This window comes from Triturus cristatus, chromosome 7 (genome assembly GCF_964204655.1).
Source record: "Triturus cristatus chromosome 7, aTriCri1.1, whole genome shotgun sequence".
Classification (NCBI taxonomy): Eukaryota; Metazoa; Chordata; class Amphibia; order Caudata; family Salamandridae; genus Triturus; species Triturus cristatus.
The window spans coordinates 1,692,761,315-1,692,905,493 of NC_140590.1; the positions used below are offsets into that span (position 1 = coordinate 1,692,761,315).

The following is a 144,179-nucleotide window of genomic DNA, read 5'->3' on the forward strand; positions in this document are numbered from 1 at the left end:
TACCAAAGGGCCCTTGGGGTGCAGAAAGTGGGTGCACCTGCCCAATGCACTGCCAGGCACTTTGCATAATACAGCTCCAGGTAGCTGCTGCCATGGTCCTACTGTTTCCCAAGAAGACAGCTAACAAGGGAACAGAAGAGATGTCCAACAGGAGGTGCCCTCCCACAAATGAAGCTAGACCATGGTGAGTTTGGATGGCTGCTTGGGTTTTTTTAATTTACAAAAGTTTGGCTTTGTCTTTGAGGTGGTATGTTCTGCTTTTCATTTTTATGGTCAGGGGATCATATGTGGTACAACTGCATACACATGATTAGCATGTTATGGCTTCACACAGAAGGCCACAGACCCTGCAAGTGATAGTCTCCACTTGTGTACCTGAGCTGCAAGCCCCAAGGAAAGCTGTGTGTTTTTAGCTGGAGTCAAAATAAAGTTTCTTTTGATGAACTAGTTTGAGCTTCTCAGAGGTGCAGCTAAACAACTTAGGTAGGAAGAAGGAGAAATAATTATTCTTCTCAATTTATTTTAATTTCACTCAATATATTTTTAATATTAAAAAATACAGCACTCCCTGGTACTCAGCGGCAGCTAAGAATATGCCATAAATCTCACCTTTATCTGCGATAGCTGATGGGTTTTTAATTGCTACATTGCCTCTGGTGGTAGTGTCTCCTTGCCCTGACAGGATCACTCTAGGTGTCCTTGTTTTCCATCATGGTCTTCTTGATCCAGTCCAGGTAGTTCCTCACATTGGTGTACAACCCAAAGGTACCACACTTTGGGCCCCAGGAGACGATGCCAGCTGCAAAGTAGAGTGTATCATTGTGCGGGTCCCGGACAACGAAGGATCCACCGCTGTCACCCTGGCAGCTGTCCTTGCCGCTACCTCCAGCGCAGATCATGTTTGATGAGAACACGTACTGGCTGGAGTCCCCAATTTCTGTTTTCTCGTTCTGACAGTCGGCTATCTTAACTACGGAAATCGATGCCATGTGGAGTATTCGAGCTTTGTCTCTGGTCTCTGTTCTGCCCCAGCCAGAGATGGCGCCAATCTTTCCTTCCTCCAGTATGTACTCAGGTTCTGGGCCAGGGAGGCAGATGGGAGAAACCTTATCACTAAGCTCGACCTTGGTCTCCAGCTTTATTAGGGCAATATCGTTGTCATAGTCTGTGCGAGGTGGTGGCACGCCTCTCTTCCACTTGTCATGAAAGAAGACTTTCTTTGCAACAAGTTGATGCCTGGGACGGATGTTAATTAGATCTCTGATTCCCGCATACATTGTAGGGTTCTCCTCTTCATCCGCCACATGTGCTGCAGTCAAAACCCACTCATCAGAAATAAGGGCTCCACTACCCCTTGGGTTCTGGAAGTAGACTTGCCATGGGAACATCCCCTCCATGGTTTTAGTACCTCCAAATATCCGTCCAGTGCCAGGAAGGTCAACGCTGACACCACAGACTGCAAAGACAGAATAGGCAAGAAGTTAGGGACGAAAGCAATGATTTGAGAGAGCGCGGTGCAAGTGTGCCCCCAGCCCTTTACTTCCATCTATGGACTTTGGACCATTGGTGTAAAAAGTGTGAACATCACTACCCTCCCCTTTATTTTGTCTTTTCTTTTTTCTAATGTTTACATTATGTTAAAAAACATATAAGCAGTTAACAACACTGCAAAGTTCTGATACAAATGTAAGTAGGGTAGAATACTACAGTCAGTGGGTGGGAGAGTGGTATCTCTTCAAGGGGCAGAGTAGAGGTCCGCCAGGCAGTGGTTCAGGGTGGCGTTGAACTTTGCTGCAAAAACTCAATAAAGTCACTGCCGATGCCATTTTTACCACATTTCTAACACAAGCCTTTCTACACATATTCAGAAAGATATAAAAACATATTACCTGGAGCACAGGTTGGAAGGTCTGTCCTGGCTTGGCTGTTTACCCACTTGCCATCAGCAGAGCAGCTGTAGATTCCTTGAATCAAATTAAAACAACAATGTAAATTGTGTACTAGGCAGCAGTGAACACAACAGTTTTCTGTCCAGGTGAATAGGAGGGGGTTATTCTCATTAAAATATCACTCTCATCAAACTCACTGTCTCCAATTAGCCAACTGCAAGCTGATAACCACACTCTGATGGAAAGCTACTTTTCTGTAGCAATACCATTTATATATCAATTTTTGAATATAATCGCCAGTCACATATGTTCATATTTCTTCGCCACTCCCTATCAGGACTTAAAATAAATTGTAATACATTGGATTATATACAAATGAGTTTTGAACATAGCATTACTGGTTTCCTTAGGAACAGCAGGATATGGGACATACTTGACTTTGGGGTTCATGAGTAGAAGTCTTAGGGGTGTTCAATATTCATTGCTTCGCTGCTGTATTTAGTGATTTATTAATAAGTAGTACCTGGTTCAAATGAATCCACTTGTCTTGTTTCCTAGCATACTGAAAGCAGGTCCTGGTCCTAACTTACAGCGTTAATTACAGTGCACATCCCATACACTGTCTCTAGTACAAGGTATTCTCACAATTTTCATCCTAAATATGGTGACTTTTTTCTTAGTTTAGAGATTTGAAATCAATGGTACATTTTTGCACCAGTCCAGTTTCTTTATGTTGTGAATTAGATTGTTGATTCGTTCAAACATCATATCTTTCAGATTACTTGCATACAACGTATAGCTGTTTCCCTATACAAATGTGCATCTCACAGCATTTTAGGCATTGATGTACACTTCTTCAGGATGTTATGGCAGTCTATTAAACAGTTAATCACTTTCTCTCGATAAATAACTAAAATAAAAACAAACTGACAGACAGAGCTTAGCTTAAAAAAAAAATCCATGACTGGCCTTGTTTAAAAATGCCCGGGAACTATTCACAAATGTAATGTACAACTTTGAGTAGCATTTACCTATGAGTAACATTTACACACGTAACTTTACTATTACACTTTTGAGTAGCTTTAGTACTTTTGTCCATTTACAAATGTAAAATTACTCAAAATGTAAATGGAGTTGGTGATTAATGTGTGGGAGCCTGACCGGCTTGCCCCCTTGAGAAAAGAAAGGATTTCTGACGGTGTGGAAAGTAAGGGAGGCAGACAGATGAATTGCCTATATTGCTGGCTGATGTGGCTTAAAGAAAGTAAGTGGAGATTTAAAAACAGAAAGTGCATTGGGGCACACTGGACTTTTTTCGCAAGGGGAACAACATGAACTGCAAAGAAGGTGTTTAGCGCAGAATACTGAAATTACATTTATTGAATTACGCTATTCTCCATTCATTTAAATATGTTTTACTAGGTTCCCTTGCGCACTCTGCAAGATAAATACGGCCTGCGTTTTGAAGTCACGTGGGCATTTGAAATACAGAGAGACTTTCCCGTGATCAAGGCTCGTCAGAGCAGAAATGTTGGGTAGTGAGCCTCTTGCCTCTGCATATTTGCATTAATTAAAACGATTTTTAAACCAACACTTCTTTCAAGATAAAAGGAGAAATTTTGGGATGTATATATGTGTGTGTATATATATATATATATATTCACTGAAAAAACCATAGGTTTTAGGGAAAGTTATAGTTAGTTGGACATTTCACTCGTACAAAACCAGTGAAATTCCCCCGTTATAGTTAGTTCAGCTAACTATAACTCGCGCCCCCGCAATGCACTGCTGCTGACGTCACATATTACATCACTCATGACATGGTCAGTGACATCACTGATGACATCTCAAATGACATCACTGATGACATCACTGATGACATCATCCAGTGAGTGTGTGTTTCTGTAAAGTTGAAATATGTTTAATACATATATATATAGAGAAAGGCATATTGAAAAATGAGTTGGTGTATAAGTGTCTGAATGGTTGATTTAGTAGGTGCATGACTGACTTTATAAGTGAGTGATTAAACGTATCTTACTGAATGCATGGGTTACTGACTAAACTGTGTGAATGTCTGTATCCATCTGTCTGTTGGTGTGTAAGCGGCTACATGGGTTTGTGAATAGCTACATGAGTGTCTATATGAGTTATTGATAGGTTCTCTGAGTATCTGTATGGGTTCCTGAGTGTTTGTGTGGGTGGGGTGTGTGTGACTCTGTGCATAGATGTGTGAGTGGGTGATTCACTGGGTGCATGGTTTCAAGAGTGCATCTGTGATGGATGGTATGGGTGGGTGAGTGTGTATGGGTGTGTTAGTGAGTGAATGTATATCTCAGTAGTACATGTATGAGTAACTACATATGTGAAAGGCGGTATATATGTGTGTTAGAGTATATAAATCACTATAAATGAGAGTGTGTGATTATGAGAGTAGCTGTATGGATGAGTGTGTGCTTGTATCAGTGATTGTATAAGAGCGTAAGAATGTGCTAGTATTTGTATGAGTAAGTGATCTGGTGTGTGTACAACTGTATAGGTGAGTAAATGGGAGTGTGATTAATTATTTGCATGACTGACTAGGTGTGTGAGTACCTCTATGGATGAGTGGCGGTGTGTGAGTGTCTATATAGATGTATGAGTGCATATGATAGTCCTGTACTGAGTGACCATAAGTATGAGTGATTGTACGGGTGAGTGAGTGGATGTGTGTGTGGACCTAAGAATCAGTGAGTGGGTATGTACTTTTTGTTGTTGGAGTGTCATTGGTTTTGAGAATGGCCATCTGTAATTTAGAGTGGGTGTTTCAAAGGTTATATTAGGGTGTGAGAAGATGCATTAATTTATCACATGGATGATGTAATCAGTGATGTCATCAGTGATGTCACTGACCATGTCATGAGTGATGTAATATGTGACGTCATCAGCAGTGCATTGCGGGGGCGCAAGCTATAGTTAGCTGAACTAACTATAACGGGGGAATTTCACTGGTTTTGTACGAGTGAAATGTTCAACTAACTATAACTTTCCCTAAAACCTATGGTTTTTTCAGTGAAATTCTAAGGTTTTTTAAATGCTAATTTCTAACTATAATGTGCCTGATAATCTATGTTTTTTTCAGTGAATTTCAAAGGTTTTTTAAATGCTAATTTCTAACTATAACGTGCCTGAAACCTATGTTTTTTTCAGTGAATTTCAAAGCTTTTTTAAATGCTAGTTTCTAACTATGCCTACAGAGGTAGGACATGTGATGAAAGACGAAACAACGCACAGAAAGAAAAAAAAGAAATGCAGAAAGAAGCAACAGGAGTCCACAAAGACAAAGAAAAGTGCAGGAAGAAGCAAGACGTGCAGAAAGGACCAACAGAGAAGCAGAAAGAGGCCCTGTTGCAAAATCATCCTGTGCCCACAACTTTTTCAGACTGGTGGTAACTGACTCTGACTAACCAGGCCTAGAGCCAGTGATATGCTAAAAGACACTTAGAATACAGTGAAAACACCTACATACACTAGGGAACACTATGCGTTGGGGTACTCCTGTGATTAGCATGATCTCCTCTGTAAGACCCTAGTACATAATAGGGCAGGGGATTAAAACTACCTCTTAAAACGCGCCACGGGACACATTTGCACACTGGTGAAGGGAGGAGGGGCCTGATGTGACATGTGTGCAAACACGCCCTGTGGCCGTTTTAAGTTGGGGGATGAAGCCCACTTAAATCCTGAGGGTCCCTGGGGTCCAACTAGCCCACCAGGTAGCTCCAGTAAACGCCACAGAGCTGCGTTGCAGAGAGGTGTAAAAAGGGGCATTGCCTGTCCCTCCTCTCTACAATGCAGCGCAGTGGCGCTTACTGGAGGTACCAAGATAATTAATCAAAGCCCGGGGTGGCAGTCCCCGGGGCTTGGGGGGGCCTTTGAGGCCCCCCATACACTAAAAAAGGAAGCCCCGGGGGTGGCGGTCCCTGGGGCTGCGAGGGGCTGTGTGCCCAGGGGCTGCAGGGGGCTGTGTGCCCCCCACAAATATTTATAGAAAGCCCTGGGGTGTGGCGGTCCCCGGGGCTGCGGGGGTCCCCCTGGGCCCCCGCAATTCCTTTTTTTGCAGTGACCCCGGAACTTGGCCCACCCGGGGGCTAATTAATAACGAAGCGCAGGAGTCCACGCTTCGTTTTTTTTTATTTTTCGCCCGGATCCGCGGATCCTCCGCACATCCCGCGATCCTTGTGGGACCCCCTGAGAAGGCCTAGGGTGTCAGGGTGTTTCTCCCCTGCCCCTTTTTCCTGTTTTGCGCATTTCTTTTTCTGTTTTCTTGTGTCACTCGGTTCTACCGAGGCACAATATGGCTGCCAACACTTCCTGATTTGTAGTGTTGGCAGCCAATTAGAATTAAGCTTGTGATCGGGAGGGTGCACGGATCCTCCGTGCCTCTAGATATCACTATCTTTATTTCTTAATTTCTCAAATACTACTGAACATATTTACACCATTTTTTAAAAAGGTTGCTTTCTGAGCCAAGCAGTACCTTTTTGCCAAATCTGGTGTAATTCCGTTGAGCAGTTTTTGCTATAACTGCGTCTAAAGTTTCCTATGGGAAATTGATTTTTTGACCTCTATTTTTTTAATTTCTCAGGAAATACTGAACTGATTTACACCATTTAAAAAAGAAAGGGCGCTTTCTGAACCAAGGGCTACCTTTTTGCAAAAATTGGTGTAATTCCGTTCAGCAGTTCGGGCTGTAGCCGTGTCTAAAATTTCCTATGGGAAATAACATGGGGAAAACGTGTTTTGGGACCCCCCTTGATGCTCCGCCCCCGCTTGATGAATCACCCCCAAACTTTCAGCATAGGAGCTGACCGGAGCGCCGCACCATTTTTTAAAATTTCACGAAGATTCGTCAACCGGCGCCAAAGTTATTGGGAAAAGAATGTTACAATTTCCCTATGGTAACTAGGTCCTAACTATAACTACCTACTGGTGACCGCCAGTAGGTAATATATATATATATATATTCACTTAAAAAACCATAGGTTTCACACATGTTATAGATAGCTGGACATTTCCCTCGTAAAAAACCAATGAAATTCCCCCATTATAGTTAGTGCAGGCAACTATTACTCACGCGACCGCAATCCTCTGCTGATGACGTCAGATATTACATCACTGTATTTAGACACCTATTTACCCATGTCTTCTTCCATTAATCTTTAGCTATACATATATTACAAATATTTATTTTTCAGAAAGACACATATGTAATCAGTGATGTAATATCTGACGTCATCAGCAGAGGATTGCGGTCGCGTGAGTTATAGTTGCCGGCACTAACTATAACGGGGGAATTTCATTGTTTTTTTACGAGGGAAATGTCCAGCTAACTATAACATGTGTGAAACCTATGGTTTTTTAAGTTAATTTGCAAGGTTTTTTAAATGCTAATTCCTAATTATAACGTGTGTGAAACCTATGGTTGTTTAAGTGAATTTGTACGGTTTTTTAAATGCTAAGTTATGTATTTATTAATATATATTTTTTTCAAGGTTTTTCACCGTGCGCGCACCGTGTGTGCACCGTGCGCGCTCTGTGGGCACTCGGTGCCCTTCGCGCACCGAGCACCCACGATGCGTTGTCCGTGCCGTGCGCGTACGGTGCGCGCACCCCGCACATTTTCAAAAAAAAAAAAAAGTTTTTTTCACCCTTGGGGGTCCTTCAGTGACCCCCTGACCAAGGCTAGGGGGTCAGGAACTGTCCACCATGCCCCCTTTTCACGTTCTCCACCTTTGTTTTTCAATGCCTCAGACTGCGAGAGACAAAATGGCGGTCGACACTTCCTGATTTCGACCGATTCGAATGTTTACTGACATCTAACAACCAATCAGAATTGCGCACGTCACAGTGCGCGCACCGTGCGCGCACCGTGCGCGCTTTTAGATATATATGTACTTTTAACTGCAATTTTCTCAGGAACTAATGAACAGATTGACTCCAGATATGCAAAAGGCACATCCCTGACCTGAGGACTACCTCTTTGCCAAATTTAAAGTTATTCTGTTCAGCCGTTTGGGCTGTACCTTGGACTAAAGGTCCCTATGGAAAATTGCATGGGAAAAACGCGTTTTGGGACCCCCCTTTTCTCTCAGCCCCCGCTTGACGAATCCCCCCGAGACTTTCAGGGTAGGAGCGGAGCGGAGCGCCCCACCTATTTTGAAAATTTCGCGAGGATTAATCAATCGGCGCCAAAGTTATTCCAAATAGAATGTTGCAGATTTCCTATGGAAACACGGTCCTAACTATAACTATCTACTGGCGACCGCCAGTAGATAATGTGTGTGTGTGTGTTTGTGTGTGTGTACATATATACATATATAGAGGTATAGATATGCATATAGATATAGTTTTATATATAGATATAACAATATAACAATATATATATATATTATCTACTGGCAGTTGCCAGTAGATAGTTATAGTTAGGACCGTGTTTCCATAGGAAATCTGAAAATTCTATTTTGAATAACTTTGGCGCCGGTTGACGAATGCTCGCGAAATTTTCAAAACTAATGGGGCGCTCTGCTCAGCTCCTACCCTGAAAGGCTCAGGGTGATTCGTCAAGCGGGGGCCGAGAAAAAAGGGGGTCCCAAAACGTGTTTTCCCCATGCATTTTCCCATGCATTTTCCCATAGGACCTTTAGTCGAAGGTACAGCCCGAACAGCTGAACAGAATTACTTGAAATTTGGCAGAGAGGTAGTCCTCAGGTCAAGGAAGTGCCTTTTGCATATATGGAGTCAATCTGTTCAGTAGTTCCTGAGAAAATTGCATTTAAAAGCACATACATATCTATAACCGCGCACCCTAACGTGCGCGAGCGTAATTCTGATTGGTGGTTACATGTCAGTCAACGTTCGAATCGGTCAAAATCAGGAAGTGTCTGCCGCCATTTTGTTTGTTGTGGGTGCGACAGTGAAAAAGAGAGGTGACGAACATGAAAAGGGGGTAGGGTAGAGAGTTCCTGACCCCCTAGCCTTTGTCAGGGGGTCCCTAAAGGACCCCGAAGGGTGAAAAAACATTTTTTTTTTTTTTTAAATCGCGGGGTGCGCGCACGGTGAGAAACCATAAAAAAAAAAAAATTAGCATTTAAAAAACCGTACAAATTCACTTGAAAAACCATAGGTTTCATGCACGTTATAGTTAGGAATTAGCATTTTGAAAACCTTGCAAATTCACTTAAAAAACCATAGGTTTCAGTTAGGTGGACATGTCACTCGTAAAAAAACAATGAAATTCCCCCGTTATAGTTAGGTCAGATAACTATAACTCGCGCGACCGCCACTCTATCACAAGGATGATGTCATCAGGGATGTCATGAGTGATGTCACTGACCATGTCATGAGTGATGAAATATGTGACGTCATGAGCACTGGATTGCGGGCGCGCGAGTTATAGTTATCTGACCTAACTATAACGGGGGAATTTCATTGGTTTTTTACGAGTGAAATGTCCACCTAACTATAACATGTGTGAAACCTATGGTTTTTTAAGTGAATATATATATATATATATATATATATATATATATATATATTACCTACTGGCGGCCGCCAGTAGGTAGTTATAGTTAGGACCCTGTTTCCATAGGAAAACCGCAACATTCTATTTTGAATAACTTTGGCGCCGGTCGACGAATCCTCGCGAAATTTTCAAAACTAATGGGGCGCTACGCTCTGCTCCTACCCTGAAAGTCTCGGGGGGATTCGTCAAGCGGGGGCTGAGAAAAAAGGGGGGTCCCAAAACGCGTTTTCCCCATGCATTTTTCCATAGGACCTTTAGACACAGCTACAGCCCGAACGGCTGAACAGAGTTACTTGAAATTTGGCAGAGAGGTAGTCTACAGGTCAAGGAAGTGCCATTTGTAGGTCTGGTGTAAATCTGTTCAGTAGTTCCTGAGAAAATAGCATTTAAATCAATATATATATCTGTGGCAGCTTACCGTGCGCTTACGGTAAGCTTACCGTACGCGTACGGTGCCGTGCGCGAGCGCGATTCTGATTGGCTGTTAGATCTTAGTAAACATTCGAATCGGTCGAAACCAGGAAGTGTCGGCCGCCATTTTCTCTCTCGCACTCTGAGGGGGGGTTGAAAAACAAAGTTGCATAACATGAAAAGGGGCAGGCTAGACAGCTCCTAACCACATAGCCAATGGTAGGGTGTCCCAAAAGAACCCCCAAGGCCAAAAATTCAATTTTCATTTGTTTTGAAAAAACGCCGATTACGCTTACCGTACGCGTACGGTAAAAAATAAATAAAAAAAAAACCAATATCCACATTTTCCCCTCCCCATGTGCAAAAGGTGCCCAAAGCGCACCTTTTGTGCAGGGCATATTAATCAACAAAACAATTAATAGACAACCTTTCACAACGAAGCGCATAATATGTCCTCCGTGTGCGGACGGTGCGCGAAGCGCATCGTGCGTACATGGCCCATCCAGCGTAACGTGGGCACGCGGTGCACGTAGCGCACCGCGTGCCCACCGTGCGTGCACGGCACTGCACGGAACGAACTGCATGAAATGGGCGCGCACGCCACGAACGGCGTAAAGTAACTTAGCATTTAAAAAACCGTACAAATTCACTGAAAAAACCATAGGTTTCACACACGTTATAATTAGGAATTAGCATTTAAAAAACCTTGCAAATTCACTGAAAAAAACATAGGTTTCACACAAGTTATAGTTAGCTGCAAATTTCACTCGTAAAAAACCAATGAAATTCCACGTTATAGTTAGTGCAGGCAACTATAACTCACGCGACCGCAATCCTCTGCTGATGCTAATACTGTATTTAGACACTTATCTGCCCATGTCTTCTTCCATTAAATTTTAGCTATACATATATTACAAATATTTTTTTTTCATAAAGACACATATGTCATCAGCAGAGGATTGCGGTCGCGTGAGTTATAGTTGCCTGCACTAACTATAACGTGGAATTTCATTGGTTTTTTACGAGTGAAATTTACAGCTAACTATAACTTGTGTGAAACCTATGGTTTTATATATATATATATATTTTAGCAGTTGCGGTTTTACTGGCGTGCTGCCAGATCGCTGGTGGTGCACAGGATATAGCGCTACCGCTAGCGCTAGAAATGTAAGAAATATGTTTCCCAATCTATTATGATTAAGAAGCAGGCACTCGTCTTCGTGGGGATTCTACAGACACATAAACAACAGAGGGACGCGTTTCGGCAGCCTTGCTGCCTTTCTCGACCTGTTTGTGAATGTTTTCTGTATCCTAAGAGAGTGAGCAGATGGCACCCAGGTAAATTTCTTGGATACGTAAATGATTTATATATATATATGTGTGTGACCAAGGCAGTAATGACGGAACGCGTAACAGCGGATCAATAAAGCTCTAAAAAGAAGAAATTGTATCGAGCCGCTTTCTTGTGGTTGGTGCCTGATCACTATCGAGGGAGCTGGAATAGGGAGCTGGAATGCGGTCGCCAGTAGATAGTTATAGTTAGGACCTATTTTCCATAGGAAATCCGCAACATTCTATTCCCAATAAGTCTGGCGCCGGTTGACGAATCCTCGCGAAATGTTCCAAACTTTTGGCCAGCTCCGCTCCTACCCTGAAAGTTTCGTGGTGATTCGTCTAGCGGGGGCCGAGAAAAAAGGGGGGTGCCAAAACACGTTTTCCCCATGCAATTTCCCATAGGATCTGTTGTCGCAGCTACAGCCCGAACCGCTGAACGGAATGACACCAAATTTGGCAAAGAGGTAGTCCTCAGTTCAGACTCGTGCCTTTTGCATAAATGGTGTGAATCCGTTCAGTAGTTCCTGAGAAAATTAGAGTTAAAAGTACATAAATATCTATGGCCGGGGAGGATCCGCGGACCCTACACGCACCGTAAGCGCACCCTCCCCGAACCGAGCGCGCATCCTCCCGATCGCATGCTGATTGCTAATTGGCTGTCAAGTGTCTGTCTACATTCGAAACCAGGAACTCTTGGCGGCCATTTTCTGCCTTGGTAGGTGCGCGCATCCTATCGCGTTGGGTGCGCGGATCCACGGATTTTTTTTTTAAAAAAAGACAAGACATCATTGGTTGTATGACTACTTTGTACACTGAAAGGTAGGGTGTATATTTCTGTTTTTTAGATTGTAAGGAACATTATATATGATAAGCTGATATGTTGAAAAGTGAAGCACACTTCCTCTCTTGTGTAGCAACATTGTGTGCTGAACTTCTGACCGGTGTGCTCAGTGCAGTGTTCCATGACCTGTTTCTATGGTAACAGGCAGAAGGCAGATTGGGGGAAGGGTTGAAATGTATTTCAGTTGGAAAGGGTTGAAATGTTTAACCAATAGAAATGTGTGTTTGCTTTTGAGTTTATGTGTGAAGGATTGTGATTTGATGTTTACATGTATATGTCTTTGTTTTTGCTGAGAGGTGCACAGTGCAGAGATTCTGTAAAAGAAAATATGGTGAGTGACTGATATACTTCTTAATCTACAAAATAACTTGAAAGATGAGTTATTTAATTGTGAGGGGATGTATGTAGACTATTTTGATTTTAATCAGACTAATGTATTTCTCCTACTAAAGTGTAGGGAGTACTTTTTTTCTCTACAATCTTATTGACAGTGTGTGTGCATGTAGAAACCATTCTGTGATAAGCATTTGTGTTTTTCATGTGTTTGCAGACAGATAACTGTGCTGTTTTTATATTTTGGTAGAATTAGAAACCAGTCATTGTTTATGAATTTTTGAAATGAGTTATGTTATGTTTCTATACTAAAATGTAGTACTTCGTCTAGATGAAGAAATGTGTTTTGGTATAGTGCAAGGGATAGTGTTATTTGTCTAGAATCACACAGTGAGTATGTGTGCATTTGGGAACCACTGTGAGAGAAGCATTTGGTAACATCGTGTATTTGCTGACAGATAACTGTTTTAACCTGTCATGTTGTGAAGTTTTAGTAGCATTAGAAGACAGTTATGGCTTATGCTTTGATTAAATGAGTCAGGCTTTGACAGAAAAGTGCAGTCCTGAAATATGTAGATTGTGTGCAGTTCCCTTACCACTTGCACTGTAGTGAATGAGTTTTGGTAAACTCCTAGGGATAGTGGTGCTTGTCTAGAATCACACTGTGAGTTAGTGTGTATTTGGGATCACTGTTAGAGAAGCATTTGGTAACATCATATATTTGCTGACAGATAACTGTTTTAAAACCTGTCATGTTGTGAAGTTTTAGTAGCATTAGAATCCAGTCTTTGCTTATGCGTTGATTAAATGAGTCATGCTTTGACACTGATGTGCTGTACTTAAATGTGTAGATTGTGTGCAGTACCATTAACTCTTCTAGACTAGTGAATGAGTTTTGGTAAACTCCTAGGATAGTGTTGCTTGTCTAAAATCACACTGTGAGTCTGTGTGCATTTGGGTAAGGATTGTGAGAGAAGCATTTGGTAACATCGTGTATTTTTTAGCAGATAACTCTTTTAAAACCTGTCATGTTGTCAAGTTTTAGTAGCATTAGAAGCTAGTCTTTGCTTATGCATTGATCAAATGAGTCAGGGTTTGACACTAAGGTGCTGTACCATGTACTGTTCTCTTCACTGTGGCAGACCTGGAAATTTAAAAGATTTACCCAAGCACTGTCCTAGAGGTAGTCTGATGATTTAGTCAGTTTCTAAGTACCAAATTGACTGCTTCAAATATCTATGCAGTATGCATGTAGTGTTCTAACATACTATACACTTGTCTTTTACACCTTCAATTCCCTAGTCAGTATCCATACACTTCTAGGAAACACCCTGTCACTCCCTTTGCAGTCCTCTAGTGACCCATTCAACACCATGTACTAATCCATTCACTGTGCCAAACCCCAAACACTTATAAATTCACCAAGACACTCTCTTTCCAGTACTCTAATCATTCAGTCAGTACCCAAGTACTCATCCAGTGACCCAGGCCTTAGCATATGGACTGCTTCAAACCCCTATCCACTATGCATGCAGTCCTCTAACCACCTACACAATTGTCTTTCACACCTTCAATTCCCTAGTCAGTATCCATACACTTCCAGGAAACACCCTGTCACTCCCTTTGCAGTCCTCTAGTGACCCATTCAGCATCATGTACTAATCCATTCACTGTGCGAAAACTCAAACACTTATAAATTCACCAAGATACTATCTTTGCAGTACTCTAATCATTCAGTCAGTGCCTAAGTATTCATGCACTAAGCCAGGCCTTAGCACATGGACTGCTTCAAACCCCTATCCACTATGTATGCAGTCTTCTAACCACTTAGACACTTGTCTTTCAAACTTTCAATTTCCTAGTCAGTATCTATACAGTCCAGCAAACATCTTGTCACTGCCTTTGCACTCCTCTAGTGACCCATTCAGTACCAAGTACTAATCCATTCCCTGTGTGAAAAGCCTAGCACTTATAAATTCACCTAGGCACTCTCCTTGCTGTACTCTAATCATTCAGTCAGTACCCAAGTAGTCATGCAGTGAGCTAGGCCTTAGCACATGGACTGCTTTAAATGCCTATGCAGTATGGATGCAGTCCTCTAATCACCTACACAGTTGTGTTTCACACCTTCAATTCCCTAGTTAGTATTCATACACTTCTAGTAAACACCCTGTCACTCACCCAGTGTGTCTCCTTATAGTACTGTAATCATTTAGGGCCATATGTAGAAAGCAAATTTGCGATCGCAAACGCTGAAATTCGCCGAATTTCGGCGTTTGCGATCGCAAATTTGCTAAGTGGAATGTAGGAAGGCAAATCTGCATGCAAAATAAGGAATCGCTAAATTTGCGATTCCTTATTTTGCAATTGCATTTAAGGAATCGCAAATTTTGCGATTCCTTAAATGCAATGTAGGAACCTCCAAAAAAGTGCTATTTGGCCTTAAGGAATCGCAAATTACCACCAACTACAGGTTGGTGGTAATTTGCGATTTCTTGTAATAATGCAGTTTTTTGCATTTTTCAAAGTGGAATGTGGTGCACACACATGCCCTTAGGGCATGTATGTGCACCACATGTGCACCCATGCTAATTTCAGGGGTGCAACAGGGTGTCCTATTGACACCCTTGCAACCTTGAAATTGCATTCTCAATTTGCGATTCTCTAATTGAGAATCGCAAATTGAGAATGTCTTCCTATTCATTCCTATGGGCCTTTTAGCCCATAGGAATGCATGGCAAGGTATTCCTTATTTGCGATTCTCAATTAGAGAATCGCAAATAAGGAATGGGTGGGATTCGCAAAAAAAATTGCTAATCCTACCTACATTGCATTTTGCTATTCTCTAATTGCGATTCCTTAAAAATTGCAATTAGAGAATCGCAAAACAGTCTACCTACATATGGCCCCTAGTCATTTAGCATGTAGTGTTTTAGGGCCATATGTAGGTAGCATGCAAGTTACCACTTCTTAAATACCGAACTTTACCGATTCGGTATTTAAGAAGTGGTAACTCGTATGTAGGTAATCATTTGGTAAATATTACCGAATCGGAGAAAATTGGTAATTACCGAATCGGTATTTACCAATTCGGTAATGAGGCATACCTTCCCATTGATGCATTGAATCAATGGGAAGGTATGCCTCATTACCGAATCGGTAAATACCGATTCGGTAATGGGGGGAGCACATTCAAGGGTGGCAGGGTGTCACATTGACACCCTGTTGCACCCCTGATTCGTGCATGTGTGCACATGTGGCGCACATACATGCCCTAAGGGCATGTATGTCTGCCACATGGCACTGTTAGTCCAGCAAAATATTGCTTTTTGCAATGAATTCGGTATTTAGCACCAACATATATTTGGTGCTAAATACCGAATTATTTTCCCTACACATCACTCATTTGAGTGTCACCTACATCTCATTTCAGGATTCGGTATTTACCGAATCGGTAATTTTACCGATTCGGTAATTTTACCGATTCGGTAAATTACCGAATCCTGAAATGTTCCCCCTACATAGCAAAAGCCTAAATACCGGTCGGTAACGGTATAATTACCGAAAATCGGCCGTTACCGACCGGTATTGGGCTTCCTACATATGGCCCTTAGTGAGGTAGGCTTTAGGGCATGAACTGCTTCAAAGTAGTATGCACTATGCATGTAGTGTTTTAACCATCGTCACACTTGTGGTTCAGGGCTATAGTTTCTTAGTCAGTATTTATATAAAATGTGTTTGTACAGTAATGGAATAGTATAATTTTGAAAGTTATTAATATACATTTATTTGTGATTCTTTTTTACAGATACAGCACAGGAGTGTTTCTCATCTGTTTGCATTCTTCTCGTACAAGATTGTTTGGATGAAGGGTCCTTAGGTGTTTCATCATACTTGCTGTGCCGCATGAGTATTTTTTGTTAGGATCCCCTCGTAACAGAACTCTTTTGAAAATCTTGTGCATGAGAAAGGTGGCATTGGTCTTTGTTTGCCCCTCGAGAAAAGTAGAACATTTCCACATCACTGAAGGAAAACGTTGTGGGCGTGGTGCATCCTGCAAAAATTAATCTTTAGATTTGGTGATTATTTTAAAGCGACATCATTTACAGTTTTTGTAAGTTAAAGTTAAAAAATGTCGTTAGCTGTGTGCATTTTATATATCTGTGATTTGTATTTTGAGAATGGCATGTTGGGTTTTTTTTAACAATCTTTGAGATTGTGTTTTTTTTGCCCGCTGTTAAGTGATGAGTATGATTGAAATCACTATTTTTAGTGAAATTTAATATATTCTGAGAACAGCAAAAAAGGCAAAAAAATTACTTTGTGGAAATTATGCTGTGTTGTAAAAAATGTATTATTACATGTTATAATTTTTTTTTCCTTTTCTTTCACAGATCCAAATTTTAAAATAAGCAATTTATATGAATTTATATTTGAATGAAAAACAGAAAAAAATGTATACCATTTTTTATTCCTATTACTGTGAAGGTAAGTTTAACTAAGTCTCAATATGCAGAATGAAGAGGTCTGCAAGAAGCTACAAAGTTGAAACACGTTTCAAAAAATACATTGTTTATGTAGTTTTGAAATCTGGCCATAATCAGATATCATGTGACCTGCAAAAAAAGAGATTTGAGGGGTTCATAATATTTCCCATTTTAGTTATTGAAGGACCACAATCATTTCAATCATTCTTCTTTGAACATCTTTGCAGACAAAACTTTGTGCTTACCTTCTATCATTTGCAAGGAAATTTAAAAACGGAAATATGTCACTATTTGTAACATAGTTATTGTGCAAGATACTCTTTCATATTTACGAAGAGAGGAAAAGGCACTCTGTGCACTTTTTATACTCCATGTAAATATAACTTTATCATGCACACCACTTTGTGTTGAAAGGGTGTTCTATAAGTGTTGTTGTGCATGATTGCACTTAATACTCATAGAACAAGACACATGTCTAGATTTATCAGAAATCATAAATCTCGATATGTGTGTGAATGCTGCACCATTCTAAAATTGGTGTAGGAAAGCACAACAAGGAGAATTGTTTTAATTTCTCCACATTTTTATATCTTCAATGCATGCTGAAATGTACAGCATACATTGAAGGAGAAAAATGCATTTTCTCATTGTTTTTGTGCAGGAAGGTGTGTCTTCCTGTAGAATAACAAACAGCACATGACACAGATATCCTTGCACTATGGTGCAAGGGTGCCTGTGTCACCACATGGCTGCAGTTTAAGCAGCCGTGCAGAGAGAAGCATAGATTTGCAACATATTTATGTACATATGTTGCATCCCTGTGCTTCGGAAGTATCACAGCACACTGCAGTTAAAGAGGTTACTGTGTGATGCTGCAGCACTTCCTCATACTTCTGCACTTATACATTATGATACGCTACTAATGCATTAATTCAGTCAATTACGTACTACACATACATTCATCTAAACTAACACTAACAAAGAAATTTAGCTCTTTTTTAAACCAGGAAAGTTAGTTCTTACAAGAACTTTTTTTTTTCTTCTTTCTTCTTTTATTATTTCTTTTGTGAGTGATGAGTAATGTCATCAGTGATGTCATTTGAGATGTCATCAGTGATGTCATCAGTGATGTCACTGACCATGTCATGAGTGATGTAATATGTGACGTCATCAGCAGTGCATTGCGGGGGCACGAGTTATAGTTAGCTGAACTAACTATAACAGGGGAATTTCTAGGGTTTTGTACGGGGGAAATGTCCAGCTAACTATAACGCCCCTGAAACCTATGTTTTTTTTAGTGAATATATATATAAAGATCTCAATGCTTTAATGGTATACATATATATAGAGAAAGAGATACAATATGTATGTATATGTATATATATATATATATATATATATATATATATATATATATATATATATATATATAATATGGCAGTTGCCTGTAGGTAGCTATAATTAGGACCGAGGTTCCATAGGACGAGCATTTTTTGTTTTGCTTCTGTGGATGATGTCATCAGTGATGTCACTGACCATATCAGGAGTTATATAATATGTGAGGTCATAAGCAATGCATTGTGGGGGCATAATTTATAGTTAGCTCAGGTAATTATTTTTGCTGAATTTCACTGGTTTTATCCGAGTGAAATGTGAGCCTAACTATAACATCTCTGTAACCTTTGTTTTTTCAATGAATATATATATATAAAGATACAATGGTGCTTCAGATTCAATGTTTTCACTGTCACAAAAACCATGATCTGCACCTCCCAAGCCCCCTGTGACTCCCTGGCGGACCATTTCCACAACAAGATAGCAGACATCTGCAGCAACTTTGACCCGCAGCCAGCCAACCTCGACCTCCTCCTGACACACACCAACAACTCCAACATCCACCTCTCCGATTGGACACCACTCACCATACCAATCACCACAGTGATCAGGACCTCCACTCACTTTGGAGCACCAACAGACTCCTGCCCCACCACGCCTTCAAAATGGGACAGAAGGAAATTGGCAGTGCACTAACCAACACCCTCAACATATCCATCACCACCGCCACTGTCCCTCAGGCCTGGAAACATGCAGAGGTAATACCCCTTCTGAAGAAACCTTCCGTCGACCCCAGCGAACTGAAAAACTACCGCCCCATCTCTCTACTCCCCTTCCCGGCCAAGGTCCCAGAGAAAGGCATCAATCGCCAGCTCATAGATAACTTGGAAGGAAACAACCTTCCCAATGACTCCCTGTCCGCTCCAATTACAGCCCGAGACCGCCGTGATATGCACAACCGACAACATCAGATCCATCCTTGACTGTGGCAAGAGAGCAGCCCTGAACCTCCTGGGCCTCTCAGGGGCCTTTGACACCGGCTCCCACCACAACCTCATCACCAGACTCTACCATATCAGCAGAAATGCCCTCAAATGGATCATCTCAATCCACACAGGATGAACACAGGCAATCCGCCTACTGTCCTTCACCTAAACTCAAGAGTTTCACCTGTGAAGTCCCCCAAGGATCCTCCCTCAGCCCCACCCTCTTTTACTTGACCCTTTTGGCTGATATTTTCCGCATCCTCTGATGAACGTCATCTCATGCGCTGACGACACCCAACTAATCCTCTCTCTCACGGAAGACACCGCCACCACTAGGGGCAACTTCCAGCATGCCATGACCAACGTCCCCAACTGAATGAGATCCAACAGTCTGAAGCTAAACACAGACAAAACGGTAGTGCTCAACTTCGGAAAGAACAACTCCCCATGGGATGACACATGGTGGCTGTTAGAACTGGGGGTCTCTAGTTGGCAGAAGTAGGTACCTTTGACCTAATAGGGACCCTTGCGTCTAGTCAGGGTAAGGGGGTACACTCCTAAAATAACCCCTGCTCACCCCCTTGGTAGCGTGGCACGAGCAGGCAAGCTTATCTCAGAGGCAGTGTGTAAAGCATTTGTGACCACATACAGTAACCCAGTGACAACACTACAGATGGACACCACACAAGTTGTAGAATAAAAAGAAGTATTTTTCTATAGACTTAACACAAAACCACAAACGACAAAAATCCACAATACTGTACTTTAAAAATGGTAGAAATAGCTTAATTCTCTTAAGATGTAAAATGCGACACTTTGAGTTCAATGTACCTTAGGATGCGTAACGCTATACAACGAAAGTGGTGCACGGAAGGTGATGCGTCGGTTCCTTACACGCAAGAAAGGTGATGCGTCTGGTCCCTACTGATGCGTAGGGGATGCGTCAGTTCTTCTATGCGAGGGGAGGTGATGCGTTGGTTTCTTACTGCACTTTAATTGCGATGCGACCCGCAACGCCGTGATGCGATGAAGATCCGGTGTGATGAAACAAAGATGGCGTCTTCTTCTTGGTGCGACACGATGCGTGCACGCCCGACGGCCGTGCGGCGACTCAACGATTTTTCTGAGCCGTGACAGGCCCTGCGACACACTCCCCGGTGATGCGGCGGCGTCTGATGCGATGTCGATCCTCTTCTCTGGTGATGCAAGGCACTTTCCCAGCGATGCGACGACAGCGGCTGCGGCTGTGACACGCTTCTCTGATGATGTGGCGGCGTCTGGTGCAACATCGATCCTCTTCTCCGGCGATGCGAGGTGCTTTCGCGTTGTGAAGCAACAGCAGCAGTTCGCCGACATTCTTCTTCTTCGTGCGTCGCGTTTCCAGCTCCTTGCGACACGCAGTCCCTCAGAAAGCCCAACACAACTGCAGGCCCTTCCAAAGAACTCTTGGGGAGCTGGTGGGTGAAGTTTTTTGTCCCTGAGACTTCAGCAGGAGGCAAGCTCTTTCTCAAGCCCTTGAAGATCCTTCACAAGTTGAATAAAGTACACTCAAAGTACCTTTCTCCTCTCTTTGGCAGTCAGGCAACCACTGCAGGCCAATCCCTCAAGCATAGGGATAGTCTCTCCTCACTCTCTCTGGTTCCTCTCCTCAGCAAAGGTTTCTTCTTGTTTCCCAAAAGTGATCTAAAGTTCTGGGGTCTGGGTCTCCCCTTTTATACTCATTTTCTCTTTGTTCTCTGAAGTCAGAGAGGCCTTTGCCTAGTCCAAACCAGTTCTGGTCAGTCCTGGAGCACTCTGTGTACATGAGTCCTTCTTTTCTTTCACAGTGCCGGGCAGGAACATCAGACGCACCACAGGAGGTGGAGCCAGCATTGTGGAGGGAAGTCACAGCCCTATTCAGGTCCCAGGTGCAACTCCTCCCACCCATCTACATGCATATCTCTCTATTCAGCCCTGTGCTGACTCACTCTGTCTCCTGGAATCCCCCAGCCCCTGTCACTCAAACTCCAGACAAGGAATACACAACCTAGCAGAGGAAGGCTTGGAAGGATAGACAAGAAAATACCTACTTTCTAAAAGTGGTATTTCCAAACACAGAATGTTAAAACCAACTTCACTAAAAGATGTATTTTATCATTCTGAGTCAGGCATACTAAACTCGAATTTCTACCTAGTTCCCTGACTCAGTTAGGATTATAAGATGTAATAATCAAACTGCCCATTCTGGCCTATGGGGAACAGATGGCCTTGCAATAATGAAAAACAAAAATGGCTGTAATTCACTATTAGGACATGCCACACACACCAGGGCATGTCCTACCTTATACTTACAATGCACCCTGCCCTTGGGCCTACCATAGGGGTGTCTGATATGAAGAAAAGGGAAGGTTTAGGGACTGGCAAGTGGGTGCACTTGCCCAGTCAACATGGCAGTAACAGACTGAACACAGGCTCTGCAATGGCAGACCTGAGACACACTTGTACAGGCTGCTTCTGTGGGTGGCACAACCAGTTCTGCAAGCCCACCAGCGGCATTTGGTTTTCAAGCCCTGGGCACACTCAGTGCACTGTACTAGGGTCTGATAAGTAAACCAAACCAGCCAATCATGGAATCACTAATCCATACATCAATTTACCATAGGGAGCACTTGCACTGTGGCACTGGACAGCAGTGGCACAGTGCCCAAAGCATCTATACCCAGCAAAAACACATGTGGCAGCAGCAAAAAAAATGGAAGGGAGACCCACGCCAAGATGCCAGGTCTAACAGTGGCCCACAGCACTTGGGCCCTCTCCTACCCCCACCAACCATGCCCACAACCTCAGCATCATCCTGGACAGTGCCTCTCCATGAAACACCAGATCAATGAAGTAGCCTCCTCCTGCTTCCACATCTTTTGCATTGTTCGTACGATTTTCAGGTGGATCCCTATCAGTGCCAGGGAAACAGTGACTCAAGCCCTCACCACCAGCCGATTGGACTACAGAAATGCACCTTACGCCCAAACCACCACCCATCTAACGACAACAGACCATGCAGAACGCCACAGCCAACTCATACGTAACCTGCTCAAATGGACCAGCATCACCCCCCACCTCAGAAGCCTCCACTAGCTCCCCGTCCAGAAGAGATGCCAGTTCAAGGTCCTGACACTTGCCTACAAGGACACTCCTATAGGAACCACTGCCTGACCTTCTACTAGCCGACCAGACAACTCAGATCCACCGCCCTCGCAATTGTCCCCCGCATCTGGCAGAGCTGCAGTGCAGGTGGATCCTTCTCCTACCTAGCTGCCAAGTCTTCGAATTACCTCCCACTTCACCTTCCAACCTCCCCTTCACTCGCCAACTTCATGAAGGAGCTCAAGACCTGGCCTAAGGCTCCCCATACCTCAGCACCGGGATACCGCGCGAGGTGATAAGCCGCGCTATTCAGATACTGATTGATTGATTGTAGGAATCTAATGTAGCACTACATTTACACTATAGGGTGACTATAATATCAACTACTGTATGCCCAAGCTGCATTAAGCGAAAGTAGTTCATTTGGCAGTATCTTAAAGTATTACAACATTTTAATTGTGTTGTTTTCCACAATACAAAATGTTACTGTGAAACACAGGTGCTAAAACAAATGTGAAGGTGTCGCAGTGCTCGTTTATGGCTGCCCCTTTTTACATGTTTCCTGACCAAACAACTCGCCACATTAGTACCCAGACAATGTCAGTCAAACCTTCTTTCTTTTTGTGTTTCACTTGTTTTTAGGATTTACGCTAAGAAGCAAATAACCCCTGCAACACACCTGGGCCGCTGCTTGACAGCAAACTAAGACCTCAACATAAATTCTGATGGGCCTGGTAACCAGATTTACTGGGTCTCACAGAACTGCAAGTATTTGGTTTTCACATACAAATTTCAGCTGAAAACAATTGAAATCTCTGTGTGAAACACTGGGGTAAAGGATGCAGGAATTGGTGCAGACACTCTGATAAATGTTCCCATGGGCAGCCACCTGGTAGTGTCCATTGTGACTCAAACATTATATACAGGGAGAGAAAACAGAGTCAACTAGGCAATAATACTGCTGATCCTCCAGCTGGTTTCTGCATTCTGTCTCTGGTAGAGCTACCCCCAGCCCCGCCAGTGTGAACACCTGAAGCCCTATTTCACCCTCAGGACGCATCAGCACCAGTTGATTGTTCACTCATTTTCCAGATTCAGTCAGCAGGGACTCCAAACACTCTTAACATCGTGCTTCTCCTCATATTTTCCAGTACCTGCAGTTTCTCCTTCAGTCACACCATGGCACTCACAACAGAACCTTTAAAATTATCGACCTTTCCTTTCCTACTTCCTTGACAACACCCACCTTACGACTTTCCAGTGCCTTCACTTTAATTTTGGTTTATGTCAGTGTCATTTATTTGCCAATACTTTCCTTGATAAGACCTCTAGTTTCTCCTTCACACCCTTCACCACTGAGCAGATGGAGGAGATCTTCTTGATGCGTGTCAAGGGCGTTAATAGAATGCAGTAGTCTGTTCACCCCTTTACGGCTGAACGCTAACTGGGGGATCTTTAGTAAAGGCTTTCTTACCACATCTTTACACTTCTTTTCTTCTAAGGTAGCAATAAAGAGGCAGAATGCTCACTAAAGTTCAAGTATTGGGATTCTCTATTGCTTTCAGTCCCCCACAGTAATGTAGGTTCAGGATCACCACATGGGGCAAGCAGATAGAGACAAGCCCTCTACAGGCCATTTACAGTGGTATTTAGTCCTCGTGGTCTAAGGGGTCCACCTCCGCTGGCCTATGGAGAACACCACGTGCCATCGACTCGTTCAGGCCAGCCACATCCACAGTACATGCCTCACTAATAGGCCGCGACTCTGGAGGCCCCTGCCAGGTCCCATCAGCTCTGATACTTCAGTGTTCCACATCTGGGGGTGAATGACGGGGATAGCAAACAGCATCCTTATCCCTCAGTGTGCTGATGTCTGATATCAGAGGTAGAATCAGGGGAGCCATGGCCTCTGGCACCCTATCCACCATCACCAACGGCACTGATATTCTCTGAATATGTGTGCGGAAGTCAGTTCTTCAATCTACCAGTAGTGGGGGCCTCTCGCACGCCAAGGAATGCTGACAAAATGAGAAACAGGACCACAGTAGGGAGCGCTGTAGATCTGCAGCTAACTTGGTCCATGGTTGGCTTTGCCCCTTTTTCACATGTTTTAAGCACCTGTAAATCATGATAAATACCACTGTAACTTTTATATTGTGGGAAATCATTACATGGGGTTGTTAGGTGGACTCATTTCTGTGACAAGCTGTCATTGAGAGTATGAAACCAGCTAACATTGCACTTAATGCAGCTTTTGTCAAGTTTTGATGCTCTTTGTTAAACTGACCGAGTCTGCATGATTTAGGTAGAACACGGCATCCACTTAATGTCCAGGTGACCAGACTTTGTGTGAGATATGGTATTATAACTGTGATTTAACAGATGAAAGGCCAGAATGAGTCCGGCTCATTGTACAGTTTGATTAACGTTTACTGTGACTAGCAATCTGAATTTTTCTTTTTGTATTTGGGCTGGGTTCAATATAGGGCCTGACTGTCTGTCAAAATATTTCATGGTGCACTTTGTGCTTTATCTTTTATATTTTTGCATAACATAGCATGCACTTTAACTGCTAGTCATAGGGAGGATTTGAGGTGTGATCCTATTTCCAGTGAGTGTAACACCATTTGCATCTCACCCACATCAACCTCAATACTTAAATCACAATCATTGGCCTATTGCAAGCCAAGCTCAAATAATGGTATGACACACATGTTTTAGCTGTAGGCATGTATATGACCTGTTGCCATTGATTGGAGTTAAAGGACTACTGTTATGAGATTTTAATGTTAGATTTGAATGAACAAATATGCGTGGTTAGTGTAAGTATTTAGTATTTTATATCTACTATGACTACTTTTTTACTATTGCGTGGATCTTGTCATGCAATGGTTTCATTAACTATGCATAATAAATAAATACATTTGAATTCAATTTGAAATTTGACTAATTTCTGTTAATATAACACAGTTTATTTCATGTAATATGCGTCTTAGATTCTGGACATATTGACATGCTAGCACCCAAAAGTGGAAAAAACATTTCAAAATGAATCTATTATTTGTAGCACTGTAGTATTGTAATCAAGATTTGTAGTTGTAGTGTTGTATTAGTATTCTGGTTTTAGTGATTGTGTGCCTTATTTGGACTTCGGAGGATGGAATAATACATCACAAGCATGGTGGAAGTCCTGTCTGCCGTATTACAAGTGCATTATAACCAATGACACGTATATTACAGTGGATTGAATATCTGCCATATTTTAATGGAGTATAAATAAGGCCCTTTCCATTGTAGTGTTACATCATTTTTGTGTTGTAGTATTTTGGTCTTGTAGTAGTGCTATTGTGTCAGAGTTGTGGTGTGATGTTGTGTTGGTGTGTTGGCATAGTAGTACAGGTGTTGTATATAAAGCATTGCATTTGTTATCTTGTGGTATTGCAATTAGTTGTATTGTTGTAATTCTGCACCTGTAGTCTTGCACCTGCATTGTAGAAGTAATTTCACCTTTAGGTAATTGCATGGCTGTAGTTGTAGGATTTGATCTGCCATTGTGGTTTTCATACTAGTAGTGTAAATTAAGGGCATAGGAGTAATGATGTTGTTGAGGTGCTGCAATGTTGAACATGTACTGTTGTAGTTCTACTGGTGTAGCATTGTATTTTATTGCAATATTAACGTTATGTGTTGTGTTTGTGGTATTGTTGCAGTGTTGAGGTGGTGTAATGTTTCTTAACTTAAAGAACATATTTTAGTGCTACTGCTTTAGTATAAACGTGTTATAATTGTAGTTTTGCAGATTTATTGCTGCTTTTGTAGTGGCAGTGGCAAGGTTTCATAGTGGTAACAGTGTTGTGGCAAAGTTGAAGTCGTGTAGCAAGTTTGTGATATTGGAGTATTGTAATTGTAGTTTTGCATTTGCTAACTTTTGTGTTGCAATAGTAGAGCTGTAATGTTGCAGCTGAAGAGTTTCAATTGTAGTGCAATACTTGTTGTAGTGGTGTGAATTCAGTGATATACTTGTAGTGTTGTAATATTGCTGTTGTAATATAGTTGTAGTGATGTATTGTTGTAGTGTTGAACTTCTGAAATGCTGTAGTGTTTTAGAGTTTTGCTGGTGTATTTTTGTAATGTAGTTGCAATGCTTTGGTGTTTTATAGTAATTGTACTGCAGTGTGTTGTTGTATTTCACGTGCTGAAATGTTGCAGTTGTAGTGCTGTAGTGTTAGGGCTGCTGTTGTACTTGGAATGATCTATAAGCATGTTGTGTTGTTGGTGTAGTGTTGAAATGACATTGTGGCAGGGTGATATTGTTGCGTTACTGTTGCAGTAGTTTATTAGTGGTAAAGGTTTGCGGTTATTATACTGCAAGTGTAGTGTGCTAGTGTAGAGTTTGTCATGGTGTGTAACATTGTATTTGTCGTATGACTACTGCAGTGGTGGGGTTAAAGTGTTGTATTTTGTTATATATTTCCAAAGAGCTTACCGGAGACTGCAAGATTTTAGGAGAGGATTTAGTGTTCCTTGCACGTTCAAGCAGCATGTTGCTGGATGCCACGCTTATCGTTTGGTTAAGCATCTGCAGCTGCCTAGACTACACTGGCATTTCTGCTTTCAAGGTAACCCGGAGGGATATTGTCCATGCTCCATGGAGCAAGAAGGGCAGCAGCAGACTGCAGAGATCAGTGGTGAGCACAGGGTATCAAACTTGAGCTTTCTCTTCATAGACCAGACAAACACCATGAGTTTCAGGAAAGGGAAACAAGCACGCCTTATAAACTGCCCTTTTCAAGATGGTGGTCTGTCGCAATGTATTCATATTCTGTTTTTTGGATTGCATTCTTCACCCACTTTCTACAATTTCTGTCCCTGAGTTTTACTTCATGCAGTTTGAAATTCTACTCAGGGGTGTAGCTTCAGGTAGGGTGTTTGGGTGTTAAACACTTCTACAAATGTATTCTGTAGTAAATAGCTGGGTAAAAGGACTTTCAGTTAGGTATTGTAGGAAAGTAGGATCTGCTTCTATGGTTAACCCCACTTTTTGCCTGGTGCTAAGCTGTATTTGACTAATCTTACTGGGGTCCTGCTAATCAGGACCCCAGTCTATCTGCTTGCTCCCTAAATTGTTGTGTTCAGAACTTAGGGACATCCCAGATTGGATACTGGGGTACCCCTGTACGTCCCTAGTATAAGGTACTAAGGTACCCAAGGCATAGGTACCCCAGAGGTCTTCCATGGGCTGAAGCATCTATTATGCCACTCATGAGAGACCATTCAAAATGGAACTACTGGCCTGCCATTGCAGCATGTGTAAGTTGGTGCTTGTGCCACTTACTAAAGATATATAGGTTTTCCTATATCTAGTGCCTCTGCACTTAAAACTCCACTTAAAACCGATAAATCACCCCTTACCAGGCCTTTTGCCTTTTGCAATCCTGATGGCAGGGTGCTTGGTTCTAAGTGAGAGGGTGCCCCTGCATGAGCAGGACACCCCTGTAGCCTACAGAGTCCATTTTACTGGGTTGCCAGTGACGCAGCCATATACTATATAGAGGGGCACCGCATAATTATGCTATGACCATCTCAAAAACGGCTTCAACGAATCCTATCATGCTTGGTATCAAACATGTTGGAATCATACACCCAAACAGTAAATGGTGTGGGAGGTATGATTCCAAGCACTGTAAGAGCCCTCCGTTAGGCTCTCAGTGCTCCCGGTACCAGCCTTCTTGACCCGGACAGCACAAAATCGGTGATGCCGACCAGAGACACATTTCTGCCCTCCTGCTGCTGAGGCAAGCTCGAGCAGGGGAAGGCAGAACAATAGGCATCCTGTCACAGGGAGGTGTGACCACCTCCCAGGCAGGATTTAGTGTATTGGGACCGGGTGGGTGCGCTTGCCAGCGCCACAAAGTCTACATGAGGGGCACATTTGGTGTCCCTGTGCATATTCCAGTCCAAACCAGTCCTGGGAGCCGCTGGCTCCTGCTCTGGCTCAAAACTGGTCCAAAGACATGGGAGTCACCTCCCCCCTGTCCAGACCCTCGCATGGGTGGGTCCCCTGAATCTTCCCAACCCTTTCCCTAGGGTACTTAAGGGCTTACCTGGGTGTAGGTCCCTAGATTTGTCATGGGATAAGATTCAGATCAGACAACACTGCTCTTCCACCGTCTGGGCAATCTGGACTTCGCTGGACTTCGTTTGGGCTGGACTTCGTCTGCCTTCCAGTCTGCTGCATCATCTGTGCCTGTGCATCATACAGGAACCTTCCAGGGCCTGTGAAACATCAAAGACACCTGAAGAAATCTCCCTTGGAGTGAAGGAGTCACTCCCGTTCATTCGCAGGCACCGCAACTAAGTCGACCAGTCTGCTGATCCTGAGCTCCTCTGGACTCCGTGGGCTATGCAATACAGGTGGTGGTTTTCCACAGCTCCTGAGGCCTGCCCTCTCACTAAGTTTGAGGCCAGTATCCCTCGTGGGGGTTGCAATAACCGAACCCATGTGCACCTCGTCCAACTTGCAGTTGCAGAGGCTTTCCAAGAAGATCTTCAGGCTCCAAGTAGCCCCAACCTCGAGCATCTCCAGTGACCAGAATCTTCTAGCCACGCTGCATCGTGTGCATCGTGGCCTGCATCTTTTGGTGAGCTGCTTGAGGTCCTCTCACCAATCCAGTGCCTCCAGCCTGTGAGTCCACTTCAGGGTCACACTTGTGTTTTTTGGGCTCTCCTGATTGCTCAGGGCTTGCCCTGACTGCCCTGCTGTTGGTGAGTTCCCTGGACCTTACTGCTCCTTCTTTAATTCCTGCATTGGTTGCATTTGCCAAGGCTTGTTGGTGCTCCCGCCGAGCACCGACCCCTCAGCACTCGACATCCTTCATGGGACAGCTCGTGCATGGCTCATGGTCCTCCTCAGCGTCGCCTGGTCCTCACAGCTGCAGAGTCAAGGTCCTCGTCATCCATCCTGCAACACCCAACATCGGAGGGCATTCGTCTTCCAAGGCTCCTGGTCACTCCTGAGTGAAATAGACTCTGTCCCTTCTTCTTGCAGGTACCTCTCATCAAGAATCCATCCTTGGATTCCATCAGACACTTCTTCCTTCTTCCACAGCAGCACTTTCCTTAAGTCCTCCATTGTGTTCAACAGCGGTTTCCCTGGTGTAGGTAACATGGGTACTAGGGTATCCACAGGTGGGGTGGCTCTTCAACCTTCTGTCTTTCACAGGGTTTCTTCAGGGTCCACTGGGAAGGGTCCTTAATCTTTAAAAATCCAACTGCGAATTGCACGTAGACTTGTACGGAAAACCTGGTCATGGTCCCACACTGCACACAACCTCCGTAGGGCTCCTGGTCTCTCACCTTGGGTGGTTCCTTGGGTCCCCAGCACTTCTATGTCCTCTCGACATCGTCCTAACTTGAGTCGTGGTTCTTATACCACTTTCTTAATATATGGGCTCACTGTGTATTCTGTGCTATTTACTGCATTTCTCTGCAAAGTATTGTGTGCATTGCGCATATTTCCGGGTAGGAGATATTTGTATGTGTTAGAGAGTATTATGTAATAAATACATATTTTTATAAATCCTTTTTTTTCTCTTAACCAATACATTAAAGGTTGCATTCTGGTGAAACAAGCTGCTTTACAGTCCTCCTAGACTAATCCTGAAGGCTGCTCTCCACAGCTACCAATTAGAGACCTTTCTAAGGATGTCTAAGACCTCTTAAATCACCATAAGGGTTGTCTGGACTGGTGCAAGGTGCCCACTTACATTAGTGGACATCATATACCAGGCCAGCTTCTCACAGGTATGATAAAGTTTCAGTCGAATTTCACCTGGGATTTTTACATAGACACATTTACAAAGACACACATACATACAGACACTCCCTCTCGTCTCTGTTTTGAAGGCCTTAAACAATGTTGATTATTTGAAAAATGTGTTTTAAGTGCCCCTGACAATCGCCCTCCTCTCACTTACCGCTGCCCCTTATGCCCCTCTCATGTCCTGCTTCTCATATAATGTATTTTAACAAGATATACCAGCGTGACTGTTTGGAAACCTGAAGCTCACCCCCCTAATCTTGATGACCAAGCTACACCCTTGATTCTACTAGATAATAATGGGTGCCATTACTTGTCTCTTTCCTGATGTGGGGGAGAGGGGGTAGTGCCTTGCTATCAACATCAATATTAATTTTCATCTTCAATCTAGAACTGCAAGATTTTCAAGGATGATTTTATTTTTATATTTTGCATGTTTTGCTCCTACTGGGGAACACTTATGGAGAAAAGTGTCACCTTTTACATGTACCATTGATTGTGGGGTGGTACCGTGGCTACTGGGAGAAATCGCCCTTTCCTTATGCACTCAAGCAGGAGACTGAACAGACCTTCTCCGCGTATGGTCCTTGACATAGTAGTAGTGCTGTCCCATGTTAGTTGTAAGGTTGTTGCAGTACTGTAGTGTTGTATTTGTGGCGTCGACTATGGTTCCTGTCGAGGTACAGAGATCACCACTAGACCAGTGGTTAGTTCTAATTTGGATGGTTGCCGTTCATGATGGTGGATGTAATGTCCTTGGCCACCCTGACTGACTGTACTCTATCCATCAAACTCTGAATCTTGGAATTAGTGTTCAAGGAACCTTTTGAGAGTGGATCTGCTAATCTAATGATATTGTATTTAATTCCCAGAAGATTAATATAAGTCTGAATCTCACCAGTGTGAAAAACACATGTGCACCGCTGTGCATCCCCTCTGCCCTGTGTTGTCTTTCACTTACTTTTACTTCAAACCAAAACCATCTACTCTGCGGGTGCGTGCACCAAACGCAATATGTTGATGGCCATACCTGACTCTGAGGTTGTTCCACCATATTCTTGGTGTGTCCTCTGCTTTGCTACTTTGCACTGTTTGATCGCCTCAGTTTACCTAAACTAAGAGCTACACTGGAGCCTCTTGTATTGAATCTCTAGGCCTAAATCGAAATCCTGGGGGCATAACCTGCTACCCCAACCCCGCAGTACCATTTCCGATGGACACCATTTTGTAATATGGCTCTCTGCAGCTGTAGCGAATCTCAGCCAGGTAGTCGTAATTTTCAGGGCCGGAGAGGAAGGTGAGCTCAGCGTTGTCAACATTTTCTGGGGGGACACATGTCAGCGCTAGAAACAAAAAGAGAGATGAAGTTATTTGCAAAACATCCACAACCAGCAAATACAGGAGAGAGAACATGAAGTGTAGGGACAACGAGAGTGAAGTGCCTACTCTGCCCCGTTTATGACCACAATCCTGTGGAAGGTATTCCACATTTGAATCATATATGCTGCTTTAATATTAGGTATTCCACATTTGAATTTATATATGTGTATTAAAATGAAGCTATTGCAATTGAAACAAAATCATTATGATGTGTTTTAGTATGTTTTCTGGTATAGGCTAATCCAGGCCTCAGTTATTCCTCAACTCTTTTTGGAAAATTACCCATGCATCATGGTATTCATTGAGTGTTTGTATCTGTTGCGCAACACCACACCCAGCACTGTTCATTTTGTATGAAATATTGGTCTTAAAGAACTCTTAGAAGAAAGCCTTTTGCTACTTTCCAAGGCTCTTCCTGCTAGCACACTGTATTGCATTCAATCCTGATTGTTTTCTTTTGTTTATGTAACTAGTTTCTTCTGAAACCTCCAGATGACATTAGTTCAGAAGGGGCAAAACTTTATTCATGTAGTGGGATAGCGCTAAGATGATAGCATTATTTGACATTTTAGAATATTGCAGTATCAATTGTTGAAATTATGATACTTTGGATGACACCATGCTGACTTTGCGGTTTCTATAATTTTTTTTATGGTGAAATTTATTGTAAAAGACCCCTTTTGGACTAATCGGCTAATTGGGATACATTGCCATCAATTTGAAATGCTGCTTTTGGAATTGAAATTTTTCGTATTGCCAGATTTTATAAATATGTATACAATTTTTAATCTTTGAAATTTTATTAAGTATTACTATGACGTTTGTACGTTACGTTTTTTAATTAACTGTATAATAAAAAATACTCCTAAATTTGGGGGTGAGTCAGATTCTCGACACCCTTTTTTAGTCAGTCCTTTCTTATTGAGTGTATTTTGAAATACTGTTTTGAGGCTTGTCTCTAGGGACATATTACCCCAGTGTTTCAAGGTCAACACTGTCCCGAGCACCCCAATTTGGGCGTACCACTGTCATGTAGATTATCTAAGTGATAGAGCGTACACACTCCCAACAGTTAAACTCTGTAAATGTTCAAGCAGTTTTGCTCAGCACAGACTTACGCTGACAATGTGGTTTTGTACGACTCCACTGTCCGTCGCCTCGGCACTCTGTCCGGAAGGATCTCTTGCTAACATCACCCTGAAAAGTAATGAGGACCACATCACCACCATGCTGTATAGTAATCCTAAGAATTTAAATAGTGTCACATCCCTTTCCAGCCACTTAATTTTGGTAGGTGTGGATTACCCTGGTCTCTGACATATGGTCTCCTTTACTGACTATTCTTTTCACTTCTGGAGGCAATGACCCAACAAATTATTTTCATGCGCTGGCGTGGCCAATGTAGGCAAGCGTCCAAGTAGTAGGTCTACAGATGGCCTCCTCAGCTTTTAACAAACTCAAATTGGCTCATTTGTTGTTTAGGTACAAACTGCATCTGAGTTAACTTGTATACCAATTTACAGAATACCTACCCTTCTTCACAGTGCATTTGGTACCCTATGATGTAATCTGGTTTCACAAAAGAAAACTCACACAATGACAGATTAAAACATGTGGTTCCAGTTTTGCCCAAAAGGACTTTCTCTCCTTCACCCAGCTCCTGCCTCACCCTAACTTGTATCTCCATAACTTCTCAAACTGGGCACGCTACTAACTTGTTTTTTTTTATATTTAAAAAAAGCACATTTTTAGGGAATCATAGTAGAGGGGGTTTGAAAGATACCATAGGAGCACATCCTTGGAGTCCCGGTGTGACAGATGACAGCCATACAAACGCAAAGCTTGGACCATGCAGATACTTTTCGGGCACCAGTTCACCATCACTGTCCCCATCTAAATTGTGGCCATATTGTCCAAGCCATTTATGCAAAAGGAGTTTAGTCACCCCTTGTTACCTTACACCAGTGCAATACATTGCTCCTGTCTCTTCATTAGAAGCAGACCCTGACACAATACCACATATTATGTGTCATGGTTGCAAGCTCAAAAACTACTTAGGGGGTGGTCAAGGACTTTAGGTAGTGAAGACCTGTTGAAATATGTTATTCTCTTAAATGTGAACAATCTTTTAATTGTTACAGTCTTTTCACCCCTGATGAAATCGGGCACAGTATTCTCTTGCCCAGTATTTTTGAGCATGAGAACACAGGCCACTCAGAAGATACACTGTCAGTATCCCTCCTCTCAAAGTCTCTTGCAGCCAAAATGTAATGAGAGCCTATGCATTTATTAACCCCTTATAATCAGATTGTGTAAGTAAGCAGTAGTGAGGTTTTTGGTTTTTGTTAAAATAGAACTTTAACATAGCTAATTAGAACTGCATAGCATTTCATATGCTCACTCTGCTTTATTAATTATCTTTGCTAATGAAATATACTTCTTGTCCTACATTTCTAAAATAGCACCAGTTTAACTCACTAAATCAAAGCCATATATGTTATGTGTTGTATCTATATTTGCTGACTCTGTAGCAGGTTCTCATCTTCCTCGCCTGATTTCCTTGATGTTACCATTTTTTGGTCACTGAATCACAGTGTTAGGTTGATTTCAGCTCCTGATTTCACTTTAAAAGGAGCAAAACTGTTGTTTTTGTGCCAAATGTTCTGCCAGGTGTGCATCCTACATATTTATAAAAAATGTTCAAACAGGAGCTTTAGGGATCAGGTTTAAGGATAGATAAATGTGTATTAACTCTGCAATGATTGTAACTGTAGGAGCTGGAAAGATATACATTCAGTGATGAGAGAGAGAGAAGAGCGAGAGAGAGAGAGAGAAGAGAGAGAGAGAGAGAGAGAGAGAGATGGTGAATGGTCATCAAATCCACTTGTAGGCTCATGGTGGGAGACGTCTTACCTCTATAATCTCATAGCCCTTCAGGCACACCACAGTCACCACATCCTTGAAGACATACTTCGGCTGTCGTAGTTCCAGCATGGAGTTCGGTAACACAAGGTTAGGACAAGGCACAGCTTGAGAAAGATAAAAGAGATGGTAAAAGTTGGGTGGCATGAATGGATGTAGGGTTGGAAAAGGGATGAGAGGGCTTAGATAACAGGGTAAAAGTGGGACCTGAGGACTAGGTTCATGAAAGAACTCTCAGAAAAGGTGATGCCGCAGATGAAGAAGTGCACATTTTGCCATGAGGCGGTGCTTTCTCCCTGCCAAACAACAGTGAGACCACAAGCCAACATCTCTTTTTTCATGAGACTATGATTGTAGTCCAATTCCATTGGTCAGCTTTGAGAAAGATACAGCTACACAGGATTGGATGCCCAATCAATTGCTCACATAGTGAATCAACTGTCACTCAGCCACCAGTGTGTGTGGTAGGCTATCGTTCTGCCATTAAACCATCGACCACCTATGCTTCCATCACTTAGCCATTCATCAAGACATTCACCAAGCCGGATCTTCAGTCATTCATCGCATCGCATACTTATACCCATCATATATGTTTCAATACTTGATTCAATCACTCAGTACATCATAGTATTCAGTCATTCACAAACCACCTGTGCCTCCACCTGTCACTCATCTATTCAGCTGCTTTATTGCTATCAGCGCAGGCATTCGGGGAAGTGGTTACAACTATGGGCAACTATCGCATTGGCTTTAAGAGTCTACCTTCTTTAGTGGGTGCCCACAAAAAAAAAATAACCAAACAGACAAAGACGCTGGTAGACCTGTTGAGTGCATCAGGTCGGTGAGGATGATGCTATGGTTGCGCAGCACCAGAATATAAAATGGCTGATACCACAACTCAGCGGGTCTTGGTGCTTAAAGATGGTGGTGCCAATTGCTTGTCCAAGGATACTTGTTCCAGATTTGTACATTTCAGAGGACTATTATCTCTTACCAAGCCTGCAGCTGTCTTTGTCATGCCTTGTACCTGCCACTTTGTCATTGATTAGCACTCACCCTCCTCATAGTAGCGGATTTTCCAGCCTTTGTTTGCACCTCCGCTGTCCGTCTCAAATATGATGTCAACCGTGTTGCTCTCTGTCTCTATTTTTGGTGGGTTAGGGACACTCTTCCCACAAAAAGGACCAAGAATGCGACCATTTGCTTTGAACTGTGAATAAAAAAGTAAAGTTTACTAAAGCAAGCCACAAACTAGTGAGACCTTAAAGGCTCCAAATTAGGGATTATATAGGTAAGAACTCTTACTGAAACACATGCAGAGATACCTGATCTGTCTCTTAATGTTTCCTTGCCTCAAGCATGTTTAGAATAGCTCTCCCTTTTATACGCTTAGATGAGCACTCAACATTACTTATGTTATTGCATTAGGCTCTACTTGGGGCTCGCAGGATATTGCACCTAAGCTCAGGGATTCTCTCCCTCTGAGCAGTAGAGTCCTGGACAACCACCTGGACTTTAGACAAGGGCTAAAAAATGTCCTGTACTCTTAAGTCTGTTTGCTATGAGCACTCCAAGTAGTTATAGGTGTTTTTAGCACCAGGAAACCTGCACATGTCAGTGCTTTTTATCAATAATAGTAATCATATCAAATACACCAACTCTAGCTGAATGGAAGAAGGACATGGACTTGTGCATGGTGGCCGAGAAGGCGGTCTATGAAACCAAGGGGTGCTCCAAGAAATGGGAGCAAATTTGGGGAAAATTGAATACTTATCGGGAAACATATCAATCCCCCCATCCGTCAGACCCGGGTGAAAGACCCCGAAAAAGACCCTACACGATATACCAGACAGTCTAGTCTGGTTTAGACTGTGTACCCGATATGTGGGATACATATATGGCTTTATACCAATGATATTGCAAATGTACATTGCAGTTTCAAAATGACGACTGATGTAAATGTACTTGGCTGTTTAACAATGAAAACTGATGTATGCTCTGACATAAGGTTAATTAAAAAGAAGTAAAAAATAATAATAACATTAATCATAATCAGAGAAATGCATGTGAAAACTGAACATCCTTTGATTCGAAAATCCCAAAGTTGGTGAAGATTTCCTTTATCTGCAGCCTGATTATCTTTGAAACCCCTGATGTTCAAGAAGGCTTTTACCCTCCTGGAAACACACCCTGGGCCCTTTTACATGAAGTTCTCAGAGGTGGCAAGAGACTTGTGCTTCCACTTTCTGCCTCCCTGGGGCACCTTGGTATTACAGTAGGGGCCGCAGATGGTTGTGCACCCTTTCTGTAATTCAGATCATGCCGGCACACAAACAGCGCCAGCGCAATCCCAATGGGTCAGTCCCTCATTAGCATGGAGGCAGGGGGATTTCTGTCCCACATCGTAGTGCACGCCAGATGCCTCCTACACTGTGAAAGATGGAGCAGCAAATCCACCTTTTACTAATATAGTGCCACCAAGGGCAGCAAGATTTTAGCTGCCCTGGGACCAGTGCATTGACTATAGTAGGGCACACTGAAGATGTGCTTAGCTCAGACAAGGACAGTGTGCAATTTCCATGATGTGGCTCGCTGGCCTCTGCATGAATAAATCATGGGGCCAGCAGAAGATTTGTTGGTTCGCTTAGAAATGCAAATGTTTCTGGGTAACCTGATGTCAGTGGTGGTGGGTATAGTCTGCATGATCCCTGAACGGTTTATTGCAATCCTGGAACAGCGCCTGAATCTCGTTGAAGCCACCCTCAATGACACCATAAACCCCCATCCTATTCTCTTGGTCTACAGCAATTTGCTTAAACACCTCAGTGGTGTAACAGAGACTTATATGTCTCCAAACTCACCAACAAGCTGTCGTATGAACATTCTGCGCTGTCATCGGACTCAATGTCGAATTCTTCACTGTGGAATGTCACCACAATCTGGTACCCAAACTCTAGCTGGATACGGTACTCGCAGCGGGAGTTCTCGGGGTAGGGGTTGGGGTAGTTCGGGCTTGAGATTTCTCCCTTCAATTCTGTGTACACCGTTCCACTGCAATTCACTGAGAAAAGACAAAATTACACATGTGGTATTTTTAGTATTACTACATCCAAAAAAGAACTAAAACTGTCTTAAATGCACTCCAGCTCAGAGCTGGAGTATGTTTTCCACCGTATATGGTCAACCTCTGGCACTGCAACACCTTCCCATAGAAAATAATAGAGGTAGGGACTTAAAATAAACCCCATATGAAATAATGTTAAAATAATTCAAATTACAAAATATATTTACTTTACATTTTTTAATGTTAAGCAAATAAAATATAAATTATAAATATTATGTTATACTTTTCAAAAATAAATGTAGCTTTATGTTTTTAAAACAATTAGTTAAATTTAATTAATTTAATGAAACCAATTTAATACATACATTTTAGTACTTTGTATAAATAATGAATATAAATATTTACCTCTTGGTAGTTTAATTTGTTTAAAAGAAATCTCTCAAAAATAATTTCAATATAATTTATAAAACTTTAATTTAAAATGTAATTAATAGTGCAGTAGCATTCTTAAAAATGATTTTACATTTAAAAACATATATAAATCATTTAACATTAACATTTAACATACATAAATGAATATGTTTTTAAACTTTGATAAAATGTTATTAATGTCCCTTTACTTTGCCATAGGGAAATCTCTTCCTTAATTGCCGAGGTCTCTGCCAAGTGCGCGGAACACAAAATACGGTCGTAAAGGCCCCTTCTAGTAGTAATTTTACACTATTATTTAATGTTTTTACTGATTCCACTCCTATTTCAAGGGGTGGAGATTTGTAAGTCTACACTTTTAAGTAACTTTGTACTCGAAAATGTTGAATAGCCAAAAGTGGTAAAGTTACTCAAAACTGTAAAAATAACTTTACACATTTAGATTTACTCACATGTGGAGTTACCTTTAGGCACAGCTCTGAGTGTGTATTTCCTATTCACATCCCTTGAATGCAACTATATTCCACTAGGGTATCCTGAAAATCACCCACTGTGGACATACCAACACTTAACACCCTAAACCAGTCCACAGTATTGTGGGAATATAATTCAGAGTTTAGCACACTTGATGAAACTAACACGCATTTACTAGTCTCTGATCACACTCCAGTGCCTTGTCTAACCATCTGCTCCCAGAACCTCTGGACCACAGCACGCTGTAGAGCAGGGTTTAAAAGTCCATGACTGTAAATCCTATCATTTTATGAAGACATGACATCTGATGTACAAGAAAAGGAAACCCCATAGCACAGCCTGTCTATTTCTACAAAGGAGGCACCTGGTGTGTGATAGGAAAGGTGCCTCGAAGTTTCATTGAATCATCAGAACAGAGTGGGACATCACCCTCAGAGTAAAGATGGGTTACAGTTTGTGGGGTCTCACCTCCGCAGGACCGGTTATCGTCATGTAGGAAGTATTCAGGGGGGCAGGAGCAGAAGTAACCTCCAATGTAGTTGTTACAGAAGTGACTGCAGGCATCCTCGAGTTGATCCTCACATTCATTCACATCTACAGCAGACAGAATAAGTCATAAAACAAACTATGGGCAAGTGAAGGTGGAACAACCATTGGCAAAGCAGATATGTGTGGCTTTGGAATACTGCTTGCATACAGGGAAACACATGCACAGAGACTGGCAGAACAAGGTTGCTGTAGGATTCTATGTGCACTTGGATCAACACACATGCAGACACAAAGATAACACGCACAGGAACATATGCACACCAATGTACAAGGACTACACAAAGTGACCCACAATAAAAGAACAAACAACTCACACACAAGTACATATGCATCCCTGCATAGCTATCACATAGTTAAGGGACATCTGTGATCCCTTCCAAAAGTCTTGGATTTTGGTAAAAATCATTTTGCATGCAGGAATTTGCAAGCCCATATTTGGAACATTACAACAAAGACTACCCCTGGGCAAATGGAAGGCCGAATTAGATAGATGTATGGGGGCTGAAATCGCAGTCTTTATAGCTCGTGGTTGCCCTGTTAAACATACGAAAATTTGGACTCGATGGCGTCATATCGAGGAATCGAGCTTCCCCCCCTGCCACCCGCAGACCCCTGGTAAATGCCCTCTATTTCCAGTGCCCCTTGACCGGCATATCCCGCACGGTTTGAGAATGGATCCCTATGCTAATATATCATGTACCCATGTCGTGAGATCGAGTGATGTCTGCATTTTGTTTCAGTTATATAACCTGCATGTTCAGTAGGTGTTTGAAATTGGTAAAAATGCTGGTATTTTCGTGCTATTAATCCTTTTCCTCCTACAGGTCATTGTAGGGCTGTCGCCCGTCTTTCAAATGAATAACCAAATAAAATGTGTTGTTAAAAAAAAATAAACAAAGACTACAACTTCTAAAATACTAAACTTAAAAGCCAAGAATGCTGTAATTGTCAAACATAACAAGGGACATTTAAATCCCATGCACAAATGGACGAATGGATGAAATAAAACACATTTAGTCTTTATCATGTTGACAATATGGCTTGTTTATGTTTTACTCCTTTAAAATCAATACATATGCTTTGACAATTTGCAACAAAATAGATGAAATGTCTGAATTCGTTCACTCTGCTGGGCTATCAATCATATTCACAAGACTGTATTTATATTTCATTGTAGCCAATGAGTCATGTGCAATAAACCTTTACAGTGGGAGCCTGGGGATTGCTGTTAGGTTGTATATTAGGATATTATAAGCAAAAATATCATATGACAGTTATATTGTGTCCTAAATAATGGTTCCAAAAATATTGCTGTCTAATCAAGTGTAGGTTCTCTAATGTGCAATCGAGGAACCGGTCTCAAACATTTCACAACCTACCTATATGACTACTATTCCCCCACCTCCCACTTGATTCATCTGATCAAGTGACATTACAGACATTGTAAACTGTGCATGCTGTGAGTCACATACTGGGGTTTACAGAAGGAGCCTTCAAGCAGTCAGTATATAGAAGCAGACCTCCAGGTAGCCAGGTAACAACATGAAAAAGACAATCATGCACACTTTACCAAAGTATTCCAGATTCTAGAGACCTGTCTCTGCACAGTCAGAATGTGAGTGCCCTGGTCTAATCTCCTTGCTTGGATGGGACATCTTCCTTTCACTTATTTAGCCCAGCCCAGAGACTCAAACGTTACTGCCCTACCAGGGACTTACGTTCTAAAGACAAAGTCCTCCTGTCTGTCCCCCGAATTCGCTTGACGAGATGTGGGGGGAGGTCTATTTCCTATTTGGCGCCATTTTACTGGAACAATCCTCCACTCCATGTCCGCACTTGTTCAGTTTCTGGAAACCTCTTAAGACAGCTCTGTTTTAAGGATGGTGCTCTGTGTCTTGACTGTACCTTTCTTTAGTACCAAAAAAACGCCCTACTGGGGAAATTTATAAGTTATATGTTAACAATAACATCCAAACTGTACCTGGGAGGTTCACTCCCATTTCCTGTGGTGCAAGCAATACAGTGGAAACTCAATAGTGTTGAGGGTTTACATGCTAAGGTCACTACCACAATTACTACAAATGTATCTATTTGTATTGTAACTGTATTTCAATTGTATTTATATAGCGCTTACTACCCCTGACGAGGCGTTGAAGTGCTTTTCGGCGAGTAGCACGCTACTCCGGAACCCAAATGAATGAATGCTTTTATTGTGCAGCCACATTTTCTTATCAGCAGCCCCACCAATGAAAATATGAATTATTTTTATTGTGTGGAGAAAGCCAGACCCTATTCAAGAATGATCATGCCTAAATTTCTCTCTTGACGAATTACAAAGCCAGCAATTCCACCTGCCACACTAAGGTCCCTGCTTGTTTTTAGCTCTCCAAAAGATGTAACTTAAGTGAATTCAGTAAAATGTATTTATTAAACCAAAACTAAAAAAAATGAAGAGAAGCAGCAAAAGACAAAAAGAGGGAAAGGGCGAGGCAGGGAATAACCAAGCAGAGGGAGGCTGGGAGAGAAACACAGTGATGCATAGATATATATATATATATATATATATATATATATATATATATATATAAACACAATCCTCACGTGTCCTGCAAAGGATTAGAGGCGCACTCGGCTTTCAGTATTCTGCATTTTATTTAAGCCGGAACATGATAATATCCCTACGCGTTTCAGTCTCCTGACCTTCTTCTCGGGGAAATTGCGTGAATGTTTGTGCTGTTGACCTTTATGTCGTTGGCCCCTCCCTCATCTGGGCCAACCACAGCAATAGCCTCCAGATGTATTCTGGTCATGGTAGTTCATCAAAACCATCGTGATTTCAAAAAAGTCAACAGCCGTCTTTGAATTAATCCCTCAATGGGCCGCAATGTTCATGTTCCATATATCGGCATCCACGCCTGAAAGCTCCTGGCAAGTCCATCATAAGGGGCAGACCAGGACCCCCTACGCAGCAATCCGCGATTAGCGAGGTGGTGCAGCCTCTGTAACGGCACTGGACCGGCGCCGCCAATACATCAAACACAATCCTCACGTGTCCTGCAAAGGATTAGAGGCGCACTCGGCTTTCAGTATTCTGTATTTTTTTTAAGCCGGAACATGATAATATCCCTACGCGTTTCAGTCTCCTGACCTTCTTCTCGGGGAAATTGCGTGAATGTTTGTGCTGTTGACCTTTATGTCGTTGGCCCCTCCCTCATCTGGGCCAACCACAGCAATAGCCTCCAGATGTATTCTGGTCATGGTAGTTCATCAAAACCATCGTGATTTCAAAAAAGTCAACAGCCGTCTTTGAATTAATCCCTCAATGGGCCGCAATGTTCATGTTCCATATATCGGCATCCACGCCTGAAAGCTCCTGGCAAGTCCATCATATATATGAGATAAACAAAGCGCCCTTGCGGGAGGAGCACTCAATAGCTGGTGCCGGCCGTGAGATAAGGACAAACTCTACGCGTATTTGAAGAACAAAATCAAAGCTGCACTCTTCCTGGATTTAGTACTTGTAAATTTTAATGACCTCCTCTCCACCAACGCGTTTCAAACTTCAACAGTTCCTGGTCACGGTGTTTACACAAGTCCATCATTTATTTTACTTATTTATACCAACTAGTCCAAGTTGCCGATCATGAGGCATTGTGGGAGTGGTAGTCTTTCACGTCAATGTATACAGACGTTCATAATCAAATCAAGCTAGTGTCGCTCATCGATCATAAGAGTCTCTTATACGCATAAAATCTTTACGGCCAAAGTGTCACATACTAGTTAGTGTGATAAATTTTGTTGACACATTGTTAATTCGGTCAGTCCTTATATTAATTCCGTGTATACGCATCAATTAATTGAAATATTTGGGGCACTCAGCCTTGATTCCCAATAACGCGGCATTTGAATTAATTCTGCATATACGCGTACACACAGACAAGCCTAGCACTGTTGAGCAAATCTGCGTACGCGTATAGACATGCCTAACACACCTGAGCAAATATGTATGCTCACTATATAAGGACTGACCGAATTAACAATGTGTCAACAAAATTTATCACACTAACTAGTATGTAACATTTGGCCGTAAAGATTTTATGCGTATAAGAGACTCTTATGATCGATGAGCGACACTAGCTTGGTATCTTAAGACACTAACCACCTACTCTCGGCCTGTCATGGGAAGAGAGGTGGATCGGACTCCATACGAAGGCCCAGGCATCAGAGGTAAGAGAAATGTTTCTACTGGAGAACTGAGGGTGGAGTGTGCCCAGCACTCAAAGAACCACATGTACAACCGTTTTTAGCAGTCACAAATGGAGATTAGGGCCGATTGCAACCCCTAAAAAGGGTTGTAGCATGTATCAAACCTATTTTGTGAATCGGTAACCTATCCCCAACTCGCAAAATAGGGTTTGCAAGTCGGTATTAGGAAGGAGCGTGCCTAGGGCGTCCATTCCTAATAGCAAGTCGTAGAGGCATGTACTATTGTTTTGAGACTGGAATGCGGTCGCAAAACAATCGCAGTTTACCGCCTACTACAAGTATGTGGTAAGCCACTTGCAAACAGGAAGGTGTCCCCAGGGGACCCCATCCCCTGTGTGATTGGCAGCAAAAACGTTTTTAAAGCAGGCCGTGGTCCCACGAGCCACTGCCTACCCTTCAAAAATCAAACTGAAACTTTTAATTTTTCTCTTTGAAACGCATCCCATTTTCCTTTAAGAAAAACGAGCTGCATTTTTAAAAAAAAAAGTTGCTTCATTTAAGCAGGAAACACAGACATGGGGATCTGTTGTCCCTAGGAGGCCACCATCCCAGTTTTATTGCCCATTCCAGATGGGTCAAAAATTGCGACCTGCCTCATGAATGTTGATGAGGCAGGTCATTTGGGAATCGCAAAATGTGCCTGTGACACATTAGTACATTTCCTTTTGCAAGTCGCAATTTGCAAGTCGCTAAAATTCGTACGTTGCGAGTCGCAAAAGGAAATGGTCGTACATATTCCCCATATGTGGACCAGATTAGACAGTAATGTCGCTAAATTGAACAAAGTCTAAACATGCTCCTTTTTCTGCTTATTCACCTGGGTGTTTGAATGGTACATAGACTGCATCTCGGTAGGAGACAATGGGTTTATTCTTGGTGTGTGGGTGGATGCAGCAGGAGTCCCTAAAAGTAACATATGAGTGCACTCCACAGCATAGAGCAAATGGGCAGTAGAATAGCGCAGTAAGGGCCATATTATCAAGAACGGCGTTAAAAATATCGCCGCTTTAGCGGCAGGAAAGTGCTGCTAAAGCGACGATAATGGGCTTGATAATATGCCGCAGAGAATTCCCATAGAATTCCCATAGAAGCCCATGTTCTGGTGTCAACATGGGCTTCTATGGGAATTCTCTGCGGCATATTATCAAGCTCATTATCGCCGTTTTAGCGGCAGTTTCCTGCCGCTAATACGGCGATAATTTTAACGCCATTCTTGATAATATGGCCCTTACTGCGCTATTCTACAGCCCATTTGCTCTATGCTGTGGAGTGCACTTATATGTTACTTTTAGAGTTAGAGCTTTTACCCCCACTGCCCCACCTCCACCTCCACCTTACCTATTCTCACAAGTCACAGACCTTCAGAAAAAGACCAGTAGCAGGAAGAGGTTATTTTTGATGTTCTAAACTACCCCACACAGGCCAGGCAGGAAACGCCGGGGGCACACCTGGGGCTGTGGCTGGAAATAGGACAACGCTGGGCATGCAGCCGGCAAGAGAGGTGCAAGGCGATAACACACAAGTGGGTGCAGGGAGGTGTCTTGTAATTAAATATCAGAGGATTGTGCACAGCGCTTAAAATGTGAGGCTGAGTCCACCACCCTGCACGTCCACGTGGGGACACTAGTCCACTCGTTCCACATCATGCCCACACCAGACCAGGCTCCCAGTCTGACATTATCAGGGATAGTTTGAGACGCACTGTAGGTTAACAATTAGAAAAAAATCTTCAACAGTTGTGAAAACCCTTTATAACTCCTAAAAACAATTACAGAGGATGTTTGAAGTGTATAAGCAAAATTGGTCGGATCTCAGACAGTTCTGGCAATTGGTGGTGCCGGGTGGAATCAGAGATCATTTGATGATGGCAGCAGCAAATTTTAACAAGAGCTAAAGGATGTGTCTGAGAGATACTCCGATATAGCCCGTCCTACTGGACTAGCATAGAAAGGAGTAGGGACAGGGATTGCTACCTAGCTTGCAGAAGCAGTGTGGACCCTCTTCATTGGGTGGCAAACTACAAACCTAGCAGGGTTAGTCACTGTAGGCAATCTTTGTGTTGTCATGCAGGAAAGGAAAATGAATCAAACAAATCTAATATAATGGCTTTACGAATGCAATATTTCAGCAGATCGTAAAAGGGAGGGGAAAGAGAAACACTGACTGGGGAGGAGAAAGTGGTGGACAGGGGCGGGCGGGGTGAAACAATGGAAGAGGGAGAGAAGAGTAAGCCCCTCCAGGTAGATCATGGTTTAGGTGTGATCGGTTGGGCCATTGGAAGACAGATTGCCCCAACCTAACATAAAGGATTTCGTCCCAGTGGAAGAGGGAGAGAAGAGCAAGCCCCTCCAGGTAGATCATGGTTTAGGTGTGATCGGATGGGCCATTGGAAGACAGATTGCCCCAACCTAACATAAAGGATTTCTTCGCCGTGCAAATTTCCAGAGTTTGACTTGATTACACAGAACTGGTATCCTGATTACTAAGGCAGCCCAAGAGGTGCAGACTGTGCTGTGGAAGCATTAATCCCAGTGGATGAAAACTGGTCCTTATGTGAAATTTTTGACTGAAAGAAAACTTATATCTTGTCTCAATAACACATGTCTGGCTGATCATCCCTGAAAAACGCATAATTTCTTCCATTACCTGTCAAGAGCTTGTCCAATGATGCAGGAGTATATCAAATAAGCAAGTTCCCCCATATTACTGTTTCTGTTACATTTGAGTCCTATCACTGACAAACATGCTTTTTCTGCCTAGTTATGTAAACTTAACTGCATGGTAACGTTCCACAGACTGATGAAAACAACGTTTTTTTTGTTGTGTAAAGCAATTCGGACCATAAAAATGGCTGCCTCTTTGAGTAAATTACATGATCAAGTTCCTTACACTTTGTGGCCTAAACTTGCCAGTGATGTTCGGTGTATAAAGTACAGTTGAACCTGCTAACATAAAGTTAATCCCCATAGAGAAGCCCCCTTATATTTCAGAGTACCCTTTGTTTCCTGAGGCTGAAGCTGGAATTTTCCTCATGCAATTGAGGAATTGATTAAGCATGGTGTCCTAGTGCCTACAATTACAACCCGGAATACCATGATTCTCCTGGTCAAGAATTTGTACTGTTTCGTCCAAGACTTTCAAGCAAACAATAGTGCAGTTATCCCCAGTTTCCCAGTGTTGTCCAACTCTACCACCATCCTTTTTTGTATCCCAGCCACCGACCAATTAGTTCATCATAGTAGATTTGTGATCCGCCTACTGTTCCATCTCCAGTCATGAAGAAGGGCAATATCTTTTTGCTTTGCAATGGGACAAAGGACAGTCAAAGAGGTGAGATGCCCACATGGGTTTACCAAATCAGTGTCCATCTTTTCCTAGGCTTTAAAATGAGATCTTGACACCCTGTTTTTTTGCCCGAAGGTTTCACGTCAGTCCGGTATGCTGATGACTTTTTACTCATGTCACTCACCTTAGACCAATGAAAGGTCAATTCCCTATACCTACAAACTAAATTAGGTAAGAAGTTGCATAAGGCTTCAAAAGAGAAACTGAAATTTTATCTCACCCAGGTGCGATATTTAGGTTATGACATGTCATCTGCTAAGCGTCATCTGCCAACTGTTCGATTTGAAGCCATCCGTCAGTTACCTCCCCCTTTGTATTCAAGTAGAGATCTTTTTGGAAATCGCGGGCTATTGTAGACAATGATATGGGATTTGTTGCCTCGCCATGACCCATCTAAAACTATGTCAAAAATAATATCCCTGAACTCTTCAGCTGGACAGAGTTTGAGGAGGGGTAGCAAGCCTGCGTGCAGGTAAAACAAGCATTGGCTTATGTGCCTGCATAAGGCTTCCTTTTTACAGTACACCCTACACATTGCATTATCATGAATGAAAGGGGTTCAGTCTTGGATGTTAGGGGATCAGAAGAAGCCCATTGCCTATCACTCCTCTGCTGTGGCCCACATGGCAGCAGGACTCCTGCCTTTCCCGCACTCTGGTGCTGCCACCCATCTTGTAGAAGCATCAGAAAACACTGACGTATGTTCCACTCATTGTGGCAGTTGCCCATTCCTTAGCTGTCCTTCTCCTCACTACACAAACGCAACTCCTTTCTATTGCCTGGTTTACCTGCTTTTGTTACCAGCCTCCAATATCTTTCTGATGTGTTCTCCTGTTTTCAATCCAGCCTCTTTGATGCCTTCTCTGAGGGGGGCAAGGCACATGATTATCTGTTAACCACCAAGCATCAGACCACACCTGACATTAATCTATCTGATGCACCAATAACCTTTAGTGGACTTGTTTATTTTGTGGATGGTTCTCGCCTTAGAAATAACACTGTAAACCCCATAGCTGGAATTACTGCATGTCCCTACAAGAGGTTGGAGAAAATCAAGATTTGCCCCACGTACACTTGACCCAAGCGGCTGAGTTTCTTGCCCTTGCATTAGCCACTAAAAAGAATATTACTGTGATCACAGACTCACAATTTGGCTTTGGAGTGGCCCATGACTCTGGGATGGTTTTTGGATGCAAAGCGGGTTCTTCTCTCCTGCTGGAAACCCCATTAAAAATGGTATCTATGTCTGAAATCTGGTAGATGGGCCTGTGCTGCCTTTCAAAATCACCCTAGTTAAATGTGATGTTAATCAATATTCAAATGGAGGAGTGTCTCTGGGAAAACCCTCCCTGATCAAGCTTTTAAGAAAGCTGCTTTGTCCTCTAATGGTGAATCAACAATGCATTTAAAGCAAACTGGTGTATTTCCTGTAGCTACTCTCAGGCTCTGACTCTGTCACAAGAGCAGGCATTGAATGCTGAAAAACAGATATGGATTAGGCAGATATGTAAAAAAGAGCCCAATGAAGAGTAGAAGGACAGCACCGGGAAAGTATTAACCCCAAAATGTTTGCTCCCCAACTTCTCCTGCCTATATCAAGAGCCCATGCTGGAAGGGATGGTATAATTAGTGCATCGGTGACCCATTGGTATGTGCCCTTCTTTCCTTCCATCTAAAAATGATTGCCACTCTTGTATCACTTGTCAAGCTCACAATAGGGAAAAGGATCTCAACCACCCACTGCCCACCCATCTCCACTGGGGCCCTCTGTCCATTTGCAGATTATCCTTTTTTAGATCTCCAAATGTTGCTTCTACTCCTATGTGCTTGTCATTGTATATTTGTTATTGGTGTGTATAAAGTGCTATACATGTACCACAAAGATGCCACAACAGTAGCCAAGAATTCGAGGTATTTATTCCCCCGCTTTGGGATGCCTAAAAGGTTGCCTAGTGATCGGGCTACCAATATATTTTCTATGAAGTCCAAGAAGTGTGCAATGCTTTAGGGATGAGACAGTATCTCCACTGGGCCCATCACCCTGAATTCTCAAGAAAAGTACAACTCTACTCTAAAAATAAGATAACCCAATTGAAGTAGCCTGATGCTCTGCCTTTGGCAATCCAGTCAGTCTGTGCCACTACGTAACAATAAATGAAACTGGGCCCTTACAAGATAATCACGGGCTGACATAGAGTCTCATGAGTCTCCGAGGCCACCTTCGACTTGCACTTGAACGATGAATTTATTTCGCAATACTGCAAGCAACTGATTCACTGTCTCTGCAGTTTCCATTCGCAGAGTCGAGCTGCATAGCCTGACTGCCCTCCTGATCATGCCACGACATGAAGCCTGGCAACTATGTCTTTGTGAAAGTTCACAAGCAAAAGTCAGCTCTTCAGTTCACTGGAGAGGATCCTATCACGTGCTGCTCACCACCAACATTGCTTTGAAGTGCTGTGGGATGTAGGCCTGGGCTTCCTTGCTCACTGCAAGAGAGCATCTGCGCCTTGAGGCCCGGGCTGGGGAGGCAAAGCCGGACCAAATGGGGGCCCGGGTAGAACGCCCTCCGGAGGCGGGGTTCCACCCCCCACCCCTTTTAGCATACCAGCTAGGCCGGTGAGGGTCAGGATTGGCCCCCGAAACAAAAGGGAGCCCCCACCCAATCAGGGGGGCGATCAAGATAGCGAGTGGGGGGATAAGTGGGGCCAACGGCCAGGAGCAGGCACATTCCTCATTGCAAGAAGTAGGAAGGCAGGAGCTACTAGAGGACATGCAGAAAAGCCTAGCAGCTTTAGCACGCCTGATCCATTCCACCGAGGTAATCTTCTCTGAGATCATAGTGAGGAGGGCCTGGCGGGGGGCGGTGGACCTGGGGGCAGTGGAGAAATCCAGAAGGAAACTGAATATCACCATGGCCAAAGTGTGCAAGGCTAATGGATGGGGGTTTCATGAGGCACAGCTTTATAAACTTGAGGGTACCACCTGGAAGACGGGGTACACCTCACCGGGGTGGGGATGGACATGTTCATGCTGAACATTATGGGGATACTGGAGCAAAGGGGTTTTGACTAGGGAAAAGGGAGAGCCTGGAATAGGGGGGAGGAGTAGGGGGAGCTCCCTCCGATCGAGAAACCGTAGGAAGCGTGGCGGAACAAACACAAGGAAGCTAGTAGAAAGAGTGAAATACTAGAAGGTAGATGGAGGGCTCCCACAGTGTCCTTGGGATGCCTCACGGCAGGGGCACTGAGGGAGCCAGGGGCGGCGTGCCGCCATAAGAAAATAGATGTGATGCTCCCGCACGACCCTTGGGATGCTTCACGGCAGGGGTACAGAGGGGGAAGATGGAAGGACTCAGCCTCAGGAAAGGTAGAGTAGATGCTTAAGTAAGGTCCTTGGGATGCCGCACGGCAGGGACCCCTAGGAGAACGGAGGGCCCACGAAAGGGTACAGGGCGAGCGGGACGGCACTTGCAGCCCGGGCAGGTCCAGACGGACACCCTCCAAAATCGGTAGCAAGCTAAAGCCTAGACCCGTGATTCGGAGGCCCAAAAAAGGGGGGGCCCTCCCCTCCCAGGAAATTGAGAAGGCTGGGTCCAAAAAATGCAAAGAAATGAATTGCGATGAGCAATAGATGCGAAGGTAGAGCACGGACATTGAATACGGTATGTCCATGAACATTGGAAATGCATAACAATTTTGTAAGAATGTTATGTGATGAATAAACTGCAACCTTTTCAGGCACCAAAGAATGTTGTCAAGTGGTGATTTAAGGTAAAAGCGCGCAGTGTTGTTGGGTAACAACGGAAGGGAGCGGGGCGGGATGACTCACCGCCTGGAGGGGGTTCAGGCACCGACACTTCTGTACCTGCTGTGCCTCCTACCTCAGCCCAACCATCTGTTTCCAGACCTGCTCCTCTGAATCAACATGCTGCAAGGCTGCAGGGGGAGGGGCTCAAGTGTCTGTGCCTTTGTATACTCTATAGTATCCCTATGAGCCACCCCTTTCCTTTCAGATTCCCTCTACCACACTGTATTTAGTTAGGAAATACTGACCTGCCCGCGGGACCAATGACACAGATGTGGACCATGGAATTTCAAAAAAGTTTTAATTACTATCTAATATTGCAACCTTAAACTAATTTTCTGCCCACAGCTTTTGACTACGGATTTTATAAATGTTTTTATGTTATAACTTGGCAATTTTAAATACGTGTTAGTACCTTATCTTAGTTGATTTCAAGTAACAAAATGTATTATGGGTTTAAAACTGGCCCTTATTGCAACGGTTTTAAGTAACTAAGTAAATAATCAATAAACTAACTAATTAACTAATTCAGGAGTAGTGCACCATCATAGCCACCCTGATTAGAAGTCTGGAGAATATTAAGTCTGTGGTAAACAAGTGTATAACTGGCTGCGCAGAGAATGGTTTGGGACTTGCTCCCGTGCCTATGTGGCCCCTGCTACTTATAGGAGACAAAAGAGGGCCCCTAAAACATAAGATACAGAGAAGGCAAAACCAGGGGAAAGAACAATATCAAAAGAACAAAATTGTTAGCTCCACAAGAATAAGTTCGGTATAACACCAACTACTCTACTAGGGGATAACTCCACTTACTTAACTGAAATGGTAAACAAGTGGGTGGTTTGGAGCATGCTCCCATGCCTGTGTGGCTACTGCTACTTATCACATTATAGATCAATTTCCTCTTCAGCAAAGACTGCCCACAGCTATCTCTAAGACATCCTGAATCTTTCCCATTCTCTTTCCCACATATGGGATAGATCAGAGTATCCATGAAGATCAATCTACCGCCAAAGTTCACGAAGAAGTGGACAATGCAACAGCGATCACTAGGGATTCATCTCTGATCAGCTAAAAGCCCAAAGAACTGTCATTTTGTAAATCAGAATGACTCTGCATTGTGTCCTGGATGCCAAGTGTGGTGTGTGTGCCACAATGGACATGGAATGTTGTGTCTTCTTTCATGACACCTCTCTCAGTGCTCATGGGCCAATACATTGCATTAAAGAAAGTGGCAAGGCGCTAAATAAGATACGTGATGGGTTTAGCCTAGAAACGACGAAGTAGCATTTGGTCTTATATTTCGGGGATGGGAAATGAAGATTTTTGAAATAGTAATTGCTATTTTTACTATTTTTTTAATAAAACTATGGAAACATAATCTACTTGAATTCGAAGCCTAAAGTAACTACATAAGGAAGAACCTTGACTTGAAACTAAGCGTACGGAGTGTAACAGATAGTCTGGCAGCCTTGAGCCACACCAGTGACCTTCAGACCGGTCGGCACCAACCTGGGTGTGCCAGATCTTGCTGTGTCTTCCTGGACTTGTGCAGGGAGACCTCCGGTGAATTAAGCTGGTGTGGCAGCGTCCTGTCCCACCTGCGACCTCTGGTATCGACCTGCCTCAACCACTGTGTGGGAGGATCAACCGCGACATATCTCAACCAGCTGTGCGTGTTCCTGTGTATTCCACAGTTACCAGCGTTGCTGTGTTTTCAGCACTGTTCCAAGTAAACTGCATCCCTGAGTTATCGTGCGAATCTAATGCGAAGCTGTTTCTGTGACATCCCCAAACTTCATACTGAGAAGTGCTATAAGGAAGGAAGGAAGGGGCAATTGACACCCGCCCATGTGTAATCTGACTGGCAGTGACACGGAAAGTGGTCCGGTGTGTGGTGCTATTGAGGAAACTGACCCCTTCTCCTGAGGAAACGTATAACCGCTGCGCCTGTTTTTTTACTCAAAATATTTTGGGCCCGATTCACAGAACTAACTTAAGACAAAATCCTAAACTTACTACCATTTTGGTATTCACAGAAGGCACTTACTCATTTTGGTATTCACAGAAGGCACTTACTCATTTCGGTATTCACAGAAGTTAGGAGTCCTAACTTTAGGACTCCTAAATGCCTTCTGTGAATACCGAAAGTCTTAAAATTAGGATTTTTCTCAATTTAGGAGTAGTAAAGTTAGGACTCCAAACTTTAGGACTCCTAAATGCCTTCTGTGAATACCTAAAGTCGTAAAGTTAGGATTTTTCTCAGTTTAGGAGTAGTAAAGTTAGGACTCCTAAACTGAGAAAAATCCCAACTTTAAGACTTTCGGTATTCACAGAAGGCATTTAGGAGTCCTAAAGTTAGGACTCCTAACTTCTGTGAATACCGAAATGAGTAAGTGCCTTCTGTGAATACCACAGTGAGTAAGTGCCTTCTGTGAATACCAAAATGGTAGTAAGTTTAGGATTTTGTCTTAAGTTAGTTCTGTGAATCAGGCCCTTTAAGTTTGAGCACTCGCCTGTCTTCATTGACTTTGTCTAGCTCGAGCCGTGACATCAGGAGCTCATTTATTTTGCTGTGGGGTGATCTCTACTGCACTGTTGGGGTTTGGTTCCCTGTGTGTTCACGTTCATTTCAGTCTGGGCAGCTGGCATGTTTGTGGCATAAGGGGTTTGGGTGGTTATGCATGGTGTAGTAAAATGTGGGTTTATTTGGTTTTGTGTGAAAAGGGAGAAGATATGGGTCAGTGTAGTCTTTTTGCTTTCTTAAAGACAGTTTTTATCTTGCTCAGTTCGTTGTTTTCATTTTTGTGAGTACATGGATGGGCATTGTCATTTTCCATTATTTCATATCTTATGTTAACATTCAAGTCAATTGTTACATTCTTCTGTGCTTTCTTTGCATTTTGATGTTAACTTGCATGTTGATTGTATTGTCCTTTCTTTGCTTTTGATCTTAACTTGTATGCCCTTTAGTCATCTTCTGGTCTTTCAATGGGTCCTCATCTTATTTCTATGCATGTACCTTCTATCAATGCGTACTTTCCTTGGACCATTGCATTGTGTTCTTGTTCACTGTAGAGAAGGGAGATGTGTTCTACTTGCTGCTCAGCCAGCGTGAGTGTGGTGTGGAATGTTGGTGCGTGGTGCTGCTGTGGAATGTTGGGTGAGTGAGTGTGTCAGTTGGTGTATGGGCTGAGCAGCAGGAAGGCTGCTCCTGGTGGGGCTCTTTGTCTTACCATCTTAATAAATACTACCTAAATTACCCTGGAGCTGGATCTTCGTTTCATTACAACACTTTGTTGTTCCTTTTTCCAACTCCTCTTCTACTCTTCTCCTGAGACAACCAGGCAACTGCTAGCACCATTACCAAGCGTTTGGATCTGTCATGTGTATCCCTTGATTGCCTATGTGAAGATTATGTATGAATGTTTTGGTAATTTTTAGAGGAGCTGGCAAGATATGGTCAACAGGAGGTGAAGCTCTGTCTCTCTTTGCTGTGATATCACTATTTTTGATTGATTTTGCATGATAAACATATTTTTATACTTCAAGTGGGCCTATAGATGCTATTTCTTCTACAGCACTCAGAAGGGTAGGGTGACTTCTTGACTTCAGGTAATTAAGGACACTGTTTCCTAAAATGACTTTTTCACCTACAATTCATTGTTTTCAGTTGTAGTAGTTTAATTAGTTCAGTGAAAGCAAAGAAAGACTAAATACCCAGAGTGCATTAGGTGATCGCATGAAAGTGTCCCTGATAACCTGGAAGGAGATAGTCATCTAATTGGAGGGCCACCTACCCTCTGCCACATAGTATGCTGCAAAGCCGGTGTGCCGCTGCTGGTTGGAGAAGTCAGACTTGAAGGTCATTGTAAGAGTGTTGGACAGGAAATACTTGTCATATTTCATGGCGGTCTCCTTCCCGGCCTTGTCCCAGGTCTGACCACAGAGGGTGGCTTCTACCACATCACCGATCACAATCTAGAAGCAAGTAAAAAGGAGAAACATAGCTCAATCCAAAGCGGCAGTACTGCTGACCATTCTAATATAGCCGTATAGCTCACTGCTGAGGGCTATACCGGTTGCTAAAGGTCCTAAACCCGAGTCATAGGCCCCAGCTGCAGGCAAGGGCCTATAACGAAGAAGAGGTCCTTTAACAACCGGTGTAGCCTGAGGCAGAAGGGCTATAAGGCTATTAGAACATTCCACCTACAAAGACCAGAAAGTTCAAAACTAGAAAGGAAGAATAATGAAGACAAACATTGTAATGTTGAGCTCTCCGGGCTTCTACCAACCATTATAAGCCCGGAGCTCCTCCATTGTCATCAATAGAGCTCTCAACACTCCAATGTTTTAATGTTGGAACCCACACAAGAAGCATATCAATCCTCAACTCCTTTCACTCCCTAATATTCCAGTATTGATACCTGCTCACTGCTCTGCAAATGCACATCAGCACTGACCTCCATCAGACCCATTCTTTCAATACCATGCCCATGCACAGCTCAGCCAATGTACCTTCAGTCAGACTTTCATCATCCATGCCACTCCAGTAGCGGGACACATACACACAGCTCCACCAGTGCATACCAATCCTAACTCCACCAATACAGAGACCCACTCACAGCTCAGCCAATGCACTTCAACCCCGACATCCAGCACCTACCTATTCCAATAGTAAGCGCCAAATGCAGCTCAGTCTATGCACCTCACTTCTGACCTATATCACCCTTACTATTGCAGTACTGGAAGCCACAAGCAGTCAGCCAGTGCACCTCAAATGTGACTCTCATTGTTCTTACAGCTCAAATACTGGGATCCGACCCACAAAGGCCAGTGATCCCAAATCTAGATAAGTTCTTCCCCTACCATTCTAAAGCTGCTACCCACTCACAGCTCAGCCCATGCACCTGAATCCTGATCTATAGCACTTTACTATTCCAATACTTACACCACACTCACAGCTCAGACAGTACTCCTCAACCCAGGAATGCAAAAAGTTGTATCAGTCAAGGAATATAATTTCATTGGTATTTAGACAGAATATTGGAAACCCAAATATCATGGGACAGAATGTGGTGTCAAAAATATCAGGACACAAATATTGCGAAAGTAAGTTTCTATAGGTAAGGAAAGTTTACTATATATAACTCCACATATATGTACCTTGGTGATATATATATCTTCAAGGTACATAGGTGTGGAGTTAAGAATAGTAAATCTATACTTACCTATTTGCACTTACCTTCTCGATATTTTGGTCCATGAACATTTTGACATGATATTCTTCCCACACGATATTTGTGTTTCCGATATTCTGTCAGTGATCGAATTTACATCATAATTTACAGTATCTTCGATAAAAAATATAAAGTAGATGAAAGACACCTACTATACATTGCTGCGTACACCCAAAAAGCTGCTAGTTACACATGCAACATCAAAAATTTGAGAACTCGACCCTCAGTCAATTGTTTGTTGGCTAATGAGTATCTTAGACAATAAATTACTCTGGGTAAATAAATCTGTAATTTCATTTTAAAAGCAAAGGGATTAAATATGTTTAGTACTGTGAGTCATTGCAGTAGTAAAATATATATGTTTAAGACAAAATTCAGTGATAAAGATAGAAATCACACTGGCATACATACACTGATATAATGATATAATAGCGCGGTGCCAATACTGCATGACCGTTTTGTTCTACAGAAGGTAAATATTATAAATCCCCACTGTGGCAGAAAACAATTTAGGGACAATTGAAACACTTATGAGTAATGTTAACACAAATGTTTGCAATTAACTTCAAGCAATACCCTTAACTGTAAATCTTGCTGCGATCAATTGAAATACGGGTATGATAGTCCATTCACATATTAACCAAAGCACAGAAAAAGAGAAAATAGCATCTGCTTCTTTTTACACCCGCCATCTTGGAGTGACGATATCCACATCAGCAGTCTATCCCTGGGTTTACCTTAAGTGTATCTCTGATAAATAACATTTATTGAAAAAAGGTTAAAGTTTCAAATACCTGCAAATAACATAATTAGAGATAGACTTTAGAATAGATTTTCGATACGTATGCCGTAGATCTAAGAAGTTAATCCTATGGCTAGACCTCCAACATGCATGTTATAGTTCCAAGATGATGGGCTCTATGAAAGTGGTTGCCAATTTGACTTTTTTGATGCTTTGGTTAAGATTCAAAAGGGCTAACAAACGTGATTTTGGTAAGACTCTAACATATTTTTAATAACTGTAATTCTTTTTTAGAGATACACTTAAGATAGATTTCGATACATATGCCATCCCTCCAAGATGGCATTCCACTGTGAATGAAAAAGTGCATTAAAGTAAAACCTAGGGCTAGATTGTTGAAATGCAAACAAGGTCAAATATTGAACTCTTCAATTTTCTTTCTTGATTGCCTGAGGAAAGGGCGACTCGTCCCAGTAGCCTTAGTGGCACCCTGCACTTGATATACAAGGTGTCAAGTGTCTACTGTAGTGGGTTTCAGTTGGGAGGAAAACTCCTCAAAATACAGAAAAAAACTCCTTGGCAATCTTAAGTACTTGTTAGAAGATCTTAATAAATACAGAAGTGGAACGAAACAGTCACAAAGGTATTTTGACGCCACTATCCTTGAACTTTGGAATCGATAGATATGTTTAGCACTGTAATAACACACATTTGTGTAAGTATTTAATCCCTCTTTCTTTTGAAGTGAAACAGCAGATTAATTTACTCAGAGTATTTTATTGTGTCAACAAACAATTTACTAAGGCTGAATTTGTCAATATTTTAGAATGTATGTGTCACTACAAGCCTTTTAAGGTCAATACACAGCAATGCAGCTTTCTGTTCAAATGAAAACATATTAATTGACTGATAATCTTATTGGAATTTCTGTATAAAGAAAAGATAAATTATAATATCCCAGATTTCTCAAGAATAAACTTAAGTTCAATGCAGGCCGACTTTAGAGTGGTGTGACTAGTGTGGCCGCACTGAGAGCTGACCTGGAAGGGGGAGGCAGTGACCTCAGGGGGGGCACTGTGTTTAGCAATATTTTACCATTTTAAATCACCTGCTGCAGAATTCCTTGTGCATCCAGCTTTCAGGCAGCAACAAAAATGTTATGATAACTCTTGTGATTAATGTTCCTGCTATAGAGAGGGATCAGAGTTTTGTCTAGTGGTAGTTTTAACTCGCCATAGAGCCGCATAGAGGGTTAATATGCCTGCTGCAAAGAACAGATGGGTATTTTATGTGGATCGCTGATTGGATTAGTAAAGTCAGCCATTACTAGAGCTTTTAAACAAATACAATGTATGTGAGAGAGGGGCTATGGAGAGATGAGGGTCACCTTTGGCGGGTGGTAGTGAGGGAATCCGAGAAGGAGGTCATGGGGAGACTGGGCGCCAAAAAAGATTGTCGCACCAGGAGCCACGAGTGCTAAAGCCGGCCCTCGATCAATGAATACTTCGATGTCCTCCATTTTGTTAGCAAGAAAAACTTAAGGTAATGGTTTGATATATTTCCATTACATCCCAGAAAGCCATGCTGCCCAATTGTGTTATAATCACTTCAGTTTAGACCTTCATCCCCATTACTGTTGCAGTATTGGAACCCGCACACTGCTCAACCAATGCACCTCAATCCGATCCTTCGCCACCCTTATTATTCCAATACTGATCCCCAGCACTTTACTATTCCAGTACTGTTGCAGTACTGGGACCCACACAAAGATCTGCCAATGCACCTCAATCCTGACCCTCAACTCCATTACTATTGCAGTACTAGTAAGTACTGCAATACAAAGCTCTGCCAATGCACCTCAATTGTGACTATCACAACCATTATTTTTCCAATATTAGGGCCCACAAACAGCTCCACTAATGCATCTCAATCCTGGCCTACATCAACCCTCCTTTTCCAGTACTGATACACACAGGTCAGCCAATGCATCTTCTACTTGACCTTCCACACCTGTGGTATGTCAGAACTGAGCCCTGACCTTAACCTTCAACACTACTGCCAGGTGAATATATGCACAGCTTGGTCAGTACACCTCAGTTCCCAACTTGAGCACCCCTGCTATTTTAACATTGATACCCACACACTCCTCAGCCAATGCACCTCAATCCTGACCTTCGCGACCCCTGTTATTTCTATACCAATACCTGCAGCGAGTCATGACCGCAGTTCTCCGATGGCTCGATGTCGAGGTGTGTGAAGTAGATTCGGATGCCGTAGCCCGGCGGCACAGTAACCGTCCAGGACTCCTCCACATTATTAGGGTAACCCTGAGGGTAATTGGGTGACAGGATTTCGCCGTACATGCTGGGCGTTGCTGCCCTGGCTGCTGGCACCAGGAAGATGAAAACGAGGGCGAGCCTTGGAATAGGTGAAAAAAATGCAGACAGTGTAAATGGTACAACAAGCATTGGCAATGGCAATAAGTATGGTCCGTGAATGGAAGTACATCTTCAGTCACTGGTACGTTTAGGTACTTATATTCACTCTGTCACTCATCGTTGCACTCTTGCAACCATTAATACACTCACTGACTCATTCAGTAGTCTACCCACTCTCCTTTCCACAGTAAGACAAACAGGCAAATTCAACAAGTGGATGTAGGCTATTAGACAGATGTTGGAATTTAAAGATTAAAAAGTAGAAAAAAATGCCTCTACCTAAATGTGATGAGCATATACCTACAATCTAAAATAGGTACAAATGTAAACACAGCAGTGGGCGACTATCTTGCGACTTTATTAGGTATTGTGTAACATTGGTTTAAAGTTACAACATGTCCACCATGATTAGAAGGAATGTGCCACTTCTTGTATTATGCACTATGTACAATACCATTCCAAGATGGTCGCTCAGTAAATATCACACTGGGTGTACATCTTGGAATGGTATTACGCACGGTGTATTAGTGTTGTACCAAAGCAAGATGGCCTATATGTTGCAAGTAAACATGGTGTCCATTTTGGAATGGTAAAACATTGTTACACTATTGGCATTACCATTGCAAGTTGTTGCCCAATTTAGAAGCCGTGGCCATGTGGAATTTGGTGCATCAAAAATGTTATGAAGTGAAAACAGACAGCGTGATAGCAATGTCTGGAGTGCTATTTGTGTACTCTAAAAAACAACCACAGTAAAATGAAGAAGGAAAGAACTGAAAGCTCTAAAGCACTCTACCTTTCAAGCAGATATGTGCATGTGATCAGGCAAAAGTTGTAACTTACAGGGCAATAGAGTCAATGGCTTAGGCAAGCTGCATCGAGGAGCTTGGCAGACAACTAACCAGGGCAGACTTTAGGGTGGTGCCACTGGTGTGGCCGCACTGGGCGCTGACCTGGAGTGGGGCACTGATCTCAAGGGGGGGGGCACGTGGTTTAACAATAAGTTACGATTCAAAAGCACCTGCTGGAGAGTTCCTTGTGCGTCCAGATTTCAGGCAGCAATAAAAATGTGGTGATAACTCTTGTGATTAATGTTCCTACTAGAGAGAGGGATTGGAGTTTTGTCTAGTGGCTGTTTTAACTCACCATAAAGTAGTGTAGAGGTTTAACATGCCTGCAAAGAACAGATCTGTATTTTATGTGGATAGCTGAGTGGATTAATAAAGCTAGCCTTTACAAGTGCTTTAAAAAACAAATGAAATACATGTGAGAGAGGGGCTATTGACAGATGGGGGATTTTTGGCGAGAGGTAGCGAGGGAATTCGCGGAAGAGGTCATGAGAGGTGAGGGGTGCCAAAAAAGATTGTCGCACCAGGCACCACCAGCACTAAAGCTGGCCCTGCAACTAACACTGTCAGACAAGACATAAACACTACTTTAACACAACAGCCAAATACTATGTTTAAAATTACAAATATGTACACAATTACAGTGACCAACACATTAAACAAGTCCCTAGGAGGGTCTAGCGAGGACAATCACAGTGAAAATCATCTGACCTCAGGGTTTGTCAGAGATGGAACTGAAACCAATTACCTTGCTTACCACTGCAATCCGTGAGGTTCCATGTGACAAAAACAGCCTACAGGCTCTAGTGCAGTGTAAAGACACTCCACCCTTAAAGGCCTCCTAACTTTAGATGAATGATGTCACAACAGATCTTAAAACCCCAGCTGACGTCACCAAAGAAGCGTTCTAGAATGCCTATAGTTAATGACTTATAGCCTTGTAGAACTGGGCAAACAGAACCGTTTTTTCTCTATCATGAATGGCCTCTTTAACATATGCTTGTCACAATAACTAGGGTCTATTGTTTTTATCTTACATTTTTCATACTAAATGGAGCAGATGTATGGCATCTGATATAACTTGTCCCAATGAACCCATCAGTCCTATGGCCTTGATTTTTGTCTTATCACCATAACCAAGTAAGGCCTACATTATTGAGAAAATTACAAGCTCTGGTTTTCAGGGGAGGCACTCACCTTCTGCCCAATAAAAAGCTTGTAGGGAGTTAGATCAACCTTTGTGCGGAGCCTAAGACCCTCTCCGTATTGCTTCTAGAAGATCTTTTCTAGTGACCAAAAAGGGTCCATGGCAGATGCGCGGTCAAGCCAGACCACAACATGAGGGTATTGCAGAAAAAAATTGAAAACACTATCTTTAAAAAAGATTCTTAAAGCTCTTGCACAGAGAAGAGCTAGTGACTAGAGACCAGCACTGATTCAGGCAGACCTTGTGAGCTTTGATGTGAGATTGTGAGCGACAATTTGGACTTTGAATACGAGGAGAATCCAAAATATCTGTGCATTTTAACAGAATTTCATGCAGTACCAGCCAAGAGGTAGCTTTTGAAATTAGATCAAAGGGGAATTTGCAGATCAGATGTGTGAAGGAATATGGACCACTATACATTCAGCACAGTTCAGACGGTGGTAGTTACTGCCGCAGTGTATGAGTGCGGTACACCCAGCAGGTCCACAGCAATCACTGCTTCATGGATCTAACACATGATGCTAATAGAAATATTTATTACGTGGGCTCCACTGGCACCAAAACACACATATATGTACAGGGCTTATCATAGGGGCACCAAGGTCTATTTAGAAACCTGGTGCCAATGCACCCGAATGCTAGGGCTGTTGGAAACCAAAGCTGGCTCATCTTGATGCCACCTCATGCCTCACCCTACACTTCCTTTAACACAGTTTTCGTATCTTTTTCTATCTCATTTTGTCACTGTTTTCCTATCTTTCTCTTCCTACATTTTCCCTTTGTCACTGTTCTATCTTTCTCTTCCTCCTGTCTCCCTTTGTTACTGTTTCCCTATCTTTCTCTTCCTCTTCCTTTCTCCCATGTGTCACTGTTTTCCTATCTTTCTCTTCCTCCTTTCTCCAGTTGTCACTGTTTTCCTACCTACCTTTCTCTTCCTCCTTTCTCCCATTTGCACTGCTTGCCTATCTTTCTCGTGCTCCTTTTTCTAGTTGTCACTGTTTTCCTATCTTCCTCTTCCTCCTTTCTCCAGTTGTCATTGTTTTCCTACCTACCTTTCTCTTCCTCCTTTCTCCCTATGTCACTGTTTTCCTATCTTTATCTTCCTCCTTTCTACAGTTGTCACTGTTTTCATATGTTTCTCTTCATCCTTTCTCCCTTTGCCACTGTTTTCATATGTTTCTCTTCCTTCTTTCTCCCTTTGTCACTGTTTTCCTTCCTACCTTTATTTTTGCTCCTTTCTCCAGTTGTCACTGTTTTCCTATCTTTCTCTTTCTTCTTTCTCCATTTGTCGCTGTTTCCCTATCTTTCTCCCTTTGTCACTGTTTTCCTATCTTTCTCCCATTATCTCTGTTTTCCTATCTTTCTCCCTTTGTCACTGATTCCCTATCTCATTCTTTCTTACTCACTATTCTGTCTCTATCTCTATCTTTCTCGTCCTCCTTCCTCCCTTTGTCACTGTTTTCTTATGTTCTCTTCCTTCTTTCTCTCTTTGTCACTGTTTTCCTTCCTACCTTTATTTTTTCTCCTTTCTCCAGTTGTCACTGTTTTCTATCTTTCTCTTCCTACTTTCTCCAGTTGTCATTGTTTTCCTATCTACCTTTCTCTTCCTCCTTTCTCCATGTGTTACTGTGTTCCTATCTTTCTCTTCCTCCTTTCTCCCTATGTCACTGTTTCCCCATCTTTCTCTTCCTCCTTTCTACAGTTGTCACTGTTTTCCTATCTTTCTCTTCATCCTTTCTCCCTTTGTCACTATTTTCATATGTTTCTGTTCCTTCTTTCTCCCTTTGTTACTGTTTTCCTCCTACCTTTCTTTTCCTCCTTTCTCCCATTGTCACTGTTTTCCTATCTTGCTCTTTCTCCTTTCTCCCTTTGCACTTTTTTCTATCCTTCTCTTCCTCCCTTCTCCCTTTGTCACTGTTTTCCTATCATTCTCTTCCTTCTTTCTCCCGTTGTCTCTGTTTTCCTATCTTTCTCCCTTTGTCACTGTTTTCCTATCTTTGTCTTTCTCCTTTCTCCATTTGCTACTGTGTTCCTATCTTCCTTTTCCTCCTTTCTCCCTTTGCACTTTTTTCCTATCATTCGCTTCCTCCTTTTTCCCTTTGTCACTGTTTTCCTATCTTTCTCTTTCTTCTTTCTCCATTTGTCGCTGTTTTCCTATCTTTCTCCCTATGTCACTGTTTTCCTATCTTTCTCCCATTATCTCTGTTTTCCTATCTTTCTCCCTTTGTCACTGTTTCCCTATCTCTTTCTTTCTTACTCACTATTCTGTCTCTATCTCTCTCTCTCTCTCCCTCTCTCTCATGTTGAAGCCCAAAATCTGACAATGAAAATCCAGTTCTGGTCACACCTAAATGAATTCCGCTGCCCACCACCTGCACCCGCCTGTACACATTTCACAATGGATATTTATAGTATCGATTGCTAGCTCTGTGTTCCCCCTTAGATCATTTTATTTTGTACATTGTTGCATACTCAAAAAGTGGGAATTTTATATTAGGTGTCAAAATATGATATGTGGCGCTGCAGAGACTCATAGAGGGGTATACAAGATTTATGGCTAGCTTGGACTGAATGTAAATGAGTCCAAATCATTTGTGTTAATTGCAGGGACACGCCCCTAGAAACCCCCTACATTACACATAGCCATAAGGAGGGTAGAAGTGGTAGAAACATTCTCCTACCTTGGAGGTCTCTTTGATGGAAAATCATCTTGGAAGGATATGGTTTTAAATAGAGCTACCCTCTTAGAAAAAAGTATGACCGCAACACGTGGGCGCTGTGGTTTTCCAGACCAGGTTTAGTGAGTGTGCACCAGTGAGTGAGTGCAGTAAATGTTGAGGTCTATAGAGTGACAGATGTCTTTATGGTGCTTACTCCAGGATATTGAATTGAATTGAATTGAAAGGGCATTTAAAAAGCGCATGGCTACCCTAGGGCGTCCCAGCACTATCAATCACAAATCCTAGAGCAGATAACAGAATTCAAGGAAACAGGTGAGTTTTTAGCTGTTTACGGAAGAGAAGGTAGTTGGACTCAGACCGAATCATCAGAGGAAGATTGTTCCAGAGTTTTGCCGCATTATACCCGAATCGACGTCCTCCACTGCGCATCCTCTTTATAGATGGAACTTTAGCAAGATGCTTATTTTCTGATCTAAGAGGTCTAGAAGGACAGTAGGGCAGGATAAGAGATCTAACAGTAGGAGGGCCCTTATTAGAAGGGGCCTTATGCGCAATACACAGTGCCTTAAAATGAATCCTTTGCATGACCGGTAGCCAATGGAGTTTTGTAAGAGAGGGTCTGGCGGACGAACGTCTAACAGAGTTGGTAAGCAGACATGCTGCACAATTCTGAATAACCTGAAGCCTGTTGGTGGCTGCCAGAGGAGCGCCCAGATAAAGGACATTGGCATAGTCCAGGCGGGACAAAACGAGTGCCTGGACCACTGTTCTCTTAGCAATAGGCGGAAGAAGATGGAGAATCTTCCTAAGCATTCTGAGCAGTCGGTAGCAGCCTGCTGCCACCTTGCTTGCTTGTTTTTTAAAATTTAAGTCCTGGTCTATCCAAACTCCCAGGCTTTTAATTTCAGCCTTTGGGGTAGGGGAAGGGCCAAGACATTTGGGCCAGGAAGAAGCAATCGTTCCCAAGGAACTATTTCCTAAGTACACAAGTTCGGTTTTGTCACCGTTGAGCTTCAAGTAAGAGTCATCCATCCACCTCGACACTTCTTGCAGACACAAGGCTAAATTAGGAGCAGACCTATCTCCTTGACTGAAGGAGACTATTAGCTGTGTGATATAAGAATAGATGTGTAGAATCCATGTCTATCTAAAGTGCTTGGGCATTTCTTGAAGGGCTACAGTCAGATCATCTAAGGATCAATAAGACGAGACGTGTAAGGTGATGTAACCGGAGACCTGGTTTCTCTCTGGGTGTTCTAATATTTTCACACTTTGATTTAAGTCCTAGGACGGGGATGTCCCAGGTGACGTGCACCGTATAGATACATAATTTATGTAACTCATCTATATATTCATGCATAGATACATTGGTCACACCAGGAGTAGTTGGTGAGCCTGTCCAATCACAGAAGAGCTTACAATCTCCACACTTAGGCTGGAAGAAAAGAGATGAAGAGATTATTGTTTGTCAGATGAGCACTCCCGTTCACTTTATCACAGGTGCATTAAATGCTAATGCACTTGTCCTAAGGCGGATGGGATATCCGTCACATGTGTGATGGAGTACCCGTATGCTAAGCCATAACTCATGCCCTCGGTCACTAGTGCAGGATTGGTTTCACAGTGTGGACTCTTAAGCTACGGAACAGAGTCCCTGCATCTGTAACCCTTCACGTGAGAGCCTACGCTGCACTCATTCAGAGCAGTCAGAACTGGAGCCTGTCCTGCGGTGGCAGGCTGTCCCTTTGGCAAAAGACCAGGAGGAGGAGAGAGCACTTCAAAAGAGCAGACACTAACAACCTACATTTTAAAGGATTAGACATTAAATCACATCTGTTTCTGGATTTGGACAATAAAGGTGGGAGCATGGATCCTGTACGTTGTTCAACAGCCAAGTTCATCAGGGAAGAAAAACACCAAGGAGCAGATTAACTAAGATTTTATGCTGTGTTTGCATCACAAAAGAGCTGGAAATAATGTGAAAGTAACATGAAGCAGCGTATAGCACTACTTTGTATTACTTAGCGCCAAGAGGGCATACCATGAGTGGGGCATGGGCGTTCCCATGCAACCACCTAAGGTTTCTGCCGCTAAACCCAAATTACTAAAGTAGACAGGGTTTGGCGTCAGAAAATAGCGCACCCTTCAACCAGGCACTATGAAGGAGAAATGCTTTCTTTCTCCTTTATTTTCCGGATTTGCATGTGTGCTGCACTGGACAGCACACATACAAAGTGGGAAAATGTTTAAAATTGGTGTAAGCATAGAATTGTGTACTGGAAGGGTATCCTTCCAGTGCAACACCTATGCTAGACTCACAGAGACACCCTTGCACTATGGCGTTCAGGTGTCTCCATAGCGCACGCCAGCTAATTTCAGCATTGGCGCTAGGGAGAGGGGAGGAGAGTTCCATATTTCAGTCAATTTGGTGCTCTCCTGCTCTCTCCTTCTCACACAGTGCAGCATTTGCAGCTGCTGCACTGCGCTGTTTGAGAAATAGGTAAACCTGGCCCCAATACTTCAAGCTGCCAGAAGCAGGACTGCGGATTAAGATCTGCCAGTCTCCCAGCTGGATGAGGGGCCATCGCCCAGGATGCCAAGAACACTAGCCCTGTGCCTGGAGCACCAGCCTTCTGCCTGCCGAGATCAGTCTGCACTGCGCAGAAGGGGAGAGAGCCTGGGGGGTGGGGCAAGTCCCAACGGGTATACCAGCAAGTGGATCCTGTTGAGAGGAGTTTGAGCCTCCCAGTCCAGTCGGGACCTGTGTTGCAAGAGAGCCGTCTGCTCTCTGTCGGAGGTCAATAACCCCCTTTGGGTCCACTGTGAAGTTGGGGGCTGTCACCCGTGCAGCTGACAGCATTGAGGCCGTTCCCCATGTCTACGACCCTTGTATGACAGGAGAGGGCCACTAAGACAGTTGGGGACACCACCCGCTGGCCCTGAAACTGCTGCGGGCCATCGCACAGTGCAACTGAAACTTGCTGGGGCCGTCACCTGGACCCATGAACCCCGTACGCAAGTTGGGGTCGTCGCCCGTGTCTGAGGATGTCCTGTGACAAGTAGAGGGGTACGGAATAAATGGCAGAAACCTCTCTACAGCATCTCCATTGCTCCATCACCTTACCTGCAGTAACCACAAAGAAAGAAGTCACTGTACCTGGAAGCCGCCGACGCACAGCACGTTGTCAGCTAACCGCAGGAGGGTGCGGTACGAGCTGCTCATGGCCTGAGCGCAAGAAGACGCATCCCAGCTCCCATATTCTTCTGAAGGCTGCGTTTGGGTAAGACTGTCCCAAGGCCACAGACCCTTTAGTGACTTTACAAGCTCCTGAAGAGCTGAACTTTCAAGGCCAAACCAGATATCTATGTGCATCACTCGTGAGGTCACATCGTAGACCTGCCAAGGACATGGTGGTTAGCATGGAGGAGAAGGGTGGAAGAGGAACCACCGGGAGACAACTGCTGAGACCAGTGCTTGGGCGCTAACATTAACAGACCTAATGTGTGGATTACTTAGTGTGCTGTGGTTTCCATGGATAATAAATGCTGCTTTTCATACCAAAAGTAAGTATCAGACTCGACAATCATATTATTGAGGTCACTGTGGGTATTTTGAGTCATGAGCCTCTGCCTACCTGGCCCCTACCTTCCCCATGAGCAGCCTTGGACTGCTCGACCTGCGCTACCACTGAGTCAAGTGCTGAAGGGGTAGTATTTGGCCCAGTTACTCAGGAGCCCATAGTATATCAGGCCCCAGGACAGCAGGAGTAAAAGGCCACACCTCTCCGTGTTGAGACAAGTAACCCCTGCTTGTCTTGTGGCCCCCTGAAAGGGGCTCAGATGGATATGGAAAGAGGAGGGTGAGTACTGAAGTGCAAGGTTGGAGGAAAAGGGGGAGAAAAAAAGAAAAACACTGTGGGGAGAAGTATGAATGAGGCTTAGAGTAAAATAGAAAGTTGAGGCCTCGAGACCTGAGGTTAAGAGAAGATATAAGGGAGCACAGAAGGCCTGGGGGTCTTACCAGTTCATGTCTCCAGATGGACCCAATCCGCTGGTCCAGCTGATCTCCTGTCTCCTCCAGCCAAAGTTGCAACACTGTGTCTGTAAAACAAGCATTGACAATGTCAAAAGTTGGGCCTGTTTTATAGTGAAAAATAGATGCCGTACAACAAAGAGAACAGCAATGCCAGATTTCCTCATGCACACAAAAAGGGCACAGCACGGGCAGATGTACTGCTTGCTCCCTCACACACAAACACACACACACACAACTTCTGCTGCACTGGCAATAAGTTCAACTGTAAAAGTTTTCCTCACATAGAGAATGGGTATTAGATGAAATATAGCAGTCCATGCCTCCCTCACACTTACAAACCTTTCCTCACACCGAACACTGGGGTAGTAGCACTGACTGCAGCAGTAAAAGATCCCCTCACAGAGGGCCGGCTCCTTCGTTAAGGCGGAGGAGCGCCGCCCCACTTAAAAATTGCTCCCGTGATAGAAAAATAAAATGGTAATAAATGTCATTTTTACCATTTTATTGTGATAAACCTCGTCCCGAGCCAAAAGTCAGGGTGGGGGCAGGGCTTTCTGGTTTCTGCTGCTACCAGTGATGGGCAGGGCACTTTAAGTTTAAGGTGCACATGTCTTTTTGGCTGCTATCTTGCGACGGCCAGCCAGACATGCGTATTTTAAACCTCTCTAACCCGGCTCTCCTAGACAGCTTGGTTGGAGACAGCATAGGGCTCTGGTGTGCTCTGGAGTGGCGAGAGAGGCTGCTCCTTCCAATCCTGGTGCTGCTCTCATGCAGCATGAGAGCGGCACCAGGATTGGTTACTGCAGTTTCCTGCAGCCTGCCTGCCTGGAGAAGACACGAGCGAGAAGGAGGACGTTGCTCCAGAGTAAGTGGGATTGTTTTTTGTTTACTTCTTTTTTTACTTGTATTTTTATATATTTTTTTCTTTTATTATTCCCCCCGCCCACCACCCTCCTGACATGCCAGCCACCACTGCCCTCACACACACAGCACAGGTACCAGAAGGGCAGAGGAGCAGTAAAGTTAGCCAATCATGGAGAGGTGCAGGACACTCTTGCTTTAAAACAGGACAGGAGACTGGGAAAACAGCTGTAGTACAATCTGTCCTCACTCACAGCCTATCCTTTGGAGTGACATGCCATTCTTGTGGCTGAGCACTTACCCCTAGAGTACATTGTAGAGAGGTGCATCAGTTTATGCAGAGAGCACTGATGACTTGCTGATGGAGGATGTATAGTGTGTAAAGTGCTAAATGCATCCTCCTTTTGCACTCTCTCTAGTGTAGTTTAGTGAAAAGCTCTGGCTGCAGCATTCCTTGTATGCCCCGCTAGCGACCCTGGAAGACCCTGCTCTCAGCCTTGGGAGCTATGCGGCTTTTGTGGGTGAAAAAGACGTCCTCACATCGGTGGGAATCAAAAGGTGTGCCCTGGCTGCACAGGAATAAATGCTTTTTCTTATATAGTAAAATCTATGCACCGCAAACTGAATTGTCTCCAGCTAGTTCCAAATGCCTGATAGTCGAATGGATGAAGGCATAGGGAAATAATGTGAAATGCCCATCCGGGCCCAGGCGCCAGACATTACGCCTGTTTTATTACATACCCCTCGGAAACCCTTAAACTGATGCACTCCACTCATCTAAACCTCACCCGTGAAAGACTGTCTCTGATCTCTGAGCAAGAAATTCTTATTAAAAGGAGCGCATTCCCAGAGATACAGAACTTGACCACCCCCAGGCAAACCTCGCAGTGCCCGGCTTAACTTTGGCCCGCGCCCCTATCAATCTATTATCTCAATACACGTTCCCTTGTCAAGCACCAGCTTGATATCTTCCTCCTTCTGCTCACTTACAAACCTTATATTCTACTGTTGACCGAAACATGGATCACCTCTGACTCCGCCACTGATATGCTGGTGTCGTTACCCCCAGATTACTATATCATTCATGCCAACCGCTTGTCGGGTAAACCGGGGGGTTGGGGGGGAGGGGTTGCAGCCATTATTCACAATAATTTCAGGTTCAGCTCTCTGACCTGTCTCTCCCTCAAGGAGGTGGAGAACATAGTAATCAAACTTGAATCCACCACCGACAACTTTGTCTGTGTACTAGTCTAAAGGCCACCGTACCAAATGTCTCATTTTCCCCTATCACTCAGCGAACAGATGGCAAAACTCGTCATTGATCATGCCAAGGTCCTCCTCGTGGGCGACTTTAATCATTGGTACAATGACCCTCACGAAGGACCACAATCTGCTGAGCTATCTGATCTTCTTACCAACTTAAACTTCACCCAACAGGTCTTATCCCCCACCCATCTGAAAGGGCACATCCTGGACCAAGTCTGGACTAGCGGCCAGATTACATCCTTCCCCACAATTGCTCCTTGCATTTGGTCTGACCATCACTTATTAAAATTTATGCTCGTACTCCCGACCATCGCGAAAATTAGCACAGCCGAAGGCGGCTTTGCTAGGAAATGGAACGCCATCAATAAAAAAGACTTCCTTGACACCCTGACCAGTACAGCCCCGTCCCTGGACACCGACATCAATGCCACTGAAGCGAACCTCTCTGAATGGCTTCTTGAGGCCAGTAACAAGCACGCACCCCTTAGGAAAGTTAAATTAGCCCGACGTGCTGATGCCCAGAGATGGTTCTCTACTGAACTTAAAACTCAGAAACTAGCCTTGCGCCAACTAGAGAGGCAGTGGCGACAGGAATATTCTCCTGACAAAAGATTTCTGTATACCACAGCCCGGTAAGTATATATGAAAGCTCCCGCGCGGCGGGCTGCATTTAACTCCGGTCCCCGCCCACAGCTCTACCCTCGCACAGATTGATTGTCTGCTACTGGGGGAGTCTCTAGGAGCGACGAGGGAGCCGGAACAGCCGACTTACACGCGAAGGTTAGTTACACTAAAAACATTGGTAAACACAGTAAAACAATTCCAAAAGTGCAGTTCTTTAAAAACAAATTTTAAAAAGTAGCGTTTTTTGGCAGAGCCTTAAAGTAGCGTTCTAATAGCACAGATAGCCTAATGAAGATCTCCCGCGCTGCGGGCTGCATTAAACTCCGGTCCCCGCCCACAGCTCCGCCCTCGCACAGCGGGATTGGCTGCTACTGGGGGAGTCTCTAGGAGCGACGAGGGAGCCGGAACAGCTGACTTACATGCAAAGGTTAGTTACACTAAAAACATCGGTAAACACTGTAAAACAATTCCAAAGGTGCAGTTCTTTAAAAACAAATTTTAAAAAGTAGCGTTTTTTGGCAGAGCCTACAAGTAGCGTTCTAATAGCACAGATAGCCTAATGAAGATCCCCCGCGCTGCGGGCTGCATTTAACTCCGGTCCCCGCCCACAGCTCCGCCCTCGCACAGCGGGATTGGCTGCTACTGGGGGAGTCTCTAGGAGCGACGAGGGAGCATGACTTACATGTGAAGGTCAGTTACACTAAAAACATCGGTTAACACAAAAAAAGTTCTGTATACCACAGCCCGGAAAGTATATATGAAGGCCATTCTCGCAGCTAAAGCTGCCCACTTCTCCATGCGCATTCTCAATTCCAATAAAAGCGCTAAAGAAATATTTGTCATAATGAATAAACTGTCCAACCCAGACAGAATCCTCTCAAAGGTTACGCCCCCTCCCAAGCACTGTGCGACTCACTAAATGACTATTTAATTGAAAAAATCACCACCATCAAAGCCAGCATTCCTAAGCACCCCCCCATGCTGAACTCTGTTGCCATGCACAGAAACAATTGCACACTCAGCTGCTTCCCCACCATCAGCACCGAGATCTTTCAGGAGCTCCTAGTGAAAGTTAAATCAGGAGCGCCCTCTGACTGCTGCCCACCTCACATACTCAAAGACTGTCTCTCAGTCTACCAGGGCCCTGCACTCGCCTTACTGAACAAGTCACTTTCTTCTAGCCAAGTCCCTATGGCCTTCAAGAAAGCCATAGTGGTCCCCCTCCTGAAAAAACCTGGAGCTGATCCCGTGCTTCTGCCTAACTACCATCCCATTTCCTTGCTCCCGTTTCTGGCAAAGGTACTAGAGGCCCACGTAGTTAAATGCGTGTCCAACTTCTTGGAGGAATCTAAATACCTCAACTCTTATCAGGCAGGGTTTCGGCCGTTCACTCCACTGAAACTGTAATCTTAGCTGTCCTGGACACTCTTTGTGGCAACCTGCAACCCCTCTGCTGAGGAAATTGCATTGGCTTCCTATTCCTCAACGTTGCGCTTTTAAGGTGGGCTGCCTTATCTTGAAATCCCTGCATGGCAATATTCCCAAATTTTTTAACAGCCTGATACTCAGGCACACTCCCTCCCGTAACCTACGCTCTTCTCACCTCTCACTCCTCACCACCTCTGCATTTAAACGGGTACGTCAGGGAGGCCGCAGATTTGCAACACTTGCCCCCAAAATGTGGAACTCCCTCCCATAGGAAATCCGGTCCTGCACTGATCTTTTGCAATTCAGAAAGTCCCTTAAAACGTGGCTATTTACACAAGCCTAAAATTAGTGTTTCCACTGGTAGCATGCAGAGCCTTTAACAGCGTCATGAAACCACCCGGTGTACGTGCGCTTTACAAGTCATTTTTAACATTAACATTTTAACATGCCTAGGATCACACAATGTAATAAAGTGGATGAGTCGGGATTTTAACCTTGTACTGATATCTCAGTATGTAAACTTTGCCCCATACCACATAGATCCTAAGTTACACTCCAAAACCTATATCCAATTCCAGTCTACTGCCTTTTAAATTAAGTTTACCAGATAAGAACCTTTCAGAGATCCACAAAGGGATATTGATGCTAACTCAACATCATACTGTTTGTAAGTGATTCCGTAATAGTAGCAATTTCTATAAATTCATAAGAATTTCATACGGTGAGACGTCAGTACTTCTCATAATAAGTTTCCTATTTAAGCACCAAATAATTTTCCAATAAGAGTTATGTCTATTGTTTAACTCCATGTGAACCCTTTTTTGCTAGGTGGATGTTAGAACTGGGGTTTCTGGCTGTCAGAGTATGCACCCTGTCCAAGCAGGAACTACCACTCTAGTCAGAGTAAGCTAGAAACATACTAAAAGATAACTTGTGCTCGCCCTCTGGTAGCTTAGCACAGAGCAGTCAGTCTTATCTAAACAGGCAATGTGTAAATTATTTGTGCAACACATAGTAACACTATGAAAACACCATGAAAATACTCCGCACTGGGTAGACAAATAGATTAGGTTCAAGGTTCAAAAAACACTTTATTCGGATAGCACTGTATCCATAAAAGCACAGCACAACAGCAAACAAATTTAAAAGAAAATACAAAGAGAGTCATGATAAAAACCATTAAAACCATTGGCGACAAACAATATACAATAGACTTTAAATTCATAGAGATCATCAGAAGATAAAGCTCAAGCTTTAGACATCATACGGCGTGCACGAACTGCAATTCTCAAGTAGGTGCCTGTGCGAAAGACCAGCTCTTCATCATCCAGGGGGAGTAGCCTCAAATAGGTGTTTTCCAGACTAATGGGAACATGCTTTTTAAAATACAGAGTTAAAAGCCACTTGATATACTTTAAATAATAATTGCAAAAGAACAAAAAATGTAAAATAGATTGGCCACACTGACCATCATACGGACAGGGTATAAGATCAAGGTCAGAGTGGTGGCAAAGAGGAAAACATAATACAAATTTAATAGTGCCAGCTTAAACGAGACAAAAGGCTCCTCTCCCTACGGCTCATGGGCAGAGTAATGTAGTTAGCCAGCGGGTGTACAGAATTTTCAATATTTTCAATAGCCATGTAGCTCTGAACAAGAGATTTTTTAGATTCCCTTTCTATCCTTTCTGCTCTATATAACGAATAAAGCGCACTTCTAAGCTCATTTTTGTTCGTGGTCATTGGTGTGCTGGGATCCAAAAAGATTCTTCCCTGGTTAACGCTACTTAGGCTCTGATACACCCCTGACAGCCATGGTATGTCCTTCCCTTTCACACATCCCATGCAATCGCTCATAATCGCTCTGTTAGGGATGCAGCCGATAACCAAAAAAGGGCAGGGCGGGTCCTGATAAAATCCTCATTAAAATTTAGATCGAGTTCCCTATGGCAAGTATATTGTGGTGATGAGATTGGGACGCCTAACAACTTCCTGCAAAATCTGTTCTCTTCCTGTTGGATGCAGGTACTCTTGGCAAAGCCCCAAACCTCAGCACCATATGTGGCTGTTGGCACGCATTGGGACTTTAAAACATTTTAAATGGCTAAAATAGCCCCTGTTCTCTTTGGGAGAGGGAGACTAATAATCGTGTTGATGGCCTTTGAGAACTTGCTCCTGGAGTGAGCCATATGCTCAATCCAGGAGCCGTTCGCAGAAAAGACCACAAAATAAGAAAAAGTACTGGTGCTCATTAGCTTCTGATTACCCACCGATATTGAGCTAAGTTGATGTTTCTTGGGACCACACGACATTATAAAACACTTTTTAAAATTAGTGCGTAAGTCCAAGCTGTCCATATGGTTAACAAAACCCTGCACTAATGTGTGCAATGAATTCGGAGATTATATTATATTTTTATGAACAAAACAAACCCAAATGATAAAAATCCAATAAGTTGAACCGTAGTTATGAATTTTTAAACTAGACGTCGTGCTGGACCGGGGTGAATCCAAATCCAAAGTGTAGGCCATCCACGATGGAGGACAGGATGGCTGCAGGACTCATGCAGATCCCGCTGAAAAAGTACCTTGGATGGAGGAAGCGTCAAATTCGAAGACTCAATGTGTTTTTTCCGATCTGCGCAGGCAATGAAAGCTTCATCGACGAACCCCTTTTGATGCAGGTGATGCATTGGCGTTGAGGTGCACTGTCCATCGTCGTCAAGCCGCGCATTCAGTCTAAGCAATGTCATCGATCAGCTCCTGTGTTGGCTTCGAAAGGAAATGCATGAGTTCTGATCGGCGCAAAGTCATCACTGCATCGATTTTGATTGTTCTCTACAGCTGAAACTCCCTTTCAAGGGCCTAGGACTGGATTGGCACCACTTGGCAGGGCAGGACTCACAGATGGCAGAGTTCAAGTGCTGTTGCAGGGTTGAAGGAAGTTTTTGATGGCCTTGAGACTTCAGAACAGGGGTAAGCCTGCAAGCACTTGGAGTCACTCTGGGTTCTAGTCCCTGCCCTCAGTAGGGCAGAGATTATTGGGCAGCAGGACAGCATAACAACTCAGAAAAGCAGTTCTTCCATAGCAGCAGTCAATCAGAGTGGCAATCCTTGTAGCCCAGCAGTCTTTACTCCTGACAGAGTTCTTCACAGGTCCAGTAGTGTACAGTCTAGGGAAGGTCAGAGGCCCAGCCCTTATACCCAGTTGTGCCGACTTCAAAGTAGGTCCTTGAAGTCCACAGGTCCCCTTGGCTCCAGACTATCAGTAGGGGGCAATCAGCTCTTTGGCTGGGAAACAGGACACTGCCTATTCAGGTGTAAGTGTCAGCTCCCCCCTCTCCCTGCCTAGGAATGCAGATGAATGCAGATGAGTTCTCTGTCACACCCTCCGTTTCTGTGTTTGTGGCTGTTTAGAGTGAATACACAAAGTGTCGCTGTCACCCACCCGAGGCGTGTATTGGAGTCAGACTGCAAGGCACACAGAGCAGTAAAAGCAGAGAAATGTCCACTTTCTAAAAGTGGCATTTCTAAAATAGTAATTTTAAATCCAATTTTACCAATAAAGAGTATTAATCAATACTATTTCAAAGTTAATATGAAACATGATGCAGCTACTCCTTTCTAATCAGGAATTACTGCTGAAAAGTGTATTAAGGAATTCTCAGTGCTAACCTATGAGAGGAGTACTCCTCACAGTAGTGAAAAACAACTTTGGGTGTTTGTCACTACAAGGACATACAAACTTGAAAGTAAATGTCCTGCCTTTTATTTACACAGCACCCTGCCCTTAGGGCTAGCTAGGGCCTAACTTAGGGATGACTTATGTGTAATGAAAGGGGGGTTTAAGGCTTGGCAAGTGGTTTTAAATGCCAAGTGGAAATGACAGTAAACAGCATGCACAGGCCTTGCAATGGCAGGACTGAGACAGGTTTGAAAAGCTAGGTTGTATGGGTGGCACAATCAATGCTTCAGGTCCAGTAGTAGCATTTGGGTTACAGACCCTGGGTATATGGTATTCCACTTTACAAGGAACTTATGAGTAAACGAAATCTGCCAGTTTGGTATGCACCAACATCACCATGTTTAGGGGAGAAGCACATGCACTTTAGCACTGGTCAGCAGTGGTAAAGTGCTCAGAGTCTTGAGGCCAACAAAAATATACAGCATATAGAGGAGGTAAGCAGGCAAAGCATTTTTAGGGAAGACCCCTCTAAGGATGACATGTCTAGCAGTGGGCAATATATATTGGCTCAAGCACAGATGTTGAAAGCTGTCCTGTGACTTTTTAGGTAGCAATTTATGCTTTTTTTTCTCCTGTATTTACGCTACTTACTATTAACTAAAGTCCCTTTCCCTATGGTGGTTGTTATCTATTTCCTACTTCATATTTACTTAGCATTCCCAGTAAACCATATTTTAAACACATAACATAACACGTGTATTTGTAAAGCACATGTCCCCATGGCGCATCTTGGCACTGAATAACAGGTGTTTATTGTTACCCATGGTACTCATTTTATCAACCTCAAAGATATAAAAGGCTGAGTGGACCAGCCAGATTTCAAATCCTTGAAAACAAATGCCCAGCGTTCTAGTTTTTCTGAAAAAGAGAAGACGATATCATCCCCACTCTATGGGTGCCCATCTTTGAGCACTTACTTAGGAGTTGAACCCCTGCTACTGTTACCCCGGCATTGTGACTCAGCTCTCAATGTTCAATTGACAGACACACACACATGCATTTCAGAGCAGATCACAGCTGTGTGATATGGAGCTGTTCTCTGCAGTGGAGGGCCTTTCGCAAGCACATGGCCTGCTCCTATTAGACTGCCCTTCACTCCCCTCATTAGTCCAAAGAACTCATGCCTTGTCAATGAACAGAGTGTGGATTTTGGGTCATTTCCCTTGAGCCACTGGCTTTTTTGGTAACCCCCTTCAACAACTATTTGTCTGAAGTGGCATTCAATTCTGGTTGAACCCGTGACTTTTTGTGTATGCTACACAGCTTTGGTGATTCTTTGTCAGGACCGGAGGCTTCAGATTATGCATGTAATGTCATCTACAAACCACAGTCCTTTGTATCATATAAACCATCTTGGTAGCTGAAGTCCTTCCTCTTTCTTGCTGCTCGGATCAGCCATGATAAATACACCTTTCAATTCCTATTACATTGTTATTCGATTGATCTTACTGGATTTGATGCCTGCAACGCTGCTTCCTTTCTGTTGCTAAGTCTCGGGCTTTCACGAGCACCATGCATTCTGCCAATTCTACCTGGTCCCCCTCCAATCCTTTCAGACTTTGAGAGACATTTGGCAGCCATTGACGTGCTCTCAGAAAGACTTGTCAGTTCCGCGAGCCGGGAGCGGCTGTCTATATTTGGATGAGTTCTGGTTACAGCTTCATTTTCCGGGCTCCTTGCACACTGGTTTAGCAAAACCATTGGTCCTGCAATCATTGCTTTGGGGGGTTTGTTTCCTCCCTTTTTGGCTTAAGCTGCTCCAGAAGGAGATGAAAAGGTGGCGATACACAAACTGCTCTTCTATAGTTACTACGGCCAAAAATGACCCAAAACAGTAGTAAATGTACTCCAGCTCAGACCTGCAGTCAGACCTGCACCGCACTTGGTCAACGGCTGAAACAGCAACACCATCCAATTCAAAATAAGGGAGGTAGATACTTAAAATAAAACCCTGTGAGAAATTATATTAAAATTAATGTATTTACATGTTTTAAAAATATATATATGTATTTTATTGTTTAATAAATTAAATATAAAAAATTAATTGTGTTTTATTATAGAATATTTTTATAAAACTTTTATATATAAAAATAAATAACTTTATTTAAGAGAATAATTTAAAGTAATGCTATACAACATGTTTAGGAACTTTTAGTATATAATCAATAGCTATAAACATTTTACTTTAGGTGGGATTTTTTTACTAACTCTTTAAAAAATTATATTTCAATTTAATATGCTTGAATTACCAATATATATAATTCAAAATTAAGTTAGTAGTGCTCTAGCATTTTTTTTTACATTTGTACACATTAATTTTATATAAATATGTGAATTTAATTTACATTAACATTTAACATAAAAATGTAGTTGCTTTTTTTTAAAAAACCTTAATAAACATTATCATTTTCCTTAAACTTTACTGATAGGAGCTCTCCTCCAGGATTGTGGTGGTCTCCAACAAGTGTGTGGAACGTCTAATATGCTCGTAAAGTTACTACTAGTGAGACCTTTGCGTCGTATTTGTCTTTTTTCTGATTGATTCAGTAGGCGGGAACATGTAAGTGTAGTAACTTTACACTTGGAAATGGCGAATAGCCCTAAGTAGTAAAATTACTCCAAAGTATAAGGCTAGCTTTACACGAGCAGATTTACTCACATGTAAAATGACGTTTGCGAATAGGCCTCTGAATCGCTGCGCTTGAAGGATGCATCCATTCTGTCAGGAGGTTCTTTACTTTGCTGGGTCTGGTGGCTCAGTGGACTAATGCATCCACTGCAGGGGCCTGTGTTCGACCTCATGGTCACAGGTTCTAATCCCAGCGGGTCCACTCAGCCTTTCATCCACTTGAGGTCGATAAAATGAGTACCATTGAGTTGGGTAACAATATGCATCTGTTATTCAGCACCAAGATGCCCTGTTGCTGGGGTGAACGTGTGCTTTACAAATACTTATGTTATGTTTACAAGAGGACCGTCAATTATAGAATGGAAATGTGAATCCAAAATAAACGAGTACACCCTTCTGAAAGTCCTTCAATAGTCTGGCAATGTGAAACTGTCTGACTTTCTTTTCCATGAGTCTGGACCATTAGAGGGACAGCCATGAGGATTCTGTTTTGACAGTTTTGAAACAAAGCAGGAAGCTGGACAAGCTTTACTCTGTTTGACTGGAAATCTGCCTCTCTTCACAAAGTTGGTAGCACAATGGGCATCTGCACAAAATTCAAAGATGTGATAACTGAAAGAGATAAGACTCTCACAGCCAGACTTGAGCCTTCAGCCTGTACTGAACCAACATAATCTAATTGAAGCATCAGAGCACAAAATAGAGCCATTGAGGCTAAAGTCAAAATGATGGGGGGAAAACTAGACATGCTGTAGTGTTGGGTTCCAGCATTTTGGCTTTGCAATGCTTATTTTGGCATTACTTTTGCAAAACTTCATTGTAGGAGAAGCTGCTGGGCCTTCATCAATGTAAGACATATTGTCTAATGCTGAATTATTTTTAAGTCTCAAAAACCAATTTTTTCCAATTCAAAATAATCTTTATTTCGGTCATAGACCATAAAAGATAAGCAATCCACAAAGACATACAATCATTAAAAAAAAAAAAAAAAGAAATTATTACAGTACATAGAAAGTAAGTACAATAAAGATTAGATTGGTTGCCAGTTAATTCATTAAAACAGTAGGTAAAAGTTTAAAAGATTAAAATGTCATAAAAACAATACATTATACCGGCAAGTTCGGCAATAAAAGGGAACTTCTCCTTCGCCACACAGCATACCAGAAGCATGATAGCGAAAAGACTATAGGTAATGCTGTGTCTGTCTTCAAGATTCTGTAGGCAACTTTACAATGTATGGTCCCCAAATTCCTACAGAGTTGACGAAGCCAACGTTTTCTGATAGTTTTGTATGTGGGGCAAAAAAAGAGAACGTGTAGATCAGTTTCGCTAGGGGCTCCACAGGTTGGACAGTCAGGGAGATTATTTATCGACCACTTCCCTGTGAAGGCTCTCAAAGGCAATGTTCCATACCTGAATTGCATATATAGTTTTCTAGAGGCATTAGGCTCCATCAGGTCTAGAACTGGCTCTATTTTGAAATCTTCTTTGATATTAAAGAAGTCCGTGGTCAGAGAGCCTAATTTATTATTGGTTAGCATCATATTTTTATTATTTAACCAAAATGCATTTACCAATTCAGCTCTAGAGAGTGTAGGGGCGTGTGTTTCAGGATGGTGCCATAGTGCGGGAAACCCTAATCTAATAAGCTCCCTTTTGATATAAAGAAGCCACGGTATATTATCTATACCACGAGGGGTCATTAACGATTTTAAATCGTTTTGATAATCCACTAGCTCTGGAGTTGCCCACAGCCTGCGCCAATACAGTAGTGGCCTTAAAGCAATTTCGTCTTGGATAGACCTTACTCCCAGGTCCATTCTAAGTGGAATAAGGGGAGTGCTGGGTGGTAAGGACAATAACGACCTTAGGAACGAGTTCTCTGATCTCCCAATGTCTCCGGTTAAGCAGTGCCCCCATAGTTCAACCCCATAGAGAGATGCAGCCCGTGCTTGTACTTTGTATATCTCAATGGTGGGTGCTATCGGTTTTGAGATGGAAGCTCTATATATTTTAAGGATCCCACCGCAAGTCTGCGTGAGTCGTAATTTAGCTTTTGCTAGCTGGGGACCCCATTCCATCCTATCCGAAAGTGTGACACCAAGATATTCAAAGACTGAAACCCTATCCAGTGTGACACCATTGAGAGAAGGGTTTGGACCATTGTTTTTGGGCGGGTTGCATATCATAAATTTTGTTTTTTGAGGAATTAACCTCAAGGCCTCTCTGGGAACAAAAATCAGAGAAACTATCGAGGGCACGTTGAATCCCCATAGGGGATTTAGACACCAGGAGGGTATCATCAGCAAACATTAGTGCGACCACCTGCTCGTTGTTAAGTTTGGGGGCATCGATGTCCTTAACTCCCCTCAGGTGGGGCACTAATGCATTAGTATAGAGAGAAAATAGGGTTGGGGCCAAGACGCATCCCTGTCTTACTCCACGGTTAACTGGGAACTTTGGGGTCAAATTGCCCCACTTACCACACCTGACTTGGGCGAAATTGTCATTATGGAGCCGTTTTATAATCCCCAAAAGGCAGGCAGGCATCCCCATCTCAGCCAGGACCGCCCACAAAGTTTGCCGAGGGACTAGGTCAAAAGCTGCTTTGAGATCGACGAAGATAAGGTAGAGGCTGCCACCCTCTACCCTCACGGTTTTCCAATAAAGAAGTTGTAGTCGTAAAAGTTGGTCCACCGTGGATGCCTTCTCTCTAAAGCCAGCCTGGTAAGGGGTTAGTATTCGTTTTTCGTCCATCCAGGCTTGCACTCGATCTAGAATAATACGTGCAAAGAGCTTCTGGCTGACGTCAATCAGGCTGATCGGGCGGTAGTTGCTAGGCAAGAGGGGGGAGCCCTTCTTGAAAACCGGGACTATCTCTGCGCCTGCCCAGGTATTCGGAATGGGGGCACCGTGAAGAATGGCGTTGTAAAGTAAGCAAAGGTATGGTATCCACACCTCGGGTTTATGCTTGTAAAGGTCCCCAGGAATCTTGTCAAGGCCAGGAGCCTTTCCTACTGGAAGTCTGTTTACGGCCTTTTCTACCTCCCTGGGAGTTATACTATCAGTGACTTCGTTAATCGCATCAGGGGGGGATGGAGCCTCAGTAGTGGGGGCCAACGGAGCATACAAACTCTGGAAGTGATCAACCCATTGACTCGATGCAATATTGGGATCATCGGCTATACAGCCTTCCTTTGATTCTGATCTGACAATTGCCCAAAATTCTCTCATGTCTTTTTTAATAAGAGCTCTTTTAATGTCCTCCCATTTATCGTATTCCCAATTCTGCTTTGCCACTTTTACGGTCTGCTTATATTTAATTCTACTCATAGCGACCGCTTTCCTATCGCCAGATTTTAATGTGGCCAATAGGGCTAATTTTGCCTTTCTGCATTCATGGTTAAACCAGGAGAGTGCCATTGCGGTTCTCTTTTTCCTGGAAGTCAAGGGATTTAAGTAATTTCCCAACATGTTAACTAGCCCAGTATGGATTTCGGACACATGATTTTTCCTGGTATCACTGTCCTGGTCTAAGATTTGGCACATTTGTGCAAGGGCATTACATGTGGCCGAGTAGATAAGGCTGATTTTATCAAAAACACACATTGCCACAGCAGTCCATGCACAGATGGGAACCACTGTGTGTGCAGACGTGCACCTAGGGAAAAAGCAGAATGCTGTCACTCATAGTGAATTTAGCCAATAGCTGAAGTGGGCTGAACATCACACGATGCTGTATCATGTAAAGTGTGGATGAAAAATGTGAATAACACAACAAAAGAGCAATAGATGAAGAGTGTAGGATGAAAGCCCCTTTAAGTATACTGTGGGTCTTATTTATGAGCCCTTGCGTCACTTTTGCGCTTACAGATACGTCAGAAATACTGACTTTTCTGTAACTCTTGCGACATGATGCGTCATACTATAAATATGATACATCATTGGTGTCGCAAGGAGGGCGCAATGAAAAGTGACGCATCGCTGTTTTCTCACAGCGATGCGTCACTTTTCATAAATGAGGCCCATATAATTTTAGTAAAATCAAATGGTCTTGGCTAATGCCAGACCTAAACAGAGTCTTTTTACTTGCATCTCCGGCTCCTGATAACTTTGTACGCAAAGAAATTGGAAAGATTTTCCTCAACAGAATATAAAAGTTTATGGTTACTTTGTTTTGTGCCAAAATGTTCTTGTTTTTCTAAAGATCGGCTTTTCTAATGATGTAGGAACAAATGATAAATTGTATTTATCAATTAACTGCTTTCCTCTAGAGCTGGTAAATGTCTGAATTAGATACCTGCAATTGAGATTATGCTAGAAATAGGTCCGAAAATAAGATTCTGATCACTGTAGAACCAGAACTCATATTCCAGGAAAAACAAGCATTGGCAAAATCAATGGGTCTGGCATTTGCCGCCAACCTATTGGCTTTGTCAGTGGTTGTTTTGTCATGCTTCTTGTGACTTGCCATTCTGTGTGCACTGATCTCTCTGGCTGCACATGTGAGAGGGTTAGGGATGCGGTGGAAAGACATTACCTTGGTCAGGGCCGGTTCTAGGGGGGTGCGAACGGTGCCACCGCACCGGGTGCTGACTTCCTGGGGGCACCGTGTTTGCAAGTTAATTATGTTTTTAAAGCACCTGCTGCAGCATTCCTTTCATCTGCAATTACCAGGCCACACAAAAATGTCAAAATAACTCCTGTGATTGATGTTCTTCCTGGAGAGAGATCAGCATTTTGTATAGTTGAGGTTTTGACTTTGGTGAAGTTAGTGCAGAGGGTTATTATGCCTGCTGCAAAGAACGTGTACCAACCAAGTAGATTACAGAGTGTGTATGATGTAAACAGATCAGCGGGTTACTGCTTTCAAAGAGACATCCTTTTGTTACTTGCAATTTATAACTTACAGTCCTAATATTCAACAGTGAGCTATTAACTTTCATCATAGAACTGCATACACACTGCAAAATATACATTAGAACTTTGATTAATGTTGCAAAAGAGTTAATTTGGCTAGAAATCGATTCTTATTATTAAAGAAAACTCCCAAATATGCTGTTTCTTTTTTGACTCTGAGTTTGTGCTTCTCCACACCAAGCACTCTTAAACTATACTGCTCACCAGTATGGATGACATGTGACTCCTACACTTTTAGGGCCCCATGCATCAAACTAAAAACCGGTCACAAACGGGCAGATTCTCAGAATCTGCCCCTTTGTGACCGGAATTTTTGCATTTGGGATGCATCATCCCAAATGCAAAATTCGCAAATTGCGATTGCATTTAAGGAATCGCAAATTGCGATTCCTTAAATGCAATGCTAGAAGCAATTTAAAATAGCGATTTCGCTATTAGGGGTCACAAATTACCGGGAAAAAAAACTGGTCGGTGATTTGCAAACACTTTGACAAATGCACTAAAGTGCATTTTTCAAAGTTACATGTTAACACACACACGCCCTTGGGGCATTTGTGTGCACAACATGGGTGCACATTACAATTTCAGGGGTGCAACAGGGTGTCCTTTTGGCACCTTTGCACCCTTGAAATTGCATGCACAATTTGCGAGAAATTATTGGGTACTCGCAAGTCGCACATATAATTCCCATTCATTCCTATGGGCCTTTAGGCCCATTGGAATGAATGGGAAGCCATTCCTTAATTGCGAGTCGCAATTTGCGAGTCGCAATTAAGGAATGTTTAGGAATCGCTATTTTTTTTGCGATTCTTACATGCATAGGCTTTTGCGATTCCTTAATTGCGATTCCCTAATAATCACAATTAAGGAATCGCAAAAGCCTACCTTGATGCATGTGCCCCTTACTCCTTTGGCTTATGTAACATTTCCCATACACTGATTTACACACTTCTTATTGATTATCTCTGTGTAATGTGTGTGTGATGCAAAGTGCTCGGACACCCTACACTGGTATGAGTGGCGCAATATAACTAATGCAATGCATCTGAGAGAGAGTGGTTATGGAGACTTGGTCAATGTTAAAGGGTGCTAGTGAGAGAATCCGTGGTGGAGGTAGTCATTGGGGGGGGCGCCAACAAACATTGTCGCACAGGGTGCCACCAGCGCTAAAGCCGGCCCTGACCTTGGTGCTAAAATACAGTGCAGGGAAAGTCGATTTGAAGCATTTTTGTTGCAAAGTTGATCGAGAATGGATCAAGCCCCATTTGCACAGCAACAGGCAGTGGCACAAACGAATTCTCCTTATGTTTGGGGTGTTTGCATAGTAAATTGTGGAGAAAACACTTGTCTCCACTTTTCAGATTTAAAAGATGGAGCTGGATGTAAGTCAAAATCAGTTTCTTCCAGTTTTATTCATCAGTGGCAAACTGACGAGAGGCCAAGACACTGGACCGGCTTCCGTAGGCATTTGGTCAAACCATATATGCCCCCGAGACAACTGCAATCTACAAATGGCAAGCTCGCCTCCATTCCCAGAATACACAAAATGAGACAAGGAAGTCGTTCCTTCTCAAATTTGGCCTCCAGACTCTGGAACTCTCTGCCCTATCAGTTGTGCTCACTCCTGGTGAGGCTTAACTTAGGAAAAAGTTGTGAAAACATGGTTGTTTAAGCCCATTTAGAGCAACATATTTCAGGTTAGGATACTTTTAGCTCTGGGAAGCCCAGTTTTGAGTAGCCATGTGCTTTATAGAAACCATAAAATAAATAAATAGAAATACGCCAAGAGGTGTGGAGGAAAACTAGAGATGGTAAAAAGCAACATTGTAAGGAAGGCGCTTCGAGTTGATGTTAAGACCAAGCCATTTCACTGTTCTAAGAGGAGGCTGTTAATCTCCTTAATGCCCTACTGTGAGCACGGCTTCTTTCGAACTGTTACACACCAACCTTCTCAGTTTTGGAAAATAGAATCTCCAGTTGAATGCAAGTGAAGCCCTGATTATATCTGGGAAATGTATGAACTCAAAAATGCAGTCTGTGCTGCATTAGATTTTAAAAAAATACAACACAACTTGCAGATGCAAGATTATGGAGATGAACGCACTCAGGCGTGCAAATTTGTATTAGCTTGACTCATTTATGGGAAAAGATGTCAAAGGAAATGGACACACATTCCTCCATTGAGGGTGTTTTGTATGTACAGTGACTCTCAGCAAAAATATTGCAAAGGTTACTAAGGGGCATATCAACAAGGGCTTTATCTCCGCTTTTTTGGCTTTAAAAGCCAAAAAAGCGGAGATAAAACTATCGCCCTATTTACAAGAGGGTGCTAACATGCATAATCGCATGTTAGCACCCTTTTTCCAGACGCCTCCCTTTGCATCTCTAATGAGATGCAAAGTGGGCGTCACTGGGCAGTACAACCTTGCAAATATCGCTGATGTGCACATCGCGATATTTACAAGGCTGCCCCAGCATTATATCAGACGTTAGTTTTGGGAGAAAACCGCTGTTTTCTCCAAAAACTAACATCTGCTAAAATCCTGACTTATCCATCCCTAACATAGGGGGTGGATTATGCTGATACGACCCTGTGGGTCGTATCAGCAAGGTTATCGACCTTTTGCAGGGAACATCGCTGAAAAACCAGCGATGTTCCCTGCAAAAGGGCGATAACCTCGCTATCTCTGGAATTGTTATCACCCTGGAGTAACGCGTTGTTAATAACACGCTACCAGGGCGATAAATACCAGAGATAGCCTGCGATAATATAATTATCGCTAATCACGGCCAGCGATAGTTATCGCTGGCTGTTGTTAATATGCCCCCTAGAGTCTACAGAACTTAAAATCATTTTTAAACATTCGGGTGCAAAATATTGCCTCCTACCAAAAAAGCAGTTGGGAAAACTTAAAAAAACTGAAGACATATAAGCCATTTTATCAAATTCTAAAATTTGAGAGAGCAGCACGCGAGAGACAGAAAGAAAATACATGCACTCTAATGGAGTACTTAAAGAAAAAGATAAAAGTAGTTCCTTTAAAGTGAGCAGAGGAAAGACATGTCAGTGATTGAAGAGGATGGTAAAGAGGCTATGTTTCTGAGGTGGAACAAACACTAGATTACCAAGGAAAGCCATCAAATAAGAAGAAAGCATATGAGAGTGACAATAAAGCCAACCAATGGCAAACAATGAGCAGGCTGTAAGCCCCTGCAAGTACTTGGTAAGGCCACGGTAGGTCGTTTTCAACCAGAGCTTGTGCTGTCTGGTAGGCTCAACCTAAAAAGAAAAGGAATGTTCATGGACTAGGCTTTCTATTTTTAATTATCTCATGTGTAAAATGATTTCTGAGTGAAATTCAAGCTGCGCATAATCAGAAATGATCTCACAATCCATGTTCTCATTCTTGTATTTTGCAAAAACGTTTCTGCACTAGGGACCTATGCAAAAGTGTTCACTTCAGTGAGTCAGTGCCAAATCACACCTGAAAAGTAGCAAAATGGTTTACCCCTTTTCTTTTTTTCACTTACGGGGCAGAGTTTTTGTAATGTCGCATCTGCTCAGCTTTCTTGGCTTAAGTATTTCCTGCCCATCTCCTCTCTAAGCATAAAGGGGCACATTTATCAGCACTTTGCATTGCCGCAAAGCCACAAAGCGTGGTGCAAAGTGTTGATGAAGTATTTACTTTCCCACACGTTTTTTGCACTGTAAAATAGCCCCAGATCTACCACCAGTAGTGCATAGCCCTGCTTTGTGTTACTCTGAGTCAAGAGGCATCCCACGCGTGGCACATAGGCACTCCCACGCTACCACCCATGTTTTTTATGGAAAGTCCTATCAACTAGAAATGGCACACAGAACTTTGCATCACAAAATACCGCCTCCTTTAGGCAGGCGCTAACAAGAAGAAATGTTCAATTTCCCCTGACTTTTCAAACATTGCAAATATACTGCACTGCACAGCACACATACAAAGTCGGAAATGTTTTAAAGTATGTCTACTAACACTATTTTACATTGGAAGCCTATTTGTCCAGTACAAAGCCTGTGCCCGACATCACGCACACACCTTTGCACCGTGCATGGTGCTAGGCAGCCTGATTGGAGGCTAGCGCTGAGGAATAGGGAATAGAGCTGCAGCGCTGTATCTTTATTAAATGCGGCTCTCCAAAGCGGTCTCCTCATAGCGCAACGCAGCGCAGCAACCTTGGCGCTATAAACTAGCAAATGTGCCCCAAAGTCCTGCTGATGCAATAGATATTGAAAGGGATCCCTGTAGCTACCAAATGAGTAATACCGCGTAGTTTCTGTTCTTGCCCAACTGCCCCGGAGTGACATCACGGTCTGAGGTTAGGTTCTTCCCTGAGTGATGTCATAGTCTGATGTCAGTTGGGCTCCAGAAATGGTTTCAAAGTTTGATGTCAAATTTCTAGAGAAATATGACAGTGTGTTGTTAGATTCCAGGAGTGGTATGAAAGAGTGGGGTTAGGTTCACGGTCTCACGTAAGGGCCTTGTACTCACATTTCAGTCTAATGTCAGGTCGATCTTGGGATGTCACCTTCTGACATTAGCTTCCTAGAGCGATGTCACTCTGGGAGATCAGGTTCTTCAAGTGTTGTCGCAGTCTGACATGAGTTTCCGAGTGTGATGTCATTTTCTGAGGTCAGATTCCTGCAGTGATGTCATACTCCAATACATGGTCCCTGAAGTGAATTCATAATCACTTTCATGTTAATGGATACACGTCACAGTGTAATTCTAGGTTTCTGTTGTCACTTCATCGGCTGCATTCATCCTGCAGAGGCTACAATCGGATCTAATATTCACACATTTGAAGAGTAACCCTTCAAACAGCCGAAGAGGGGCCTGGTGCATTTAACCTATTACCAAAATGTTTTCTCCATCAAGCTATATTTTGCGATTAGCAGTTATTCCCTGTGTACCTTTAGCTCTGAGAGGAGTTTCAGTAGTAATATTTACTACACGTGCATGCCTGTGATGAGTTCAAAAATATGATCTCGCTTATTTCAAAAAACTAATGATAAAAACCAATCAATATTATATTTATTGTGTATTGTTGTGATGTTTTCATGAATTGTGCTTTGGGGGTATCTCAAAATATGATCTGGATGTAAGATCATGTTAAATATTGAGATTCTTGCAAGAACGAAATAAAATTTGAGAAAGGTTTTTAATAATCGAGATAATAATTTTGAACTAAAGAGATTACTACTGAAAATCCTCTCAGAACTAAAGGTACACAGCGAATACCTGTTAATCGCAAGGTGTTGCTTGTAGGGGAGACTTTTTGGTAATAGGCTACAATCGGACGCCCAGTTGCCAGACTGATGATACAGCGTACGAATGGATTCCCGCAGGGATGTCACAGCCAGTAACGGCTGCTACCGAACAGGGCTGGTAGGGCGAGGGGTGGAGGTGGGGAAACGGAAACGGGGGACAAAAAAATAAAAAATGCATTTACCTTAATACCGCCGGCCGCTGCCTCTCCTCCGTCCTCTCTACAGCAGGAAGCACACAGCCTCCCAGAATCCCCTGGCCAATCACGACGCTGCCTTACAGCAGCCTTGTGATTGGTCGTCTGGTGGAGAACATGCAAAGTGCACATGGTGCCCAGACTGCCGGCCAAACCGTCATGCGCACTTAAGGTGCAACCACTACTCCTCCTCTCTGTGATAGTGGAGCCCAGCCCCGCCACGCCCAAAGAACTTGGCTTCAACTGCAAGCTGGATACAAAAATAAAATGATAACAGAAAGTTATTCTAATTTTTTTTTTGTCTCCAGGTTGCAGTTGAAGCAGTGGGGCGACGCTCCCCGCCTTAGCGGAGGAGCCACCACTTGGCACAGCCTGGTGTCAAGTTTGTGTAAAAATATCAGAGTTTAAAGCAGTGTCACAGCCCAAAAGTGGGTTCCTGAAGAATTGGTAGCACTGTCAGAGTCTAATGCAAATTCTTGAAATGGTGCCATTGTCTGCAGTGATGTCACAGCCTGACGTCAGGTTCCCGAAGTGATGCACAGACTGACGTCATGTCTTCGCAGTGGTAGCATATTCTAATGCGGAGTTATTGTAGCGATTTCATTATGTGACGTCATGAGCCAGCAGCAGTCTCACAGTTTGACGTCAGATTCTCTCAGATCTTACAGACTGCGAGGGCAACTGGAACTGACGTCACACTGCGACGTCACAGCGTCATAATGTCACCTGAGTAAGTTGAATATGCAAAATAGAAAACACCGCAGCAAGAAAATCAGACACCTGCTTTCTAAAAACCAAGCAAAACACCACTTCCATGTGATTGCAAACAATATTAGTAGCAAAAACAACACGGCGGAAATGACGTAAGCAGCCTTTGCTAATACTGATATTACACATTCTTGAAGTGCACGGAATAAACTGGTGTCCATTGGCACTTAATGAACCTGCTCTGTTACTATCCGCCTCAAAGGTATGTTAATGGCCTTGGAAAGATGAATCACTGAGTAGGCCTCTCCGTGTGGTCTACGGGGTCAGTACAGAATTGTGCAGCCGCGGTACTAGCCCACTGAGCTATTGAGCATAATTGGAACCTGTTACCGGAGGTCACTCACTGGAGGTATCAACCCACTGAGCTACTCTCGAGAAAAGGACCAGGGTTTGCACAAAAAGCTGTGTAGCGCTTTATGCAACGGCGCTTTCCTATTAGATGTTGAAATAGCCGCCTACGAGTTACACGAAGCATCTCTACCAGCAGCCACGTTCCTGATGGAGAGGACCGTCTGGACATTATCGACACCCGCTGTGTAAAGCGCTTAAAATGGTAAAGTGCGCCACGAAGCACTATAAAAAGAAATCAACATTATTATCTATTTGCAGGGTATGGGGCCAGTTGCGCGCTGGCTAAAACACACACACATGCAGTAAAAGTAAACATTACCCCAAATCGAGTTCACTCTAACAATATGCAGGATTACCTCCAATTAAAGCTATTTTACTAGTTGGTTTACAAGTTGATCTTAACCGTGGCAGTGGCTGACCATGCCCCGGACTCGTCTTGCTACCTCCCACCCCCTGCTCCCATCCCAGAGTTTGGCCCCTTTTCACCTGCCCTTCCTCCGGGTCTCCGAGGCGCCGTCTCTCTGCCCCAGGGGCCTTCGGGTCTGGCGAGTCCCGTCTTCCTGCTGGTTCGTCCAGCGCTGGCCACATCTGGGAGCACAGCTGTGCACGGCAGCCCAACACAGAAGCAGGGGCGCCCCCTCCCGCAGGCCGGAGCAGTGCAGGCAGAAGGGGGAGAGGCGGTGGGATCTGGCAGGGGAGAGAGGGAGTTTCCAGGATTGAGCAATCGGGAGAAAGAAAAACCTAAAATTGGGCTATTTTAGAGGAAATCAGGTGACTTACGAGAAGTGGAGCTCACTGCCGTCTGGCAATGTCTATGGTATCAAACAATGACCTATGACCTGCAGAGTGTAAACATCTCTGCTCGGTCACATGGACAGCAGGTACATGCCCGATGCCTTGAGGTTATCCGTATCATCCACAGACTTTCGCCAGTCCCTTCACTTTGCATGCTGGGACTTGTAGTTGTGTTCTTTTGCTATTAGAACTGCAGATACAGAAGAGCCAATGTTCAAAGTGCCATAAACTGACTAACAAACAAGCAAGTGTAACTGAAAGTGCCACACATATCATAGCGCCACTTGTAATCTACTCTGGCTCACTGAGCTATCTCACTGAGAAAGAACGTAATCTACACGGTACCTATACAGCTTCTGCACGCGCGTTGACCCCCTGAACTACTTCACTGAGACTGATCTGCAGAGGTCCTACCTATCGCTGCAGCAGGGACATTAACTTATCACCCCCGCCCTGGAAACGGAATGCGTACGCAAACATCTCCGCAGCAGGTGCACAAACCTATTTAACTGCGGCATTCTACTGCGGCCATGAGACGTGCAGGTTATACACAGACTGCAAAAGGTGTATTCCTCCATTATGCTACTGGTGATGAAACATGGCTCCTGCAGACTGGTTTGTCAGAAGATCTGTGGCGCTCAGGTCACAAACTTAATGACGGCTCATCTTTGGTTTTATGGCGACATCTAGTGGCGGTTAAGGTTACCTGCTTTAACAAGAATGTATCATAAAGTGAATCTGAGCCAGAGGTCTTCAAACTTTTTTGCTCTAAGAACCCTCTAAGCAAAATGTTTTGACTTATGCCCCCCTTCTAAAATGTATGGCAAGAATAGAGGGAGCGGGAGGGGCAGGGATGAGGAGGGTTGGATTGGGATTAAAAATTGGCCTGGGAACGCAAAAAAAAGTGGCCCACATTAGCATATTGCGTTCCTGCAACACACTGCTTCAGAGAAATGTTATTTTTTTAAAAAAGGGGAGGGTTAAAAAAAGCACGGATTAGTTTACACTGGTGAAACACACCTAAAAACAAGTGAGGCCACTCCTGCTCAGGCCGCCAGCCACCCCCCTCCCCCCCCCTGCTTTAATATGCATACATTCATGGGACTGCCCAGCAAGAGAAAGAGAGTGACACTTCTGTCCCTTGATAAAAGAGAGGTAATGGACGCCCATCTGCTTCCAGAAAGGCCACTCAGGCACCAACAGGGCCGCTGGTGGCATCGAACAACGCAGAAACCACCCAAATCGGCCCTCCAGTCTGCCAAAAAATCAGCCCACAGCTGGAATTCAATACCGGCCCCTCGGGCATTGCCCGAGTGCCCGCGTTACCAATCCGACGCTGGGGGTGAACGTCGGTGACGGAGCCAATGAGATCATTTCAGGGATATTTTCCTGTAGCTCATAATACACACTACATGTGAGACTTATAAAAGTCCATATATATTAAACAAAATCATAAATTGAACAAAAACACCATGCCCCTTGTTTGGGGTGTTGGGTGCCTTGGTCCCAATGCAACTGCAGCTCATGCACTAAGGGTAGCTACAGCCCTCAGAAGCAGGCCGTCTCCTCTGCCTCTTTCGCCCCTTCCCCTCATGCCCGGCCATTACTCCACTCTTGAAACAGACACTCTGAGAAAAATGAGCTCCTGTGCGGTGCCCCCTCTTTGCAGCAAGAGGGGCCACTGCCCTAAAACTAGAGAGGAAAATGAGCCACCCTGCACCCCTTTTGTAAAGGGAAACGGTCATAATTGTGATGCCGTGGGCCCCTCACGGTCCTGAGCCCCAGTGCCACTGCTCCTGCTGCACTAATGAAAGTTGCTGCCTTGCGAAGCAGGCCATCTATTCTGCCCTTTGCTAAAAGCATGGGGCCCCATCTTGCCCCTTTTTTTCTGCCATCTCCCTGAGGCCCAGATAAGATATCTCCTCTGCTTCAATTTTCATCACTGTTGGCCCATTGATCCAAGGCCCACAGCAACACGGGCACAGCAAATGTGTGCAGAGCCCTAATGCAAGGATGGAAGCATTGTACAATGGCCATAACTGGGGTGTGGTTGGTCCTTCACACTCCTGGGCCCGATGCCAGCACATCTGCAGAACTAATGATACCGCCAGCACACTGAGTCCTCTGCCCACTCCACTGGGCCATCAGTCCTAGGACTAAGGCCTAAAGCAGGCTGCCTGCCCCTTTCTATGATAAAAAAAACTAAGGGGGGAAGTGTCCCATCTCTGTGTTGCTTGAGCCCTGCTCCATGTGCACAAGAGTGACCTTGCCCCTAATGCTAGCAAGGAAAATTGCTCCCACCCCCTTTTTGTTAGTAAGGGAGACACAATTGGGTGTGGTGGCCCCATACAACCCTGGTCCCAGTGCCACTGGACAGGCTGCAACAGTGGCACAAAAACAATAGCCCTAATAACACCCCATCTTCCTCAAGGCATTTCTCTGAGATAGACATCTCTGTCATTTGTAAAGTAAAACGTCACCCCATATAGTACCCCTTCCTCTGGGCCATCTCTTTGATGCTATCCAAGGATCTCATTACTTTCCTCTTTCTCCTGGGCCATTACTCTGAGGCCCAAGGGGTCTTGACAATTAGAACTCTGCATTTGAACGTGAGCCTGCTGGCCTCCTCCTTGTCACCCCATCGACTCACCTTGAAGGACATCTGCATGTGCACAGAGGTCGAAGTGGCAGGATCCATGGGGACCAGCATGGCCATACTTTATTTATTTGACAAAAGCAGTTCTCATGCTTTTTGTTAAAAAACACAACCATGCCTGAACAATCAACGTGGCCTTTGAGGTGCCTCTGAGTCAAAGTGAAGGGAGGGTAGAGTTGGGGTGGGGAGTGGTTTGCCTGCGCTGTGAAGGCCAGTGAGGCATGCACAGAGCGCTATGGAAGAAACAGGCAATTGTTAAATAATCAAATTTAAAGGCTGCTTTGGAGCCAGTATAGGCTTTAATTGATGGAGTCACTTGAATTTTTCTTGGAGACAAGTTATTACTTTTTGGTACGTAATGTTAGGGTGCTATAAACAAAGTTCTAGAAAGTGTTCTTTAAATAGATACATAAAAAAGGTTGCACTGGGTATCGTATACCTATTACTTAAATACATGAGTTGAAAGCACTTGTTTTTTCCTAAAATACTACATTATTCTGCTGTAGATTTCATTATCCTGTGTTTTAAACAACTTTAAAATAATGACTTGCAAATTCACAGTGATTTCTTATCCAGGCTGGGACCTCATAGTACTATAAATCTGCAATCACCACACTAACCAAATGAAATTTCATTAAATAAAAGAATGTTTTGAACTATTTAGATTATCTTGCATTTACTTTTTAGTTTAAGGTTTCTGCATTATGATATATGCAGTTAAATGAAAGTGAAAACAAAACAGTTGAAGAATATTTTCTTCTTTTTATCACCTTTTTTGACATTGCCACTACCTAAGTACAATGGCGTTAGGATTAAATTGAGTGCAATGGCGTTAGGATTAAATTGAGTGCAATGGTGTTAGGATTAAAAACATGGTTAACAAAAAAGAGCAAAATTATGAGTCTTATTGTTCACTTGCAGTTAACTGCATATAAAATAATTCAGAAACCTTAAATGAAAAATAAATGCAAGTTAAGCTAATTGTTGGTCAGTCTTTTACGTAATGAAATTTCCCCATATATATTTTTTATTCACTTCAAGGACTGCATGTAAATGAAGACAGCCTGGAAACGCGCCAAGTTAAGGATAAGGACTTCAGTCAGTGGTAATTCTAAAAATAAGGCATGGATCTGACCCTTGTGGGCCAGCCCTGGCCTTCCATAGTCAGTGCTATTGTTCCCCAGGTTCTAGAACAGGACCGCCCGTTTGCTCTTTCAACTGGCCTATTTTTGAGACACAGGCCTTGTTGTGGTCTCCAGCTTTACACTCGTTCCCTTGTGCCTGCGCCACGGGCCCTCATGTCAAGCCCACTCACCAGGGTTTTAAGTGGATCAGGTCCGTGTGCGATACTGACCCATTGAAATGGGTCAGTATCGGGCCCTAAATTCATGGCCTTAACTCTACTGGTAAAGACACTGATGGATTTCTGAAAAATAAATGTTAAAAGCGTTAATGGTAATCCATGTCCGCAATTTAATTTTTGTTTATATTTCACATGTTTTTCTTGCAGTACCTTAAGTGTGATGTTGTGCTTCTGTATTTTGTTTCACACAGCAAAGCAGATCACTCTTGTATGGTGCATAGTTTGAATGGAGTCACCTCCAGGGGTTTATAACAGGCCACGATTGAGAGCTCTGGAGTTGATGCTGAAGGCAGCGCAAGTTTCTCATTGTGGGGCTGTCAGTGGGTCAGAAAAGGTGGTCAGAAGACATGGTCATCCAATCCTTGGCCTCTCTGCAGAACACACCGAGCAATGGTCATGATTCCAATTGCAATTGTGATTCTGGGCAAATGTGTGTAAAGAAGGTACACAGCTGTCAAAATATTGACAAGGCGAAATGAAATGAAAATGCAGTGATTGCAGGTGAGAGGGTGCCTTTTGTGTTGGGTGGCGGCAAAGCGAAGGGGATGCGCAGGAAGTGCATTCAGGAGAGAGTGAAAAGATGGTCCTGAAAAGGAAAGACATGAGGTGCAATTTGAGCTGATGGACAAGATGTGGAGTAAACAAGGGCGTAGATATCTACATAGAGTGAACATTATGGGACTGATTGGGACACTCTGAAGACCACTAGCTAATCCACAGCCCTCAGTAATGTCTAACTGAACGTCTCACAATTTTAGAATGGAAACATTTTCAATTTTATTTGCAACAGAGTCATTGCTGTTGCTTCTTTATCTTAAACAGCTCACAGCCATTTGCAAAGTCAAATCCGTCCTGGCTGGTTTTAGGTGCATGTCAATTGTTGGGTTTTGTATCTGGATGCAATAACAGAAAGCTCAGAGAGGAACACTATGGGAATTACAGAAGTTGTTGATCTGTTTAAGCCACTCCCTTATTTACATAGGCCACGCCCCTTTCAGATGCCAACTACTTTTTCCATCCCTAAAGCCCTGCCACTTCCTATCTCTTGCCAGACCCCATCTGGCTTTGCCCGTAAGTGCACTGTCCTGATGATGTATCTGTCCCGGACCTTTTGCAAAATAATGTATTGTTTTGTCGCCTTCATTTCTCCAGCACTCCAGTTATTCTGCGCACACAGTCCCTTTTTAGGTCTCGCCTGAGACAGCGCTTTAGCGCTGCTCTCGCGAGAGCTTTTGTTAAAGGGGGATCTGGAAGTACAAACGAGTGCTTTTCAGGCCTCCAAATACAGTGCATGTGCGCCGGGCGCGCGCACCATTTGGCAGCCTGAAAAGCACTGCCTGATCACTTTCACGGCCGCTTTGATGTCCTCAGTGAGCCGCGCGGCCACTGAGGACATCAAAGCGGCCGTGAAAGTGCACACCATTTGCCACCCCCTTCCTGCTTGTATGATCTCTGCAGACGTGAGCACCCTCTTTTTGCTCAATTTAAGCATTTATTCCCTTAAGCCGAAAGGAAACAGAAGCCAGCACAAATGTCGTGTGCGCACCTCGATGTATTTCCACATTTTATATTATTAGAAATACAACTGTATAGCGTATAGACCGATTCAAGCTTCCATCACGTTCAATAGATGAAAGTTTGTTGAGTACAGTGCTAAATATGATAAGAATCGAGGTTCACTTTCTTTCCCTGTATTCCTGCCTCCCTTTCTTTTTCCTCTTTGCCTCTGTCTTCTCTGTTCTCTTTTGCCCCCATGTTTCACTCTCCCAGTTTGTCTTACTGGCTCGCGTTCTTTCTCCCTTTCGCTCTCTTTGTCTCTCTCGTTTTTCTCGCTCTCTGCCTCCTATTTTTTTCCTCTTTTCTGTCATCATCGTCTTAATATCCCCCTTTCTCTTCTTGTTTTCTTTCTAGTTTCTAGCGTCTCCTTTCTGTCTCATTGTTGTCTCTCTCCCTTCTCTGTCTCCCTTCTCAACCTCTTTACTCTCCCCCTTCATTTCTTTCATTCTCCACATCTCTCTCCCCCTCTTCTCCATGTCCTCCTGGTTCTATTAATTCTCTTTCTCTTACACAAACAGGCGCGCGCAGAAGTCATACTCCGTTTTGTTATCCTGCCGAGTATTAATTCAGTTCGCATAAATCCTTGATTCTAAGGCCACAACGAGAAAAGGCGATCTTTGGGTCTGTTACAGCTCAGGCCGTTTCGTTCAGCATGGCCACGGGATGCCCTCCCGGGTCAGTTCTCGGCAATAGTCTGTTTTACAGATTAATTGTTGAGCACTGACCCCCCCTCCCGCCCACTGCTGTGAAAAATCCTGCAACTGAAGCAAGTTATTATCGCTTCTGGGGCAAAGTCGGTGTGCACTCGCGCTAATACACACACACAAACCACCCGATATCCATCGCAGGAGTCAAGAAGTACACAGAAGCAAGAATACTCGCAGGAGGAGCTTTGTGACATACAGGGGGGAACTGTTAACACTCTATGTGAGTGGGTTGGGGGGAGTATGGGGGCAAAGGGTGATGCAAGCCTTTCCCTTTCTGACAAAAATCGTCCCTTGTACCTTGTACCGTATCTTGCCACCCCTAGAATCGTGCAACGGAAGTGGGGTGCATTCTGTTGTTCACATGCGTGCAGACCAGCCGTAGCTGAGCAGCACCTAACGGGGTTCTTTGACCGTACGATGTGCTGAGGCTGGGGGTCTGAGAGGCAACGAGATGCAAGCATGGCACATTTAGTGTGTGATGAGGACTTTGTTGGGGGAGGGAGCAGATCACCGACAGTTTGTTTTACCAACGCAGGTCCCTAATACACATTTTTTTGCCCAGCCTTATTTCAATATAGCCTTTCCCATGCGCCTGCTATGGCACTCTTCTGAAAGGCACAGTACTACCCCAGCAGTCCATAGGGAATACATTCGACACTTGTATGCACCTGGAATCGCTTTTAGGCGCTTCTCCTCGGGACAATCTCTTTTTTTTTTCTTTTTACGTACATTGCATACTTACTAATTTTACATTCTAAATCCTCCGATGTTGGCAAGTTCTATAATTGGGGCAGAGGGAGTCAAAAACACACGCTTCTCGGCACTATTCGGGGGTATGTAGCGCTATATCATTTAAATCTCGCAGCGCTTCGAACAAGCATTTGCAATGCAATAGGTCTCGCAGTTATACGAGTTTGAGCTATTGGCATTATAAATGACTGTGCCTTTTATTTATGTTTTAAAAAAAACAAAATTAAATAAAAAGCATTGTCATTTACAATGCCAATAGCTCAAACTCCTATAAATGCGAGACCTATTGCATTGCAAATGCTTGTTCTGCGAGAAGCGCATTGTTTTCAGATCTCCAGACCGCCTGATAATTTTATCCAATAAAGTATTTATACTATAGAACCGAGCTTGAAAATGTATTTAAATTGCAAGGTTGCCATCTAATGTCCAGATATAAGAACTGCAGTCTGGAGGTTTCTATTTACAAATTTGGGATCTTTGATAACGTCTATCGCAATGCTGTTTGCGCAGCGTCTGCTATTCGAGATGACTAGTTCTTGGCGCCTGTCAGATGCATTAGTATGGTACCGTACAGCGCACGGCACAGACGGGGTTTTGAAAGGACCTCCCATCAATATTCATGAAGCACCACCTTGTGATTCAATCAATCATTCAATCAATCAGGTCATTTGTAAAGCGCACTACTCACCCGTGAGGGTCTCAAGCGGCTGGGGGGGATGCTGCTACTGCTCAAATAGCCAGGTCTTGAGGAGTCTCCTGAAGGTCAGCAGGTCCTGGGTCTGCCATAGGGGGATGGGGAGGGTGTTCCAGGTCTTGGCGGCGAGGTGGGAGAACGATCTGCCGCCGGAGGTCGCTCTGCGGATGCGGGGGACGGTGGCGAGGGCGAGGTCGGCAGAGCGGAGCTGGCGATTGAGGGTGTAGAAGCTGAGTCATCTGTTGAGGTATGCCGGTCCGGTGTTGTGGAGTGCCTTGTGTGCGTGGGTAAGGAGCTTGAAGGTGATCCTCTTGTTGACGGGGAGCCAGTGCAGGTCTCTTAGGTAGGGTGTGATGTGGCTGCGGCGAGGGATGCCGAGGATCAGGCGTGCGGAGGCGTTTTGAATGCTTTGAAGTTGTTTCAGGAGTTTGGCCGAGGCTCCTGCATAGAGGGCGTTTCCGTAGTCCAACCTGCTGCTGACGAGGGCCTGGGTGACCGTTCTTCTTGTTTCGGTGGGGATCCACCTGTAGATCTTGCGGAGCATGCAGAGGGTGTTAAAACAGGAGGACGAGACGGTGTTGACCTGCTTTGTCATGGAGAGGGTAGTGTCGAGGATGAACCCCAGGTTGCATGCGTGTCGGTGGGTGTTGGAGCTGTTCCCAGTGCGGTCGGCCACCAGGAGTCGTCCCAGGCCGAGGGGGTGGGGCCGAGGATGAGGACTTTCGTCTTGTCCGAGTTTAGCTTCAGTCAGCTGTTCTTCATCCACTTGGCGACGGCTTTCATTCCTTCATGGAGGTTGGTTTTGGTGGTGAGGGGGTCCTTGGTGAGGGAGAGGTTCAGTTGGGTGTCGTCGGCGTAGGAGATGATGTTGAGGTCATGTAGTCGGGCGACGCGGGCAAGCGGTGCCATGTAGATGTTGAACAATGTCAGGCTGAGGGATGAGCCCTGGGGTACGCCGCAGATGATCTCGGTGGCTTCGGAGCGCAAAGGAGGGAGGCGGACGCTCTGGGTTCTGCCGGAGAGGAAGGAGGTGTTCCAGTCCAGAGCCTTGTCTTGGATCCCAGCAACATGGAGGCGTGTGCGTAGGGTGCAGTGGCAGACAGTATTGAAGGTGGCTGACAGGTCCAGGAGGATGAGGGCCGTGGTTTCTCCGTTGTCCAGCAGGGCCCTGATGTCATCTGTGGCGGTGATGAGGGCAGTTTCGGTGCTGTGGCTGCTGAGGAACCCGGACTGGGATGGGGTGAGGATGCTGTTCTCCTCGAGGTAGCGGGTCAGTTGTCTGTTGATGGTCTTCTCGATGACCTTCGCCGGGAACGGGAGCCGGGAGATGGGCCGGAAGTTCTTGAGGTCCTTGGGATCAGCCTTGGTTTTTTTGAGTAAGGCGTTGATCTCAGTGTGCTTCCTGCTCTCCGGGAAGGTCGCTGTCTCGAAGGAGATGTTGATGGCTATCCGCAGATTGGGTGCAATGGTGGTGCTGGCTTTGTTGAAGATGTGGTGTGGGCAAGGGTCTGACGGAGATCCGGAGTGGATGGTGTTCATGATTTGGATGGTGTCGTCATCGTTTATGTTGGTCCAGGAGAGCAGGGGATCGGTGCGGATGGTGGCCATGGGGACGGAGGTCTCAGTGGTTGTTGGGGCAGTCATGACGTTGAAGCTGTCATGGATGTCTGCGATCTTGTGGTGGAAGAAGGTGGCAAGGGAGTCACACAGGTCTTGCGAAGGTGGGATGTCGGTGATGGAGCTGAGGTTGGAGAGTTCCTTAACGATGTTGCCGGCAGAGTGGGTGGGTGTTGTGACGAGTTGCCTGAGTCCGAGGTTGGCGAGGTTGTCGATCAGGGTGGTGGAGTTGGTGTCGTTGTTGTTCTTGCGGTGGAAGTTCAGGTCCCCGAGAAGCATCTAGTCAGTGGAGGCGAGGGCGTGTGTACTGACGAAGTCGGCAATGGAGTCGCTGAACTGTGGTCAGGGTCCAGGGGGTCTGTAGACGAGGGTTCCTCTGAGGGTGATGTTGGGGTCGGTGTGGATCTGGAAGTGCAGGTGTTCGGCGGTGCTGAGGGTGTCATCGGTGTTGGTCGAGACTCGGAGAGTGTTCTTGTGGACGATGGCGATTCCTCCTCCTACACCATTGGTGCGGTCCCTGCTGGTGATCTTGTAGCCATCCGGGATGGCTATGGCGATGTCAGGTGTCGAGAAGGGGTTCAGCCATGTCTCTGTCAGGAAGGTGACACCTGGGGAGGTTGAGTCGAATAGGTCCCAGAGTTCAACGGCGTGTTTGCGGGCGGAGCGGGTGTTGAGGAGAATGCATCTGAGGTGGTTGCGTTCTTTCATGGTGGGTGGATTTGCGGATCGGATGCTGGTGAAGCTGAAGTTCCGGCAGGAGAAAGGTCATTGTGTGCGTTTCAGGGTGGCCAGGAAGAAGGTGTGTGGTCATCCAGTGTTGAGTGCGTGGAGGGTGCTGGCATCGTAGCGGTGTCGGGCGTTGTGGCGTTCACGGGGGCCAGCAGGTTTGGCGCTGGGCGCGGTCCAGGCGCGGACGGGCGCATATGGGCTTGCCTTAGGCGTGTCTTCGGCCGCCATATAAGGGGAGGTGGGAGGGAGGAGCAGCTGGGAGGCATGAGCGGGGCGGCGAATGGACGCACTGGGGGGCGAGGCCGCAGGGGAGGCAGCGGCAGGAGAACGAAGGGGAGAGCGGGCGGGGATGCAGAAGGAAAAGGGGGCACAATCAGGGGAATGAGGGTAGAAATGAGCAATAATTACAACAGGGACAGCAGTGAAAGCAATACAGCAGTGAAAAACCAATACAGAAAAAGCAGGCAGAGGCACACTCACAACAGAGGGGCAGAGCGAGCGCAAGACTCGCACCTAAGCAGTGGCAGCAGCGGGCTCAGGGGCAGCGACACAGAGGTGGTGCTGTGCGGCGCGGGGAGCGACCTGCCTGATAACAGGGTCAAGGGTCGCTCTCCTCACCGCACAGCGGGTGCCATATAAGGGAAGGTGGGAGGGAGGAGCAGCTGGGAGGCGGGAGCAGGGCGGCGAATGGACGCGCTGGGGGGGCACAGGGTAGGCAGCGATGGGAGAACAAAGGGGAGAGCGGGCGGGGGATACAGAAGGAAAAGGGGGCACTATCAGGGGAATGAGGGTAGAAATGAACAATAATTACAACAGGGACAGCAGTGAAAGCAATACAGCAGTGAAAAACCAATACAGAAAAAGCAGGCAGAGGCACACTCACAACAGAGGGTTAGAGCGAGCGCAAGACTCGCACCTAAGCAGCGGCAGCAGCGGGCTCAGGGGCAGCGACACAGAGGTGGTGCTGTGCAGCTCGGGGAGCGACTTGCCTGATAACAGGGTCAAGGGCCGCTATCCTCACTGTGCAGTGGCCGCCATATAAGTGGAGGTGGGAGGGAGGAGCAGCTGGGAGGTGGGAGCGGGGCGGCGAATAGACGTGCTGGTGGGGGCCGCAGGGGAGGCAGCGGTGGGAGAACGAAGGGGAGAGCGGGCGGGGGATACAGAAGGAAAAGGGGGCACAATCAGGGGAAGGAGGGTAGAAATGAACAATAATTACAACAGGGACAGCAGTGAAAGCAATACAGCAGTGAAAAACCAATACAGAAAAAGCAGGCAGAGGCACACTCACAACAGAGGGGCAGAGCGAGCGCAAGGCTGGAACCTAAGCAGTGGCAGCAGCGGGCTCAGGGGCAGTGACACAGAGGTGGTGCTGTGCGGCGCGGGGAGCGACCTGCCTGATAACAGGGTCAAGGGTCGCTCTCCTCACCGCACAGCGGGTGCCATATAAGGGAAGGTGGGAGGGAGGAGCAGCTGGGAGGTGGGAGCGGGGCGGCGAATGGACGTGCTGGTGGGGGCCGCAGGGGAGGCAGCGGTGGGAGAACGAAGGGGAGAGCGGGCGGGGGATACAGAAGGAAAAGGGGGCACAATCAGGGGAATGAGGGTAGAAATGAACAATAATTACAACAGGGACAGCAGTGAAAGCAATACAGCAGTGAAAAACCAATACAGAAAAAGCAGGCAGAGGCACACTCACAACAGAGGGGCAGAGCGAGCGCAAGACTCGCACCTAAGCAGCGGCAGCAGCGGGCTCAGGGGCAGCGACACAGAGGTGGTGCTGTGCGGCGCAGGGAGTGACCTGCCTGATAACAGGGTCAAGGGTGTGATTGGATGCAAATGCAGCGATGGAGGTCTGCAAGGGACAACAAACCTCCATCGCTTGCCATTTATTGCAATGTGCTGGCATGGCGAGTCAGGCTGTATGTAGGCTGGGCCGCTGTGCACGGCTGACTTTTTTTTTTATTTTTGCAGATTTATATAGCGCAAACTCAACCGGAAGGTATTGGAGCGCCTTACATGAGCACCAGTTATATTACACAAGAACACATTCATTTTTTAGTAGGCACGCGGAGATTAAGTGATTTGCCCAGAATCACAGGACAGGTTCCAGCCGAGGCTCAAACCCGGTTCCCCAGCTCCAAAGTCGGCAGCTCTGGCCGTAAGGCCACAACATCTCCCCTGACTTTCCCATCATCTGCAACAGCGGTCGAAGTGCATTAAAAAAAGTATAGGAACTGTGATGCTGCGAGCAATGGGGGCAGGGTTAGTAAGTGTGGGGTGGGGCAAAGGTGTCGCTAAAAACCTAAATATTCTGTGAGTTTTCTTGGTCTTTCCCCTCAGGGAAGCTACACACAAAATAGAGTGCAGCATAAATAAAAAATACATTAAAAAAAAGTTACATTAATCAGTGGGAAATGCACTTATGTGCATTATGAAACCTCTATTAATTAATGCACTGCAGAGGTCTGCGTGTGTAACCAGAGAGCCACTGAATTAAAACTTGGTTGGGGCAGTGGAGAATAGTGACTTGTGTATTTTTAGTCCTAAGAGTTCACAGCCTGTGACAGAAAGCACTGTGAATATGTAAGTCATTATTTTAAACTTGCATTATACACAGTATAAGATAGACTGCTACAAAACGAGTACAAAGATTTAAGATAGAGTGGTGTTTCCAAAATACAGATTTTAGTAATACCCAGACTGTAAATAATTCAATTTTATTATTTAACTGTCCCTGAAAAGCAAGCATTTTACAGCTCCGCTGGTAACTCCCTTGCACTACCACCTAAGCATAATAAATCTTTGTCATCACAAAGCTTCGAGTGATTCCATCAATTAAAGCCGGTACCGACTCCCAAGCACATTTGCAAATTAACCGGCTGCTCACATTTGCATTTCTTTTAGGCAAGCAGGCATCCTGGCAAGAAGGCCAGTTTATTTGTTTGCTGTCTGCCTGCCTTGAGTTTCACACCACAGGAGACTCCTTGAAGCCACTTCAGCAGAAGCATGAACACTCTCGGAATTAACCGTCCCAGGATGGTCGTCTTTTCCCAAAAAGTATGGGAATATTTTTTCATAAATTAAAAAAGTATGGACATGTCGTGCTCTCCCGATCCCGCCCACTTCAACCTCTGATCTGCAGTAAGTCAGAAAGCACTGTGCAGAATGTGCACATTTCTCACTTGCCATTTGCAAGGATTCATGATAAATCTTGCCTCATGAGGCAGGGACTCCTGTGAAGACTGGCAAATTGCTGTGAACGCAGAGATGAGCCGGCGAGGGATGACGGTCTCCAGGGCTGCATGTGCATTCGCAAAGCGCTGATATTGTTGCACCTGTCGCACATTGCACCCTTGCTTTCCTCCCTTTTCGATGCTTTCTACACTTTACTATGTCCATGACTACAATGCCATAGTAAATGACTAGCACATCAGGAAGGCAGGAGGAGGGCCTGCCTGCAGGGGTCCAGCACTAACCAGTAAGTAACTATATTTTTTAGATCAATAGGTCTTTGTAAAAGAAGCTTTACTCATTGGCTGATGTTGGGCTGCAGTGCTCTGCCTCCAAGTCCCACCCCTCCTAACCCCCACTGCATCAGGCAAATGGTAAATGCTATACATTTTAAGCACAGTAAATGAGACACAGAGGCTGCTGTGCAGCAGGAAATAGAAGCCAAGCAGGAACAGGAAGCCAGGCGGAGAAGCACAATCTCCATGGTAGACATATCTAGACTCTTCACAGGGTTAGTTCTTGAATGCTGCCTGCATGTGAATTTGACTGCATATTTGCAAGTGCGTGTGGATATTTGTGTGTCCATGTGAAGAACGCTCACAATGATTGCCATTATTGGCATATCGTGGTCATGATTGTCTTATTGCAGTTCACATTTGGTACAATGCTTGTCCTAGCATAATGGTGGTATAATGATGGTCATTTTTTCCATATTGTGGCCATCCACCTCACGATAGTGTCCATACGTGGTGTAAAGCCAGTTTTGACGTAATCTCGTTATTTCTTGGTAGTTTGTAGTTTAATTCACGTTTATTTGGACCGTTGGTCCTCACACATTACATATATTTGTTAAAATACAACTAAAATGACACATCCTTAAATACATTAAAACGCATCTTAAAACACACATTATTATAAAACCCTCCATCAATTATATCAGGGTAAGTATTAAAAACTCAGTAAAATAAAGAAAAAAAAATACCTTCACTCTTTGCATACATTTCCCAATGGCAACCGCAATATCTAAATGCCTCATTTCAGTCACCAAAATTACTGCCTGTGTCCTATTTTTAATCTCATATTTTCTAAATACCGGTCTTAAAAACATAATTTGAATATCAAGAAACTTCTGGCAATCCATTAAAATATGTAGCAGGTCACATGAGGAGCCCAAAGTGCAATTTCAACTTCCCGTCTTATTGATCATTGAGCGTTTTACCACATTATTTACAAAACAAGGGTTCACCCCAATTCTTACCCTTAAAACCTCTCTTCGTAAATGACAATCGGGTAACCTATCAATGTAGGGGAAGCATTGTCCGTTTTTCCATGCAGTAGTCATAAAATGTACTGAGATTTTGTTTGAAAGGTGGTTTTGGTCCTGTACCTGCGATATTTCTTTCCCCCGCGTCCTAAGTACCTTCTTATCAATATTAATCATATAGGTAAAGGGGCACAATTTAACCTTCATCAGGCAACACAGCTTCCTCATGATAGCTCTAGTCTCTCTCGCCCATTTTAATTCTCTATTCTGGACTTCGTTTTTACACCATTGTGGTATTTTGGAGTTCTCACCTACTCCTAGGCATTGCCAGAAACGAAGTAGGGCCATACCGGCGAAAATACTCCATGAGGTCAGTCCCAATTCAAGTCTTACGGCCTGGACCATTGCCGACAAAGGGAGTGTGAATAGGTTTTTTAAATGTTTACCTTCCTCAACATCCCAACCCTCTTTGGCGCTCAGGTATAACAATTCCGCGCCATACAGAAATTGCGGGGGTACCATGGCCGAATAAGCTTTTAAAACTGGTCTATCTGACATCACACCATAAGCTTTATTGAATAATCGATGCTGATGTTTTTAATTTTAGCGAATCTAGGTGGGTATGCCATTTCAAACTTCTTTCAAGCCACATTCCCAGATACCTATATTCTGTAACCGTATCTATTTTTTTGCCCCCAAAAACCATGTGAACCTGACTTTCCTCCAGCCAAAGCTCAAGGTTTTAGTTTTCTCCATATTAACAACAAGTTTTTTCTTGCAGCAATAATCATTAAATATATTTAGTTTCCTTTGCAGGCCAATTTCAGTTTGGTCCATGATCACAAGATCGTCTGCATAGAGCAAACATGCAATATGCTTACCATCTTGTTTCGGGCTTGCCCCATTTACGCTCCCTATGGTCAACGGCAAATCCACTAAGAACAGAGAAAACAGCAGGGGGGCCAATACGCATCCCTGCCGCAGCCCGTTTCCAATTTCAATCTTCTCAGATAAACTTCCATCTGTGTCCAAGATTATCTGGGCCCACTTCTTTGTATGTATCAGGCTTAGCAAATCCTTTGGGATACCATATCTAATTAGTGTCTCCCACAACAGCTCCCGGTCCACCAAATCGAAGGCTGCGCGGAAGTCCACAAAACAACAAAACAGGCTTCCCCGCTGTTCGATCGACTTCCGCGCTATGGACCATAGAGCAAAGCAATGATCAATTGTGGAGTGGCCTGCTTTAAAACCCCCCTGTTCCGGGGGTATAATCTGATTTTGCTCCGCCCATTCTTTAAGTAATCCCGAAATGGCTTTCGCAAAGACTTTTTCCCCTATATCCAGGAGGTTTATTAACTTATAGTTCTTTGGTGATTTTAGATCACCCTTCTTATGAAGTGGTCTTATAATTGCACCTTTCTTGGTATATTGTGGGCATCCACAGCATGATAGTGCTAGGTTGTGACTTAATGACTAGAGCAGCCGACTTAGAAGCTGGAGAATCTCGGCGTCAGCTCAACATCCTGTGATTCTGGGCAAATCACTTTGGGTCTGATTTGGATGTCAGGCGGAAAGCCATCTGACAGGCTGTCAGAGGCTTTCCTCCAGACATAGTGGGTTTCCCTCTGACTGCCGTATTACGATGATGGTGGTCAGAGGGACACACGTGGGGGGATTCCACTCCTCTTCAGACCAGCTCACAGACCCCATCACAAGAAGTGCGGAATTGTAATCTCATGAATGACGGCGGAGCCAGATTTGGCTCTGCCGTCTGGATTACAATGTTGGTTTCCGACAGTCTTTCCATGTCGGCATTTTCTACATGGAAAGGCTGTTGGAAGGGCACATTGGGGCCTTTAGCAGGGCCCTCCTATGCTATGGGCCCGGAGGGCACCTAAGGTGCCCCCTAAACATCCCTGCACCATGTGCCACACGGTGCAGGGATGTTTACAGACATCCATTTTCCAATGGCAGCTTGTGCTGCGGGCCTTTTCCGGCCGCCACACAAGCTGCCATTGCAAAATGGATGTTTCTGACCGCCCACAGGGCGGTCGCATCCAACTTGTGAGATCAGAACCGCCGACCTATGGTCAGGCAGTTCCAGACTGCTAGGATGTTGGGTGAACTTAAGTCCCCCCGACATCGTAATGAGGCCCTTAATTTCTCTGTGCGTTGAAATGAATGTGTCCGCCTGTAATGCAACTGGTGCTCATGTAAAGTGCTCTGATACCTGTGAGTCGACTTCGCACTATATAAAACTGCAACAACAAAAACACATGGTGTAAAGCCAGTCTTGAAGTAATCGTGTTAATTTTTGGCCAATTGTGCGTATCCACAGACATGAGATGATGCATACTCTGGCATAAAGGTGGCAATCCTTCAAGTATTCTGGATATATACCGCATAATAATGCCCCGGGTACAGTGGTGACCCTTGTATACTGGTTGTAATGTTCGGCACATTGTGGGCCACGGTAACATGATGGTCCCACCTTTTGTCTCATGTTGACCTCACTACCTGGAGGGATAAAGACACTGGCCAATCAGGGCACACTTGGAAGGTGATGTGGGGTAGAACCCCTGACGCAGTGGACTAAATAACAAGGCATGTCAAAAGGACTGCCCAGCCAGCTCTAGTAATGCATCATTGATGGGACTTTTATACTAAAGTTAGTATTATTGTTGTTGTTATTATTATTATTATTAGTAGCAGTAGTAGTAGGATTTTTATTATTATTATTATTCATATTATTATTATTATATTACTTTTGTTATTATTATTACTACTATCTTTGCTGTTATTATTTTTATTAATAATAATAATAATATTATTGTTATATTACTATTGTTATTATTACTACTACTTTTGCTAATATTATTGGTATTATTATTATTACTATTATTATTATTACTAGTATTACTATTAACATTATTATGATCATTATCACTATTATTATTCGTAATATTATTATTGTTATTGCTATTTTTATTATTATTATTATTAGTATTACTACTACCAATATAATACCAAAATAATATATATGTAGACAATTGTTATTATATTGATTATTAATGGCAGTAATAATAATAATAACAATAATACTGATAATAATAATCATAATAATGTGCGATAGCGTAGCAGCTTCTAAGCTAAACCGATTTAAATCAGGGGTCATGGCTTTCCCTAAGAGCATCAAACAGTCCACACGGTATACATGTGAAGACACATGCCTGCTTCCTTGTAATGTGGCGCTGCATGCCTGGCTCGGCTTTTAGAAAGTTCAGCACATCTGCAAGCGTGCCAGTAAGCTTGTGGCCCTTGCAGCATTTGTGGGTAAATGCTAACTTATGTAGGTATGCGCAGTCAGGTCCTTTGTTGTGCATGACACTGTACACAGCAAAGTGTGTGATCACAAACCTGAAGTCAAGCATGCCTGATGGAGCAGAGAGTTAGATGCAGGGTCATGTGCTTGATGCAGGAGATTCCTTTGCTCTCCCATTCAGCTCAGATGTCAGTCACCTGCCATTGGAAAGTAGCAACAACATTCTTTAATAATAATAGCATTACTTGGAACTCATGACTCTCATAAGTACTACTAAAGCATTTTACTAATTTACTCTAAGGATTAGAGCGATATGTCGGAAGAGGTTGGTTATATACAAGGCACTCAAAAAATTTGTCACCAAGCATGTCGAGAAAATCACCCGCCCTCGAGCAGTGATGAACATCTATGTCTGTGTGACTTCATTCAGGCTTTGGTGGTTCAGAGATAGTCACACATCAGTGGTACACTACTTGAAGTCCAGCAGAACTGGACTTCCTCATGGACTTTATGACTGGTTGATTACTTTCAACCATCATCTTGGCCACTTCCACCTTGATTTATCTCCAGGACCTTGTCCAATGTCCTGTAAGTTCATTCTTCAGACGAAGACAGGACCACTTACCATTGTCATAGGTGCACAAGGGCGTGAGCGCTGGCGTCTGAGAAGAGGCCTAAAATTGTTTCAGCACTGTGTGTTTGAATCCTATTGAACAGGTGTCAGGTGTGAAGGTGACTTTCATCCTTCAGGTATCATACTAGTATGTCAGGGTGGGCGCTTTGTCCTTGTTGTCTAACACTATCGCTGTACCACTGCTACTCTGTGTTAACAAGGCTTCAACCTGCTCACACAATAAAACCAGCAAGATTATTGGGTAATACCCAGATCCACCATATAGTTAACTTCACTGATGTTTTGGGGGACAGACATGAATCTGGTACACTTGTCCTCCAGAGTTCTATGACGCATAGGCTTCATTGTACGGAATGTCTCTATTTCTTGCTAGTAAATGAACATTTCCTTCTCATCTTACTACTCATTCAGCAGCTCCTTGCAGGTCACAAGGTTACTAATTATATTGTGTAAAATCTGGGCAATCTTCTTCTTGAGGATAAACACATAATTCACCAACTCATGAGTAGAAGATCTGGAGTCTCCTCTCCAAAACCTCCCTCAACCAAGCAATTGACCCATCAATGGGGTGTCCATACAAAAGTTCAAATGTGCTACAGCCAAAGTAAATCTGTGACATGTCCCAATATGCAAACAGCAAGCATGACGGGAAGATGCATCACGTCATCTTCAATAGATGATCCCAAGCAGCCACTGTACTCAAATGTATTATTGAATCTTTCAACCAGTTCCTTGGTTTGGGGGTAGTAAGAGCCTGACAGCTTCCAAGATACACCAACCTCATTCCACATGGGCTTCATGTGAGTCAACATGAACTTTGCCCAATGGTCAAAAATCACCATGGCTAGCACAATGGAAATCTTGTATCTCTTGTGAAGTGGCACATGGTATCCTCCATGTCAGGTGATGGTATTCATTAGCTTTGGTAAATAACTCTGATATCTGGCAGACATCTGACTACTGATAGCTCTTTGTGGCCCTGGATGGCATCAAGAGCATCCGATAACCTTCTTTAAATTAAAATAGCCACATGTGCATGTGCAATTGAACAGATCACACCATCTACCAGAGCTAACAGCTGCTCTTCACTCATCCATACAGATCTTGCAGCACAATAGCACTTATCAAGGAGGCCCTCGCAGCTGCTCTGCTTTATGATTACCACGACTCAGACGCCACGTACACTTTTGCCCTGAAGAAGTTCATTGTTATGAACGAAACGCGCTGGCTAACAATTTTCTACATTTGGATTTTTACAATAAAAGACTGTCTAAAGACATATTCCAAAAGACTGTGATTCTTACTGAAACTTCTTCCTTCATATATATAAGGTGGTGCACCACTTCGTTCTTGGGCGGAGATGTAAAAACTGTCTTCATAATGTGAAGTATTATCTGGTTGTGTGCATTTTTTACTTTACCATTGACAGTCCACATGCTTTAAGTAGGATGTTGTAGGTTTGTGTAATTATTAAGAATAGCACTGCACTCATTTTGTTATAAAATGTTTTATTAGAAGTGACAAAATATACCTTTACATTTAAAGAAAAGCTCACAGACGTACATTTCCACAGACATACCTATTTTTTAACAGCAGAGTTCCCGAAAAGAAGATCGTTTTAATAAAATCCAGAAATATATGATTACGTCCTGACTGAGAGTTGGGTAGAACTGTAGAGTATTCCAGTTTATTGAGAAAGTGACAAGCCAGAAGAAAATCCAGCAGTGGCCTTTGTTCTACTTTGCTATCCTTATGGAAGAGGAGATTCTCCTACAAAATTTGAAATTCCCATACAAATTGGGCAACATTTGTTTACCGTCTATGTCTTAGTTTCAGAAATAGTATCCGGTTACTATTAAGGACTTTTAAAATCAGAATACTGCTTTTTGAATTTTTATTCACCTGGGCCTGATTTAAAGTTTGGTGTATGGGATACTATGTTACAAACATGACAGATATCCTGCACCTTTTTGCATGAGCATTATGTGGTATGGAACTGGTAATAAGACAGACCAGACATCCATTGTGTGGTCACAGAGTAGCCAGTCCACCTAAGTGAAAATCAGGCCCTTAATTTATTAGGATTTCTAATCAATAAATCTTAAAATCTTTGTTTTTCAGTGAACAAAGCCAATATAATTCTTTCTATGTAGCATCTTCACTCTCCTATTTCAAACAAATACATATTTGAATCTATGCATATTAGAGCTAAAGCTCCTTCATCAGCATAATTTTCCTTGATTCTTATACAATTGCTCAATTTGTTTACAAGTGAAAGCAGATAATATAAACATTATGATGCCTGTGTAAACCTCACCCTAATCTGACCACTCTTCTCGAAGCAATGTGGCCATAAAAGTCTTGAAAATATCGAAGACAACATCTCCACACAATCTTCCAGTACAATATTCTTTATTTTTAGCTTCAACAATTTAATTATTGATTCCAAAGGTGCGGCTCCCTCCCACATAAAGTTGACTAGAGTGCATACAAAGTGCATACAAAGTACATACAAAGTGCATGAGTGGTTTCCTAATGTTAGTAAATACTGTGTCCACCATTCCCAGATTGACCAAATACATAATCCTTCTATGTCCCTGCTTCTTCTTTTCCTGTTCTGTCTCAAAAATGAAACATCCTGGCAAAGCAAAGGCATCCTACTAGCATTTCCTACCTGCAACAACCAAACCATCAGCTTGACCCTCACCCTGATCCTTTTTTAAATAAGAAGTTCCCCTTATTGTTTCATTGACAGCACATCAGGTTTTCACACTCATTTAATCCTAGTGGGACAAATGTATTCAATAAATGAATCCCAACACTTTCCTCTTTGAAAAGCAGTGTATAGTGATCACCGTACCTTTTCATCAGTCTTACTTCATCTTCTATGGGTAGCATCATTTGAGAAGGAGGTTTGTTTCTTTTTATTAAAGGGTATGCTACTAGTGAGAGCCTACATTTGCATCTTGTAATTGACTTATGGTTATGCCACCAAACAGTGGCCTTTTTAGTGGTCTGCCTGACATAGTATAATTCACAAGGACAACAAAAGGTGTATGTATCAAAAGGGCCATTGCCTGTATAAGTCTCAGTTTTTTATAGCCTTTTATTTTGTTAATCTAATTAGATGCATTGTGTATTTACTAGTAAGGCCCTAATTAGGATGTCGGTCATAAAGTCTCCAACCACAGGTCAGAGGCTTTCCCACCGCCATCCTTGGTTTGAATTCTGACCGCCATATTACGATTACAGCGGTTGGAATTTAAACCAGCTGGTCATTCCGACTGGCTTCCGACGGGCTCAAGGAGCCCATCAACCAGTCAGAACGCCACCATAATCCTTTACGCATTTCCGCCGCCGGGATTATGATGTTGGTTTACAACAGGCTTTCAATGTCGGGCTTTCTGACATGGAAATCCTGTCGCAAAGCAGCTTAGGCGAGCCCTAGCAGGGCCCCCCTCTCTCCACGGCCTCCGGTTGAGGTGCCTGCCACACTGTGCAGAGATTTACAGTGACTCCCATTTTACTAAGGAAGCTTGTGCTACGGACGGTTTACGACCGCCGTACAAGCTGCCATAGGGATATAGGAGTCTGCGACCACACCATGTGAGGTCACATCGTAATTGTGGTTTTGGACCACCAACCCAAGGTCGGATCTGTCTCGAAACCGCAGGCCCTCAATGTTACTTCTCATCTTTCGCCTCGACTGGGTTTTGTTCTAATAACTCCTCTCTTATTCATGCTTCTATATTGTTTTGTTTTACTGAAAGGAAATATTTTTATAAAATTATATGAAAAAACGCATTGCATATTTCTAAACGTATTCTTGTTTGTGAATTTCATATAGATTATAGTCTCAAAATGATTTTATTATATCCAGATAGTGTGTGTGTATTACTATACATACTAAAATATATTAGAACATTGGAATGTGGAGCACTCCATTGTAGACAATGGAGTGCTCCGTGCTTCTACGGGCCGGTAAAGGCCCGCAGAGCAACATTCCAATGTTTTACAAAAGCCTCTCGAACTCGAGGGGATTTAAATCTCCTCGAGCTTCGAGAAGCCTTTGTTTAATTTATTAGAACATTCTGCCCTTTAGTGGCAGAATGTTCTAATAGCCTTCTAGCCCTTCGTAGCAGGGCTATACCGCTATTAAAGTCCCGCTGCTTTTGTTAAAGTCCCTTGCCTTCGCCTCGGGCATTTAACGCTGCAGCGGGCCTTTAATAGCCGGTATAGCCCGCTACGGCAGGCTATAAGGCTATATTAGAACATTGTAATGTTGGAAGCTCCGTTGAAAATAATGGAGTGCTCCGGGCTTATAATGGCTGGTATAAGCCCGGAGCTCCAACATTCCAATGCTTCTTTGTTCACAGCTCTGGTTGTGAACAAAGGCTTCAGGGAGCCTGAGGGGATTTCAATCCCCTCGCGCTCCCTGAAGCTTTTCTTTTATTTGTTAGAACATTCTGCCCTCTAGTGGCAGAATGTTCTTATAGCCCTTCGTAGCTGTGCTATACCGGCTATTAAAGTCCCCCAGCCTTGTTAAAGTCCCTCGCCTTCGTCTCGGCCCTTTAACGATGCAGCGGGCCTTTGCTAGCCGGTATAGCCCGCTTCGGCGGGCTATAAGGCTATATTAATTCATCGTAATCCATTAGGATATTGTAAACATTATTAAAGTTCACTTTCCTTTCAGTTCAAATGTTTTGTTGCTCTAGATATGTCCAAACTCAAGATGATGCCTACAAATATTAACCAATGATGGCACAGCATTTGAGATCCTGTTGAGTTTGTGAGATTGCAGTGAAGCTGTAAAATATGGTGTTGCCCCTAAATCTACTATGTTGCAACAATAGCCACTCTACACTTTCCATACTTCTTTATGAGGATTAGAAAGGATTCATATCAAATATCATCCTGAGGGAATGTGAAAGGCAGTTATTAGTATCTTTGATGTGCATATTTAACTGACTTGTGAGAGGATTAAGAAACTCATGCACACATCTCCTAAGAGTTGCTGACATTAGCTCACCCCTACAATTACTGTTCTGTGGCAGAAACCTTTATGCTCTTAGGTGCCTTAGGAATTAGATACAGTAATGGGACTGATGGATTTTGATTGTAAAGAAATCCAGTCGTTCTATTCTGTATCATCAAGAACATGTCCAATGATTTTCAAGCATTGAAAAGCCACACGTAGGTGTCTTTGTCATCTAGGGGTCTATTACTGCCATCAAAATCATCCTTTGGATTTATTATAACAAGGATTTCAGCCATAACTGCTATTTCAATTAATTTCTAGACCTGACCTTGATCTTCTCTTTTATTTATTTGAGATCCTGTTGGTTTCTATAATGTCCAATGTTCTCCAGGTAGAAGTAAGTCCTCTTTAAAACTCCTTAAATACAGGTTCTTCTTTTGGGACAGTTTTTGGGAAACCTGAGGAAAATACATTCGACTTTAGTATTTAGAGATGTTCGTTTTAGATCTGAAGTATGTTGTAGTTACTCTGGGCATGCATGTGACTCCTTTTGGCATTTTGAGATTTTTTTTCAGCATTAACAATAGTCAGATATGTTTATGATTATTTTTTTAAATTTTAAAATCCGTCCCCTGTCTTTCTTTTTCTTTTTTCCAGGTACTGGTTATGTGCTTGTTTTTGTTCTCTAAAAGAAGCAATTTTATGTATAAGGTCTTGTCGTTAATATCTGATCCCTTCTCCAGTTCTCCTCCTCATTTTGTTTTAATTGTGTTTCTCCAGTTAGTTCAATGGAAAAGTGGTAGTTGGTGTTTGCTGGGCTTTTCTGTATGAAGATTCCTTCCACAAGGTATATGCAACTTTCTTTATACAATTATAGAATCCTCTACATGCCTTGGTTTTCTCTATATTTTTTGCCACTTGTGTATTTATATGCTGCAGAGCAATTGCATTATCAAGAGCCTTTCATAAATTGACCTTCGACATGTTAGTGAAATTTCCGAATTTGATATAAATTGATATCTCGACAGACAAAAGAAGGATCAACATGGTCTAGAAGGCAATGAATAAAATTAAAGAAAGCATACAAAATAACATGTGAAGGGAACATGTCCTCTTTTATTTTTTATTACCTAACAACTTTAAACTAGTCCCTTAGACTAAAAAGGAGCAATTGCTACCAGTGGTGATTAAAATACTTAAACCATTCAATAATTACTCTGTTTATGTGCACAACCCCCATCTAATATAACACGTAGAACTTTCTTATAGAGCAGGAAATCCAGTTTCACCATTACCCTGATTTTCAACAAGCTGTAAAAGGTGGTAGAGATTCTTCATCGCTTCTCTAACCGGCTAGTAATACTTCCTTTGCAACGTGCTGCAGCTGCTACATACTGTGCAGCTTGTCATGTAATGTTTGTTAAGATCTCTTAGTTCTCCTCATGAGCAAATAAGTGCTCAAGAGGAAATCCATTAAAAATAAACCCATCAAAAAGAAGTTGTTGAACCAACCTAGACACCTTGGAAGATTGTTGTTGAGCTATTTAAATTCTCCACCTGAAGGATGATGAGCTACCCTTTCCTGTTTGTTCTTTTGAGTGCAACAACACACCTGAATGAATATACCTACACATGCACACAGGGACAACAGAGAGGTTTGCAATTATACATTTTGTGGTTTTGTATCTTTCAGGGGGAGCTTTGGAGAGGATCCAGGTCCCAACACCATACAACAGTTCCTGCTAGCCATCACGGTGTTCTATTCGTGGGTGTATCAGTATCTCAATCACGATTTATAAAGCACGGCTAATCACCCGATAGGGAAAGGATATCTATTTGCTGAAGACCTTGATGCCGTATCTCCAGGAACATTTCTAAAAATGTATCTTCTGATATAGTCTTTTGAAGGTCATCTGAAAAAAAGGGATCATAGAAGAGCAAGCATCGCCTTTGTCACCTGCATCAAACGCATAGCAAGCTCTGCAACGAACAGCTACATAAAGAACATATGATGTAGGACAGACAAAACTGAGACAGAGAAAAAAGACTGAAGTGACAATAGGCAGGAAAACTGGATCCTTGGAAACTGAGACAAATTTGAGCCCCTGCTTCCTGAGACAAAATGATATGGCTTAGACATTGAACCTGTCTGAAGAAAAATATAAATGGAGAATCCAGACCAAACTAAGACTGCTTGGGTGGAGAGGATGCCATCCCAAAGTTTGATAAAAATACAGGAGAAGAACGATTCAGGTGTTCTTCAAGTGTACATTTATGGGAGAATGTAGGCGACTCTATAGAGAAAACCCTGATAAAACCAACAAGGCTACAGTGTGCATTGGCGATCCATACAACGGGCTATGAAGGTATTAATTATGCTGAAGTAACTTCCGAATACAGCATGCTTGTTAGAATTGGAGTATGTGTTTGTCACTAAGAATCCATGCATATGAAAGCCATGATCAAGAGATGACTACATTTGCCTTGACAACTAGCGTGGTGCTGTTACGATTCATCATGGTCACCAGCCATGACCAATGTGGGTAGTGGTCTGGTTGACCCGTTTGGTGATGGATGTGTCCTGGTGAATTGTTTTTGCCCTTGAAACACTTTCTCTATTTGAGGCATTAAGCTATCTTCTGTTAACACCCATGGTCTACTTTCCTGCACTCACGCTACTCGGACCACGCACAAACATTCAGAGAGCATCTTTTTACTATAAAGGATACTGATGCCACTCAGAATCTCTGCACACTTGCTTAGACCATTCACTCTGAGGGCCAGGGCAGATGTGCTGCTTACTGGTGTTTTTCCTCTTATTTCTTCAACGGTAGAGGACCTTCAGTGGTTGATCGTGCTGCGGGCCTTGTGGTGGTGGTTGACTGTAGCCAGTAATGCTTCATCCCAGAAGGAAAGAACCTTTTGCCATTGTAATCTTTCTATTTTCCTAATGGTACCAAGACCAGTCCAGCTTGGTTAATTCCTGGCCCACTTCTTTCTGTCTTCTGTTTATGGTTGTGCACCATACCATGTATGATAAGTGCATGTGGAGTGTGTTGAGAGTAATTGCAGCAGGTGCACTCTTTGCAGGAGACTTGGCAAGCGACCACTAGTAGATCCTGGAGAAAGCACAACAATGTTTCCCTCAGTCAGGAAGGATGAGATTATCCTGTATGTCTGGAGCCTGATAAAGATTGGGCAGCAGTGCCATAAGTGATATATTTAGTGTGCACCAGGAGGGGTGCGACTGTTGTGTGCATGTAAGATCTGGACATTTTAGGCATGAGAGCACAGAGCAAGGAGTTTGCAAGTGTGCTGCTGCTGCAGAGTAGATTGTAGAGCATTGTTGGCTTATGTGACCTGCCCGGTTGGCATAGCGGTATGAAAAACAAAGACCTCGCTTCAGGAGGATCCAGGATAGGCATGGAGCCCCATCTTTGAGGATGGACTGGACCCTCAGGGACCCAAGGGCTAAGTGGGGAGGCAGAAAGTCATGGTCAAACCTCTGGCGAGAAGGTTTACTGGGGTCTATCCATGTCAGAGCCTATCAGTACCTAATTTGTAAAACAATAAGTGCCAGCGCCCTCGTCAGAAGGCACTGCAGCTTGCACCTCACATTGCCCCTGCCAGCACTGCCAATGTCACAGCAACACAACTACTCGCACTCCTATAACTGCAACAATTCAGACTATTCCAGGCCCCCAAAGGTATACAAAGGGCGTGGGCAGCAGGTATTAGCCATTTTTACTGTATATTTAATTAATAAACAACTGTTGTTGTGCTCATCTTGAAATTAGCTAAACAGCACTATCAAGGGGCAGATGGCAATAAGTGCTGGTGCTGACAATTAAGTGCCGGCCCGAGCACCAGAAGCCACCGGAATAAATTAAGCACTGGAGCCAATCCTATACAAGCATAAAGCACATAGGATAGGAAAGAGTTGCCAGAACCCACTGATGCCTGTGTACGGTTTAAGTGGGTGACACACAGCAGGCCTCCCCTGTTGAGACTATCAACCCCGACGGACAAGGTGTAGGAAAAATCTGCTGAGGCAGTGTGTGGTACCCTGCGTCAGTGCCCTGACCATTGGGTGGTATCTGCTTCACAGCCCTGGACACTAAATGGGATCCCACGTCGCTACCCTGCCTAAACCCTGCTGTGGACATTGGCCAGCAGCCATGCCAGAACTCATCAGTGTTTCCAGAAAGGAACTCCAGCCAAGCATGGACCTCACACCTGCTTGCATTACACCAACCGGCCTTACTGCCTATTGTGCTATTGCTCTGGAGTATATTGTATTTTGTGCCAATTGCATGTGTATAGACCTTACTACCATCACAAGGCATTGAAGCACTTTCAGTCAGAGAAGCATGGTACTTTGGAACCCAAGGTTGATGGTTAACCCCTTCGGTGCTCATGACGGAACGGTTCCGTCATGAGCCACGGTTGAGCTGTGCTCATGACGGAACCGTTCCGTCATGACCACGCCCGCGCAAGAAACCGTCAGCACAGCGGCGGAATTTGCGCAGCATGGAAGGGGTTAATCCAGTGCTTATTGTTTATTGTAGATTATTGGGATTAGTTTTGTGCTCTCAAGGAAATCATTCCACACATTTACATCAGTATCTTTGTGGTAGATTAAATGAACAGCAGTTATCTGCGATTGTTAGTGAGGGTTATACGAGTTCATACAGTGATTGGCGGGATTAATGGACAGGCCAGAGGAGATCTGACATTGTTAGGTTGCAAGGGTATGGTTTTCAAAGAAGTAGAGGTTGGGATCTATGAAATGAGGTGTGGACAATGTGTAGATATAGAGATTAAAACGGACAGGCATGTGCCTAGGAGTAGAGGCTGTACTCAGTGAGAGGAGTTATGCAGAGGGCGGATGATAAGGAGAGGGTCAGGGAAGTTGCAACAATCAGAAGTTTTATGTCAAAGTCAATTTTTCATGAAGGGATTTAGGAACATAGTTTGAGGAGGCTTGTTTTGAGATGGCTTGTAATCTGAGGATGCAAAATTCTAGAAAGAGTCATTATTTGCACATGAGATAGAGCTTTATTAGGTACTTTTAGTGGGCACCATAGTCAGGCAAACAGGTAGTCCTCTGTTTGGTTGCTGCCAGGCCATCACTTCAGGAAGGCCAGATGATCCTGTCAGGTGTCGCAAACAATGGCTGGACGCATAAACAGGGAAATAGCGAGAGTGTCAGGCTGCGTTCACAGGAAACACCAACCTTGTGGTCATAGTACTGTAAGAGAATATATAGGGTAGACAATACAAACTTAAAAAGATGGATTTTGTACATACGGGAGTGGGTGTATTCTGATGTTCTCCAATAAAGTGTGACTCACAGTATTAATTACAACAGGGAATACGCACTACACGTCTCTGGAAGTTCTTGGGTTCATAGAAGCTGTTGACAAAATAATACTGCCCCGATCCCAGATTCCCCAATACACAAGTGTTTAATCCTGGCCTTGTTGTTTTGTCCCCCTGTGCTTCAATGCCCTCATCAACCAAAGTTTCAACTATATTAAAAGATAGTTTGCAGGACATGAACACAGGATATATACACGATAAATGAGCAGTTCAGACTTCACAACTAAAAGAGCCATTTTATCAATCAATCAATCTATCAAGTTTCTTGTAAAGAACGACTACTCACCCGTCAGTGTCTTAAGGTGCTGAAAGTGGGGGTGGGTCTGTGGTTCAGTCGAAGAGCCAGATCTTGAGGTCCTTCCTGATTTGCGGCAGCGATGGTGATTACCTGAGGTGCAGAGGCAGGGAGTTCAAGGTCTTCACAGCGAGGTAGGAGAAGGATCTTCCTCCAGCAGTGGCCTTGTGGATCCGTGGAATGGTAGCCAGGGCCAGTTGTGCGGAGCGGAGACGTCTACTGGCAGTGTAGAAGGAGAGGCGGTGGTTGAGGTATGCAAGTCCCGAATTGTGTAGGGCTTTGTAGGTGTGCGTAAGGAGCTTGAAGGTGATTCTTTTGTTAATAGGATTCCAGTGACCGTATCTCAGGTGACAGGTGATGTCCTGCTGTGTGGATGTTTAGGATGAGTCTGGCGGAGGCATTCTGGATGTTATGCAGTTTCTTTAGGAGTTTCTGGTGGTCCAGCGTAGTGTGCATTGCCGTAGTTGAGTCTGCTGCTGACGAGCGCATGGGTGACCACTTTCCTGGACTCCGTGGGGATTTTAGCGTGTTTTCTCTACAGTTGGGCCACATTTACCTACACCAAGACAAGCTTTCATTGAGTACAGCGGCCTCTTTAACACTTACAGATCTAAATAAGGGCTTAAACGAGTGCTGATATGTATCTTCACTGGCAGTGCCTTATATTAGTAACATCTGCTCCTTACAGTTGTTGGTGGTGGCATTTACTCTGAGGTCCTGTGCACAACATCTGGAGAAACAGAGAAGTGACAACACAGAATTAAATATGCAAGACAGTTTACAAGAGAATGGACTTCGAAAGAGGGCTGGTTGGTAAATAGGTATTAATCAGCCAATACTTTAAAAAATCAAACCCCAGTACCTTATTAACGGCAATGATTTAATTAGAAGTTGTCAGGTTGAGATATGGTTGAGTTGTAAAAATTACCACTTGTGTAACCCATTTGTTTAATCCTGGCTGCAATTTTGAAAGCAGTGTGTGATTGTGGTCAACTTACTCCATCCTCAAGTGCCACAATGCCAATCCTTGAAGGGAGCTACAAATAGGAAATGGTTGTGCGAGTTCACAATGATATAATCCCATTCTTTTCACTTATAGAACTGCCATTTGACATGTGTATGCAGAGAATGTGTTTAAGATTCCATTCCTTGAAAGATACACCTTCGAAATTCACATTGAAATGCTCAAAGACTATGGGGCATATGTATCAAACGATTTTGGATTCACAAACGCTGCGATTCGCAAAAAAACAGGGTTTGCGAATACAAAATCGCAAAATGAGATGTATAAGCCATTTTCGCATCGCATTATTAAGGAATTGCTAATTTTGCGATTCCTTAATTTTGCGTAAGCATTTAAGGAATCGCAAATTGCGATTCCTTAAATGCTATGTAACACGCACCCAAGTTGCGCGATTTCTCCTTAAGAAATCGTAAATTACCACCAACTTCAAGTTGGTGGTAATTTGCAATTTCTTTGAAAAATTCACTTTTTGGCATTTTTCAAAGTGCCATGTGGCGCACATACATGCCCTTAGGGCATGTATGTGCGCCATATGCGCACACATGCTAATTTCAGGGGTGCATCAGGGTGTCATCATGACACCCTTGCACCTTTGAAATTATTCTCAATTTGCGATTAGCAAATTGCGATTCGCAATTTGAGAATGACTTCCCATTCATTGCTATGGGCCTCCTGGCCCATAGGAATGAATGGGAAGGTATTCCTTAATTGCGATTTCGCAATTTGCGAATCGCAATTAAGGAATATTAAGAATTCGCCAAATATGTGCGAATTTTTTAATACATCCCGTTTTGCAATTCTCAAATAGCGATTCTCAAAAAATCGCTATTTGAGATTCGCAAATGGAGATTTTGATACATATGCCCCTATATCACAAGAAGATGTGAATGCTTTTAGTGACTTAGTGATTGCTATGACCAAACATGCCTTTTGGAATTTCACAGGTGCTACACAGTTTCGGAATAAAGATACTCCCTTTTAGAATACGGCCGGTGTTACATGTGCACCAGTGGTAGCTGTATTAAAGAAGGGGTCCTGCATGCGTAGGCGAGCCCATCAGTGCTTAATTTGAGCCAGTGGTTTCCGGTGCTCGGCAACACCACTTAATTATCAACACCGGCACCTATGACAGTCTGATACATGGTGGTGCTGCTTGTATAATTTAGAGATGAGCAGAACAACAGTTGTTTATTAACTCAATGTACATTAAAAATGACTAATACCTACCACCCAAGCTGGTCTTATAGGGTTTGGGGCCTGAAATAGTCTTAATTGTCACAGTTACAGGGGTCTGATGGTTAGTAGTTGTGTTGGTACGGTCATTGGCAGTGCTGGCAGGGGCAATGGGTGATGGAGGCTGAAGTAGCCTCCTAATGAGGGCCCTGGCACCTATTTTGTTTACAAATTAAACACTGGACCCTGTCTGTAATACCAAAGTGCCCCGGGGACAGAAAGCAGACGCACCTGCCAGTTGTGCCCCAGGGCACACTAGGTAATATGGCCCCTAGAAATTACACGGGCTACATGTCCTCCAGCCACGCTCTTGTTTCAAACATGGAGATTGCTTTTTGGACGGTTTTTGTTGCATCTACAGTGTGTCTCGGGCAGAGTTACACGTTAGTGTTTTAGCTTTGACTTTCAGGCCCCATACCTCCTTCCACCATGGTCTATGCACCCCGGATCTCCACTGTGTGATTTGTCTGCAGTCAGGGCCAGCAAGACACCTCTGCAAGCTGCAGGGCCTGCAAGACACCTCTGCAGGGTGTAGGGCCTGCAAGACACCTCTGCAGGATGCAGGGCCTGTAAGACACCTCCGCAGGGTGCAGGGCCTGCAAGACCTCGGCAGGGTGCAGGGCCTGCAAAACACCTCTGCAGGGTGCAGGGCCTGCAAAATACCTCTGCAGGGTGCAGGACCTGCAAGACACCTCTGCAGGCTGTAGGGCCTGCAAGACACCACTGCAAGCTGCAGGGCCTGCAAGACACCTCTGCAGGGTGTAGGGCCTGGAAGACACCTCTGCGGGGTGTAGGGCCCGCAAGACACTTCTGCATGGTGCAGGGCCCACTTCTGCATGGTGCAGGGCCCGCAAGACACCTCTGCGGGTGTAGGGCCCGCAAGACACCTCTGCGGGGTGTAGGGCCTGCAAGACACCTCTGCAGGGTGTAGGGCCCGCAAGACACTTCCGCAGGGTGAAGGGCAAGCAAGACACCTCTGCAGGGTGCAGGGCCCGCAAGACACCTCTGTAGGGTGTAGGGCCCGCAAGACACCTCTGAAGGTCATTGGCAGTGCTGGCAGGGGCAATGGGTGATGGAGGCTGAAGTAGCCTCCTAATGAGGGCCCTGGCATCTATTTGTTTACAAATTAAACACTGGACCCTGTCTGTAATACCAAAGTCCCCCGGGGGACAGAAAGCAGACGCACCTGCCAGTTGTGCCCCAGGGCACACTAGGTAATATGGCCCCTAGAAATTACACGGGCTACATGTCCTCCAGCCACGCTCTTGTTTCAAACATGGAGATTGCTTTTTGGACGGTTTTTGTTGCATCTACAGTGTGTCTCGGGCAGAGTTACACGTTAGTGTTTTAGCTTTGACTTTCAGGCCCCGTACCTCCTTCCACCATGGTCTATGCACCCCGGATCTCCACTGTGTGATTTGTCTGCAGTCATGGCCAGCAAGACACCTCTGCAGGGTGTAGGGCCTGCAATACACCTCTGCAGGGTGCAGGGCCTGTAAGACACCTCCGCAGGCTGCAGGGCCTGCAAGACACCTCTGCAAGCTGCAGGGCCTGCAAGACACCTCTGCAGGGTGTAGGGCCTGCAAGACACCTCTGCAGGATGCAGGGCCTGTAAGACACCTCCGCAGGGTGCAGGGCCTGCAAGACCTCTGCAGGGTGCAGGGCCTGCAAAACACCTCTGCAGGGTGCAGGGCCTGCAAAATACCTCTGCAGGGTGCAGGACCTGCAAGACACCTCTGCAGGCTGCAGGGCCTGCAAGACACCACTGCAAGCTGCAGGGCCTACAAGACACCTCTGCAGGGTGTAGGGCCTGGAAGACACCTCTGCGGGGTGTAGGGCCCGCAAGACACTTCTGCATGGTGCAGGGCCCACTTCTGCATGGTGCAGGGCCCGCAAGACACCTCTGCGGGTGTAGGGCCCGCAAGACACCTCTGCGGGGTGTAGGGCCTGCAAGACACCTCTGCAGGGTGTAGGGCCCGCAAGACACTTCCGCAGGGTGAAGGGCAAGCAAGACACCTCTGCAGGGTGCAGGGCCCGCAAGACACCTCTGCAGGGTGTAGGGCCCGCAAGACACCTCTGAAGGGTGCAGGGCACGCAAGACTCCTCTGCTGGGTGTAGGACCTGCAAGTGCAGGGCCTGCAAGATACCTTTGCAGGTTGTAGGGCCCGCAAGACACCTCTGCGGGGTGTAGGGCCCACAAGACACTTCTGCAGGGTGCAGGGTCCGCAAGACACCACTGCAGAGTGCAGAGCCCACAAGACACCTCTGCAGGGTGTGGGACCCGCAAGACAACTCTGCAGGATGTAGGGCCCGCAAGACATCTCTGTGGGGTGTAGGGCCCACACGACACCTCTGCGGGGTGTAGGGCCCGCAAGATACCTCTGCAGGGTGCAGGGCCCGCAAGACACCTCTGCAGGGTGTAGGGCCCGCAAGACACCTCTGCAAGGTGTAGGGCCCGCAAGACACCTCTGTAGGCCCTGCAAGACACCTCCGCAGGGTGTAGGGCCCACAAGACACCTCTGCAGGGTGTAGGGCCCGTAAGACACCTCTGCAAGGTGTAGGGCCCGCAAGACACCTCTGTAGGCCCTGCAAGACACCTCCGCAGGGTGTAGGGCCCACAAGACACCTCTGCAGGGTGTAGGGCCCGCAAAACACCTCTGCAGGGTGCAGGGCCCGCAAGACACCTCTGCGGGCTGCAGGGCCTGCAAGACACCACTGTGGGGTGTAGGGCCTGCAAGACACCTCTGTGGGGTGTAGGGCCCGCAAGACACCTCTGCGGGGTGTAGGGCCCGCAAGACACCTCTGCAGGTTGTAAGGCCCACAAGACACCTCTGCAGGGTGTAGGGTCCGCAAGGCACCTCTGCAGGCTGCAGGGCCAGCAAGACACCACTGCAGGGTGTAGGGCCCGCAAGACACCTCTGCAGGGTGCAGGGCCCACAAGATACCTCTGCAGGCTGCAGGGCCCGCAAGACACCTCTGCAGGGTGTAGGGCCCGCAAGACATCTCTGCTGTGGGTAGGGTCCACAAGACACCTCTGCAGGGTGCAGGGCCCGCAAGACACCTCTGCAGAGTGCAGGGCCTGCAAGACACCTCTGCCGGCTACAGGGCCCGCAAGACACCTATGCAGGGTGCAGGGCCCGCAAGACACCTCTGCAGGGTGCAGGGCCTGCAAGATACTTCTGCAGGCTGCAGGGCCCGCAAGACACCTCTGCAGGGTGTAGGGCCCGCAAGACATCTCTGCTGTGGGTAGGGTCCACAAGACACCTCTGCAGGGTGCAGGGCCCGCAAGACACCTCTGCAGAGTGCAGGGCCTGCAAGACACCTCTGCAGGGTGCAGGGCCCCCAAGACACCTATGCAGGGTGCAGGGCCCGCAAGACACCTCTGCAGGGTGCAGGGCCTGCAAGACACCTCTGCAGGGTCTGCATGGGGCCCTATGCTCATGGGGCCCCCGGGCAACTTCCCAGCGTGCCCATTCATTAAGACTGCACTGACAGTGGGCAGCTAGATCTGTGTCTGGGGTCAGTCGGGGACAGTCTGGAAGAGAGGGTAGTTGATTTGATATTTTGGAAACATTCACATGGACACACATTGTCATTTTTAGGTCTCGCTGAGGCCAGCGCATGCGCTGGCTCGGAGAGACATTTTGTAGTTGGGATTTTTAAAGTGCTGCCTGTGGCCTAAAGCTTGAGTGCACGTGAGCGTGCACGCGTGCAGCCGCCAATCACTGCTGCGCGCGCACCACTCGCGTGCTTGCCACACAGCGCTCCCGTCCAAGCGATCGCGATCACTTTCGCTTTGATCGCGATCGCTATTACTTTAGTTTTCATTACGGCCGCGCGGCCGAATGCTTGTTTCTTCTTGTTGTTTTTTCTTTGCATGGTGGCATGAGAAGGCTCTCCTCTTTAAATATTGTCACGCACCCGCCCAGCGATTGTGTTGTGGCATGTATAGTAATGTATTCACTTTTATATTTCCCATATATCTTTTTATCGATGTAGCACCAGTTATTTTCACGCGGCAAACAGGAAGCCACCATTTAGATATCTGGGTTAGTTTTGGTGAACAATTTACCTTTCCTTCTCGTCGAGCACAGTGCTCGCTGGCCCCTCCTCCTGGTCTTGGCCTCTCAGCATAGTCGTGGAATTTGCATCTCGCCAAAGCTCCACCTCCCCTGCAGGCTGCTTCAGGTAAACAACCCTCAGCTCTATTTACAATCACTTGACTGGGCAATATTTGTAATAGGGGCAGCAAGTGTTTTGCAGGAGTGCAGGCAAGTTCCCCTCTATATATACTGAGCCTCGAGCACAGAGCGCGCTGGCCCTCCTCCCGGTCTGGAATTAGAATCTGCCAAAGCCCCGCCTCCCTGGCCCCTCCAGCTGGCTGCTTCCAGTTTGAATCACCTCGTTTGCTTTTACCATTTGTGACTTCAGCCATAAGTGGAAAAGTTCAGTTTTCAAGCTTTTAGTGTGATTCTTTAATGCCCTGCTTCACTCCAGTCAGCCTTATGTCACCAGATCGAAGGTCCCAAAATGTGGAGTGAGGTATGAGCCGCAGCAAGCAAGTCACCCTTCGCTGTGAGCATGTTTATTTCTTTATGTCCATTTCACATCTTTAATGAGCAATCAGTGTAAAGGTTGCTGTAGTACAGCCTTATATAAAAAGTAATTGTTGAAACTTTAATGAGACTTTTCTCTTGAAAATGGTTAACAATCAGGGGGATGCGCAGAGAGAAGCGCGGGCAAGAATGCTGCTCTTCAGTGGATTTTGGGAGCTACACCAGATCTTAGTCATGTCTAGATTGATTTGACAGCTTGTGTACCCAAACTTGCCATCCACCAGCATCAATGTTATTAACAATAGCATGCGTCATCCAATATAATCTGTGTTGGAGCCAATTAAATGTTTGCGACAAGACAACCGAAAAGGAGCCAGCTCTTTTTTATTATTAAAATTCTGCATTCTTTTGTTATTTTTTTCTTTTCCACTTGAATTTTTGGTAAAATGTTTGAAATTCAAATGTGGCTGCCTCTTTTAATAATAGTTATTCAAAAACTTTCACCAAAAGGCAAAGTGTTGGTATCTCCATGAAAGCTGCCTCCAGGAAATCTGCTACCCGAACGAATGTGCCTCCTCCCCCTCTCCTCCCCAAAATCACTGATCCCACCCCCACTGTACTCAGGATCACAGTTCCCACACTTTTTTCATGCACTTTAACTGCTTCTCTCTATTAACGCATTAAACATCCAAAGCTAAGAGAGCAGGCTCTTACTCATCCACACGGAACTGCTTCGGAGTCTACACACAACCTCTGACCCCATCCACCGGTGCCCGTTTCTTGTCCCCCTCCCAGCAGCCTGTGCTGTTTTATTTGTACGCTTCCATTTCATTGTTGTTACATAGGGAAAAGTTCACTCGAGGACATGGTAGGATCAGCCAGAGCATCCATCACAGTGCAATCAAAGAAAAAGAATTGGAAGAAAAATAAACACCAGTGTTCAGACTGTAGCATAGTGTCCCCCTTCTGGTCATGTCTTCTCTAGTGGACTGCTACTAAAAATGCTGAATTGTACTTTATTTTTGTTTACGTTTCCTAACCTCTCGCAATCAACTTCTGATGAATGTCCTGCTGAAAACAATGCGAGCATGTGACTGACTAATTCTGTGTTTGCCTGAACGGCAGCTATTCCCCGTCACTTGGATGCCTGCTTAGCTACTCCAAGTGTGCTGTGCGAGCCACTGGTACCACGAGCCGTGGCTGAAGCCAGCAGATAACTGGTGCTTCTGAGTTGTACCTAGCATTCTGCAGTCATGCGGATACTCCAGCTGGTGAGTGAGTTCAACTACCTCCTTAATGAGCCCCCTTCAACTCCGAACCATTAGCTGTCATGCATCTCTGAACTGTGCTCAAGCCATGGCATGCGTCCGAGCTGCTACTAACATACTCGTAGATCCTGGCAGGCAAGACATTACTGTACATGCCAACATATTGCTTCTACTCCCAACAAAGACATGTATTTTTAACTGACAAGAGTTTATTCTATATGCAACACGTTCAGACAGCGCTAGCTTTTTAACAATACATTGCAATGAGGGACTTGTAGTACTGCTTTTAATATTGTATAAAAATCATAACGTGATAAATAGTGGTTGGTTAAACACTGGCTCATTGAAGATGTGGTGTGTGACATGGATCAACTTCACAATTAAGATACCATGCCTTCAAATCTGTATGAAGGTGTAGTAAAATGACTAAACAGCTACGTGAAGTGCTTGTCGAGCTGTTTGGCTCACGAGTTGCGTTCTTGTTATTTAAAATAATTTCAATAATCGGGCCAGCAGGGTGAGTTAAACTTGTTACTAGGTCCTGCACTTTACCAAAAGCTGGTTGCTTCTGTGATTAGTTCTGTGTAGTTAGCGTTGATTATCCACACAGTTTCTTCATTCCACACAATTCAACTCCTCACATTTCCAATTCACACCACAAAATTCGACACCAAACCACATAATTCAACTCTACAACACAATTACCCAACACACCACATATATCCAATCCACACCACAAAATTCCACATCATGCCACAAAATTAAACAACACACCACATAATTAAACTCCACAACACAAAATACCATTCCACATAGTTACACTACATAACACACATCCCACTCCACATAATTCCAGTACAGTCAATAGCACATAATTATTATCCACATATTTCCACTGCTCAGCATACCACATAATTACACTACACAAATTCACTTCACACCACACAATTGCAAAGCTAACAATTCCAATCCAACCCACGTAATTCCACTACACGCCACATACATACACTCCATAACATATAGTTAAAAAAACATTCATTTACAACGCCAATAGCTCTAACTCAAGCAAATGCAAAACATTGTATTTCCAATCCTTGTTTAATAGGGTCGTTCAGTTGTACATACTGTCTTCTTGGTTATATATAAAGGTAACAAAAATGCTTATAACACTTTTTTATTATAACTTTTCAACATGCTGCACAGCAGCCATGCTTCTCTACAACATAGCTTAAAGACATTGGCAAAACCAATAGCTCTGGCTAAACACTTATATGGTCCCAGAGGCGAGACCTATTGGCTATGCCAATGCTTGTTAGGAGTGGAGTGAGAAACTGATTGGAAGCCACAAAGGCGACCGAGCGCAGTGTAAACATCAGGCAGGGGGTGGGAGGTGTGTATGTGGCTGGGGGGTGGCAGGACCTCCAGGAACTTGAACCGTCCATTGAGGGATGCGCGCAGGAGGGCGCTGAAGAGATCTTGCAGCATTTTCAGCACTTCAAGTGCTGCAGGCCTACAGCTTACAAGAATGTAGCGCCTACAGCACAGAACAAATAAGTAACCGCTACATCATATTGCTTTGTCGCGCAGAACCACCCTGGTCGGCGCTGAAAAACTTCAGTCAATAATAATAATAAGAGAAGAAAAATAAAACTCTATTTTAAGAGTCAAGTTTACAGCTCCCCCTTAAAAACGAACTTCCTGAACTTTCCTAGCAGGAATGAGTTCACAGAAGGTAGAGAAACTGATTGTTTGTATGAGTTTCAGTCGGAATGTATCACAAAGCCAGATCAGCAAACGAACCTGTTAAAACCCGGGATTACAAGGTCAGTTCATGCCTCAGCACAGCTCGAGGAATGTGGCTTAAAAAGCGTTCAGGACCGAGGCAGCAGGAAGACGCCCAGCGCCGATCCCGCCTGCACCAGCCAGGCACGGTGTGATCCTTTGCATCCTGCAAGACCTGGGATATGGAACTCCAGAAGCAAAACTTCAACTACCAGAAGTCAGAGGGAAAAGGCTTGGCTAGTTGGAGCTACTCCACCCTGATGGAGAGAACTCTACACATCTCTGAGTCGAGGAACAAAATGTATGTACAAAGAACAACCCAACTGAACAGCAGGTCAGATATCTAATATGATCATATATGAGGGTATGCTACTACTTGGTAACTGGACAGAGTGAAAATTGACATGTTACAATGGTACTACAAGCAAATAATCTGACTGTCAACGGTATATCACCATAAAATGGCAATAAAAAGCTGTTTAAAAAATCCTGTTGTAAAGAAAACTTGAGAACTATTAATATAGGCAGTCAGCTTCATGTTATCAAAAAATTGATTTCAAGTTTAAAAGTGTCCATTTAAACATACTGGACAAGCAGGGTTAGGTTTCAGAAACCCAGGCACAGAGTGATCACCCTTCACCCCCTGCAGAGAGCAGCGCACTTTCTCGGTCCTAGCAAGGAGCCCGAAGTGCACCGGAGACTCTGGCAGTCATCACCGGCAGCGACCTGTCCACCACTAGCAGCGACCCTCCCACCACTGGCAGCGACCCGTCCACCACTGGCAGTGACCCATACACCACCGGCAGCAACCCGTCCACCACCGGCAGCGACCTGTCCACTACTAGCAGCGACCAACCCACCACCGGCAGCGACCCGTCCACCACCGGAAGTGAACCATACACCACCGGCAGCAACCCGCCCACCACCAGCAGCGACCTGTCCACCACTAGCAGCAACCCTCCCACCACTGACAGCGACCCGTCCACCACTGGCAGTGACCCATACACCACCGGCAGCAACCCGTCCACCACCGGCAGTGACCCATCCACCACCGGCAGCAACCCATCCACTGCAGGTAACGACCCGTCCGCCACCGGCAGTGATCTGTCCACCACTGGCAGCGACCCGCCCACCACCGGCAGCGACCAGTCCACCACTGGCAGCGACCCTCCCACCACTGGCAGTGACCAATACACCACCGGCAGCAACACGCCCACCACCGGCAGCAACCCATCCACTGCGGGTAACGACCAACCCACCACCGGCAGTGACACGTTCAACACCAGCAGTGACCCGTCTACCACCTTCAGCTTTGATAACCGCTGGCCGGGGCCTGGAGAAGTAGCCAGCCCGGCATATCATAAGTTTATAGCCGTGCCGCTCTCTGACGATTGCCCCTGTTGTAGGAAAGGGAAAAATGGGGTGGTGGGGGACAAAATTCGAATCAATTGCACATTCATTACAAATTATTTGAACCAGTTTACATTTCAATGCAAATTTAAAACCAATGGCATAGCATTAGCTCCCGCAGCCCCCGCCGTGAGGGGGGGCCCGAGTTCCACGGAGCCCCTTCTATCACTATGCACGGACGGGGGGCCCCTGGCCGTAGAGCTCCTGTCTGGGTTCGGGAGTGGGGCCCCTCCTTGTACTTTGCAGGGAGACCCCCTCAAGTTTTGTAACGTCACTGTGTACAAGCTACACATCTTATGATCATCTCTTCCTCCAACTTATGCCTGTTCTGGAGCATCAATGTAAACAAAAGTATCAGAATGGACAGCCCAGCGCCTTTAGCTGCTACGTGGACTGTGGTACTAAGAAACTGTATAAAAGGACCTGCAGAGCTGCACAAAGCTGCCAGCCACCTGAAACCCAATGCTGTGCGGCTGTCATGCTTTTTCATCCATCACACTGCAATGCGCTACATCCCATAAAACGATAGCTGCACCTCGGTGGTCATCATGCACAACATAGAAACAAACAAAACAGACACGACATCCTTCAATCAGGAAAGGCTTTTGGCGTGAGTGAGCTGGGCCAATGCCCAGGGCGCCAATCTTCAGAGGGGCGCGCAGTGCTGTCTGCATTAAGGCCACGCAGACAGCAGCGTCGGTCGCACTTGGCTCCAGTGATTCAGTTTAAAGTGCTTTCAGTCACTAACAGGTGGTGTTTATAACACTCCATCAGCCCCTTCCTTGCCCTCCCATCTCCGTCCCACCCTGCTGCCAACACTACTCCCTTCACCTCCAACAACAACCTGGCACCAGCATGATGGAGCTAAACTACGGGGGAGTCAGGCGAGCTCAGGGAGGAGCAGAGATGTTTGTGTTCAGAGCCCGGACTCTGCTCTGATGTAATCGGCCAGGGAGTAACCTGTGAACACAAAAAGTGGCACCCTATTGCTTCATTTTATTCACCAGGAGAAATACAAAAACAAGCATTGGCATAGCCAATAGGTCTCGCCTTTGGGACCTTATAAGTGTTTAGCCATGCAACAGTTGCATAACTAAATTCTTATAAGGTCCCAAAAGCGAGACCTATTGGCTATGCGGCCGCGAAAGTGAAAGTAATTGCGGTAAAGCGCGGCGCGCGCGCTCCCGCGCACATGCTCTGCAGCTCTAGGCTGGCCTGGTAGCACTTTTTGGAGCCCTCTCAAAAAGTCTCGCCAGACCAGCGCATGCGCTGGGTCAGGCGAGACCTAACAAGATGAATGGAATACCTGAAATATCTCAGCCACTGACTCGGGCTGCATCCAAATCCAAGGTATTTTGCATACCATGCTACCTAAGATTAGACCCAGCCATATGTAAATCAGTCTTGGTCCTGCTCCAATAGGAACATTCCAGTCCAAATGGCCAAGCCAGGAACTCTCTGAACTGTAACACAGGCAATCAAGGACCAGTTTCCACCTATTTGGATCTGCTCAGCTGGGAGCACCTTGGTTTCAGTGGCACAGAGTACTTGGGACACATGCCTGGGGATAGCTGTCCAACTTGTATTCACCAGTGACAGCGAGCGTGCCAAATTTCTCTCCACCCAGGGCACTAACCTAGCATTGGCTGACTCTCCTTCCAATCACACAAGGCATTGAAACAATGGTCATATGAACGTACCCTGGAAGGGGCAGCCGCCTTTCAGACATGCACTACCTTTGTGGGCATTGGTTCAGGACTTACGTGTCGGAAGAGGGTACTGCCGGCGTAAATGAACCGGCAGGGTAATAATGCAGTGGAAACTGTAAAATTTGATAACCAATTTATAATATCACTAATTTCATTGTACTGAATCTTTCATGACCATGAGTTTGGGCCCATGGGAACTCAATAAGCACTTACGATACCAGGTCCTGCGATGGAACTTTTAGTAGAGCTAATAGGGACTCGATAATTATAAGACGAATGATATTCCCTTCATGAGGACCCACAACAAAGGGAATACCTAACTAACAAACTTAATCACAATATTGTAATATTTCAATAAACCATCAATAATGACAAACTCTGATTACTTATCAAGTCACTTATATCTATTATTTCAGAATATGAATGGTCATTACATGATTACAAATAAAGAACATAAAATTCTTCATTATCTCAAAGTTACAGGTAAAAGCACAAGTAAGAGAAATACAGTTTATAATGTTACCATGAGGATCTCAATAGCAGTCCTCAGTGGATAGAAGAAGAGACACAAAGGAAAAGTTCATTGCAAATATCAATATGCAATTTGGATTTCATGCGAACCTGGATCAACTAATGCACAGCGTGCAAATAGTCCGAAGAGCTAACCCTTCGGCCGAAAAGGTATAGCTTAAGGCAACATCACCAGCCGATGAAGTGCAGAGTATCAGGACAGCCTCGGTCAGGTATAGCAAAGGACAGCGGCCAGCCAGAGTAGCACAGAGAAAGCAGCCGCAAAGCTCTCCTCTTAGAGAAGCGGCTACTCCCAAAAATATATGTTCGTACCCTAGTGACTATACTCTAAAAGTTAGAGGCCGTCCCTCTCCATGTTGCATTTTGCCAAAATTCTCCATTTTCATTGGACAGAAGTTATAAGGTTATCATCATCCCGTTCCATTTCACCATGATTTCCAAAGTTCTTTGTTAGAGCAAGCTGTCGTCATGATCCTTCGGAAGAGGAGGAAATCACCGTATTCTTCTTCCAACACTCGCGCATACTTCCACATCTACTTGCAACATTTGTCCGCACAGTTCATCCTCGAAACTAAACATTTTCCTTGGACGGAGAGGATGCCCAGAAGAAAAGCTTTGCACAACTAAACAAGTAAATTGGCCATTTGGAAATAACGAAGGACAAATACATTCTTCAAAGGCCTACGTTAGTGAAAAGAAAATAACTCCAGCAGCGGTTTGAGGCCTTCTGGAGAAATTGCAAAAGCATCTTTTCTCTAGGAAAATAAAACACGTTTCAGTTAAATATTCACGAAGAAAACACATAAGAAATCATTGCTTTAGTTTTAATTATCCTAATTAGACTCGTATATGTATAATAATTTCTAATATTGACTATGACGATTAATGCTTTCATGTTATTAAGCAAAGAAAATCAACATTTGTGCAAACATTTTCTGAATGTGTTTCCAGCATTTTGCACTTTTATTCTACTTGTGAAAACTCTAGTATAGTGAAAAAGGTCTCCCTTCTCGTTTATACATGAAAACTCACGGTTTCAATTGTTTTCTTTTTCTGCACAGAAACTAATGCGGCCTTTTTAACTACCAAATGTGCCATCTCTCTCTTGCACATTTTCCATGCTATTTCTTTTCAAATCCCCATTTTCATTAATGTTCAAACTATCAATCGTTTGTTTAATTAATAACACACTTATGAGTAGACTTGATCAAGCAAGATGATTTCGCAAAAATCATGCTCCATCAGGAACAGATTTTGACTGCAAGTTCCTGAGCAGTAAAACATATAAGTAACTACTTTCTGTCTTTATGTGCTCAATCTAAAGCTAAAAAAATCCACTGATTTAATTGTTTCATTAATGCTCTATCCTGGCACGACTCATGGAGAGCTGTGAAAATATCACCTCAGCCGTTATTAGATTGAATGATATCTTTCAAATTCCCGCCCTGACACTCTGCACTGTGGCATTTGGAGGGATCTGCAGTTACCACCTAGACTGGAGGAGCTTCCCCTGCCAATGGAGATGGAAAGAGGACTGTAACATTCATGGGCGACTGATGCTTAACGGTGTTATGGGCATTGCCCTGCCACTATGGGGGAGGAGTAGAAAGAGACACTCATGCTGTTTAAGCCTAGATTATTATTTTTTTGGAGTGAAGGATTGGTGCTAGGAAAAGAGAGCCCTACAAATGTCCCGGTTGGTCGAATAAGCCCTCGCCCTGGAGGCACAAGCCAGGGCAGTGACATCACCATGATGGGCAAGGCCAGGTTTAGCAGTGATGAATAGGTTTCCATTTGGGCATTTACTGCTGTGGGGCCACCAGAACCCCTTTCAAGCAAAGGGCCGGGATGGAGCAGACCAATGAGCAGAAGGAAGGAGTGGGTGGTGACCAGCTTTACGAGGGTTCAGTCTTCTCCACTATCGTCCACTGTTAGTTTACTTTTTATGCTTCGCCTAGGCAGCGCCTGCACTGTCTCTTCGAGACATGCCATATTCAAGTATGGACTTTAATCTCTGCCCATGTTCCCCCTATCTTTTCAATTTGCTCCTATTAGTGTCCTATGTAAATGGTGGCTTTTGATTTGTGAATATGCTTAGCAGTAGCGGTCCGTGGAAGAAGTTCGGTGGGGCAGTGAGGCGGGGCGGGGGAGGGGCAGAGTGGGGAAATGTAAACACCGGAATATGGTGAACGGAGGTAAGTACACATTTAAATAAAGAAAACAAATTCCTTTCCGCACGCTGCATCGCAAAATGCGATGCAGCGCACGCAACGAAATTCCTTTTATTTATTTAAATGTGTACTTACCTCTGTTCATCCATATTCCGGTGTTTACATTTCCCCACTCTGCCCCTCCCCCACCCCGCCTCACTGCCCCACCGAACTCCCTCCACGGACCGCTACTGATGCTTAGCAGTCCCTACATAGTACCTCCCTCTCTTCGGTTGTTACCTCCAACGAGGACAGCCCATCTTACATGTGTCCTTACTCTTTAGGTTTCATTAACAGTTAGAGAGCATTATTTAGTTAATTAATGTCCTGCGGAAGCAAGCATGACATGCTGTTTGGCTTTTTCAACCCACCCTGGTTTGTAGTTGCTGTACCAGGCACAACATGTTATCCTGCTTCTGCAACCCGTGACGCTGCAGAGGAGGTAATTTGCTTACAGTGTGCTGTAGCATTTGCGGCATGCCGCGCTTAGCTCCACATGTTTAAAGCTAGATTGCTGCAAAAGTAAATTAATAGAAAGAAAAGGCATGCGACTGCCGCATCTGTTTTCCATTTATTTACTTTTGTAGCAATTGCGGCACACTGCGCTTTAGCTTTAACATTTCAAGCTAAAGCGCGGCATGTTTTAGTTGCTACAAAAGTACATAAATAGAAAAAAAAGTGCTGAGGCCGCACCCTTTTTTTCAATTTATTTACTTTTGTTAAAATCGCAGCACACCCCGATTTAGCTTTAGAAATCTTAAGGTAAAGCACGACGTGCCACCATTGCTACAAATCACTTGGGTATGGGGAAAGCCGATGCCGAGACCCATAAACCATCACAGTGTTTAGTGTGATTTGTTATGTTAGTCCTCTCATGTGCATACAGACATTTAGACCTATGTCAATTTCTTCAATTTAAAGCAATGCATTATTGTGGCATTTTAAATCATTGTTAAACCCATTACCAATCAATGAGCAGGTGGCATATGCTGCGTAGAAACAACTCGATAGGTCAGTAAAGTCAATGCACTAGCCTAAAATGGCTCCCCTGTTCTCTCTTTGTCATCACTATGATAACGAATGTGATAAAAGAAAACATGTATATCACGTTTCTGAAAGCACAATGACGTGTTAAAGCACTTGTATACAAGGAAAATACATATCAGCACAAGATGACATCTGAGATGAGTTCTTGCCTAGCATGCGCAAAGTGTGTTTTTTCTGTATCGAATCTTCTCAGAGCGGTTCCCCAATCTTTGAAAAAGGTTGGCGGTAAATTTCATAGTGTTTAGTGTGACTTATTCAAAATGAAGGGGAATATTCACAAGGATCTTTCGCCGAGTTAACGGCACTTTATCGCAGCCAAAATAGCGATAAACTTATCGCCCCAATCACAAGCTGGTGTAAACAGCCGATGTCACCAGTTTTCCTGCTATAGCATCCTCCAAAAACATTGCCACCGATGACCCCCGTAACTATCGCTAATGAGATGCAGAGTAGGCGTTACCGTGCCAAAAGCCGTGACAACACCACTCCACAACATTCACAACGACCAGCCAGAACTGCGTTAAGAACACAAATCAGGCGATAAGGTGCATTAGCAGCAGGAAAATAACACCTGCTCTCACCTGGTGCAAAGTCGGACCACAGCCTGCACCACAAAAGGGAGCACAGCCCACAGCCACATCGGAAGGGCAACAGATGCACCTGGGGAACTGAACATACAGCCCGGAGGGCCGAAAGGGCAACAACACCCGCCGCCACCACCCCCAGGACCCCCCTCCCTAGCACCCCCCAAACAAAAGACACGCCACATCAGCTACACCTAAACACGTCCAAAATAATCCGCTTGATGTCGCACAATCACAACTGGTGACATGCATGTGTCGTCACAAAAATGAGCATCACACATTCACTTTCGAAACAACAAATGAAACTTTATTAACATGAACACTGAAATGAAATGAAGACACATGGCGGCTCCCCTAGGGACAATCCGTAGGTCACAGCCTGCAAGACAAAAATCATGATGAGAAGGTGTGTCCTGCGCACATCAAAGAACAGAGAGAGAGAGAGTGGGAGAGAGAGAGAGAGAGAGAAGAAGAGAGGGGGAGAGAGAGAGAGAGAAGAAGAGAGGGGGAGAGAGAGAAGAAGAGAGGGGGAGAGAGAGAGAGAAGAGAGGGGGAGACTGAGAAGAAGAGAGGGGGAGAGAGAGAGAGAAGAGAGGGGGAGAGCGAGAGAGAACAAGAGAGAGGAGAGAGAGAGAGAAGAGAGGAGGAGGGAGAGAGAGAGAGATAAGAAGAGAGGGGGAGAGAGAGAAGAGAGCGGTAGAGAGAGAGAGTGCCACCCCTATGCACCCAGGCCACAAGACTCACCTGCTGCCACTGGTTTGTCTCCAACCACTTGCCGGTATGTATGGCAGTACACCAGGTCACACATCTGAGACAGAGCCTTCATCTGAAACAGAGTCCAGATACATGATTGGCGCAGTACACACAATTGCACAAGACAACATCGCCTGCCCGCCCATGCACACCCAGGCAGAGGCACACCAGCCCCTCCTGCTGCCCATCGGAGCATGCCCGCCCATGAACACCGAGGCAGAGGCACCCCAGCCCCTCCAGCCACCCATCGGAGCATGCCCGCCCATGCACACCCAGGCATCACTGTTCACCTTCCGCCACTGGCGTGTAGACAGGAGTCCCACCACGTGCTGCTGCAAGCCACAAGCCCGGGGCCCGCAGACATGGCACCCTCCACACCATGCAGCCCCGCTCGGCAGGGCACCAGGTTTCACGTTTGGTGCTGGGTCTTGATTACTCCATGACATAGGACATACCAGTGCACCCGGCATCATCACAGGCTGCGCACCCGCTCAGCCCAATGGGTGCCACCAACTCTGGGATCCCGGAAGCGACACCATGTGGCGGTAGGACTGCGCTGCCCGCTGGCTCTGGCCTACACTGCGGTCCAGCAGGGCACACAAAACCTGAGCTGTCCGGAACGCCAGGACGGGGCATCATCGCAGGCTGCACACCCGCTCAGCAGCTTAAGGTGCCACTGACTCAGTGCACCCAAAGTCACCGTCCCGTGGCGGGGTGCCTGTGCCGGCCGCAATGCTCCGGTTGCCATTAACCCTATGCACCGCCAGTCAACGCCACGTGGTGGTAGGCCCATGATGGCCGCAAGGCCTTGGGTGCTACTAACCCTGTGCAACGCCAGTCAGCGCCACATGGTGCTAGGCCCATGAGGGCTGCAAGGCCTTGGGTGCCACTAACCCTGTGCGCAACAACTCATGTGCCCTTTATGATTAAGAACCATGGAGCGTCCATAATCCAATCACCACCGGCAGAGGGGAATGTGATGTTGTCGGCCCCTTATGTTGGCGGAGTCACATGGTCTGTGCTGGATGGGTGTGGTGTGCGTGCAAACCTGCCCTCGGGGAGTGGCTGTGACATGCGGACAACTAGACCTGTGACCTGCACACCACCAGCGTGTACGCCTGCGACGGGTAGCAATGAGGGACCCCATCAGAGCGTAAGCGGAGTGGTCTGGCCTGCCATACGCCGGACCGGCGCAGGGCCTTCAAAAATGACTTGTGGGCTCTGGGCGTGGTTCAGTCCATGTCCGGACATGGAAGTGACTGATGCGTGTGTCCCTGTTGTGGTGTTCACGGGACCCGGTACACAATATGCAATGTAGCACCCTCTGACTGGCATCCCACAGGATGAGAATCATTGACGCAAGGGAAATCACTGTCCCTACATTCATCCACACATTCATAGATGAAGGATGATAGATATGACACAGCAGTGCGTCACTGGATGTTTATTGCACATCCAGTGCAGTTCTGCATGTGCACTGGTACGAGCACACTAGACAATATAGGCCCGTAGAGGGCCAGCCAGAGTCCATCCGGGGATGACAAGTCCTGCGGAAGAGGAAGTGTACAGTCCGCAATGTGGTCACCGTGTCATTGGTCATCAAACAGGATATGGCAGTCCATGTCGCTGTCCAAGGTGAGTGCATCGGGGGTCAGTGGACGGTAGTGAGGCCATGCGTGGCACCAAGCAGAAACAGGCCAGGTGGGGGAAATGAATGCTAGTGTCTCCTGATCACAAACCCATCCATGTCCTCGTCCCTGGATGTGTGCTCTGCCCCACCTGTGGGTGTTGCAGTACCGGCTGAGGCACTGTGTGCCACTGACACATCAGGTGCCGGAGTAGATATGTCTGCCGCACTGTGAGGCAATGGCACACTAGGGGGCAGAGATGTGGATGGTGTGGGTGCAGCAGCATTCATCTGTGCCACGCCTTGTGGCAGCAATGCCATGATGATGATCTGCAGGGCATAGTAGATCCCAGCTACATTTCGCTGATGTATAGCGGTGGCTGCCATCCTTTCCGCCTCCATCCCTACCATGTCCTCTATGAGCATGTGTGCCAGCTCACGGCTGGTATCGCTGGTGCCCCTCTGAGCGGACAGGTGTTCTTCTCTCCGCATCAGGACTCCAGCTATGTCAGTCAGGGCTCGTTGGAGACCCTGGAGCGGGCCTAGACACCCATGGATGGCGTCCAGTTTGGTAGCCATGAGGTCGAACCCCACCTGCACCTGCTCAGCCGTCTCCCTCTGGGCCTCCAGCACACGGCGTTGGAAGGCCTTGTGTTGTTCCTGGGGGTCTTGGGAGACTGCTGGGGCCGTGGGTGGACCCTGCTGGGTGGTTTGGGTGGTGGGTGGGGTCTCCTCGATGCAGCTGGTCAGCCCTGATCCTGGAGGTGAGTCAAGGATGATGTCAATGATGTCTAGGAGGGCTTGTGCGTCAATGATGGGGTTGTCCTCCTTGTCATCAGTGAAGAGTGGCTGGGACGGCTCTGCAGGGGGTTTTGAAGGTGGTCCTGCAATGTGAAGGGGAGATGGTGTATTGCAATGTGTCCACATGTATGTAGCCGCATGGTACATGTTGATATTCAGACAGCATGGCATTGTACATTGTGACAGTCTATAGATCTGGGCGATGACCCAGAGTCATTGAGAGTGTGCACTGTGCTCTGCTTGATTGTGCATGTGTGCCATCGTGGCCATCTCCACCCATCCCCCCCAGTACCTGGTGGTCACTCACCATGTTGCGGTTGTGTTGTGTCCTGTCGAGCAGTGTCCGGTCCCCCGACTCCGGCCACAGTATCCATACTGATGACTGTCGACACCAGCTCCTCCATGTCATCCAGCACGAGTTGTGGCACTGGGCCCCCACCTCCAGTCTGCATTGCTGCCTTCTGGTTGGCTGCGAGTTTCTCCTTGGTCTTTCTCTTGATGTCATTCCATCGCCTCTTGACCTCGTCCATTGTACTCTTTTGCTCTCCGACGGCATTCACCTTGTCCACGATGTCCCGCCATATTCCAGTTTTGGTGCCCAATGATACGTTGGAGGTGACGAACAGTTGTTGATAGCATTCCATCACCTCCATGACTATGATCCTGTTCGTCTGCGGACTAAACTTCGTCTTCATCTTCTTCTTGTCCTTGCCCTTCCCTGTCCCCGAGGTCCCGGGCAGGTCGTCCAGGGTGCTTGTGGTGTTGCGCTTGTCCTCTGCGCCTGCTCCGGCTGCCTCCATGGTGCTTGAGTGTTGGTCAGTTTGTGTTTGGGTGTTTTTTCTACTTTTATGGTGATTTTTCCCGCCTGCCAGGTGTGTGTTGCAGGCCTGGCGCTGCTTATTGCTGATTTCCTCATCGCGCTTTGGCTCATCGCAGGTTTTTTTGTGTTGTGGTTTCTGTTTTTATCTCCATCGAGGTGGTTGTATCGTGGACATTTTCCACCATTTAGGCAGACTATCGCATAATACCGCCTTGATGTGAATTCCACGTTGTCACGGGGTTATTTTCGCCCAATGGGCTGCGATGTTGAGAGTTGCTTTAAGCTACTCTTGCGGTAGTTATCACACGTTCTTGTGAATATGCCCCGAAGTCTTTTGTTGTTGCGGAAATTCCACAGGGTACTAAAAGGATTCTCAGACCTGTTGGCATCGCTTCTTTTTGGCTCTTCCTGCAACATCTTTAAGGAATTCATTACGGTCATGTGTGTTGAATGCATGGCTTTCAACACGGCGGTATTTGTAATTTTAAGCATATGTTTACAAACATTGCAAGACTTCCGTTACACGTATGTCGGCTTTATTTAATGACTTCCTCAAATAGTTTGTTTGTGGTCATTTTCACCTTCTGTAAAACTCTGGAAATTTTAATATTTTCCTGTGCAGATATTGCTTCAGCGTCCCTGGGCACAGCGTGGAAGAAAATGCAGCAGGTTTACAGCACAATTAACTTACCTTTGTAGATTTGTCTTACCAGATGTGAAATCTAATTGTCTTTTTCAAGTGGCGAAAAGGTTAAACTTTTAACTCCGTGTTTTTACAATTTTATTGTTATTTTGCAATTTCATTTTTTCATTTTTCCGATTGCCTGTATTGTTTACTCCCGTGCATATTTAGATATAACGGTCCATTTGTTCTTCTGTCTTCATGCTAATGGACCTTTTACATCAGCCGGCTTGACGTGCAGTGCAGGATAATGGAGTTATATTTGTTAACAGGCCGCAAATTAAAAAACAAGATTATCTGGAATGATAGCTGAAAAAGATAAGCTGCAAATAATGTTGGACAGTTCTACTACCAACTGCGCCTTTGAAGACCTTATCTGTCAGTCGTCTGCTTCTAATGCATTACCCGTTCTACCTCTGGACAGTCATGTTCTATTCTGAATTCACTATTATTTTACTCCTGACTGTCTTTGAACTATGCTCTAACCCTTATGGATAAATCAGTGCTGCAGAAACAACACTCCACGCCACTGCACTCTATGTGACTGCACTCTAAGCCCCTCTACTTGACACCACTGAACTCTATGCCACTCTACTCTGCACCACTACACGCTACCCCACTCTACTGCACTCTATGCCAAATAAATATACACCATTTCCCACTACACCACTACACTCTATGCCATGACACTCTACACCAACACACTCCACACTACTCTAATCTACTGTACACCACTGCACTCTATTAGACTGTACTCTACGCCACTCTATTCTACACAGCTGCACTCCAACAAGCACCACTCCACTCTATGCCTCTCTACTCTCCTATGCCCCACTCTACTCTATGCTAATGCACTCTATCTCACTCTCCTATACACAACTGCACTCTTTACCACTGCACTCTACACAACTCCAGTATAGGCCATTACACTGTACCTTACACCACTCCTCTCTATGACACTCCATGCTACTCTCCAAAACTGCACTCTATGGCACTGCACTCTACGCCAATCCACTCTGCTCTTTACCACTCCGCTCTTTACCACTTCACTCTACTCAAAAACAATCTACTCTACACTACTACACTCTATACTACGGTATAAAGATAGAATATCGACGGGAAAATATCGACTAGCATTAATATCGTGGTAAGAATATCGACTGTGAAAAATATCGTAATAGAAAATATCTTTGTAAAAAATATCGTTTCGTGAGAATGACAAAAATATCGTCATAAAAAAATATCGATGAACAGAATATCGTTGATCAAAATGTCGTTTTATATAATATCGACAGAAAAATATAAGTTGTTATAAAATTTATAAAAAAATATGTATTATGTTTTTAAAAAACTTACAAAACTCCTACTAGTAATAATATGTGTTAAAAAATATTTTCTACAAAAGAATTGTTAAAATTTTAGTAGCAGGTTATTGGTATTATAGGGGATAAGGGTGGGTAGTAATTTAAAATTTGGTTTTTAAAAAATTTATAAAATATAAACAAATTAGAAAATAGTTAGGAAATCCAAATTTTAATTTGAAATTTCGAATTGTTCACGAAATTAAATTTGTAATTAAATTTTATAATTTCAAATAAAAATTTTAGGAGCGGGTTTTTGGTATTATAGGGGATTAGGGTGGGTAGTAATTTAAAAATGTAGTGTTTAAAAATTGTATAAAATATTAATAAATTAGAAAATTATAATGAAATAAAATTTTAACATCTAAATTTAAAATTTTACACGAAATTTATTTTTTAATATTAATAAAAATTATTACATTAATATTGAAGAAGCGTTATTTTGGTATTATAGGGGAATAGGGTCTAAAAAATAATTTAGATAGAAAAATTTATATTGTTTACTAACCTGCACATTTCCTGACTTATGTTGGATTGGAGTTAGAATAGTAAATTATTATAAAATATAAACAAATTAGAAAATAATTAAGAAATTTAAAATTTAATTTTAAATTTCTAATTGTTTACGAATTTAAATTTGTAATTACATTTAAAAATTTCAAATAAAAATTTTAGGAGCGGGTTTTTGGTATTATAGGGGATTAGGGTGGGTAGTAATTTAAAAATGTAGTCTTTAAAAATTGTATAAAATATTATTAAATTAGAAATTTATCATGAAATCAAAATTTAACATCGAAATTAAAAAATTTACACAAAATTTATTTTTTAATATTAATAAAAAATATTAAATTAATATTGAAGAAGCGTTATTTTGGTATTATAGGGGAATAGGGTCTAAAAAATTATTTAGATAGAACAATTTATATTGTTTACTAACCTGCACATTTCCTGACTTATGTTGGATTGGAGTTAGAATAGTAATTTATTATAGTTTACTATCCAGTACTTTCCCTGAGTTATGTTATGTTTGGAGTTAGAATAGTAATTTATTATGGTTTACTATCCAGCACTTTCCCTGACTTATGTTGGATTGGAGTTAGGATAGTAATTTATTATGGTTTACTATCCAGCACTTTCCCTGACTTATGTTGGATTGGAGTTAGGATAGT

At 44.3% G+C, this 144,179-nt stretch overlaps 1 protein-coding gene across 3 annotated transcripts; it reads right to left on the bottom strand.

The window, feature by feature from the left end:
- Positions 1-516: 516 nt before the first annotated feature.
- On the bottom strand, positions 517-90,280 carry LOC146812781 (complement C1s subcomponent-like). 3 transcript variants are annotated; one of them, XM_085619886.1, is made up of 12 exons: positions 90,125-90,280; positions 67,537-67,616; positions 58,546-58,759; positions 54,160-54,340; positions 38,861-38,986; positions 37,287-37,486; positions 35,482-35,635; positions 34,417-34,532; positions 32,622-32,700; positions 31,329-31,466; positions 1,890-1,964; positions 517-1,456 (listed from the first exon to the last, which is right to left on the bottom strand). In XM_085619886.1, exons 1-12 carry the CDS (start codon positions 90,224-90,226, stop codon positions 690-692), a joined length of 2,232 nt encoding a protein of 743 aa, XP_085476012.1. In that variant the 5' UTR covers positions 90,227-90,280; the 3' UTR covers positions 517-689. The 3 variants fall into 3 exon arrangements, with proteins under 3 accessions (XP_085476012.1, XP_085476014.1, XP_085476013.1); XM_085619888.1 differs by having other exon boundaries at positions 90,129-90,247; XM_085619887.1 differs by lacking the exon at positions 38,861-38,986.
- Positions 90,281-144,179: the final 53,899 nt, after the last annotated feature.

Bases quoted from the DNA above. Each gene is read 5' to 3' on its own strand.
- LOC146812781 (XM_085619886.1), bottom strand. From the start codon at position 90,226: ATGTGGCCAGCGCTGGACGAACCAGCAGGAAGACGGGACTCGCCAGAC. The intron at 38,987-54,159 runs GTAGGTGGCCCT...TGTCTGCTGTAG, and splicing joins AGCATACTATGTGGCAGAGG to ATGTGAATGAATGTGAGGAT. The intron at 32,701-34,416 runs GTAAGACGTCTC...ATTACTTTTCAG, and splicing joins AGGGCTATGAGATTATAGAG to GGTGATGTTAGCAAGAGATC.